This window comes from Condylostylus longicornis, unplaced genomic scaffold (assembly GCF_029603195.1).
Source record: "Condylostylus longicornis isolate FDR11 unplaced genomic scaffold, ASM2960319v2 ptg000007l, whole genome shotgun sequence".
NCBI lineage: Eukaryota > Metazoa > Arthropoda > Insecta > Diptera > Dolichopodidae > Condylostylus > Condylostylus longicornis.
In genome coordinates this window covers 434,980-573,535 of record NW_026577976.1, presented here as the reverse complement: position 1 = coordinate 573,535, position 138,556 = coordinate 434,980, and the positions used below count along the sequence as shown (strand labels likewise).

At 24.7% G+C, this 138,556-nt stretch overlaps 3 protein-coding genes across 3 annotated transcripts; 1 reads left to right on the top strand and 2 right to left on the bottom strand.

Moving 5' to 3' along the window:
* Window positions 1-37,852: 37,852 nt before the first annotated feature.
* On the bottom strand, window positions 37,853-39,326 carry LOC129618492 (pro-corazonin). Its single transcript, XM_055533277.1, has 3 exons — window positions 39,216-39,326; window positions 38,222-38,471; window positions 37,853-38,129 (listed from the first exon to the last, which is right to left on the bottom strand). Exons 2-3 carry the CDS (start codon window positions 38,386-38,388, stop codon window positions 37,973-37,975), a joined length of 324 nt encoding a protein of 107 aa, XP_055389252.1. The 5' UTR covers window positions 38,389-38,471; window positions 39,216-39,326; the 3' UTR covers window positions 37,853-37,972.
* Window positions 39,327-43,426: 4,100 nt separating this feature from the next.
* Window positions 43,427-121,538, top strand: LOC129618484 (lateral signaling target protein 2 homolog). Its single transcript, XM_055533269.1, has 5 exons — window positions 43,427-43,992; window positions 116,930-117,070; window positions 117,144-118,821; window positions 118,929-119,640; window positions 119,840-121,538. The coding sequence occupies exons 1-5, from the start codon at window positions 43,957-43,959 to the stop codon at window positions 120,990-120,992; spliced, it is 3,720 nt and encodes a 1,239-aa protein (XP_055389244.1). The 5' UTR covers window positions 43,427-43,956; the 3' UTR covers window positions 120,993-121,538.
* Window positions 121,539-125,375: 3,837 nt separating this feature from the next.
* On the bottom strand, window positions 125,376-129,517 carry LOC129618483 (cilia- and flagella-associated protein 58). The gene is made up of 14 exons (XM_055533268.1): window positions 129,407-129,517; window positions 129,096-129,318; window positions 128,778-128,919; window positions 128,538-128,703; window positions 128,025-128,144; window positions 127,795-127,965; window positions 127,580-127,713; window positions 127,340-127,461; window positions 127,145-127,288; window positions 126,863-127,041; window positions 126,475-126,684; window positions 125,978-126,411; window positions 125,714-125,852; window positions 125,376-125,660 (listed from the first exon to the last, which is right to left on the bottom strand). Exons 1-14 carry the CDS (start codon window positions 129,515-129,517, stop codon window positions 125,376-125,378), a joined length of 2,580 nt encoding a protein of 859 aa, XP_055389243.1.
* Between the last annotated feature and the right edge of the window lie 9,039 nt (window positions 129,518-138,556).

Sequence of the window (138,556 nt, the reverse complement as noted above, 5' to 3'; positions counted from 1 at the left end):
AGTTATACATAATTATTTTTTAGAATAATAATTAATAATTTTAATTAAATATTAAAAATATATGAATTTTTTTTTTTGATTATTATTTTAATTTTTTGTTATAAAATTAACTTGTAAAATAATATTAAATTTTCTCATATAGGTACTAATTTTCATATAATATTATAGAAGATCGAAAAATAAAAAAAAAATATAATTAAAATTTATTATAATTAATTAATAATAATATAAAACAAAAATATTTGATAGCATAAGGCACACAAACAAAAATTTGCTTATAAATTTGATTTTTAAGTATTTATAAAACGATATTCGTTTTAAAAACATATTATATACTAAATAAGTAATAAAAACTTCTTAAAATATTATTAAATTCATAAAAATTGAAAAACAAATTCTTTGGTAATGCAGTAGCAGAAAATTAAACTAAAAATTAATGAAAAACAGAAAGAATAAAATTTAATTTAAAATTTAAATGCAAAAAAAAGAAATTTTTAATAAATTGTATAAAATGCAAAATAAGTGAGAAATCTTTGTAAAATATTAAAAAAATTAATTATAAATTAAATATTAAAATAGTTATATATCATTAAACAGCTATATACTTATATAATATATATATATATATATATATATATATATATAATTAGAATAATAAAAGAAACTTTAGCAATAAATATTTAATTAAAAACGAAATAAAATTTAATGCAAAAATTATTAAAAATAATTTTAAAAAATTTTTGTTTAGTTTTTTTTATTTTCAAAAATTTTTGTTTTATATTTAATTTTATTACAGTTTATAGGATTTTCGATTATTGTTCAACACGATGAAAATTGATGTTATGAAAAATTTAAAACTGCGATATTGCGATGTAGTACAAGTATATAAGTTTTTTCAGTTTTTTTCGTGGTGTAGTGGGGTACACACGTAAGAAATTTTCTTCTGTAATTTATATTTTTTTTATAATTAATAATTATCTGCATATGGAAATTGTATTAATACACTGGATCATTTAATCAATTTTTCATCCATTTGCATAAATCTGGATATCTCATCGTATATAGAATGTATTTTAATGCAAAAAAGAAAAAAATTTTGCTTAAGTTTGCATAATTCTATTCTTGCATATTTTCATTGTTTTGGCGGTTTTTTATATTGTATTATATGCTTATTACTCAGTCATAATACTTTAATATGCCTACTTGTATATGTAAAAAAGACATCAAAAGAGGTGATTTAAACGTTCAATGTGGTGGTTGTAAAAAAATATTTCATATACATTGTGCAAAATTAACTCAAATAGATTTGCAATATATGAAAACGCACAAAATTGATCACAAGTGTTCAACATGTGTAAGTAAAAGGAGAAATTCTTCACTGCACTCACCTACACATTCACCTGTATTTAATGATGTTACTACTGGACTAGATGGTAATATTTCAACCTCTCCGCAAAAAGAAATTACCTTGGAATTGCTTTATGAAGAATTAACACAACTTAAAATATTTAATAAAAATGCGGTTTCTCTTATAACTTCTTTGCAACAAGATAAAATTAATTTACAACAACAAATTGATACTTTGCAGAATAAATTAAATGGTATCCAATATAAACAAAGAGAGAAGGTATTAAGAATTCATGGTATTCCAAATATAAACAGAGATAATATGTTAGATAGCGCTCTCACAGTTTTTAATGATGGTTTAAATGTTAATATTAGTAAAGAAGAAATTGATGACTGCTACGTTCAAAGTTTTAACAACAACAAAAAACCTGTGGCTTCAACTTCTGCTCTCGCTACTAGTGAAAATACGTATGCAACTGTAGCCAGCGACAACTCTCTCTCGCACGTTATTTACATAAAGTTTGCAAAGCTGCATACAAAAAAAATGGTTTTAAGAGCAAAACATAAAAATACTCTGAAACTTACTACGAAACTATTTAATGATAATGAAAAGAAAAATATTTATATTAATGAGTGTTATTCTGATGCTACAAATAAATTAATTGCTGCTGCTAGAAAAAAGAAACAAGAGAAAAAATACAAATTTCTTTGGGTAAAAAATGATAATATTTATATGAGAAAAAAGGAAGGTGATCTTGTAAAGGTAATAAATTCAATTGAGGATTTAAATAGTTTAGATTAAATTTTATTTTCTTAGTTTCATATTATATTATTTTACAATGAATAATTTAAATTTTTTAGAAAATGTTAATTTTACTCCTTTTTGTACATATGATAGTACCATTTGTGAAAGTGCTTTTCAAAACAAGAATAATATTTTTAACTTTTCAATTGTTTGTCAGAATATTCGTAGTATGCGGAAAAATTTTGATACTTTTCTTTTGCACATTAATTCATTAACTAATAAGCCTGATTTTATTTTCTTAACTGAAACTTGGATTTATGATTCTGAAGTTAATTTATATAGTATACCAAATTATAGTATTTATTCGTGCTGTAATAATAATTATGCAGCTGGTGGTGTTATAGCTTTTATCAGTGATAATATTTTATGTTCTAAGACTGTTATTGAAATGAATACTGCAGATGCATTAAAAATTGATTGCAAAATTCTTGAAAGAGACTTCTCTTTCTTATGTATATATAGATTTAATATTGGTAGTAAAGAGTTATTTTTGGAAGAATTGTCTGCTCATTTGAATATCAATAATTCGCGTAATCTAATTATTTTAGGTGATATGAATTTAAATATTCTATGTGATGCAGTAGTTTCAGAATCTTACCTTAATTTAATGTCTTTTTATGGTTTAGAATCTTGTATTAATTGTCCCACACGTATTAATGATGTGTCTAGTTCCTGTATTGATCACATATTTGTTCGTCTAAGTAATTCTAATGGCTTGAGTTTATATAGTTCTATTTTTGATTATGGGATTTCAGATCATGTTATGACTGCTTTATTAATTAATGATATTAACTTCAATAAAATATCAAGGTCGGCAACTGATAGGATCCATTTTAAAAGAACGAATTATGAGTTATTGAATGAGAGGCTTAGGTTAGAAAGCTGGATTGATGTATTTTGTGGACGTGATCCGAATGTAGCGTTTGAGGCATTTAACCAAATTTTGAACGGGCATGTGGATTTCTGTTCGGAATTTGTTAGTAAATCTAATAGATTTACACCATTGAAACCCTGGATGAATGATAGGTTACTGAAGGATATTGATTTTAAACATAAATTAGCTAAAAAATGTGCAAGATTTCCAAATAATCCTACTTTAAAAGCAAGGTATAAGAAAATTTGTAAAAAAGTGAGACGTAATGCGAAAAAAGTGAAGGATTGTTATTATATGTCGGAACTTAATAGGGTTAAAGGTAATACACGAAAGGAGTGGAATATTGTTAACAGTTCTTTAAATCGTTGTAAATTTGACAATGTTCCTATTTCTTCTTTGAATTTGGATGGTGTTATTGTGAGTGATAAAGAAGTAATTGCGAATGAATTCAATAGCAAATTTTCTGACGTGAATAATTTATTGTCAGGTTTCAATTCGCTGGGATGTGTTGATGGTTTTTGCGATTTGGTTGATGATATTCATCAAGTTAGCAGCTGTTATTTTGAGCCGATTTCTTCATTTGAGCTTTACAAGATAATAGTAAGTGAGCTAGATAACTCCAGTACTAATTTATTGCTGAAGAAAATCGCTTTAAATATAGTTGACACTCTTTCTTTTATCTTTAATTGGTGTATAGATGATGGTATATTCCCTGATTTGCTAAAATTAGCTGATGTTGTTCCATTATTTAAAAAGGGTGATAGATGTAATATAGATAATTACAGGCCAATTTCAAAGCTACCCCCGTTGTCTAAGGTTATTGAAAAATTGATCAAAAAAAGAATGTTAAAATTTTTGGATCGGAATAAATTTTTTAGTGATATTCAGTACGGGTTTAGAAGTGAACTGTCTACAGAGGATGCTTTATTGAATTTTTGTTCGAGAATTTACGGGGGTCTAAACAGTGGTACTAAAAATGCTGCTCTTTTTATAGATATCAAAAAGGCCTTTGACACTGTAGATCATGAAATTCTGCTCGATAAACTATATAAGGCAGGTTTTAGAGGTAATGTATTTTATCTTTTTAAATCTTATTTAAGTGGTAGAAAACAAAAAGTTGTTATAGATAATTGTGTTTTTAGCGATTTCAAAGATATTCTTGTAGGAGTACCTCAGGGCTCAGTCCTTGGTCCTATTCTTTTTTTAGTATTTTTCAATTCTCTGTTGTTTCAGAAATTTAGAGGTCGTCTAACTGCTTTTGCAGATGACGTTGGTTGCTCGTATAGTAATCTTTCGTTGTTTGAAGTTGTATGTGATATAAGTTATGACTTGGCATTGCTTAGAAATTGGCTTTCTCTCCATAAGCTTTTATTAAGTGATAAAACAAGGCTACTATTTTTTAACCTGGGTGGATCGGTGCCGGTGATTGATAATTTATATTATCATTGTTCGGATTGTAACAAATTCAATTTATGTGCATATAGGGAGAATTCGATACCTTACGATAATTCCAGCAACTGTAACCCGGCTTGTTTTAAACTAGAATGTGTCGATTCTTTTAAGTATTTGGGTCTTACATTGAATGCGAGGTTTGATTGGTCTGAGCACACAAGGTTGTTGAAACACTATTTTAGTACAGTGGTAAGGCAGTTTTACTATCTGAAACAGTTTGCCTCAAAAAAACTTTTAACATCTATTTACTACGCCTTGTTTCATTCCAAGCTTCAATATGGGATCGTGAACTGGGGTGGAACCCATAATTGTCTTCTGCAGCCACTTTTGACGCAACAAAAATGTGTAATTAGATTAATTCTGAATAAAAATCGTAGAGTTAGCAGTTTTGATCTTTTTAGGAGTTTGAAAATTCTTCCACTAAAGCACCTTTATTGTTTTAAAGTTCTTAAGGAATTTTTTAGGAAAAGTGGTTACTTAAATTATAGATACTGTTCGATTCATAATCTTAGAATTAACAATAGAAGGCTAGCTTTTGTTCCCCCACATAGAGTTCAGCATTTTTTAGGCTCTTTTGCATCAATAGCTCCACGGCTGTATAATGCTTTGCCGCAGTGCATTCGAGGCTTGTGTTTCGGTTCCAAACTATTAAGGGAGATAAAATCATGGCTTTTTGGTTTCAATCATATTGAAATAAGGAGTTTGTTTGTAATTACTACTTAATTTCGCATTTACGAATATCAACTTGTTTTAGTTTCGCTTTTTTCTTTTCTTTTTTCAAAATACTTAAAAATTTTTTTCTTTCCTTTTACATTTATTAACATTTTTTTTTTTTAGTTTAATTTACTCTTTTTTAATTTTTATTTTTTTTTTTTTTAATAGAGTAACCCCACTCTAATTTTGAATTAGTACACTTGTAGTTTTAATTAACCGCATTCGCAACTGCAATACTATAATTGCATTGAATGCATTGATTAGTTTTTATTCAATGTTCTTTTTGTTTTGAGAGACACTATATGAGGTACATTATTTATTTTTAATTAATGAAATTATACATTATTTTATTGGTTTTAATGAAAATTTGAATGAAAAAGTAATTTGAAATTTTTTTGTATATTGAATTTATTTAATCTTAATTTTTAGTATTACTTTTATAAGTTAATTTGTAATAGTTTTATAATTTTTCATTTATTATTGTTATGTAATATTGTTACACTGTTAATGAATTTGAATAAAAAACTGAATTGAATTGAAAAATTGAAAAAATAAATAGTTAATTCCCGCACATAACATAATGTAAGTAATCAAAATTCTTTCTACAATTAGAACTATTCAGTAAATTCGAACCGTATAGGGTTAACCATAAAAATATGCGTAGGTGTTTTGTAAAATTTCATACACACCCTATTTATGTAATTTGATTGTGCCTATATTAATTTAAAATCCATAATAATCGAATAGCAGGCGTATTTTTTTCGAATCAAAGTATACTATGTATATCGAATAGACGGAATAAAATAAACTAAATATATGTAACTTGACAGACGCTTACGAAATATGTAAAATATATAAAATCATTTGAATTATTCAATGCATCGCTTTTTTGCCGCAATTATTATTGAGCGTAAATATAACTTAAGTATATTTGGAATTTTATAAAAATCTTATGAAAAAAAGTATTTCTCTAAAATTATTAATAAAGCTTTGAAGACATTACAGTTAAATTTTAATTGCATGATGAAAAATTTATGATTTTTTTATAATTTTCGTTTATATATTCCATTTCATTAATCAAATAAAGGAAAATAATGCTACATAAATAATAAAACATCTGATTTTGGTAGTGTGGTTCTGGCTAAGGTACACACGGTGGTCAAAACAGCTTAAAAGTAGTTAAAAGAGCTTTATCAGTTATATTCATGGTGACAATTTGTTTATAGATATCAGAGCGGCTCCTTTGGCTATGCAGGAAATGTATTTGTGGATGTTCTACAGGTCTTGTTCGGTGAATATGGGTTTCGTTCCGAGCAATTCTAATGTAGTAGAAAATAAGAGGCCTGATCAGCTGGTTAAGTTGAAGGCGACTTGAAGGAAATTGATGTGCTTTGAAATATCTGATATGGAAGGATATGAGAGTTTGGAAGAACTATTGGGAACCGCTCTGATATATGCGTTGGGATTTGTAAAAGATGTATACTCGTCATAGTCTATTACATAAGCGTTCGCGTGAGGTGGCGTCCGCTGGAATCAAATGATGTAAAATTCTATTCGACATCACTGTTACAGGTTGTATACTTTATAAAGTATAAAATTTTTCAAAAGCTAGAAATTGTTTCATTATTTTGAAATATGTACTCAAATTTTCGAAAACGTAAAATTTTGTTTCTGCATTCTTTAATATTTAAATATTTCCATATATTCTTGTTTTGTTTTTTTTTTAATTTTCCCCCTACTCTTTTATCATTTTTGAAAATTAATTTTTCACTTCTAAAATTATCTTTCAATTTATTCTCATAATTTGCGAAAAACCCCAACTATAACAACTATAACCCTTTTTGTTTTTTGTATTTTTAATATTTTATAATTTCGATTTTTCATCTACGTCCTTATATACTTTCCAGTTCAATTAAAATGTGCTTAAAAAACAACAATCATCTATATCCTTCTCATTTTTCAAAATTTTAATTTTTTCATTTATTATTTTGCATTTTTTTCTTCTTGTTTTTCTTATTATATCCTTACATAATCAATCTATGTTATTTAATTTAATATCTTAAATGCCCATCAAGTTCCTTACATATTTATGTATAAAAGTTAAAAATAAGAAGAAAAAGAAAAAAAAAACAAGTAAAATACATCCGAATACGATAAATTTGATTGATTACAGGACAAAGATGTGGACAGGCAATTGGCTAACCAATCACTTTCATGTTTTCTGATCTTATTTTCTGTTTTTTTTTTAATTCTTTTCTTCTTCAATTTCTAAACATTTAAGAATTTCATTATAAAAAACTTTTTACATGGCCATATATACGATATGTGTATGTTTGTATGTATTTTCGTATACATACATAAATTTATAAAATGAAAATTAGACTTGCCTCCTCCTGCTCTCAATTAAAATTGCAATTCTAAACTTACTATATGTTTGTATATATGTGTATATGAGCATTATACATATATACAGCTGACCTTATCTGAAGTTTTAATGTTATAAAATTTTACCTTAGGGATGGTAATGCGCATGCATGGCATTTTCAGTTACTTTCATATACGAGTAGAAATATATATATTTGGACTCTTGTATATACGTATATATACGTATGTAAGTATATACATATATATATGCTCGCTTTGCCTTTTATACTAAAATAATTTGTTATCCTTTTTTTATTTCTTCATTTAAATTGAACTTAAAAATATTTTCAATCACCTACACGTTTATTCACATATACGTACGAACATAATGTATAACATAATACTCGTATATGTATATGTCAATATGTTTATATAAGTTTGTGGAATATTTTCCTGTCAATTTAAATTATTTCTAAAATAAAAAGATTCTGTTTTTTTTTTTGTATGTAATTTGTTTTTAAAAAATAAAGAAAAAAAAATTTAAAAAGGACTTACTGTTAATTCTTCATTTTAAGAGTGTATCCTTTTTTTTCATTCTTGCCAGTCCATTAGATGTGATGACTTATTCCTAACACGTGTTTACTAATGAATTTTATGTAATTTAATGTTTAGAAATGGTCAATCAATAATGTTGTCTTCTATTTTTGTAAAATGAGAAAAGAAAAACTTACATAATTGGAATTCGTTCTTCATTTGTCTTATATCCTTTCAGATCGGTTTTTTTGATTGAATAAAATAAGAGCAAAATTTAATTTCACTTTCAGTATAGCACTTGCTTAAATACTGCAATAATATTTAATTTTAAAACATTGGTGAGAGAGTGAGAGAAAAGTACATAAATTGTAGAAAATATAATATGAACAAGAAGGTTTTAAATTTCATACACACACGTTTTTATAGGAAATTTTATAAAAAGGAGCCTAATACATGTATAAAGAATAAGATTGTAATTTGAAGGCAACTATTTTTAAAGCGTTCTTAAAGTTCAACAAAATAGCATTGAGTCCGATATATTTGAGTCTAAAATTTTTTGCTTGAAAGATTACGCAAAGCAGTGTCTGAGATTACGCAAAGCAGTGAGATTACGCAAATTTAATTAAAATAATGAATTTGTAACACTTTTAATTAGATTTTTGAAAAATTATTCATATTCGCGAGAGAAATTTCATAAGATTTTACACGACAAATTTTAAATATTTTAATATTTTTACGTTATTCATCCTATATAGTCGTTTAAAATAATAAAAAGGGTTATAAACGAACATGTTTCAAGCCTCTTCACTTAATTATTAATTTGGTTATTTTTCAAAATTCATAATAATTAATTATTTTTAAATATTTTTTTATTAATTTATTTTTATATTATCCTACCGAACTGTTATAAAATTGCAGAATAATGTAATATTAAATATTAATAAAAATTATATTTATATGTAATCGAATTTAATGCACGTGTATAACATTATTCATATACGCACGACAAGAATCATACAAAAAAAACCCACACTGCAAAAAAGTAATTTTTTTTAAATTTAAATATATAGAACGAAATACAAAACCAATTATATAATTCTAACAAAAATCAACTTGTACTTATACCATTAAGGACATTTTTAAAAGTATATGGTCACAAATGATGTCAATTCATTTATGAATGCCTATATACATATATATATATATATGTGATACGTAGATGAAATTGCAATCTCACTCTAATAAATTCTTATCCTTTTTAACCTATACAGATTTGAAATAACTCTTTACTTCATATCATGATGATGATAATGATGATGATGATAACAGTAGCGATAAGTTATAACGATGTTGATGATAATTGCATGTTATCTATAAAAATCAACTTGTCATTTATACACATATACACACAAATCATATTCATTCTATTCACTACAGATTATAATATGTGAAATGCATTCGCATCACATGCGAAATTAAAAAAGAACGAATATTTTGTCCTGTGAGTATAACTGGCATGCCACTCGCATACAATTTTTAAAAATTTAATTTGTAATTGCATTCCATATATTTATAACATTATCAACATTTTCAATATAACATTCCTCTCATCAATATCATTTAAATTGATATTGTAGAATTACGTTACTGTTATACAAATATATTGTACGTATACGTATAGACAACAAAAACCTGTCATAATAATGAATTACAATAAAGAAAATTTTTGTACCCATGTAGTTAAATTCAAAGGATTTAATTGTGTATGTGTGTATGGTGCTTTTTTATATATAGAATATTTTATTTTTAAATAATTATATAGAATAAAATTTTTTGAGGTTTTACTTTATATAGACAATTATTATGTACATACATATACATATTCGTTCAACAATAACTTTTATGAATGCTTGCAATGCTTTGATAGTAGAGCATTTTGAATCAATTGTTATATTATGTAGTGTTAGAATTTTGTGAATATTTTGGATTGCATGCGACATACCATTTATATAAAATGGAAAATTATTTTGAAAAGTAATAATATTATTTTACTGTTATATTTGTCGGTTATTATATATGTTCGTGTGTGTATGTATTATATTTGGAAAATTCTTAAATATTTTATCATTAATTTTAATTAAAAATTTATAGTATGGAAAAATGGGGGTATAAAAAAATTTTATATAGCTATACACTCATTTTAATTTCAATTATTATTGAAAAAATAATATTATTATTATAATAATTTTGAAAATGAAAAGCTATAAGGTCATAAGTTAAATAAATTAAAAAAATTGTTTTATTCATAAATTGATTTTATTTTTATTTATAGGAACGGAATGCAAAAAATTTTTGAAATTAAGGGGTGAAACAAAAATGTGTTTGTATTGTAATAAAAGTGGTTTCTTACTTTGAGAAGGAATTACATTATGTATGAGTCCATAGACTAGAATTTTTGAATTTAAATGTTATAATCTTATATATGTATAGGATTTTTACAAAAATTAATCAACTAATTGTTCGAATATTGTAAATTATAAGGTATTAATTTGAATAAATGCGAGTTTATAGTAATGAATAATTTTAGATGTACTCGTATGCATTAAATATTAATTATATAGATCTAGTTATAGGCCGTATGGTAATAGAACTTTGAACCTGATTCCTGGAATCAATGAATCTCGGACTATAAAATTTGAACAGCTCTTGTCAAAGTTACTTTCAAATTCAATTTATTATAAATGTACATTTCTTGATTTCAAATCTAAATATGTTTAGAAATTAATTGATTGAAGTATGAATATTAGTAGACGCTTAACTTCCACTAAAGTAAAACCTTAATCAAAATTTGTGTTGGTTTATAATATGTAATCTTAATAGCAATATAATAAAACTATTTATTTTTTCTTTCTTCACTCTTAGGAGGAGCATAGGGCTAGTACATGATATCTTGCCCCAGTTTCATATAGTCATAGACTTAGCTAGGTAGGTGATTAGCCTACCGTAGTAATAAAACTATTAATTCTTTTATTTTTAGAGTTAATTAGAATATTTGACTAGGAATTAAGTATGATATTTGGTATTAGTTTTGAATTAACAAATTATTTTTGCTCAATTCAATCGACCCGTGCAAATATTAAAATCACAATGAAATTTAAAATGGTGATTTTAATCTAACATGTATTTTATCTATTATGGCCTCCTTAATCAAATATTAAAAAACAAGTACCGAGAAAGTTCATACATGCAATTTATTCTTATTCAATATTATTTGTAATTTTTTTTATATATGATTGTCATCACGCACTTGCCAAAGCGGTACATTTAAAAATATTTATTTTCAATTCAATTTTTATCATAAATGTCAAACACTTTTTAAAAAATTATTTCCTTTTTTTTCTTATTTTAAAATAATTAATTTGTTTGATCTTCTATTAATGTACATATTTCCTAAATTGTATAGAGTGTTTAAAAATTATATGGACAACTAGAACAATAAATTTTAAAGAAATGCGTATAAATATTTTATTTTCAACAGATGACTGGTGCAAATATGGTAGTTCAGTCGATTTCTTTATTTGCTTAGAAGATGCATGCGACATCCGGTTACATAAAAAAAAATTGTAAATTTTGAATGTATCATTTTAAAATTACACTACGGTTTTCGTGCAGAATCAAGCATTGAATTCCTGAGGTCCAGTTTAATGAATCCAAAAAATCTATTTTCCTTTTGAAATTACTTTTTGAAATTTTAACGAAAAACACTAATAGAAAATTTACGATATCAAGTGGACATTATCACTGTCATTTAGTTTTGGTATATGCTTACGCAATAATTCGAAACTTTTGAAAGTTGCATATCGACTGTCGCGTTCAATTAGTCGTAGCTTTAAAATTTAATCTTAACACCAATATAAAACTTCTTGTAAAATAATTTCTGTAACAATATTTTTAGGTTGCAAAACTTTAATAGAAAATTTTTCGAATATAAAATCATGTCTCTCTATAGCTAGACCTTCTTCTTCTTTCATATAAATTTAAAATATCTGGATGCCAATCTAAATAAAGAAGTCATGAAGGATATTACCAAGAAAGCCCATTTTTGCGAAAAGCATTAATGCGGTTGTGATTCCGAATGTTTCTGGTACCGGCCAAAAAAAAACTTCAAGGAATATTTCAATTGAATCTCATTTCAGAATTTTATCGACAATTTTATTCTGTTCTACATTCTTTATTTGAAATCTGAAACACTCTGCATAATAATTGTCATGTATATATACAAAAATTCATATTTCAAAATGACATTCAACAGATCCTTTTCCATTTTTATTTTTTTCTTCCTACCGTTTAAATTAAATTCATTTCTTTTATTTTAAATGGGCAATTCATTGCTTAAGTTATTTTTTTTTTGTTCTTTTGTATTTTTAACAATTATCAGGAGGCTACGAAAGACAAATTCAATTGTTCTTTTTGTTTGTTCGTTTCTTTGTTTTTGTTGAAGTAATTGTTCTCTGACATATTTTGAATTGAAAAAATATATCACCCCAATTTAATACTTACACCAGTAAATAAAAATATCCTTTGAATTATAATATATTTTGTTTTCCTGCACAAATGCAGAGAAAAGTTATTTATGATTACCTCAAAAAATAAGTGGGCATATATCACACCCTCCTCATAATATAAAAACAATTTTGAGAGTCTTTTATATTAAAATTGAAATTGTATGTAGTTTGTATCTTAATTATATGGCTCTTATGGAATGAAACTGTTACAACACAAAATATGTCAAAAATGAGGTGACGTTAACGTGAGTTGCGCTCTTTCATTCTTTTATAAAATTCAATTTGTTCAACAAAATAGTGATTTGTTACTTAGTATACTGAATGAATTGTCATCTTAAAATATGACACTGTTCTTGTATCATAAACGCATTTGGCCTCAACTTTTTTAGAAAAATTAAGGAAATTTTTATATTTTGAACGCTCTTTCTATTATTTAACATGCCCATATTTCGACTATTGAAGGCAATTAATTCAAGGCAAACAAAATTTTTTCAATCCACTTTAAATTAAATACCTTATAAATCACAAATTTTTAACATGAAACATTTTCATTTTGTAAGATGAGATTATCAATAGACTTGTGATGAATAGCAAATTGAAAATAACAATATTATAATCATAATAAGGACGAATTCATTTATATTTTCATAGGTCTATGTAAGAATACTTGTATGGTATATGAACATAGGAAGTTTATTAAATTATAATATTAACATTTTTCGTTCCACTTCATAATTTTTGATACTTCAATTGGATTCTGCTTATTTATAACATTGACATATTATACACAAGATCTTTATTATATTTTTTATACCCCGCACCTTTGTGAAGAATGTTACGTATATACGAAGAGTATATTCTTGCTTAGCGTAAAATTCTGGGTTGATTTTGACATGTCCGTCCGTCCATCCGATCGTACAATAACTGAAATAATGTAATCGACACCAAACTTTCATAGTTGTTTCTTTTCTGCCAAGTAAGTACAATACTAGTATAATTGGACGAATTCAGACAACGGGTTCAGGTAGCTGTCATACAACTCGAAGAGATTACTTTAATATACAAATTAATCAGACTTGGCGGTCATGGTTCCAATTATAGATTAGAGTTTACTACAGTTTTTGTTTAATCTTTTGACGGATTCTAGTAACTACCATACAATTATGAAAGCTAATTCTGAATATTTTAAAACAAGTATTATAAAACAAGTTGTTATACTCAGATTGCTAAGGTATGGGGTATAATTCAGTCGGTTTAGACCTACTGTTACGTTTTTACTTGTTGTGTTTGATCTTTATATCAAAAGTTTATAGTACAATCTTGCATATGAAAAAACAATATGTGTATAACCCCCGTTTATTATTGTTATACACTCATAAAATGCGTGTAATCCTTAAATTTTATTTAAATATTTTAATCTTTCAAAAAAAAAATTGTACTTATATATAAAAGGATAATATAGGAAAACAGAAACAAGATTGTTATTTTTTTCTCTTGAACTGTGTAACTTGTTTGAATTCAAAATAATTTATTTAAAGATGATTATCTCATGTTATTTGAGAAGTACGAGTATTGCATATTGTTTATAAAAACTATAATATAATATTTACACGTATTCCATATACATATATTTTATAATATAATAGATCTTTGTGAGAAACTGGTCTATATCACGCCGACGTCCATATCAACTATAAGTTTATGGAATACATATTTTGAATTCATAACAAGATAATCGATCTTTTGGGATTACAATTTGTGTCGTTGTGTTTTGGGAATTAGGGATTTTTTTTTGTTTCTTATATTATATCTCTTTAAAGTAAAATTCAATATTGTTAGATTTAGATACAAACACAAATATTATGGAATGTAATGTAGAGGCAATGTAAAGGCATTATAAAAACGATGGTGAAGCAAAATTTCCCTTTTTTTGTTGTTGTAGATTAATTGAGTTCTAAGTTAATTGTTATTTTGAAGGACAATCAAATATTTACAATAACCATAGACTTCATATTACTTGTGTATGAAATTTCCTATAAAAAGGGTAATTGAAAATGTTATCCGAGTGCAATTAAAGTCAAGTGTATTTTTTTTCTTTTCTCTTGTTTTTTGGTGTTTTGGCAAAAGAAGTGTGTGAAAAATTTCTGTTTTATTGTATAAATAAAATTAGAAATTCTTTTTATAATTGATAAATTATTATTTTTAATATAAAAATTATTGTAATTGGATATTATAATTGGATATTATCAAATATTTTGAATTTCATGAAACAAATAATATTATAGTGGAAGTAAAATTCAAAGAGAAGATTAGTTTCGGATATTCAAGAAGAAAACGAATGTCGTTTTTTTATTCAATTATATCTGTAGAATTGATAATAATCGTGAGATATCAAATTTTAATTTTTTGCTAGTCTATTTAAAAGACAAATACGATTTTACAAAGCAAACGTCACCATCACATTTAAAATTTTTAGAATTGCTTTATAAATAGGCGGTAAATTTTCCATATTATTAATTATTTTCTAACTTTCTCTTTTTCTGAGTTCTCGCATCAATAAATTAGCGAAACTTTAGCTTTTACCAACTCTTTTTTTCTTTTAAACTCCATTCCATTTAAACAATGTTCATTCCCCATTTTCAATGACCTTATCAGTCCATTTTTCTGTATTCAGTTTTCCTCCTTGAAGTATGCAATTAACGGTATTTTATGATATAAAACAAGACGTAAAACGAGATCTTTTTTATCTAAATTTTAAATCATAGAGAATAAGAAGATTTAAATATCCCCTTATAATTTACTGTTGTTATACTGGTGCTTCCAAAGTGCCTTAATATTTTAAATTCATTTTAGGATCCAAAATTAATTTATGAAATAAATTCAGCAAACGTATATTCATTTCAAAACCGTTCTACTGCAATATGCAAATTAAAGATACTTGTTAATACTTAAAATTCCAATTAGAGCTCAATAATATGTGAAACTATCATAAATCTCATAGAAAATTACTTAAGACGATTTTTGTTATAGTAATAATTCTTAAATTATTGGCGCCACTATAGGATTGTATACACAGAACTCATTTGTAGATAATTACCATGTATTATAGAGAGCTAATTCAATTTTGACATAAAACAGCTTAAGACGTTGTGGCTTAGAAGAACAAGTGTTATAAATATGTACACGTAGAAAAATGACAAAATACGATTATTCTAAATGTTCCTTTGACTCCCGCACGACAATGATTTTTGAATTAGTTTATAATTTATTTATGATTTATTCAAAAACAAACATGATAATAAGAAATTATCATTTCTATTAAGTTAATTTACTAATTTCATACTAGTATCTTAATAAAATTAGATTTGTAACGGTAAATTTAGAATTCTTCTTGCGTCAGAACAGCCTTTTTATAAATTCATTAAAATTTTTATTACAAAATTTAAGTAAAAAATAATTTCACTGGTTTGTAATGAATAATTTTTTGTATTTTTCACGAGAAAATAACTGGAAAATGTTTATTTAACTACCGGATGCACATTGCACACCCATGTTTTGTCATCAAAATTATGAAGATTTTTTAAGTAAAATTACTTTTTAAATTTCTTCTGTACTTTTCAAATTACTTTATCATTTTATAAATTACAATAAATTGCACAGTGTACCCCGTGACAATCAATGATTTATTGGTTTTTGGTAAATATTAGAAGCAGGGACGGGGTGTTAGAACAGTTTAAATTAAAAGTTTTTTGAATATTGAGCCCAAAAATATGCAATATTACTAATTCTATTATAAAAATTACTATACATAAAATTTACTAATTCAATTTTAAATTTTTTTAAAGAATTTATTAATTCTGAAAATTAATTACTCAATTAAATAGTTTTCATATACGCTTAAGGCACTAAATATTAACTGGTCACTTAAAAACGAACTTACGCTTTTTTCGTTGTCACTATAGGGAAATAGTCATTGTAATTGAGCATCAAGTTTTCTTGTAATTGGCATTATATCCTCTTGCTCCATTATTCATTATCAAATCAAAGTTTAATTTACATGTTAGTTCCATTGATATAAATTTAGTGTAATGTAGTAATGTCACAGATCGGACGTTCTGATTAAAATTTCTTAATCTTAAAATTGTGTCTGTTTAAAATTTATATTAGAAAAAGTGACTTTTAAGCAATTTACATGTTGTAATTCAAATTTTACCTTAAATAAGGTGCTTTTTAAATTAAATCTAATTTTAAAATGAATATCACATGTGATGAAATAAAATCCATTCATTAAAATAGATTCAAAATATTAAGAAAAAAAAAATTAATGCACGCAATTTTTGCCCTTTTTTTTTGGAACCTGTAATTTGCTATAAAATTAAAAATAAATTTTGATTATTTAAAAGAGAAAAAAAAATTTACCGGAAGCTTATGTTATTTTTCTGTTTTCGCTTTTTTCTTTTAAATAATTTCAGTAATTTGGACTGATAAACGCGCTTATATACACAAAGCGCAAACTAAACGCAAACGGTATCCCAAGACAAAAGAAAAACGAAAAACTCAAAGTGCCTAATAAATTTTAATAAGCAATTTGTAAAAAGGTGGCATGGTGCCAATCTGACAGGTTTTATTATAAATTAATTTTTATTTTTTTTTTTTCAGTTTGGATTATTTTCATTCATTTGGGATAACCATTTGATATAACTGCATGTTGCACGAAAACCTGATAATCAAAATTTGAGATAAGTAAAGCTGAAAAGAAGAAAGAGATAGAGCGATAGAGAAATGAAATATTATTTGATTCGAATTTGGAAACTAATTATGCATGCATTATAAATGAAAATGTTTTTGAAATTTTTATAGTAAAATTAAAAGTACTTATTGTAAAATTTTTAATAATAAGAAGAATGGCTTCATTAAGATTTATTATGTGAATTTTGCTGAAAGTTTTGAAGGAAACTATATAATAAATTGAAATGTCAGCTACTGTTACATAGCTCTATAAATTGAGAAAAAAAAGTTCCAAACAACATATTGTACTAACTTTAACAGCATTAAAACAGCTATGAATAATGGTTAGACAAAATTTATTCAATTTGATTTCTTTTAATCTTCAAAACTACCTCATCCTCCCACAAGATTTTTCCCTAAAAAAACAATCCAAGGAATTACCCTCGAGGCCTTTAACACAAGTTTCATATACGGGTATCGTAGTAAATGTAACAACAAAATTTATTAGGAAGTTATTTCCCAAGAAATCTTAAACATGGAAAAAATTCGGAAAGATAATGTATTCAAGGCAAAGGTTTTAATGCCTTCGAGGAATTTCTACATACATCCACCTCAGAAAAATTGTCACTTTCTTCTGAAATCACATTAACGCGCGACTGCTTATCTAGCACACAATAAAATTTCAAATAGTCGAATAAGTAAATAATGAAACTACATCAAGAAAAATTTAAATTTATTTAAACAAAACCTGTTCATTTCTTTACAATTATTAGAATAAAAATTCTTGTAAGTGTCTTTAAACTTATATAACTGAGACTGAGTTAATATTCTTTCAACATTATGAAAATTTTCACCAATTTAAATTCTCATTAGAAGGCTCATAATTCATTATAATTTATTTTTTTGAAAACAACCTATTTTTAGTTTCTACATTTTCAGGATTAAAACCAAATGGATAAAAAAGTTCGCTTCAACAATTTCCTCTTACATATTCTTTCAAGGAATTTCCTCTTACATATTCTGTCATTATCAACTTTTCTAATTATTAATAGTAAAATAAAAAGCAAAACCACCTTTCAATATAAAAATAATGAAAAAAAAATTTCTTTACTTTATCAATATTCCAAAAATATTTTTGTCCTTTAAAATTTTCCATCCTTATACTTGTATACATTTCCTTAATTAACTTTTATCCTTAATTTTTTTTTTTTACTTTCATCTGAATAATCTATACAAATATAGTTTTTCGATGCCTCTTTTAATTATCAATATTCTCATATAATAGTAATTATATACCAAAAAAAAAAAAAAACCAACATCTGATTAAAAAATAATCATCTCGTTTTTTGTTCTCTCCATTAAAAAGGATATTTAAATTTTATTATACCAAGTATGTTTGTATATTCGTATTCATTAGTATTAATACGAACCACATTCTATATGTACATGTAAATATACAAACAATATAAAAAATAATTATACAAAGTCAAAGTCACTTCGTTGTAGGTCAATCATTAATTATTTTTATATACACACACACAAAAATAAGAAAAATTAAAAGTGACAAGAAAAAATCAACAAAATTCAAGTAGCTTTTTCTCTTTTTATAACATAATTACCCTCTCAATTTTAATAACTTTGTTTTCATGGCATAAGAATATACTAACTACTTTCATACTATATGTATATGTGAGTATATGTGTATATTTGTTAAAAATATTAATCTTTACGCAACAATGAACTGAACTAGTCTGATAAGATCTAAATAAATCGATTTGTTTTAATAATCTTTCAGTTTCTTTACTACACGTACACTTGTTTAAGTGTGGCTGTAGGTATACTTATTTGTATATATGTATATAATTTATTGCTTATATAATAAAATGAAAAACAAAGAAATTCTAAATTAACTGTTATTATTATCCTTCTTGATTTTTAATAAGTACCTACATAATGTATAATGTACGCAGCGATAATAATCCAATTCATAAAATATGAATTAAAATTAAAGGAAGCAGCCTTCAATTACGCCTTTAAAAACCGCCTTTTAAATTACAAAAAAAAAAATAATTTTAAGAAGTAGAAAAAAGAAAGCAACAACACAAAGAAGTTAAATCAACAAGGTTTTCTTGATAAAATAAACTGAAAGTCATTTATACAGAGCGCATATTTAAAATTAACTTATTAAACAAGTACAAAGTAAAAATTTAAGGCAATTGTATGGAGCGGAATCGAGCACATGCTTTTTAATAAGGAATACAGAAAGTTCTGATCTTTATGGGTTGGGTGTCTGCATTGGACGGTTTTGAAATGAGCGTTCAAATTCCGAAAATAATAAAAAAACAGGATAAGGAAAATAAGAAGACCTCTACGCAAGCGCAGCCACAAAGCCAAAAACGTCGCCCAACACAGTTTTCTCAATCAGTAGAAATAATAAGTAAGCACAACGCCAGAGAACGTTGAGGGAATGATTTATAAAGGAGGACAATAAATTCAATGGCATACAAGTGTTCTGCTACGGAGGAAGTAAACAAAAAAGTTATCTAAACGACTATAAAGCTAAAATACAGAAAAAGACTGTAAATAAAAATGGGTAATGATTGCTATTACTTAATTTCTATTCCAATGTGCAGAAACTCGTACATTGATAAACAATGCAGGATATATGCACACAATAAATAAATAACATCGCTCAACCAATGAAGACTGAAAAATGATACGAGGTTCGAATCATCCTGGGATGGTGGATGATTTTACAGAAAAATGACTAGACAGCTAAGCGTTTAAAAGGAATCTCACAATATTAAGATACGAGCTCCTATCTTAATCTTCTTAAAAGATTTCGTTCATAGATTTTCACATGGGCAAAAAACAAAATTTGATTTCATTTTTTACTCCTTTTATTCATTTTGCGATAAACTCTTCTTACTTTTTATTCATTTTGAATTTCCTTACCAGAGATCCACGTCATTTCTATTGTTTATTGTAACCCAATAGACCCAACTAAGTGGGATTCGACAGTATATAAAAATGTATTGCATAAAATTATACATAATCAAATTTAAAATAATTGACAGAATAGGCTTTACTATAAGTATTCAGGTTCTAAACTTCACATATTAACAAAAACCTCAGGATACTTTATTAATATGATAAAGTTAAGCAAATTTCTTTGATTTAAAAAGAAATACGATATAAGAATTGTAAAATACCAATTACATGAATTACTAATTGATTACTATAGACCTCATTGAGTGTTTCCCTCATGCATTATGCAATACACAAATTATGCAAAATTAATTAAAATTTTAATTATTACCGATTCAACCCCGCACTTTTATTGGTAATTATAGTTGTAAAAGTTATTGTACAATTAATAAAATATACATAAATACAAATTTATAATTATAAAAGTAATTAATTATAACTATATAGCAATTAATTAATCAAAAAAGTAATCAGCTACTTTTTAACATTGATTCTCTCATAAATTTGTATAAAATTTGCAATCTCTTTCTCTCTTCCTCTCATTCTAAATATGCTCTTTCAAAAAAATTCATGAATCAAATTACAATTTATAACAGTTAACAATGGAGAAGAAGGTATATAGGGAGCATATTTTTAGCTTTTATGAATCAAGAAAGCAATTATAATAAAATAGACAATAAAATTTTAAAAAATAATAAGATAGCGCCGCCAATAATTTTATTTTTAACAGAATATAAGTATGACTCCTTCCATTTTTTTTTTGTTTTTATTTAATGATACCTAGTAAATTAATTCCTGTGACCGTATATAACAAGGCAACCTTTGAGAAAAAAATCGAAAAGAATAAAAATGAATAATGTAATGATAAAATTAAAAAAATAAAGAAAAAAAAATTGTTAATATTCTCATATTAAAAAACTTATCCAAAAAATCGTAAAACTGAAGGCATACCCTAAGGTGAGTCACTTGTTATTACAACCTCATTATACACACATTTAAATATGATGTTTTTCATCTCACTAATATGATCGGAAGAACAACATAATTTGAAGGTTAAAATATATATTATATGTACATTTTGGATAATAAGGTTAATTTATTTCCTGAGTTCTTTTCGAAGCCCTAACTAAAATCCTATAATATTATTATTCTATATATTTTATTCTAAAAAGACCTTGGACGGTGGTCTCGTCACATGAAAAGTTTTTTTTTTGGTTTTCTTTTTAAATTTTATATATGTATGAATGTATTATTGTTAAGGACCTTGTATGATTGTATGATTGTATGAAATACTTATAATAAAATTCAAAGAACCAAAAAAAAATAAAACAAACTAAATTTGATAGAGGATTAATAAATAATTATCTGTAATATCCGAATACCTGAGATTACCTTTAATGCCGTGCGGTTTCTAAAGCGGACTTTTATGATAACTAGTGGTACAAAAGATAATCTTGAAAAAAAATTTTTTTTTTTGTTGAAACAAATTACGTTAATTTGTTTTTTTTCTTCTTAATTTTTGTTTTATTGCCCAAATATAAACCTTTGATTCGATTTTGTTTCTGGAGGCTGGCGGTATATTGTTTTCTTTTTTTTGAAGAAAAAGAAGTGACATGATGGCACTTATCAATGATATGATAATAATTTTTGATATTAAAAAACCTATTTAAAAAATTGTTAAGTAATAATATTTAATAGATAAGGAGGGATGAAGAAAAAAAAACGAAAAAAAAAAGAGTTATTTAAAAAATATTCAAGGCAATGAAATTGAAAATTATTGTGGTATAAGACGTTTTAATGAATTTATTAAGATATTATGTCATTTGAGAATAGATAAATGATGCGTCATCATTGAATTAATCATAGAACTATTTATAAATAACCATTAAATTAAGAAATAAATTATAGAGGCAATTGAAACAGAATTTTAAAATATTTAATAGGAAATATGAAGTACAATTCAATTTTTAAGCAATTCTTTTTGCAAAACCGCACGAAAATTATTAATTGTTGGAATTTTTTTAAAATATTGATTAGCGTATACTTTTACATCAATTAGGTGTCATTTATGAGTTTTCAAATTGTCATTAGGAATTCGAAGAATGCATTCAGCTTATGCGCTTTGAGCATTATACATCCTAAACCATGCTGTCATCATTTATGGGTTAAGAATTTAATTTGAATTTGAAGATCTTCACGGATATATATTTACTAACGAAGAGCAATCAGGCCCGGCTCGACCGTGGATGCAGAAGATGCACGGCATCGGGGCGCCACTCTGAAAGGGTCTGAATGGGCGCTAAAATCGAAAAGTGATTTTCCACTTAATTGTTTTTTTTAATTTTTTTTTTTTTTTTAAATCAAGTTTCCAATCCAAATTTTTTTTAAAAAAATTTTTGCTTAGCTCAAATTAAAAAAACACAAAAAAAAATGTAGTCGTAGTAGGCTTTTTTTTAAAACAATCTTTTTTCGTTAAAAGCTTTTTGGTTTATAGACAGGCATTTTTCATTTTCGTTGCGATATTTTCAGTAAGAAAAAATAGTATTTTATTTATTTTAAATAAAATATAATTTATTTTGTGAAATATTTAATTTTAATTAGACATTAAAGTGTAAGAAAAAAGTGTAATTTGTTGGATAATACCATTTTTGTGAGTATAGTGATTTTTATCAATTTTATATAGATTTCAAATTATCAAAATTTTGCAGCATCATTAGATAGACATAAACTCTTCTGAGTTATATAATGAACTTTTTATATTTAAAGATACCATAACGCCGCAACTAAACATTATGATCCCTTAAAGATTTTAAATTTTATGTATACAAATGATTTATTTGGGATATTTCCAAATTTAACAATAGCTTTGCGGATACTATTAACTCTACCAGTTTCTGTAGCAAGTGGCGAAAGGTCATTTTCTAAACTTAAATTAATTAAGACATATTTCTATCAAATATTTCTCAAGAGAGATTAGTTGATTGCTATTGAAAGCGACATCTGAGATGAACTAAAAATTAATGATATTTTGGATGAATTTGCTGCGATAAAAGCAAGAAAAATAAATTTTTAAGCTAACTATCGTGCAATTGATTTTATGTGTAATTGATATCAGTTACAAATAAATGTTTAATATTATATATTATACAATAATCAATATACTGTTCAATTAGCATTTGATTTTTTTGATATATTTTTTGATAAAGGGCGCTAAATAGAAACTTGCATCGGGGTTCTAGTACCGCTAGAGACGCTGCTGAGAGCAATGATACTTTGCAGGGCCGAATTAGTCTAGAAGAGTATCCAAGAAAAATATCAAAATTATAAATTGATTCGTTAAAAGAACGAATCGTCTTTAACACGAGAGGGAGACCTAGAATTGACAATGGATATAATAATGACCGCGATTTCAGAAACGTTGCATTTGTTTAATGCTTTTCAATTTTCTTGACTCTTTCAATAAATATTTATGTTGAAATTTCGAAATGGAATTTAATGATGATCGTTTTACATTCTAGGATTTCAAAAGTTGCCATATTTTTGGGAACGGTTTTCCCAACTTAATTAACTAGAAAAAACTTCATGATTCTTCTCGCATGTTCTGCATCGAATGAAAATCATAATCAAATTTTCTGATAACCACATATTTATTATTATCATGGATTTGGTTGTATTCTCGCCAGAACCAATAGAAAGCATAGAACTTAAGGTTAGAACTTACCTATACTAATTTTTTTTACTTTATTAATTTTTGAAAGTTGGAATTATTCGACAATCAGCCCCTGAAACATCAAGGACTTATTATAAAATCTGGTTTCTTAATGTCTAAGTATTTTCTGGTAATTATCTCCGAAATTTTGAAACATACATATTGAATTCTTTGCAATCCAATCTTTTTCAATTGTTTCATAACTTGGAAACTATTTTCACTACTAAATTTTTAAACATTAGAGGGCGCTTTTTAATTTTATTAAATTAAAATAATGTTTTCTAAAATATATTCGTGTAAAATTTTTTTTTGGTTTTTCTAAAACTTTAAAAAAATTTTAGAATTTTAGAGAAAAAAACTGTCAAATTAAATATTTATAGCTTTTACGTAGTCGAAAAATGAAATATAAAATTTTAAATTATACCTTCGGATTTCAGAGTAAAATCAAAACTATGCCATATTTTGTAATTGCGTACACATCCATCATGACGCAAGGTAGTCGTTTGCCAAATTTTTCCAAGAACTTTAATTATGATCGCTCTAGTAAGCTTGTCTTTCCCATTTTCAAAATCGATCTGCATGAATCAAAAATTGTGATCTTTGTCAATTCTCCCGATTTTCGGATTTTCAAATAAATGATGGATATGAAAAAAAACGGACAAAGATGACTCGATTTACTTAAAATATGATTTTAAATAAGAATATAGCTACCATAAAACTATAAAGCTAAAGTAAACATTTGCATGGGCGCCAAAAAACATAAAAGAAATGAATTTTAAAAAAAATAAAAATTTTTTCCAATTACATGTTTTCCAAAAATTTTTTTTCTTTCTATTTACAGCAAACTTAAGTTAATATGTACCTATATAAAAAGATTGCTTTTAAAGGGCGGCACACTTTTTGAAAAGTGCTTGGGCGTTGAGCAAGTCAGAACTGTGCCTATAACTGTGCCTGTACCTACATCTGTTTATAAAATTTAAATATTTTAAGTTAGATATTGTAAGCGTCAAGAGGTCATTTATACTTAACCAAAGATCATTTGTTTTATTTCTCTTTAGTTCTCTCATAATAAGTGATGGGTATGATGATACCCACACACATACACAATATGAAGAATATATAATATTTATACCTGTATTTTCTAAGAAGCGCCACATAGTGGGAATTGGATCTTATTCAATTACACTATATCATCAAGTATTTGATATATCCGAAAATTTCAACTTCCGATTTTATTCTGAAAACTGCAACCTTTGTGAATGTTGACCACAGCGTGTAATACGTCCTACAAAAAATTGATAAAAAACTTTTTCAAAACTAAATTTTCAATTTGCAGCACCAACTTCTAAAATAAAAATTTTCACCATATTTGGTAATTTCAGTTTAAAAAAAAATAAATTTCATTTTATATAAAAATTTTTTTAACATGCAACTAAAAAGTCAACCAACTTCAAATAAATCTTTCGACCATATTATTTCGGGTTCGTGAATTGTTTTTTAATAACAAAATTTATCCTTATTGCAAAAAACTGAAATAAAGAAAAAAAAAATTTTTAAAAAAAGTATACAGAAAGAAACTTCCTACTCACTCCCCTTACCATTTAAATTTATATATAAAAATTTCATTTTAAAACCAATTTCCGACCTTGTATTGTATATGATTTTAACTTTACACAGAGTGTTCGCATATGGTGGCAAAACATTTTTCGGAAGATTCTTTCCATGATCAAGTTTCAGCAAAAATTTGTATGGGGAAGGGTAATCAATTGTCAGCAAAACACGCCCCCAATAGTTACACTATGTCGCATGGTTCCGAAGTTATAAGGATTTAATTATTCGCAAGAAAAATCTTTTCAACTTTTATTCAATAGACTGTAGATCAAAAACGAGTATATTTGCATCTTCCCATTGTCTTCCAACCCACTCATACAATTTTGGCTGGAATTTGATTCAAGAATCATCCGTGAAATTATTACACCTTATGCGAAACACCTTGTATATGCGAATTTGCACACATGTACTTGTGAGGTATATAAGTTAACACACGTATGTATGTGTGATGTTTGTACTCAAGTATGTACATATGTATATATAAAATATTTGATTTCACACCCGATTTTCAATGTAATGTCCATTTTATTTTATTTGCCTTTTTTTTATCTTTTCTTTCTTATTATTATATTTATTTATTTTTGGACATAATCCCCCACACCCAATAAAAATTCAAGCGTATAACAACACATGATCAAATTTATTTTTCACAACTTAATAAAAAATTTACAATTTGAAGTTTAAAAAAAAAAAAAACAAGAACAAAATGAAAATTGGATAAAAATTCATTTCATTTTACATTTCCACTTAAAATGTAACATACACACACTTATATATACCTACTTGAACAAAATTATAGGGTAAATGACAGGCGGATGTGGGGAAATACAATTTAATAAAAATCTATAAATAACTACATACAATGGCCAATAAACATGCGTACATACATTCATATATATTAAGTGTAAATGAATAAACATCGGAAACCAATTATTTTTAATATTTTGAAAATTGGCGATTTATTAGGGAGGAGTGATGAAATTTTTTGGCCAAATAAAAAAAATTATTGTACAAGTTGAAAATGAATGATTTTTTTTTTTTGCAGAGTAAAGTGATGACATGGGATGGGCAAAACAAAAAAAATTGATATTTTGTTCAAAATTAAAAACGTAAATAAAATAAATAATTTATAAAAAATGAACAAAAATTGAATAAAAATTAAAAGGAGGGAATTAATATGGATTCAATTTAGAATGAATGAAGTTTAAAGGTGGCCATTTAAAATTTAAAGAATATATTCATGAAAAAATTGAATGTTGACTTGAAAATTCGAAGAGAAATTAAATTTGGAATTTAAAAACTACATGTGTATTTGTTGAGTGCCATGAGCATACCTGGAATTCGAGACCTTTCTTTTAAAAAAATTATAAACACCCCAAGTTACTCAATAGTTGATGATATTTTGCACATTTAGCTCGGTTTTTGTGCAGAAAATCTGCTACAAGTGAAATAAAACAAAAGAATCAAATGTACAAAATTACTCCTATAAAGTATTCCTTTTAGTTTTTAAAGTGTTCCTACTTGTAGGATGTTGGAGTTGGAAATATTCTGCATCCAAAGTGTTATAAGTTCAATTTGTTAGTTTATAATTTGCACGTTATTATCAATAAATTACTGCCGACATGATTTTAAGTGTAATGTTCGTATTTAACCGAAACTCTATTCCATATTGAGACTCATTCCATATAACAAAAAAAAATATTTAAATAACATTTCTTGATCTGTAATCTATGAAACGAGGTATACATGGTATCGGAAACTCGATTTTGTTCCCGATCCAGCTTTATAAAATGGGCTCAGAAAAACAATGACCCGTATGTTGGCTAGCTCTACTATATACAAGGAACACATATAATGTGTTCATTATTTGTCTAAATTAAATTATAGTCTTTGAAATCGAATTCATCTTTCTTACTTGAAATTACGCTAAAATACATTTTTATTGTGTCTTGTATCCACGCTTTCAACCTGAATCAACCTTTTTCACAGAGAGAAAAATTCTGATCAGAAATAAAGGGAATCCAAACTTTAATAAGTATGTGTACATTTTGAAGAAATGAGTTAGGGTTGGCTTGATAGGTTTAAACCTGCATGGTTTCGAACTCAAGAATATTAAGAGATTGCCTAGGAATTAACAAGCTGATGAGAATATACGAGATTGCGCAAAACTAAACAATTATCTATATCTATAATATAGAAATTTAATTTTCTTAAAATTTTATTTAATTTCATAATGCACTCTCAAACATAAAATAATATAAAGGTGTTTAATACACAAAAATAAAATGATAATCCATTAGAAAAATTTTCCTTTTAAAATAAATATTAAAAAAATACTCTCTAGGGAGTATTACTATAATTGGTCTCATTCTGCGAGAAGATAGATTTCTTCATTTTATTATTGTATAAAAAAATTTTTAATTTCTACTTTATTGAATGAGAATATGCAAGTGACAAGTGCGATTCTAATAAACTGAAACAAGATACTCGTGTGTACCACTCAATTAAACCCATTTCTACTATTTCCTTTCCTTTATACGAGTCTTTACCCCTCTCGTTAAATGAAAAAACTCTTAGTTCTTGTACAATTAAATTATATTGATTAGGCTTGTATGCGATTACAAAAACCAGATACCTTTTAGTATAAGTTATTTGTATTGAAATTTTGTTATGTTAACTGTACACATACGTACATACAATGTTATGCAGGGCTAATTCAAAGAGGGTTAAAAATCAAATAATTTTTTGTTTTTTTTTTTCTGAAAAAGTAACATCTTTTTATTCTTCTTATGTTGAAAATTGATGTGCAAGTACGGTGTAAATCTAATATAAAAGGACTAAAATAGCGCCGTAATTCGAATTGCCTACAAAGTTTTAAACTATAAGTATAGATTTAAATGAAATAGTTACCAATCATTAAGCATAAAATTTGTGTTTTCACGATGCGTTTAAAAGAACAACAGTAGCCGACATATTTTAATTAATATTAAATTTAACTTCACATTGATAAACGTTAAATGTACAAATATATACCTACAACATTTCATCAAAGTCATATAAATTAGCATTTTCTACCCCGCCTCCACGTTCTAATAACAAATATATTGTTAAAACGAAATTTATACATCATATTAAAGCAGTAAATTCATTTAAAATAGGCATTTTCGTGCAGCCAACAAAATCGAACTGTCGAGTTAGTTTTACTTCAAGATTATACTTGTAAATATTTTCGATATTTTTTGGATTTGGTTGCAACCCAGATTATTATTTTTTAAAAATCTTTCACAAAAAGATGTGAAAGCCACTTATTACTCGGACTAATATAATTCTTTAGTTAGGCCAATCTAAGTGGGAGGTCTTCAGACGCTTATGGATATTTAATAGGAAAATAATCATTATCTGCCGATTCTAGTCGCGCATATTGTATGGATTAGAGTATAAAAATTAAAGTATAAAAATACTAACTGAAATATTTAAGAAATCCTATCCAAAACCTTAACCACACATTTTTTCGAATAAATCTAAAAATAAAGTATGTAATTGTAAATTATTAAGTCTTTAAGCAAAGTCTAAAAATAGACCGAAAAACTTAAAAAAAATTAATTTCTGCGGGAACGTACAATATAAAATTTTTAGCAAATTTTCAAATATTCAAAAACACAACCAAAAATGAAATGTTCCACTTGTATACAGCAGTAAAATCTGGGAGGAAAATCAGCTTGTAAAATAACAACGAGGAGGAAATTGTTATTTTACAAGCTGATTTTTGCGTGTAACCGTTGTAAATTTACAAAATAATAAAATTTCAATATTGTTTGGGTTTACCGTTTTTATGAGAGAGTGTTAAAATCCTAAGGGATTTTTATTTTTATTATTGTTAAATTTAAAAACTATGTTTTGTTTTTACATTTTTTATATTGAACAACAATAATTTACAAGTTTATTTCATTGCGCGTTATTCACTCAATTGAAATCTGTCACACATGAGAACATTATAAGTAGAAAGAATTAAGTGAAAATAAAAAAAATTAATACACTTAAAACACCAGGTAGCTATGAAAACTTTAACTATAGAGAAGATTTTATGTTCAATTGAAAAATCAAAAAAATACTTTAAGGTAAGTTTTTCGAGGACCAAAATATTTTAGAATTTTTTATATATGCCGTTGTAATAACCGGCAAAATAAAACGTAAAAGAAAAATTTCATGCTTCCGTTTTAAAATCTTAATGTGAATGAGAATTTCATATTATTTTTTATTTTTGTTTTATTTAGAGACAGATGCCCATTGATCGTTCTTAGGTCGAGCCGTATACTCCACCAATAACCCACTTATTAGTTGTTAATGCTAGTGCATTGCAGCCACCTCAAGCCGAATGACTTCCACCGGCAACACAAAGCCTAAAATTCCCTCAAGAAATATTATAACGCAAGCATTCCACGGTCTCACATTCACAAAATCCGTTTTGTGCTATTCCAGGCAAAGGTAGGAATTCTCATTTTCCGCTTTTCCCGTTCTCTACAGATGGATCATCGAGAGGCAATGAACGGCAGCTGATCGTGCCGCCTGTTTTGGATATTTATTTGCAACGAATGAAGAACCACGTTTTGTCTTGCGATAATTTCGTGACGTTTTTCTTCTCGTGTTTATAAGGCAAATTTTAAATTTTCATGCAGGGCAATAGTTTTTGCTACCTAGCCTCATTGAAAGGGATTTAGTGAGTTTAAAACTACCTAAATTTTAATCTTCCTCATTTTTGTTAGAAATGAGTGAAAGTAGTGAAATAAACAAAAATTTAAAATTAAATTTATGAAAAATTTGAGAAAGAAGAACCGAACTAACAAACCGGGAGAGAACTTTTCTTAAATTTATTTAAGAATAGTGCAACCTTACATTAATACTCTAGTTACTTCACAAACTGAATTCCGTTTCAAAACTATAGAAAACTAAAATCAACAGGAAAATAATTTTCAACCCACTTTTTACCCACTTTAAATTTTTTTGTTGTTTTTTTGCCTTTTTCCTATTAAATTGTTTTTTCGTGTGCCACTTAATTTATATATTATATAAATTGAAAAGAATTACTCATCCTTTTAGATATTTTCTCAATTTTTGATGTTCTTTCCTTGAAATTTTTAACTTTTGCTTGTAGTCGACTCTTTTATCTTATATACAGGATTTCCTACATTTTATAAAAATTTAATAGAGAAAAATGCCTAAATCAAATACAAATACCTAAAAAATTCCAAAAACAAAAATAAAACAAATGAGTCCAATTTTATTTAAAAACATAGGAAGAATAAAAGAAAGAAAAAACAATTCAGGATTCTTAATAAAAAGTTAAAAACGAAATGAAAATCATTTATTTTATAAAATAAAGGACTAAAAAAAACTGGATGCCCTCTTAAATAAATTACATGAATTTCATATTCAAATTCTATTTGAATGCGCAGAGATTTACGTGAGGACATTTCAATTTTGTATAAAAATGAACACAAAAAAGAAAAAGAGCGAAGGTTAAAAAAAAAATTTTTTTTACCTTTTTATTTTGGACATTTAAATCCAAATTTTTTTTTTATTTTAAGCATTTCATATATTCACCCTATGTAATTGATATATTCACAAACACATACAAATTTGTGCGTGGTATATTAAATTTGATCCGGTATAATCCTGTGAACCGTGATCCTACATGCAAACACCTGAAGTAAAAAAAAAAAACAAACAAATGGTTTTCATTCACAATATTTATACACTTGAGGATAATCAAAGTTAGAATGTAGTTAAATTGTTTTTCTTTAAATGTATGATTTAAAATTAGAAGGGGCCGAGTGTTTAGCTTAAAGACCTGTCTTGGACACTCAATATTCCTCCAGTGAGCACTTAAACATTTCCTTTTTATTTCTTTATTTTTTTTTCATTTGAGTTCTTTTTTTTCGTTTTGGTTTATACTTCGTTGTTGTTGTTTTTATTATTTTCAATTTGATTCTTCTATAATAAGTGAGTTTCTTTTCGTTAAAATTTAGTTGTTTTTTATTTTTTTCTTCCATGAATTGCAGTGATCCAGTGGTGAAGGTTTTATTTTTTAAGTGAGAGTGGTGGCATACAGAATAACAGTTTAATTCAAATTTTTTCTGAATTCGTTTGTGATACTAGATGTTTTCCAGCAACATTTTTGATTTTAATATTGCCACTATGTTTCTAGATTTTTTCTACATGCTCTTTTGAATTTAAACTTGCCACTGTATTCTTTCAGCAAAATATCATTTACATTATTGCTTGCTGAATACATAAAACTGGTTCAGTTCATTCGCTTGAATTCGTAAAATCTTGATATGTTCTAAATTCTTAAAACTAGTCTATACGGCAGTTTTTCTAAAAAGAATTTAATCAAAACTTACATTCATCAAATCATACGCCTATCAGTCGGGAAGGTCTACTGTACTCGCTCTGCAGAGTCTGGTGGGGGTCCTTGAAAACTCACTGGAAGTGCGGGAGGTAGCAGTTGGCTGCTTCCTTAATATAGAGGGAGCTTTTGACAACACCCCATATCATGTCATCTGTGAGTCGTTGCACAAACGAGGGATTGATGCGACGACTAGCAGATGGGTCAATCGGATGCTACAGGATAGGATTATTAAGTCCACCATAGCTGACGATATACTCTTCATCTCCGCTGCAAAAGGATGTCCGCAGGGTGGGGTTCTTTCGCCCCTCCTGTGTTCCATTGACAGATTAACGAGCCCAATTCTATTTGATGAACGTATTAGTTACTCGAGGGAGGTGAAGTATCTGGGGGTAACCCTGGATGATCGTCTCTCTTGGAATACCCATATCGATAGAGTTATCGGGAGAGCTATGGAGGCCTTGTGGACGTGTAGGAGCTTCATCGGGGGGACCTGGGGAATTAGTCCCAGAATAGCACTGTGGCTATATACGGCCCTTGCTAGGCCCATCGTCACCTATGCGTCGATTGTATGGTGCCGTAAGGCTCAGCAGGCGGGTGTGCGGACCAAGCTGGAAAAGCTACAGAGGCTGGCCTGCCTGGGAGTGACCGGGGCGATGCGGACGGCTCCCACCGCTGCATTGGAGGTGATGATCGGATTGCCGCCACTGCACCTCCATGTATTGAAGGAAGCTCGGCTGGTGACTTAGCGACTTCTCTCTGGCGAGGACGGGGCAGGGCTAAAGTTGGTCCACAGAACTCGCAGAGACTTCATTGAGGGCGATCCGATTTTAAGAATAACCATGTCAGATACCTGTCTGCCGCGGTACAACTTCGACCACAGGTACAGGGTTCTGTTTCCCGATCGATGGACGTGGGACAGGGGTGGTCTGGTACTAAGGTCGGGTTCGAGCGTGTGGTATGCGGGCGGGTCCAAAACGGAGTCGGGTGTGGGTTCGGGCGTATACGGTGTCCGCCCGGACACGCGTATATATGCAACCCTTGACCCGTATTGCACAGTGTTCCAGGATGAAATACATGCAATAGAGATCTGTCTGAGAATCAATTTGGAAAGGGGGTATAGAAACCGCACCATCTATGTGTTCTCAGACAGCAGGGCTGCACTGCTGGCACTCCGTTCAGCTCAGGTTACATCCAAGCTGGTCTGGAGCTGCCTTGCTGCACTTAGGAAATTGGCATCGGAGAACAGAGTGATGCTCATTTGGGTGCCGGGCCATAGTGGTCATGCGGGCAACGAAGTTGCCGATGAGTTGGCGCGGAGAGGATCTGGGGCTGCCTTTGTGCAGCCGCTGCCTTTCTGCGGTCTGCCTTCTTCCGCCGTGGGGGCCAGGCTTGCCTGCCTACTCGCGGCGGAATGCGGCCGTCACTGGCGGGACACGAAAGGGTTCCGTCATGCGAAAGTGTTTCTTCCGGCGTGCTCCGGCGGATTCGCCGCGGAGTTGCTGGGGATGAGCAGGAGCCGGGTTCGCACTATTGCGAATTTCTTCACGGGGCACTGCCCTGTGAAGTACCACCTGCATAGGCTGGGGAAGTCGGGCTCCCCCCTGTGCAGATTTTGTGGAGGTGGCGATGAGACCGCCGTGCACATTCTCAGCGACTGTCCGGCACTAGCTGTTCGGCGCCGCAATTGTCTTGGACATGGGTCCCTAAGTGTTCGGGAACTGTTGTCCAACTCCCTTAGGGATATCTCCGGCTTTATGATTGGGACGGGGATATTATAGACGGGAGAGTGGTGGCTACAATAAGTCAAAAATGGCTGCGGTGGCTTGGGGGGATGCTCCTGTCCCACTCGGTTCCCTTAGAATCTACAATCTACAATCTACATTCATCAAATTTCTTCGTATATAACCGACTAAATCTATCAAAATGTGTGAAATATTTTTTTTTGTAGGCTATGCTTATTGAAATTATCTTAGCTGTATTTGATCCATTTTATGAAATTTAAGAATTTCAAAAATTATAAAAGATTTTAAACTCTAAAATCACTTTTCAACAATTTGATTAATTTATACCACAAATTTTTTTAGAATTTTTGACTCAATCGACTAATAAACGCTAATTAAATTTTACTTACAATAGACTTCCAACAGTAACAATGAACTTAACACCACTGCTTTTTAAATACAAATATAAAACAAATCAAAGGAATATACACGGTAACATAAAGCAGAAACGTGTAATATTATAAAAGTAAATTGTCTTGAAATTGAAATTAAAATGGAAAATTACTTAAGAATATAAAGTGAAATAAAAAAATAAATGAGAAAATTTTGAGGCAATCAAATTGAGCATTTCATTTTGTGATTTTTTTTTAACATATAATTTTCGAAATATATAATAACAGTCGAATTGGGATTTTTGTAAAAAACTTTATATGGAAAATTAAAAAAATGGTTAAAAATTTAAGAAATCCCGCGAAGAACTTTGTGACTTAAGAGTGTACAGTTTTGAAATTATTTATTAAGAGTTATAGGACATTACCAGAAAGTGGCACAAACAATTGACATGACAGTCAATGCCACCTCCTGTCACATAAAAATTGACATTTTTTATAATATGAACAGTTTGAGCTTTGCACTCCAGTTCAAAGTGTATACTTGTTTAATAATAATGAAAAAAAGCAACAGTAACATTGGTAATCAATTTAGAGTTAGAACATAATTAACCTAATTAACTTCCTCTTATATAAAAATACCTGAATGCCAGTCGCCGCTGAAAAAATTATCAAATATAGCACCAACAACCAGTCTTGGCCTATAATAACAGTCTTGTCAATTGTTAAATGCAGTTCAACCAATCGTGATCTTATAATCTAACCTTATACAACTTTGTTTTTTCATTGTATAATTTTTAAAGCAAATTTTTGACTATTTTCTCAAAAATACTTATTTTGTCGAGCACCAAACTTTTTTCTTTATACCATTGAATTAATAACAAAATCTCTAATGTCCTTTATTACACCTTAAAAAAATGTTTTGTTTTTCTCCATTATTTTTTTGTGTAATAACAAAAAATAAGAAAAATTAAAAACAATTGAATTTTACGTTTTATTTTAGAGGGCACTTAAAAAAACATGATTTTTATAAGAAAGAAAATTTGTAGTTAGTCAAACGTCTTTAGGATTCTGTCGCACACAAAAAGGCACGTTGAAAGTTGCACGATTTTTATTGCTGTATGTAAAGTCGGAACTGAGTTTTAGATGAAATTAGAAAAATTTTTTACCATATTTTTTTTTTTATTGCTTATTGAGGTCCTTTTCTCAAGAAGAAAGGCTTAAATACGATCAATTTATTTGTATTTACAAAAAATTTTTGCTTGTAACCGACATGTTTATAAGCATGTCATTTCCATCAAACCAATTTTGTTTTGCTAGCAAAGGAGTTTTGCTTCTGCCAGAGTTGCTGCCATACAAGTCCGACTATATTACTTAAGTTATATAGATGAATTCCTGAATAATCCTATCTATTTTCTACCATTCTGAAGAAAGTACTAAGGAGGCAATTATTACAAATAGATTCCTAGTATTTACTTTAAGTTATTGACAAAATTACAAAAATTTGACTTAAAAAACTGGCTTAAAAATTTTTTGATTTTCCAAATAACAATCTTAACATTGTTATATTTAGGTATTCTTCAAAATTTAGACATTAAAATGAGTAAGATCAAAGACAAATGTGGAAAAATTATGTGTGATCAAAGACAAATGTGGGGTAAAGAAAGCCAACTATGTGAGTTACTAAATGAAGTCAAAAGGACAGCAAAATTTTTTGGTATTACAAATGAAAGCAGAATTTACTCTTTCTGTGAAAATTATTTGATTTCAAACGTTTAACAAATGAAAATTGTTGATTTTTTGTTAAAAAAAGAAAAATATAAAAAATTTCATTCTTGATGGAAAAATCGTTATTCGACAGTTTTCTTACATTTTCTTTCATTTTAAAGATTTTTGTTTTTGTTTTTCTTTTCTTTTTTGGAAAATAGTCATCTTATTGAATTATTAATGAATGACCAAAGAAAGCAATTTAATTTGCTTATTTTGATCCTGTTTTGTTTTTCATTTTTCATTTTATTTGTTTTTATTATGAATATTTTATTTTTATTTATGATATCCTTGTGTATATGAGATATCTTTAAGGATTTTCATTCGTATTTTGTAACATATAACGAATACAGGTTTGAAACCTTATGTATACAACTAAATAATTTGATTTTAATATAGGATCACTTATTTAAGAGAATTTATTAAAGCTTCTCTGTAATATTATGTTTAAATATGAATACATACACACATTTTAATATATTAACGATATTAGTTAATAAAATTTTTAAAAATAACATAGGAATTAAAAATTTAATTGAATAATTTTCAAATACATGAAAAGTGAGCTTTAGAGAAATAGTACAAAAAAATTTTTTGCCAAACAAAGCCATATGATTTTGAAAATTTTAAAAAAAAATTTATGCTAATATTAAAATTGGCATGAGTGCGTGCACTTTTGTGTAAAATAAGGTTTACTACAATAACATTCTTGCTTTTATATTTTAGAAGTGGATTGAAACTTACAGAGTAGATAAGTAGAGAAAACCCAAAAACCAAGAATTTATTGCAAACTGTTCGTAACTGAAAACTGTAAGCTATTAATTAATTTGAGACTAATCCGAGCTGCCGCATATATAGTCAACTACATAAAAGTTACCCTACATTGTGAGTATTAAATTAATACAGTTTCTAATTTATATCTTCAAACAAATATAAAAAAAATTATATAAGGAAATTTCGTAATTTATTAAGAAACTTATTTTATAATTTTAATTTGAATTTTGCCTTTTATAGAGGAATAACTTTGTTATAATTTTTATTTATAATTTAAAGCTAGAATCCATATGAAATTACGAGTACTTTATTAAAACATTTATTAAAATTAATTTTTGATTTGAAAAGGAGTTCAAATCTCGAAATTCGACCAAAAATTTACATTTTTTCAATAAGGATCTCAACTCATCTTCTTAAAATTAGTCAGTTTTCAAAAATTTCTATTAATATCCTGAGATTACCTGAAATCCTGATATCCTGAAATTTTTTTAGTTTCCCTTCGACTAGATTTCAATTACCGTTTTCATCCTTAATTTTATTCTCTTATGTCCTTAAAATTAAAGGCATTTATAATATATTAGAAACAATAATTAAATAATAAAATTTTAGATTTACATTTTTTTTTTTATTTTCTCTTGCAATAATTATAAGTATATAACAACATTTATTAAATTTTTGAATTTTTTAATTTCTTCTTTATTTTTTTTTATATTTTTTTTATAATTGTAGTTTTACATAATATATAAATTCCTTTGCATTTCATAATATTATTTTTTAATTAAAATTATTTTTATTTTTCCTCATTTTATATAATATTTTTTTAATTTTATATTTAAATATTATTTTCAGAATATTTAAGAACTTTTATGAAATTTTCATTCTTTTCCCCTTAATATTATTGTTATTAGCATTAATATCATACATATAATTTATTTAAGTAAGAAACTGAAACAGATGAGCTAAATTTTATTGATAATAAAACATAATTTTTATATATAACTATATATTTTTAATATATATTATTATTATATATATCCAGCCGTATAAATATATAATATATACATAAAGTATAACAGTTTATATAAAATATTTGTTTTATTCGCAAGAAATTAGCCCATTTTCAATTTAATTCTTTCATATTTTTATGTTATATAAAAAGCAAATATATAAACAAAAATTATTAAAAAAATTAATTAATAAAAATTATTTTTTTTTTTTTATTTAATGTTTATTAAAATCTACATTATCTGGTACAATTAAATCATCTATGATTTCACCAGATTGATGATGTCCATTTTGAAATTTATTATTATTCATAATCAATTGTGATGGTTTTAAATATGAATTCCTTATAAATCTTTGTAAACTATATAAGCATCTGTTAAAAAAATTATATAAATTGTAATTAGGAATTAAAATAATTTAAAATAATTTTGAATTATTTGAAAATTAAGAAATTCATATACTTACTTTTCTAATTTTTTTTCAGTTTCTATTTCAATTAGATCCTGGAAAGTGCCATCATGTGTATTGCTACGTTTACCATTAGTCCAACCGCGAGAATATTGAAATGTTTGACCCATACATGTTATTGCTATACTAAGTAATAACAATGGTACAATAATCATTTTTGCCATGTTTTTAAAAAATTTTATTAAATTTAATTTTTTTTTTTTTTTTAAATTAAATGTGATCCAACGTTGGATTAAATGTTTATTATCTGAAATTATAATCAAGAATATATTATTAAAATTATTAATTTTTCACTATCGAACCAAAAATATCCAAATGAAATGTTTGATTAATAAATTTGTAATGAAATTCTGTTTCCCTTCAAATCAAACAAAATGTATGAACTAGTTCAATTAATTCTATATTATAGGTTTCATACATGTTTAAGAGTATTAAACATATTCTAAATTAAGAGATTAAAGGGGTCTATTTTACATCGTTCTACGTTTATTTGGAATGTTTGCAAAAATTCAGATTAAATTATTAAATTTCCAATCGTATAACTCTGATGCGAGTTCGAAATAATTTTATTTTGAAATCTGTGATTACAAAATGGGTTCGAATAGAATTTGGCATTCTGATTTATATTTCAAGTTCGAAATTGTGGTACAATTTAATTTATATTACGCCAATTACATTTAATTTAAATTTTTTGAAATTTTATTGATTAATCACAGGATATACGATTAAAAGTGTAAAAAAAATAAACAATATTTTTTTCGAAAATCAAGTCGAAATTTAATTTTTTTGAAAAATGATTTTTCAAACATCTCTTTCAAACATTTTTCTCTGAAATCACAACATTTTGTTTAATTGTAAAATAAATTCCCTTATTTTATTATGTGCACTAAATATAGCACACCACTTTCAAAACTTTTTCTTCAATATTATGAATTATTAAATTTATACTTTTATAAAATTACTAAACACTTGTACTGAACAATGAAATCACCTTGATTTTATTAAAAAATTATTTTTACTGATTAAAATTTAATTCTTTATAATCAACTTAATATTTTATCTTCCTTTTTTTGATATTAGGTCTTATCCTTGTGATTGAAAAAGATTGACTATGAGATTAGCCTGTTCAACAGGTTCTTTATATATGAAAAATCAGTGCATGTTGTAAATCCTATACATTATATATATGTATATATATACTGGGATAAAAGTAATCATATAGAGTACTCGCTATCATATAGCATCTTCTAACAATATTCATAGCTTGGAGCACATACACCAAGTACAATCTAATTCATTAAATTTTGATTCAAAATTGTTAAAAAGTAAAAACAAAAAAAATTTCCTTTTGTTTAAAAAAATAAAAAGTTCTAAAGCATAGAATTAGTGAAACGCAAGTGTGTTTAAAAGTGTGTGGTATATGATATTTAAATAATATGGAAAAATAAAATAAAAGAGTAAAATAATATGAAAAAAAGATAAAGGAATTCAATTTAATCAAATAAAATTTTAACACTTAGTTATTAAATTTTGATTTTAGTTTCCTCTTAAAGCAGACTTTGTTGAAGAAATATGTCCCCGGGGGTGGTGCTACAGGCGCCTTGTCGTCCGATATTTGATCTACCCTACTAATAATGAGGTTCAACACCATCTCAATACCCTATATACTTGTATAATTTTAAAATTGCAATTAATTTTGTCAGAATTAAAAAGTGACCAATAATCAAATTTTCAAAATCGAATTTGAAACAAAATAAGATTTTTAAATTTATGTCTAGAATTTAAGAAACATTTGCTATCATATATCAATTATAGCTTAAATTTTTATATATGATCACCCAGAACAATCATCCTAAATGGATTCGAATGATTTTTTTATAAGCCGAAATCAATTTTGAAAGTTAAACTGCTAATTATGCTAATTTCATGAAAAGTATTGAATCTCGTAACAGACTTACTCCTAACGAATTAAATTGAAAAATATCTGGTAAATAAAAGCTTCATACAAAGAAACTTTTAAATTTTCCACGAGCAAAGGATCTTTTTCAAAATTTACTTGCATTTCTAGAAAGTAATTTGAAGTTGGAAAATGTCTCTACCACCACCAGTTAAAGTATGACCTTTAATCAAACTCGGCCGATAAAGTTTCGTAGCTTTTGGAGTAGTTTATAGAGCATATCATTAAGGTAGACTATCCAAAAAGGAAGCTGCTATAAGATAAATTGAAACTTAACAAAAAGCTATTAGAGTTGCAAAAATAGCTACTGAAAAAGAACGAAATTCCGAAGCTGAAATCAGAGCTTTGAAAGAATTAGAAACCAGCTAAAAAATAGATATTATGAAATTAAAATCTTGTTAGATTTATACAAGAACAAAGACTTTTACAAAAAATATTTAAATATGAAGTTATTTTTCGCCGTATATACGTACTTTCGCCTTGCTTATGCAATGAGAATGGTTTAAACAATGTCACTGGAAAAAAAATTTCTATTTTCGTAATAAATTGCAACTTGGTAAAAATTTGTTTTCAATATTATAAAAAAACTGTTATACTCTTATCGCACATTATTTTAACTTAAAAGCATGAATATACTAATAGAATAATGTTATGAATTAACTTTTAAGTAAACATAACATTTAAATGCGTTTGTATAGAAAAGAAGGTACTTTATATGTAGACGATATGATTATAACTTTCAAGAAAGTAAATTCAATTGATTTAAATAGCTATACCTAAAGTTAACTCTTAGAATGATATGTAACGTACACAGTATGTTAAAATAAAGATAGAAAAAGATATTTGAAAAAGAAAGGGTTGAAATGACGTGGGAGAATATGTAAAATTCAAGGATAAAGGGTGTCGGTGTATATACATACATACACATGACGTATGTACATTGAACCAATATTTAATATACTGTTATAAAACCATAATGTTTAATATTGAAATGAAATTTAAATAAATGCGTCTTATTACTAGGATCGGAAATGAAAGTAATATTATATGTAGGCGCAATATGTTTGTATAAAGTACATGATATGTACATACATATGTACATACATAAAATTTCAGCTAAATAGGCTAATTCAATAATAATAACATTGACGCTAGTAAGTAGTTTTATTGCAAATATATTCAAAAAATAAGTGTGTGGGGTTCGCTAACAAGTGTTTATTAGGGTTTGCTAATTTCAATTAAAATAATTTATGTATAGGCTGGAACTATTGTAGGATTTTAATTTGTTAATAATTTTATATTATGTATTTATATTACAAAACTTTCAAGGAATTGTATATCAAATTTCGAAATGTACTTAAAAGTTATTTGATAACTATTAATTTAATAACAACTTGCTTACCTTAATCAGGGCCATATCATATTCTATTCTTGGGCCATTCCTATTTAGATTTTCATTAAAAATATGTTCAATATCTGTAACTCTTCTCCGATTTAATTCACAAATAGATTTTATATAAATCATATACGAGAATTCTACGGCAGGCTAGTCTCTATGATGCAATGAAACTGGGGCATGACTATCTATGATGTCATGCACTAGCCCTATGCGCCCCCTAGGAGTGAAAAAGAAAAAAATATATATACGCGAATTAAGAATATCTGAAGAAAATAAATTATTAAAAGTGAACGAAAAGTCATAATAATTTCTGTTTCTTATTTTCATACTTGCAAGATGTAGAAATTTTCACGGTAATTGCTGAATTTTTGTTATAATACCCTATTATTACAATTTCAAAGTTAAGGTTCTTTATTAGAATTCTATTATATTTTGTGGTATAATACGTACAATGTATGGCAATTTTTTTTTAATTTATCAATTCGTACATTTCTTAAAATCTAAATTTCTCTTCATAAAATAATGGCAACGAAACCGTAAGTTTATACTTTTTAAAGTATATTCTAACTTTATAGTACATATGTACATATTTAAAATTTATTTTTGTAAATATAAAAAAACAGTAATAAAAAAATGTTTCCTTTTTTTTAAATTTTGCATGAGCCAATGTTATGTATTTAAGCGATTTTAGCTCTATCTATTAGCATAATAGCGAAAAATGTTTAAATAACTCAGTTCTGTTGTGTGTCCACAGTATAATTTAAAAACAAAAAATATTTTCCCTTTAATGGGAAATTCTTACAAAGCAAACTTAATTTATCAAAGACATACACCACAATTATAATAATTTATTATCAAAGTTAACAACCCGTAGTATATCCTAAAACATATTTTTTCAATTTATTTTAATAAAAAATATGGCACTAATATCAGCCCAGTAAACACTCGCGAGATACTAATTTAACCATTTTTGACAATTTAAATATTATTACCCAATAAATATGTATAATACCCAAATGATTAAAATTTATTTTTAATGCTTTGTTTTCTGGTAATTGATTGCTAAACCAAAATATTATTGGTTCTCAATTGAAAGTAACTATGTAATTACTTTTCGTGTACAAAATAAATCTTAGCCATATCATTTAAATAATTATAAAATAATTAATTATTATTTTTATTATTTTAACTAAATTAATTATATTTCTGTGTAAATTTTGAAAAATATACAAATTTGCTTAATGAGAATTTAATGGACCAAATTCCATTCTTGAACAAGCTTACACTCTTATCGTAAAAAAAATTATTACGAAATTATTTTTCATGTTAAAATCTTCTAGGAAAGTTTCACCAATCTGATTTTAACTTAATATATTTTTAAGAAACGTCAAGTACTGTTTTAATTAGAAAAATCTTCCAGCAAAAGCATTGAAAGTGGCATTTTCACTCAAAAATTTCCTTCAAGAGTAAAGAAAGCGAGCATTCGTCTGACGCAAAAATTGTAATTGCATATTTTTTAATTGAATTGGAAAATATTTTTCAAAAAATTCATACAAAAAGGATTTCTGTATTGAATTAAAAATATACAACATACGTAAAATATTATGTACATATTTATTAAAAAAATTTATTTTATATTTTGGCAATTGCGCTGCGTCAGAAACTAAAATAGCGCTTTTTTGTTTATTAAATCAGACAACCTCAAACTTAACGATTACTTTTACCAGTTACTTTTCATCAAATTCAAGTACAATTGTTATAATGTCATTAATGTCATTGTAGTTTCCACTACAATCTAATTATCTTTTTGATTATTTTTTTGTATTGTCTTTTTAAACTTCGTGGCGTAAAGTATTGTGTAGTTGCGAACGCGTTGAATTTATTTTTTTTTTTTATAATATTTAAAATATTAAATAGTCATATTTTAATGCAAAATAATAAGGTCTTTTTTATATTATTAAATATTTTTTTGGTACTAGTGTAGTAATTACAAATTAAATAAAGGGAAAATAAAAAAAAAAGAAGTAAAAACTAAATTTATATTGTAAAGAAGATATTGTCGTTGTGTGTGTTTGTTTACTCTATTCAGTGCGAAACGATGTTATCTCTTTGATTAAAAAGGAAAAAAAATTTTTTTTTTAATTATAAATAAAACTTGTTTTTCATATTCGTAAAGTGTTTCAATAGTAGCGTATTTGCTTTAATTTTAAAAATATGATATTAATGGTTTTTTAACAAATAATTTTTTTATATTTTAATAAGAAAAATTTTGAAGAAAAAAAAAAAGAAAAAAAGAAATCAGCAGAGCTGAGTGTGTAGTTTTTTTTTTCATAATCACACATACTCGAATATACATTGTAGTTGTGTGGAAAAGAAATGGATACTTTTCGAAAATGGCTCAACAAACCAAAGGTAAAAAAATAATACAAAAAAAAAATGAGAAAAAGAAAAATATTCACAATTTTATTTTATAATTTTAATAGGTTAATGACATTTTTTTAGGATAAATTACGTGTTTAAGAAGAGTTTACAATTATAATTGAAAGATTTACTATTTATTTTTTTTTTCCAATTTAAGCAGAAAAAATGTCAACCTTGCAATGCAATGTTTTGTCTCAATAAGTCAATATTGTGTAGCCCTAACCCAAATACATTTTTCTACTCTTTTATTTGTTTTTATTGTGAATTCATTTTTTTTTTCAATTTTAATTTGAAAATTTCTAGTTGAAAATTACGTGGTATTTTATCCAAATTAATAATTTTAATGAATAATAGAATTTCAATATAAAATAATTATTAAATTTTTAATAATATAAGAATAATATTCTCTAAAAATTTTGATGTTAATAAATAGAAAGCGCTTTAAAAGTGGCATACGTCAGTGATTGTGAATACATAGGTGTATGTACGTATGTATATGTAAATTGTGCATGCACATTTGATTATATTCAGAAATTGGATACCACCTCCTATACAAAATGTAAAAAAAGTAATTTTAGTTGCTTAGTGATTTTTTTTTACTTGAATATAAATTTTATATTTAATTTTTTATTGCTTATATTATTGTTTCTTTAGTTTAATTTTATCTATGTGAATTATAAACGTAGAGTTCATAATATCCATTTCATAATATTATGAGAAAAATGAAAAGTTTTTTGGTAGGAGGGGAAGATAATAAAAAAGATTAAATAAAAAGGTTCCCATTGTAAGAAATTCAAAAAAAAGTTTTTCAAACTAAGTAGTTTTTTATTTAAGGTACCTAGATAGGGGTGCAAATTAAGAGTTTATCTACCCGTATTTCGAAATATTCCGTAGGGTCTTGTATGGATACCCACCTACAAATTGCATTAATTATAAAATTGGTAATTTTTTTGTTTCTCCTATTTTTACTTTTTCTGATAAATTTTTTTCTTTAACCCCCTTAGGAACACAACCTCCCCATGGCTCTCTATTGTTTTCTAATAGCTTTACTTATGTCCTTTTTTTTTCATTACCCTTGAATTTGTAATAAATAATGAAATTTCATCAATTCATTGATAAAATAATTAAAGACACTGACTTTCAAAATACAAAAGTGTTGCTTATCAATTCAAATACAGAACCAATTTATGAAAATTTTTTAAACTTAACATTGATTTTTAAGTTGTCTGTAAAAAATTTGTAATTTAAAAATGGAAGAAAACTGATCAAATTTATTTATTTACTTAATCATTTATAAAATAGTAATAAAAGCAAAATCATAAACTTATTAAAAAAAAACTATAAAATTGATGAAAAACCTAAAAATCGAGTAATGTGGGAGAAAGTAAATTTAGAAAAGCTGGTCAACAAAATGCATAACTTAAAAAATTATGTGGACCTATCAAATTATTATATAAATACCTGCCTATGTCTGCTCTTAGTTATAATTTACTTAAAAAAATGCTAGAATTATTCAACAGAATTTCAAGAAAATGAAAAAATTTATTAACAAAAATTTTTTGCATATAAAAATTTTGATTTAAAAAAAATAAATATCAAATTTCGTCTAATTTTATAAAACAATTTGGGTGGTAGGCACACCTGAAATTTGTTCGGTTATCAACCTTTCAACACTCTAAATTTTTTTTTTTGATAACTTTAATTGCTTAAGTATTCATAAGAAGGTACCTACCTACCTACGTACTAATATTTTATAGAAAACATTCAAGCAGAGCAAATTTTTAACCAGAACAACTTTTGTGAACCAATATGTTCCTGCACTGAGTATAAATTTAAATCTTATATTATGACATGTACAATTTTCATATGATCATTTAAGTATGTAAACGGCATTTGCTTTTAAGCATTTCTTGTAGTTGTGCATATTTTTTGAAGTTAAAAACCTACTTAATTACTTTATCGGCTTTAAAATTTCACTTGATTCGTCATTTGATATAAGCTGAATCATTTAGTTTATACTTGTCATTAACATAAGTACATAGTATAAGTAAGTGCAACATACAATGTTACAAAATTATTACTTATAGTTACTGTGAAAAATCAAAGTTGTTATGAAAAAAAAAAAGCCAGACAAGTTGAAACTGTAACCATTTTAATCTAAAATTATGTATGTGTGTATAAAGGGTACACATCTACCTACTTATATTTATACGAAGTTTTTTTTATAAACAATTTTATGGAAAAATAAGTTAATGTCCTTTTTATCCTCAAGGTTATTGCACTTTTATATTTTTAAAAAAAAAAAACTAAAAATCAGGAACATTAAATTGTGAACCAACCCTACTTACATAAATTTATATTTTTTTTTTCTTGTTTTCTTATTTGTTTTTTTTTTTTTGTAAAAGTCACATACGGTCTCTTTAACCATATGTTGTGTTCTTCTCCGATATGCTCTCAATTCATATTACGTTCATATTATACTACATACTTACTTACTTAATAAATTTATATTTAAGTTTATTGATGTAGTTGCTGTTTATAATATTTTTTCCCCTAATATTATTTTGTGATAAAAACACCTAAACATACTTATGTATCTATTTATAAGTGCTTCTGCACTTATGCAAGTAAAAATTGTGTATGTTTACATGTAAAAATTTGTATACAAATGTATAATATACTCAAGTATAATATATTTGTCCCGAGATCTAAGATATACCTACCCACGTAAGTACTTGCATTGCTTTAAAACCGAAAAAAAAAAATATGTTACAATAAAATATACTTACATACAATTATGTAAGTATATCTGCGCATAATTGTATAGAAATTGTGTAGATTATGTGATGTAAACATAAGAAAATTGTTAACATGGTTACAAAATTTTGTATGGACTCTTAAGTATGTATGTACCTACATAATTCATATGCATATACTTACGCATATATATATATATATAATGTGAATATACTTATGTTACATATTCTATATAGTATAATGCACTTAGTTATTAAGCTAAGTATGCTTTTTTTTATGCTATCTTGTAAATTTTATGTATGTTTGTACATATACATATACCTAAAAATATAACAGTAAATTCCAACAAGAATATTCTTATTTTTGTGTTTTTCATCTTTCTTTACCTTAATTTTATGTGTCAAGTTTTGTTTTTGTTTATAATAAGTAGGTTTTTTTTTCTTTACTTTCTTTGTTTTATTTTTAGAGGTGAAAAAATCAAGGAAACCTTTTAAAGGTTTTTTGTCTTTTTTTTTTTTTGGTTATTGTGACGTTGCATAGGTACATATATAAATACACATAATTTAGTTAAATGTAACATTTAAGTCCTTACTTTTACGTCCTACATAAGTAGGGTATCTGACATGCAGGATACAAGGGAAGTGAATTTTGTAAGTAGAATACGGCAGTAGAGTACGGCAATGGAGCATAATTTGAATTTTAAATTCTGATTTATTTACTCAGTATAAATATTGATTATACTTGAGTAAATAGCGAATTTTATTTTATTAGTAAGTAATACTAAATATTTGGTTAGGACTTACGCTATTTTGCAATATTTTTTTAAAAATTAATGCAAAAGCTTACCTCAGTACCTAAATTTTTTCAAAATTTTCAAATAAAATTTTTTTTTTTGGATTTTCGTTTCATTGTTCTGTTGTACTTATTTTTCTTAAAACATTTTTATTTATTCAATCAAACAGTTGAAAAAACACAAATTATTATTCCGCTTTCTAAAATATTTATGCTAATAATTTTCAAGTTTATAATAAAAAACCAAAAATAAATACGTAATACCAAAAATCTTCCAAAAAATAATACTTAGGAGTAGATAATAAAAAGTGAAATAGTTTTTTTTTATTATTATTAAATAAGTATAACAAAAAAAAAAATTTTTTTTTTTTGGTAAAAACAAACTTGAAAAGCAACATTTTATATTGAAGAAAAAAAAAAGTTGACATGGAAAAGTTAAGCGGCCATTTTTTATTGTTACTTAGTTTGTTTAAGAACTCATACTACTTTATTCATATTAAATTTAAATTATAAAACTTAAAATTAAATTAAAAACATTTCTTGCATCTTACAAGTTAAAAAAATTTAGAAAGCAGAGAAATTGCAAACAAATATTTTTTATATTAATTTTTCTTTGCGTAAAAAGTAAATTTTGCGTAAGATTACACTTAGAAATTTGAAAAAGAAGAGCAAAATGTTATGATTACTTGAAAGTGTATGTAAAAGTATTTAGTAAATAAAGTACTACTTATAGCAGTACTTATATACTAACTGTTCTTTTCGCTATAAGTGTGACATTTTAATTAAGGTATTATACTTATTTGACTTCCAGCTTTTTCGCTCAGTTTATTGTGATAAGTGTTGTGTAACATTTTTCTCTCCAGGTGTTTTACTTTCATAGAAAATTATTATTATTATTTTTTTTTTTACTGTGTTTTTGATTATATTTTGTACGACGTGTAAAAATTTCCCTATAGTTACATTTTATGTTTATAGGTGTAGTTAAATTGTTTTTTTCTTTTTTAATTTTTTGCAAATTTTTAATTGAATAGTATGAGACGCAGACGATATAAGAAAGTTTTTGTAGTTAAGTCCCTTTCTATTCGAAAGAGAAGGTACTTACTAACAAACATGCATAATAATATGTAACATAATATTTATGTGAGAGAAACAAGAAATTTCGAAAATAACAAAAAATAATTTTCAGTAAAAAGAATTTAAAAGAAAATGGAAAAAATGTGAATGTATATGTATGTATTGTATGCATACTTAAAAGTAGAAAAATTTTTAATATTGCACAATTTTTGTTTACAAATTTCTCTAAATGTACCTTATGCTTGTTATATATATTTATACTTATATATATATATATCTATGTTATTTTTGCGACAGTTAATATACAGTAAAATCCACATTTTGTGAAAATAGACGAAGTTTTTGCGATTTCGCATACATACTTATTTTGTTAAATAAATAAAATAGACTTAAAATAATTTTTAAAATTAATTATTTATAATTAAGTACATATATTTTTTATTTTATATGTATATTTAGATATTAGTTTGTTGAAAATTTAGTTCAAAAGGACTGAGTCATTACTGAACTAAAAAGGGTGTAAAAGAGTTGTCATTATTTGATTTTCATAACATGAAGTTTGTTTGAAAATAGTAGTTTTTGGTGCTATCTGATTGTGATTTTACGCGGATTCTACTGTATATATTTTTATTCTTTTTATGTTAAGGTATGCCTTTACTTATGTATACATGCTTGCATATATAATTATTTATATATTAGATATTGTTATATCGGTATACGTTTAAAATGATTGCCAACTGGTTTTTTTTTTTACAAAAAATTTATGCTTTTTTATATACTTAGATATCGGAACATTAGTCAAATTTCATTAGAAAGGCAGAAGATATTATAAGACATCACTAGTACTAACTTAGTACGTTTTAATTTATAATAAGCGCAATATATAAAAATATATAAGTACAATAAAGTAAATATGTACATTATTTTTATAGAATTTTTGGATGATACTGGCGTTTTATTGCCGGGCAAAAAAAAATCTGATGAAAAAAAAAACATGTACCTACTCAAGTCTTCATAATTTATAGACGCATATTGCAAAACATCAATGTCATTCAAGACGGCCAGAAGATCAAATTTATTCTTTTCTAGCATTCTGTTTTTTCTTTGTATCTCCTATTCTGTTAAAAAATGAGTGTACAGATATTGTAAATAAAATATTGAGAGTGATTTATTCTAATTAAAATACTGATCAAAATCTTATTAAGTAAAATTTTTTTTAAACCTTAAATTCAATAAAAATTCCACATTTTAGTTTGTTTAACAAATGCTTTTATATAATCTGGTAACTCAATTATAATTACTTTTTCTCAGGGTATTCACTTATATCGTCTTATGTATGCTCATTTTAAAATACTTATGAGTGTAGTAAGTCACCAAACCATACCTTATGATTATGGAAAAATAAAAGAATACAATAAGTAAATTTATGTTGAAAACTGTATTAGGTACTTACCTGTTTTTACCATCTTTTCTTGTTGTTTTTATATGTAGTTCAATTATGGTTGTGTTATTTTGCCATATTGTACGTAAATAATTAAGTATACTTATACGTAATAAAAACTTACATATGCATATACATATGCACATACATATCATAAATACATACTGATAAAAATGTTGCAAAAAAATTTTTTTTTTTAAATCTTTTCAAAAAAAATGGAAAAATAAAAAACTATATTGAAAAAAATAGTCGTGTATTTTCCCGAGTCAGTCTCCTCATTTTTTTTCTCATTTTAATGTTTAAATAACAAAAATAAAAACAAGAAAATGTGAAGGTTGTGACGTAATTTGGTATACATAAATGTAACATTTATGTATACATATACATAGGTACATCATGAATAAGAGCATTAGTATGGGTAGTTTTACTTATGCATCTACCGTGTATGTACATATATAATTCACATGCATTTTGTGTTCATGTTTTTATAAAAAAGCAAAATAATAACAAATTTGTACGTATACTTTATTCAAACATTCCTCCTTTATTAAAAAGAACAATTTTTTGATTAAAATTTGTTTGGAAAGAAAAATTTAATTAAATTAAGAATTCAATTTTTCAAATTTTTTTTTTAAATTACATAGATATGTACTAATATAAATGCATCAAATTTTAAACCATTGATCGATTATTGAGACGTGCTGACGGTTTTCATAAATAATTGCTTTTAATCTTAATTTTTTGTACAAAGAAATTTTCATGAACAAATTTTCAGAGCTTAAGTAATCACTTACGTCAGTTTCATAATTTAGCGCTATAATTTTTAAATCTTATTAAGAGATTTCAGTTTAAAATAAGCTTAACATAATAAATCGAATTCGAAAACTAAGGATTTTAAAATGTAAGTTGTAATTTTACAAATTACATGAAAAATTCATGAAAATTTAAGTTATTCTGGGTGATTCCCATACAAAAAGAGATCTGGGTTATTCCCAGATGATTTTATAAAAGATTCCCAAGATAGGAAAATTATTGTAGAGTTAAAGCAAAAACAATACTTAGTGTTTCCATCACTAAGATAGTATTATCTATAGAAATTCTAGTTTGTGGTTAAACTTTATGCATATTTATATAGGTATAAGTGTTACGTGTACGTATATAGGTACGATTAAATATTTATAATTCTTTAACTTCCGCTTTATATAATTGTATCGATATATTTTCAATTTTATTTATTTATTTTAATAAATTTATTTTGATTCACCACGCAACATTAAAGAAATTCATTTTTATTGCTCTCACTGGGGTTCTCCCAATTTCTTATAGATTTAAAAAAGAAAACAATACTTAAGTAGTGTTTTTGTTTTACTTCGTTTTTTTACTTTTGAATGTATCTAAATATTTATTTGAATTTATAAATATTTTTACATACTTAAATTTAAAAATTTCACTTAAATTTTAGTTAGCATTTTACTAAACCAATAGCTAAATAATATAATTTCGAAAATTTTTAATAGAAACGAAAATGTAAAATCTTATAACTCATACATATAAAAACCCTTAATACTCACATATACATATGTACATATAAGTGTGCGTATTTTAATGATGTTAAATGATTCAAAGATTAAATGGCGCTTCGGTTTTTTTTAATTTGATCAAACACAGTCGATTGAAATATTTCTGTATTAATTTCTTTGAATGTCAAATAAGTACGTAATCAAATTTTTTATTGTTTTTCTCGTTATTCTCGTTTGAAAATAACATTTACAACACTTTGTTGAATACATTGTTGTATGTACGGGACTGAGTAGTTTTCTTAACATATAAAGCTATTTAATTTGCAATTATAAGTAATATTTTTAATTTGAATTATGATAGTGCGTTTTAACTAAAAAATGTCAAAATTTTAATTACTTAAAATGATTTTTGAAATTTTATAGTCACTGCCTTGAATTTATCAATCCCAATCAATTATCTCTTACTTCCTAAATCTTTTACTTAAATAAACTTTTGTGTCATGCCCAAAAAAATTATATCTACAAAATATACCCAATTCGGTAACATCCGTAAGATATCTTTTCTAGATTTTTGCAAGAATTTCTTCGTCAAAATTTTAATTTTATCAAAAATATGTTTTAAATTTATTTTGTGCCTAAGTACACAACTGTAACTTAGGACCTTACCAAAATTTTAAATTATGCTTCTGCCTATTAAATAAAGTTTCTGCCTAGGTGCTGATAAATATCATGAAGTATGTACTTACCCATATTTTCTCAATCAGATCTAACTAAAAGAGTATTTGTTAGAAATTTAATTTACAATTACAATATTTAATTTTTTTTAATTAGTAATAATTTAAGCAGAGAGCTAAAGTTTCGAATACTTACTTAATTACGAAAATCATAATAACCTATTGAGTTTGTTTTATTTTTAGAGTGTTTCTTAATAGGTATGTGCTTAGATAACTCAATTATAATATATTCTAATTAGGTATAATGTGTGTGTTATGAATATAATTTCAACTTTATTTGAATATATAACATTAAGAGCAATTAAAGGCGTAAGTACATAAAATAATTATTTTTTAATAACATAATAATTAAAGTTAATGAAAATAATTTTAAATTTTTTTTTTAAATTATCACTTTAATTAAAATTAATAATTTAAATATTTAAGTATTATAATTTATACTTTTCTTCAATAAATTTGTAAGCGATGTTTGTTTTAAATAATTTTAATTGAATAACTAATTTTAAATGAGAAACTAATTGATTTTTTACTCAAATTTATTAAATTTATTAAGGTTGTAAGTTCGTGTATAAGAACAGTCTTAGCAAGGATGATTTAAATAATAAATAAACTTAAATAATTACTCAATTTCGATTCGGAATTCTTTTAAAGTTAAAATTTCTTAAAATAAAATTCAAAATATTTTTAAAATAACACAAAATTGATATTGAATAAAAGTTTTCATACTTGTTCAAAATAAGCATTATGAAATTCATTCTTACGTGTATCACAAAATTTTATACCCACGCACTTACCTTTACTTATAAGGTAACAAATTAATAATCAAGTTATTGCCGACTTTAAAATTAGATTGTCATATGGGAAAATACAAAAAAAAAAAAAAATTTTTTTTTTTTTATTTACTTGATTTATTTTGTCTCAAAAACTAAAATTTCCTTTTTTTTTGTTCCCTTATTATTTTTGTTATTTTATAAACTTGTACACATTATGTGTGCTAATATACAAGTATCATAAGTTGTATAACAAATAAGCTAACAAAATACTGAACATTATTAAACATTACTATACACTTAATTTGTAATTTGTATGTACAAGTAAGTGTATATGAGAAAAACTTTTTGAAATAGAGGTATATGCACGATGTATAATAGTTATTTTATGTACGTTGACATTTCACATGTGATATACATACTTACGTGTATACAAGTAGGTATATATAATGGTTAATAGCAAGTATAAGCACCGTGATTTATTCAATGGTAAGTAATTTGCGCAAATTTATTTCTAAAAAAATCGTTTATTGTTTATAGGTGTTTGAACAAAATGGTTTTTTTTTTTTACAATGTTTTTTTTTTCTCTGTTCAATTTTCATTATCAATAACCACATTTTAAATATAATTTTATTCAACTTTAACAAAATAATTTAGTATTTTTATTTAGTGAATTGCGCAACTGCTATAATTTGTATTGAAAATAAAAAACAAGAAAAAATTTTTAAGTTTAAGTTAAGAAAACGGAACCGTTAAATCACAACAAACAGAGGAAACAAACAATTTTTTTGTGAAAATTTTATAACAGATTTTTTTCAATGTTTTCGTTTTTTTTTTCAAATTGTTTTAGAAGTGAAAGTAATAAAAGAGTAAGAAATCAAAAGTAAATTTTGAAAAGAAAATTATTTTTTTTTTTTAAACTATCATTTACCTACTAATAAATTAATGTACAGGGTGTTTAATTATTTGACTTTATGACCTCTTTCAATTAAAATGAATAAAACGATGAAGTTCCGGGTGAATAACTAAAAACACCAAATTTTGTAAATTTTGCTTAACACTTAATTAAATAATATTAGCGTTAATTTAGCGACTACAAATTTAAGTAATTTGAAGCCGCTGATTTTTGAATTTTAAGTAATTCATCTTATATACACTTCATATATGCCTGTCTAACATTTTGTTAGTTCCAAATAAAGTTTAAATAAACTTTGTTCTTATAACAATTTCAATATTCTAGGCTTTTTATGTTTTAAATAAAAAAGAAATTTGTGTCCTTTGGCAGTTCGGTACTTTGCTTTTTTCGATAATTTAATCATCATAAATCAGAATCCCTAATTATCCTAGTAACGCTCTAATTTCCATTTTTAATATAATGAAATGAATTTCTTATTTGGCAAATATTAAAATTATATATAACGATTTTTTTTCAGGTATTTAGGTGAATTTCGATTTTAATTAGCCAAAATCTTAGAACAATCAAAATCTACACTTATATACCATCGGAACATTCTGTGTTACAGCTTTTTTAAAATATTTTAAAAAAAATTTCATATTAAATAACTATTGAACACTCATTTTAAGTATCTATAGAATTGTACACGTTATTTATTAAAGTTTATGTGTATGCAAGCATAAAATGAGCCGTATTGTAAGAAATGAACAAAAGAAAAAAAAGAATGTACTGACGATAAAAATCGCTTTAAGCGTTTAGTTATTCAATTAAGGAAATTTTAAAATTTTCGACTTATAGCTGAAAATAGCTACTATTCATATATATATATACTTATGTGTAATATAAATAAATTTTAAATATTTGTATTTTATGCTTTTTCAATTTATTTTCTATTGAATTGAATAATTTAAAAATGTAAGCGATCTAACCCAAAGGCCAAAAACAAAATATCAATATTAAATTAGCCGTTTAATTCAATAATCGCAGGAAAATTGTAAAGTATAGTAAAATAAATAAAATGGAAACAAAAAAAGAAAAAAAAATATTTAAATAAATTGCCTGAAAATTAATTGTAGTTAACAACTGTTATTTATATTTAATTTTATAACTGGTGTAAATAACAGAATTGCTAAGAAAATACAACCTACATACTTATAAGTATACACTTCTATTTATTTCCTTTGAACGGATATTACACGGATATTTAATTAAAAAAGTTCAATTGTTATGTTAGCTACGATAATAAAAAACTTGACAACAAATTTTTTTTGGAGGGTTTATTGACTTGTTATTATTAATGCTTATAACTTCTATGAATTTTTCGAATTATATTTTTAAAAATTCTAATAATTCTTAGAAATCAATTGTATCGATAGAAAGAGTAACAATATTTCATCATCTCAACTCTTTTTAATAATTTTAATGAAAATAAAATTGTTTAGTTAGGAAACGTAAGATTTGAACAAATTTGAAATTTTTTACAAAATCACATTCATCATGTCATTCATGAGTTAATTTGTTGTACATTTATCCAAGAAGGATTCTGACAATCTATATTGTTATTCAAGATTTTACGGGAGATACTGGTGTCTTAGTCTTACATTTTAAAGGTTTTGAAAACGTTAACAATCCTAACATAAAATTTTAATTGAAATCTAAACCGCAACCCTCCTTCAAAAATTCTTAATATTTTCTCGAAATGAAATTTACTCGTGAGAGAATGTGTGATGTATAATCAATTACCTATTATAATGGTTGAGTTTATCTTATTTGATTTCAAATCGCAAGAAACAAAAACCTCCAATTTGGGCATCAGATAAATTTGTCTCAATCTATGTATATACATACATAGAGGTTGTTAAATAAGATGTTGTTAAAATAAGCAAATTGTACTCAATAGTTACTTAATAACTGCCATATGAAAATACCCATTTTATATCTTTTTAGAACAAAATAAAATCTAAAAATAAATAAGTACTTTTAACAGATAGTCTAAAATAAGCTGCAAATTTTTAAAATAAATATTATAAATAATATTGGGAACAATGAGATTCATTTTGGGTACGTTTGCACCCTTATTTATACATCATCCCATGTACATATATGCACTTGTACGATAATATAAATATGTATAACATTTTGACATATACTTTGCCCAAAGGTGATAAAAATAAACATTGTTATCACAGATTTTTTTTTATAATTTTATATAAAAATAGGAGGCAATCATTTTTTTACTAAAATAAAAAATCTCATTTAAACGATGAGAGAAAAAAATTTAATTAAAAAAATAAAATTGAAACTCAACATTCGCTTATTATTCAATAAGGAAATTTATTTTAGAATTTTGAAATTTAAAAAAGCTTAGAATTATTATTGGAAACTAAAAATTAATACAAATTAATTACAATAAAAAATGAGGTAATTATTTTTTATTTGGAAATGTTATGAAATATTTAATCATAAAGAGAAAAAATTGAAATGCAGTAAGTAAGTAAGTACATATAGAATTTCACCTGATCTGGGGATTTTTTTTTTTTCGTTGGAAAATGTCATCTTGAAATTTATCAGAAAAGCAGTGTTTTCTTTCTAACATTTTAGATTGTGATTCTAATTTTGTTTATACCAGGTATTTTAATTTGGCTTATAGGTACATACTTACTTATTACTATCAAAGTAAAATAGAAAACTTATTCTCGCTAATCGATTTTAAGTGAAGAATTGATTTTTAAGATAACGGGCTCCCCTTACACATAAATAATAAAATTGTTTTAAATTTAAACAAAAACTTTTGTGTTTACTTGTATACAAGTGTTGTTTTAATGTTCTTCTAGCTAAGCTATTAAAATTTGTTTCTAAGTTGTGTGTATTTTAATCCTCCAATTACTCTTTATGACTGGAAAGCTAAAATAATATAATTTAAAATAGCCCATTTCTTGCGGCTCCCTAATTATCATATAAATATTAAACGTATAATTACCCCAATATTATCCAATAAATAACGACCTCAATAATTCCAATTATTCAATAATATTTTTATATCTGCCTACATATTGTATAAGGGGTATATTCATTTTATCACTATGTATGTATATAACACTAAAGAACAAAAGTTTATGACGCCATAAAGCATATATGCATATATTATTATTCAGAATCTAATTTCTAAGTCGATTTAGATTATGCCCGTTCGTTTGTTTGTTTTTGAGACCACAAAACACTGATATGCCTTTAACTCGTTCCTTTGATTACGTCATCCATCTATTCTGCAGTTGCATGAAGAAATTTCCATTAAGTTAAATTATTAGTGTAATAAGCACATTACTTATTAATTTCACAACTATGATGTTGTATTAGTAAAATTCATAATACTGATATGGCGCTTTTTTGTTTTTGCATAGAAATTGAATTTGAAAACTTTCTATGTCTCTCTCTAAATTTTTATTTACGTGTAGTTAAATATTTTTCAAAATATTACGTAATCGAATTCTCACTTTATTCGATGCTTTTGAGTAATAAGTTGAACAATTTCGCTTAATTTGTTATCAATTCTCGGAAAATGTACAAACTTATATAAGTATAACGTGAATGTAATTTATTGTTGATAAGAATTTTTATACAAGATTAATAGCGTATAACATTGTGAGTAAGAGTATATGTGTTATATTTACTTGTTCACATTCATACCTATGTGATGTACGTGTATAGTTTTATGTACGTGTATGGTTTTAAAAACAAATTATTGGGTTTATACTCTTATCTAATTTAATTTTTTTTTTTTTTAGTCTAAACCAAATCTTATACTAAATTATGAAATATTCTGTATTTATAGATTTACATGCTTATTGTAGCTGTGAAATAAGCATGTGTGTGTATGTAAAATAACAAGAATAATATATTCATACTAAGTTAATGGTTTAGTTATTATTTATCAATGTAATAAAATAATTATTATTATAAAATATTGAATAATACTTTATTATTAGTATTTCTAGTAAAAACCATTAAATTATAAATTTTATAACGTTATTTTGTAAACAGTTAAGTATTAATAAATTATATGTATTAAATAATAAACACGTTAAGTAATAAATAACTAGTTATTCTCGTTAGTGACTTATGAGACAACTTAGAACGTTACCTAATTTATTACATTCCATTGTAAACTTGTATACTTACGTAATAATTTTTTTGACTAATGAAAATTTATTGGACAACATACATTATTCTATAAGTTACGGAATATAGGGCTATTGTGAATATAGGGCTTCTGTTTTTTTAGTTGTTTATATTTAAAATAGTTAATTATTTCAATCAGTACTTAAATAGTGAATCAAAATTAAAATTATAATATTGATTACTGTTTGGTAGAAAATTCTATAAAACTTAATTGCAGTCGATTACCAAAAAAGGGTGAGGATTTCAGATATTCGAATTTATAGAAGACACGGTTGTTTAAAAGATTCCATTTCTTATAAAAAACATTCAATTTAGATTTCGAAAATTTTTGTTTTCAGAAATGAACCGCTTATATGATTGTAGCTCTTCAAATTTTAAATTGTAACTCTTCAAGTAGACTTCATTGTGTCAGCATTACTTATTGTTCTTTTTTCATTTCTCAAATTTTAGACTACTCATGGTTGAACATTTTCTAAAATTGGGTCAGAAAATAATAGGGAAAAAAAATAAAATATAATTTGTATCCTTTCTTAATCTGTTAAAAGAAATTTAAATCAAATTAAAATCTTAAAAAAGTTTTCAGATTATTGTCATTTTACCTATACTTATATACTTACAGAAGGACATTGCAATATCAAATTATTTGAAAACTTAAAAAAAAAATGGTTTTTATAAGCAAAAAGTATATGAGTTTGTGTAGGACTTTTAAAATGTTTTTGAAGTAGGAAAATAAAAAAAATTGTATTTTTTTTTTAAAATGAAAGAATGAAAAGGTTCCGAAAATTTTATTGAATAAATTAAATTTTCTTTTTTTTTCTTATTTTTGTTAAAATGTCTTCAATATAGCAATACGTTAAGCTTACGAAATGTTAACTTAAAATTTCTTAAATTTTCCATATAACAAGAAAATTCATAACACTCTTAAGAGTTTCCAGTAACTGAATATCATGTAAAGAAACGTTATATTGGCTGCAATATAACTTCAAACTTATATGGAGTAAACCCATTTTTGTAATATATGAAATATATATGAACGATTCTACAATGAGGAGTAAATAAGAACTTTCCCTTACATAATTTATTGTTTACAAATGTAGCTCTTGTATCCTTGGTAAAAATATAGGAGAAACTGCTTATTTATAAAAGATATTTTATTATTAACGTGAGACCAATTAAATATGAATAATTTGTGGCACTATTATATTCAGTTACTTGATTAAAGCGAAATTACTTATGTAATATTTAAGTTTTAGATTTTCACAATCCTTTATATATATATAAGTACTCACCTTTTTGTTTATTAATTTCAGTGATTTTCCTTAAAGATGTAAGTGACTCGGGAGTTAAGATTTCGTAATGACAACAATTGAAAAGTTTTTATTTTAAAATATTTCCCGGATTTTAATATTAATTAAAAATAAAATTTAAATACTAATTTAATACTAAGCAATTTAAACGTTTAAGAAATAAAATTAATGTTAAAATGAGCATAACTAAGTGGTGTAATCAAGAATCCAATTTAGTTAAATACAACCGCGTTCTTGTTTTTTATTCTTAATCATATAATATTCAACTACCGTGTCCTAAAATTTAGTGTTAAAAACTCAATTAAATTTTAAGAATAATTTTATTAAAAATTATATTTTTAAAAGTCTTCAATGGAATTTTTTTTAATATCGAACACTTACTTGCTCTTATAAACATAGTAAGTAATGTGCTCAAATTAAGAAATTAGATTATTTTACGAATTGACTATGAAAACTGATTCGATTTTAATTAGATCCAATTGTACTTCCTATAAAGTAGTTTGAAAGTGTATTTATTAGCAAAGTGCGTATTAAGATAATAAAAAGCAAACATTTTTACTAAATTTAAGTAATTATACTTAAGCAAGCATATCAATTTCTCATACTTAATTTTTTTTTTTTTGAAAGAAATCAATATTATTTGAAAATGTAATATGTACTGGTATATGCACAGGTGTACAAATAAATTCTTAAATTATAGTTTAACCTTCAAAATTGTATTCAATATCAATTAAAAATTTTAAAGCAAGTAATCGTCATTATTGACATTTCAATATTATAAGATTTTAATTAATCATTTTTTATTTTATTTTCCATGTTTTACTACGTTCTTATTTTTTCTTATATACTTACAGAGTGTGGTTCAGTAATATTTTAGTTTGATATATACCAAAAGAAATTGTCGGTATAAAATAAGAAGAAAAAATTTAAATTTTTCAAACTTCGAATGTATCCCCGAAAGTACTTTACCAACTGATGTGGTATCGCAATTAAGTCTTTTGAGAATTGTTTTTTTGCAGAAATTTTTAATTTTCTGAAATTGCCCTAAAATCCTTGTATTTATTTCGGAAATCATTAAGATTTGGTACTCAGCAACAAAAGTTTTATTCATTTTGAATACTTCAATTGGTGTATACGTTTGTATATATCTTTTTGAATCACCCTGTATACCTATAGTTACTGTTATGAAAGTCGTACCCATTGAATTTTAATTTATTTTTTACATGCAAATGTAAGTAAATAATAATTATTGTTAATTTTTTGTATTTAGCTAAGTTTAGAACCGGAAATGAAGTTAATTGTCATTATTCTGTATGTTTTTCGTTATTACTTATAAGCAATTATACATACATATTAAATTAATTTATGTATGTGCACAAAATATAAGTATACATAAATAATGTACAATGTAGTTAATGTATTGCTGATAGTACGTACCTTGTATAGTCTGAAAAAAAATGTGATAATTCGTAAGTGCTATTAAAAAATCAGGTAAATTTGTATTTCAACTGTTTTATAAAATTAGGTACTCTAAATAGTTAATATTTTTTATTCAGTATTAAATTTTTTTTTTATATTACACAGATATTACCGTTACAATTAAAATATTTCTAGGGTGTTTTCAAATTTAAAATATTTTAATTGAAATTCAAAAAAATAGCAAGTAATTGCTGAATTAATTTTGAATAAATTATACAAGCTTGAATGTGTTTTCGGGTATAATAGTATAACACAAAATATTTGCTATCAAACCTGTATATATGTACATATGTATGTAGTGTATCATGTAGATTAAGTATTTTTTTAGAATATGTGATATTGTGATTCATTTTGGGCAACAGTTAAAAACGATTTATGATCAAGATTTTTAAGTAGTGATTTGCATATTACATTTATTTTCGTTTTTCGATTTGATTACTTAAGTATAATGTAATTTGTTAAAGTTGTTCTATAAAATAGTTTTAAGTATTAATATCGACATTAAAAATTGTTTTTGAACTAGGTTATCTTTTCATAGATTGGGCTTTTTATAATTTTAATTTTAAATACTTGTACAAAATGAAAGTGTCATAATGTGGTTACGTATGAATACATACCTTGTTATGACATAACTAATATGAAACAAATATGACAGAAAGACTAAGAAGTTTTATTAAAATTAAATAGGTACTTAAGCGAAAAATACGTGATTTTAAAACAAATTTCGTTAAATTTTAATTTTTATTTTACAAATTTTACATTTTACAGCTTAATGCTTTGGTATACAGTTACATATTTAATGTACATACATTATGATTATTATAACTGGAAAAATTCTAATAAAATTATTGAAGTAGTTATGCGAAACTACACAGCAAATGGTGACTTATTTTTGTTAATAAATCTAAGATGATTAATTCTTCCTAATTAAATTCTTGATTCTTAATTCTTATAATATGTTTAAGTAAATAAAATTTAGGAAATTTGAATGTAAGACCATGAAAAAAATTAGTAAATAAAATTGAAATATAAATTTATTTTTTTTTTTTCATTTTAATCATTTAATATTTATTTTAAGTTCGCCTAATTAAAAGTAATTTTTCGTGATTTTAATATTAAAATTAATATGGTTCACACCTTCATAACATACAGGAAATCTAATACATATACTTATATCTGTGTGTAACGCGGTTAATGTTCATATATTTTTTTATTTTTTAAAAATAAAAAACACAAGAAAAGAACACAAAATTTACCAAGGTCATAATTTTTTTTTTTAAACGAATTCATATTTTATAGATTTGATCCCATCTTACCTTTCAGAAGATCCGTAGATAATTTTTGCCAGACATATACTTACATATATAAGAAAAGATACAATAATATTATTTTTTAAATGATAACTATATATGCATGTGTTAGTGTACTTAAATATACTTACATATATATATTTAGTTGAAAAAGTCAATATTTATAGACACAAAAACTTATTTTTAGAAATGAAATGCGCACAAAAGAAGAAAACAAAACCCCATGAAGTATGTTTTTAAAATTTTTAACGTTAATGCATCTTAAATGTTAATCTAAAATAGCTAAAAAAAACACAAAGACATTATTTCAATTAATTCTTACGTCATTCATTCCAATTTTTTACCGATATTTGAAGCACGTCTCTGTATTAATTTTTACAACTTAGGTATGAATATTAAATTTTCTTTTAAAATTCGCAATTAATTCAATTAACTAACTACGATGAATAAGTTAAAAACAAAAACAATGTTTGGTTGTTTTTTTTGTTAATGCCACGTTCTGAAAGCTTTACGACTTTATGACGTCATGTAAATAATAAAAATTGAATTTTAAATACATGAAGAGAGAGAATTTATTTTACCTGTTTCTCTATTTAGTTGAGAATACACAATTATACATTGTGGTTGCCCATATACATTAATATACTACTTATGTGTATTATTTATCTTATAAAAGGTGATTATGCTTTGTGTTCAACTAAACTGTATTTATATGTGTTTGTGGATAAATAATTAATTTATGACTGAAAATTTTAAATATGTATGTATTTAAATTTTTGCAAAATTGAAATTTTTGTTTTAACTTCTTTAACTTAAATACAATTTAATAGAAGCAATTAATTTTTTTGAGTATACTGATTTATGACTTTGTACTTGCATGGTATGAAAATAAAATTTGAGTAATTAAATTTGGTTTTTATTATATTAATTAAAATATTTTATTGTAATATTAAATAATTTTAAAATTAAATATAAATTAAACAAAAACACATTTTGCTAATTAACTATAATTAATTGTATGTATAAATTTTTAATTTATTTAAGTATGTCACACACACATTTTACAGCACATGCATAGTTTAGTTACACATATCGCACTCCTGGCGGAAAATGCGTTAACCCAAATAAATTGATTTCAAGCAAAATGTAAAATAAATTTTTGAAATGTTGGTTTTTAAACTCAGTTTATAATATATTATGCCATTGCTTTACATTAACATACAAATAAGTATACTTACTATTTTTAATGGTTTATAAACCTGAGAAATCTTAGTTTTCCAGTTAAGGCATTTGTCACGGGATTATGAAGTGAAATACTTAAGATCTTAATTTCAAGAATGTACGTATACTCACTACATAAGTATGTATGTTTTCGTTGAAAAGTGCATAAAACATGCACATTTATTAAAAATATAGTGCTTGAAAAATTTTAATTTTCTATTATGATTTCAAAAATAAGACGTGCATCCTTGGCGTAGATTATCACATTTCCTTATTAGACAATCTGAATATTAAACTGTAAAATTTATATTTCTACTTTTGTATAACTATAGGAATAATTTCGAAAGTTAAGTGTCGCTTTTTCGTATCGATTTAAATTCTAAATATGTATCTAATTAAAATATTAATTTAATTTTATAAAGTCGTGTTAAAATTTTAATTCGTTTTTGTTTTAAATTACTCTTTATCAATATTTCTAATCTACTCATATGAGTATGTATGTGTAATATGTTTTTGTTCTGATGATTATTAAGTATTCTAGTGACTTATTCGTATATAAATGCTTATCTTTCATCATAGCTTTTGCATATACTTAAGCTACTGAAATAGGCACGTTTAAGTGAAATAGAGCGGGAAAATTTTCCAAATCAGTGTTGTTTTTTACGTTTTAAATTATTTCATTACGAATACTTACATTTTTTTATGATAATTACCGAAAAAAAAAAATGATAATGATTTCATTACTTTCTTTTCATTTAAATTGCCGTATAACAAAATTTTTGCATTAATTTACTTGAAGTTACGTAGACATTTAACACTTAATACCTACCTAGACATGAAATTAATTTTAAATTTTTCAAATAAGTTGTAAGTATTTTAAGTTAGGAAATTTTTTAATGCTTTGCTAATCATTAAATAGTTGGGGCTTTAAGCAATAAGAAAGTTATTATAACAGTTACAATTAATTACTAAGTATACTACGCATTTGCATTAATATATTAAAAATTTTTTAAATTTTCCTATATTAATTTTAATTATTTCATCGATATTTTTAAAATAATGAGTCAAAGTTCAAAAAATTTAACATTTTGATAAGCTATACAATGCAATTAGTTAAATGACATTCAAAATTGCAATATTATGCTTTAAGTCCTATATATTTATATTAAAATTTCGAGAAATTATCTTAGCTTATACTATATAGTTATATGCTTCTGTATATTATATTTTCTCATTTATAATTTTTTAATTTTTCTTCCTGCAATCACAACAGCCCACAGCTAATAAATCATAGTGTATACATATATATATATATAATTAAATACGTATGCAGTACATAAATTTCACGTTGAATGCATTTTATGCTATAAGTACTGAAAACTTTTCCTTCTTTTGTGAAAATCATTGTTTTTAATAGTTATACGTTTCTATTCATATTATGTGTGTATACTCACATGTATGTTTGTACTGTGATTGAGTCAACAATTATCATCTGCTATAGTTAGTTTGTGTTTGCTGCAATTCAATAAGTAATTTTTCATTCTATGTTATGTTTTTGTTTTGTTTTTTTTTTATATCAGCGTGGGATGTAGAAAACTTAAATGTTGTATGTGCATGTGCACATGATGTATTTAAAGAGGAATATTTAGTTTCCGGGAAATATAGCTAAAATCAGATTTTTATGCTTTTATTGATTTTTTTCACTAATGGGGATATTTAAGATGTACGTATATACATAAAAATACTTACAAACACAAATAGGTTTTATATAGTTACTTGTGCGTACAAATTGTGATAATTAATGTGACGAGTATATTACGGAATACGTATATGCGTCTATATATATATTTTAGGTTGCTTGTCATCTTGTTGTCATAAAAATGACGTATTTCGATTAATTATATTTGTAGCATTTAGGTTCTGTTTTTTTTTTTGTTTTTCCGTATGTTAATATTGTTTTTTTATATACCTATATATCCGTATTTTGTAGCGTAGGATGTGGATTTACATACTTAGTTACTTGGAGAATAAATTTATCCCTCTGATAATAAAAAGGAAATATTAGTGGAACATCATGAATTTATTTATGTATACATCAATTATAACAGATTAGCTGGTAGAATAGTTTTATTTTTTTTTTCTGTTTACTTTATCAAGTAGATCATAAATATCGTTTTTAATTCAATTTTATTTTTAGATTAAAACAATAAAAGGTCACATTGAATTATAACGTACATACATGGTAACATTTTAACATTTATCCTTTTAAATTAGTTTTACGAAAATAAAATTGATTCAAGTCAATAAAGTCTTGCGAATGGCATTTGTAATTAATTATTAAATATATTTAAATGTTAATGTTATTTAATTTCCATTTTAATTTTTTGATTAAAAATTTCCAATAAGTTTGTATTTAAAAATTTGAAGATAGTTTCTAGGTTTATGTACAAATTCGGTTACTAATAGTTGTTCGGGCTAATTTTTTTATTAATACAATAAATGAACATCACTTGAACAATAAAAATATTTTTTATTTTTGGTAAAGAGACAAAAGAAATGGTAAGGAGACAAAAGAATAATAAAATAAGAAAAAATAGCCAATCATCATGAAAACAAGACCTCGCTAGTATTGTTTGAAACATAGTAGTACTAAGAAAATGTTCTAGGATTAATTCTTGATTCATTGTTATGGGAAGAAAATGCTTGTTGGAACAAAAGAATATATATAATTTGTCAGGCGACTGGTCAGCTTTAAGGTTAAGCGTTTGAGGCTAATAGGTTTGATTCATGGCTATAATCAAGATGCGACTAGGAGACTGGCAGAATTCGAAATATAGCAAACACTTGTTAAACACAAAATGGTCTGTATGATAACAAACTATTTGACAGAATACTGCCCAGTCAACTGGAAGCTTCATTCTATGAGGAAATAACAGATCATTTTAGGCAGATTCTGTGATACCGAAGCTGAGACGAGGCTTTACATTTTATTCACTTGTCCTCTAAACTTTGGTCGTGATCATCTAGACTCTCCGATATTTTTTACAATTGCGAAAGCTGTAATAGCCGCCGTGATATTGGGCGAACTATACGCCCTAAAACCTAATCTACAATCTACATGTATACATATAATTTGAATTCATTACCAATGATGTACATATAACTATACATGTATAATTAAAATTTAAAAATACCTAAACCTATTAAAACAATTACTGTGTCAAATATTTTTTCGATTTTATGATATTGTTGACTTAAAATTAATTTTTATTTTTAAAACCATTGACATCATTGTATTTAGAATTGAAAATTAACTTCAACTTTTTTTTTCACATGCTATTTAAAGATTCTTCTTCAACTAAATTAATTTCATAGAACTTCATATGCAAGTGCATATTTTTCTATTATAGTCATGTGCACTCTTTGAAATTGTAAATTAAATTGAAAACAACAAAAAAAAAAACGTAAAATAAAAAAATATCAAAGAAAAAAAATGTGGCCTGAATATTAGTTCATAAGTAGATGAAAACGAAACAAAAAACAAAAGAAAAAATGAATGTGACTTAATAGTATTTCTAAGTATGCGTTTGCTCTAAAAAGAACTACAAAAAAAAAAAGTGGTGGTTTTCATTTATAAATAGCGTAAATTATGTGTATACAAATATTTGCAAAATTATGCACTATAAACCTTGTAAATGCATACATACTTGTATGTATGTAACTATGTACTAGAAATGTAAACATAATAATATGTTTGAAGGACTTTGCTATTTTATATAAAGTTTGCGTGAATATAAAAATGGTAATATTTAAACGGATCACTGGCACATCCGTTTAAAGTAAAAGAAAAGGAACTTTTATCGTTTATATTTTTAGATTTGGATTAAAAAAATGGTTTCGCTCTTTCTTATTCATATGTTTTTGCTCTTTCTTATTGCTTTATATCAAAACTCAGCAAAATATAGAGGAAGGACTTTTTTAACATTTTCAAAAGAAAAAAAAATATTTTCTACTTTAAATCTATAATTGGTATGATAACATGTGTGTGATACTCGTAAAAATGTATGATTGTGGGAGTCATATGAAAAATAACATGTGGATTGTAGAACCACTTTAACTATTTTTGTATTTAAATAGAAGCTTTGTTATAAAAATACTAAGTCCGTATATTAAATTTGAAGAAATAACTAGCCTGAATACTTTTCAAAGCCTGATAGAGATTTACAGTCTTACAGTAACTACAATATTATGAGGCTCCCAACATTTGTCATAAAATTTAATTAATTATTAAACTCATGCGTAATTTTAGCAATGTTATTAATTTGAATAGGTTATGAGATATAATTAATATTCTTAATTTTAAATGAATTATTGAATAACAATTACTATAAATAACTTCTGGCTAAGAAGTATAAATATAAAATTTGAAGTATATTCATTTACGATCACTTTCATAAGAGTGATAGAAGAAATAATGCGAATTATGGTGCTTCTCCTTAGTAAAAACCTATACTAAGTTGGCATATAAGTAGTATTGGCGGCATTAGCGTATAACAATAACTAAGATTTTTAAAATGTATAAGATTTCTTAATTATAAAGATAAAAAGTATGGTATATGCACAATATTATCTGCGCTCTCATTTTTTTAATTTAAATTCAAAAACACATTTTTTTTTATTTTATATTGTAATCAGTACCTTTTGATATATGAAATGTAATAAAAAATTCCTATATGTACTTATTTAACTTATGGATTAAGAATTTTTCTTTATCAGCCCGCTGTGTTACAGATAAATATAATATAATATTATAATACTTTTGTGTACGATAAAAATATAAGTGATCCTTGACATTTCAAAGGCAAGAAAAACTAAGTATGCATATACAATATAAAATAAAAATAAAAGAAATAATATTTAATATTAGATGAAACAAAGATGGTATAAAATTGTGTAGGTATTAACTTTAAAAAAAATTTACATACTTACATATAAATTTTATTATAAACTATATAAGTAAATAAAAGATTGCACATCTCCTTATCTGTGTACAATGGAAAAATATTGAAATAATTTTATATTAGTTATATAGTGTATCACGTCTTTCACAGCTGTATAAATTGGAGTGCAAATACATATATTTTAATTAAATATGAAGAACATTAAATATGTGGAGTTTACTTTGTTAAAATTAATATAATAAAATTAATTTTTTGAAAATTCGTATTAAATTTAATTTTAGTTAATTTGAAATAAGTCTTTCAATTTGATGGTTAATAGGGAATTCTAATCTAGTTGCTTTCGTGAGGCGCGTTTTAGAGTACGCATGTTAGGTTTAGTCGCCTCTTCGTAATGTTGATATTAATCGTGTTAAAGCTCTGCAGAGACATTTTCTTCGTTTCGCTCTTCTTGGTATGAAATGGTCGGATCCATTTAAGTTACCCCCTTATGGGAGTAGCTTTATCAACTTGTGTTGGGTATCGTGGTTGTCTCAGTTTTATTGGGTTGAATTCCTTGCAGGGAGAATCTTAGTAACTTAAGGTCGATCGAGATATTTTTGTACGAACATAAATAAGAAGGTGTTTAAGGCCAGACTATATCAAGTAACATTGATTTTATTTAATTTATTCTTAGTTTATGTGACACTTTCTATTAACTTGCTAAATAAAGTAAGTAGTTGTATACGTTTGATTTTTGGTTTAATTTTGGTTGTATTTACTGTATACTGAGGTGCTTGTACTAAGCAATCGTCCGATATATATATAATAATTTGTAAGGTAATCCAAATTTAAATGTCTGAAATGTTTGGTCTCTAAGTGATAATTAAGTATTCTTGTATAATTATGATTTATAAGTTTTATTAAAAAAAAAATTGTATTTCGTACTTTTAGGGAAATTTCGTGAATGAAATTAGTTAAGTATCAAAACTAAAATTTCTTAAATATATTATTTTGCAATACACTTAAAATCAAAAATTGATGGTAGTAAGTGATTGCATCATATTTAAAATGTGATTCTTCATCATATTCAATTTTTACATTAAATACTAGAGTGCCACTTATGTAAAATCGCAAATCTCTTTCATTAATAAATACTTACTTAATATACACGTTTTAATGTGATGTCTATCATATTCTATTGTTTTAAAAAGGAACATTATGAAATATATGAAAAATTAAAAATGTTTCAATCATTTTACGCTTATAATTTTTTTTTTAATAATTATTATAAGTAATATGTAGGGGAAAATTAAGTTTAAATTTTTTTAACATTACTATTTAATTTTAAATTGGTTATAAAGCAATTATATACATACATATATATATATATATACATATATATATATATATATATATATATATATATATATATATATATATATATAAACATAAGTATAAACATATATACTTGCTCTTTACTTTTTGTACTTATCCACATGATTTTATATTTACTTGATTTTAAACCATTTGAATCAACGAACCTAAAAAACAAAAATGAAAAAAGCATTGTAATGTTCGAGTAATTTTCGAAGCTAAGTAACATAATTCACACATACATACTATACATATACAATTACATACTCACAAAATTTCAACTAAACGGAGAAAAATAAATAAAAATTGTTTCTAATTTTTAAGCACGGTATCATGATTGGGATCAGTAAATCTTTATGAGAGTAAAAATTTTTCTGGTAATAAAAAAATCTGCAAAGTTGATTTTTTTCACAAATTTTTCTCCGAAATTTGAAATCCCTATACTTTAGTCTATTTTCTATTGAAATTTGAGTAGAAGTATAATAATTAAATTTTTTTAAAATTAATTTAAAGGTTTTTAAACTTATCAGTTTTAATTTCGCATTGATTACAAGTAATTTTATGAGATATTTATGCATAAAGGACCGAGAAAGTGGGAATAATGTATTCTGGAATTTTCAGTTCTTATCAATTGATTCTAAGAATATAACATTTTGTTTACTCTTATAAAAAGTCAAAAATGCCATATTTTTTCAGGCGTTGCCATAAAATACAAAGTGGGTTAACAGTATAATTTCATTATAGAATAAGTAAATTAAATATTTAGCAAATTTATAATACAATATGAATTTGAAGCATTCCGAAATTTAAGTGGCGGTACTGTATGTATTTTTAATTGTTTTTTAGGTAATATTATTTTCATAGTTCATCACACTTACATATATACCTATATATGCATGCATCTATACATTGACATGGTAGGTATCTATGTATTTAAAATTATTATATTATTCATTATTCAAACTCATTTACTCCCATACTTAAAATAATAAAAAGAAAGAAAAAAAAAAGGAAAAATTGTAATTAAATTTTGTGTGAAAAAAAACAATAAACGTATAAAAATTTGTACCTGTGATTCAATAAAAAATAAAATTATTTTAACAACTTACTGTCATGCAAGTTGTTAATTATTTTTCCAGACATTTTATAGCACAGTTGAACGTTTTTTTTCTTGGTCTCGTATTATAAAGATACCCACACATATACTTATAAGCAGTTTTTTTTTATTAATAATTTGCTAACTAATTTTATGTTTGTGGCTTTTTCTTTATTAAATTAAAAATTTTGTGTTTAGAGCATATTTAAGTGTTTAAAAATTTTACTTACATCCAATGGAGCGCGTCAAATTCAATGTCAATAATTCACATACATGCATACATACTTATTATGTATACATTTGTATGGGAAAATCCCAATTGATCTTAGTTTAAATACAATTATTATTTTTTAGGTGTATTGAGGGTTTTGTACATGTCGGCAATTTTCATAAATTTAAAAATTTGTTAATATTTTTAAAAACATAAAATTTTCAAACAAAAAATTAGAACGCATTTCTTGTAAGAATTGAACACTGAGAGCATATGATTTCTAAAACAATCAAGTGTTCAAAGTAAATTCTAAAGTAGAAATTGGTTGATTTAGAATATTGTAAAATGCTTGCTCTCTTAAGAAATGAAAATTAAGTTTAATTTTTTCTCTTTTTACTAATTACACAATACAATCATTAATTAATTTAAATGTTATTTTAATTTTGCCCCCCTTAAAAGTATGTGTTAACAAATTATTTATACTAGAAATCAAACTGAAAATCGACCAAAACCAAAAAGTCAACTTTTGAATATAAATTAAGCTTTGGGAATAAAAAAAGCACATAAACTCTGGTTTTAAATTCAAGCTTGAGAATGCTGTAGGAACGTTATAATTAAACAATAATAAAAGGGATTGTCTTCTGATTTGATTTCTCTAGACCGGGAATGTTTTTTTATTACCGGAAATGTGATAATGGAACTCTTCACGCCGCATTCATTTAAGAATAACCCTTAATCATAATTAGCAGCTTTGTGAAAATCTTGCTGGAATAAATATTCCTAAAGTTATATTGTATAAAGAAATAATTAGAACACAATATTTCCAAGAATGTCTCTTTTAGTTTAAATTCATTAGTTGGGAAGTTGTTAAAAAAAACTTTGATGCAATAAAAAAACTCGTGTCAGGGGATTTAAATACTGTATTACCTGAATTTTTTGATAATTCGTCTTAGCAAGTTTTGTAATTTTACGTCAAATATTTCAAGTGAACAACTCTTACTAAAATTTAATTATGAATATTAATTCTTATATCGAAAATGATGTAAAAATAGATTATAATAGTTTATACACACATACATATAAGCATAATACATTAGCAATTCAATATTTATTATGAGATATGATAGAGCGAATTATGTATGTGAACTTCAAAATAATGTGTAGCAATTAATATAAAATCTAGATCAATTTTAAACAATGAACAATATCGTGCAAAATGATAATATTAACATTGTTCTATTTGGCCTTTGTTAAATATTTTTACGCTTAATTTAAATATTATACATATGCGGAAATTTTTTAATATTTCGTACAGATAAGTTTGTAAATTCATTAATTAAATATTCGTTTGTGTAATTAAATTAAGTAATTGCGTATGAAACTATATATAATAAGGTTGTTGTGATTCACAACAATTACTGAAATTATAATAACTGATTTGATACACAATGAGATGTCACTTATCTTGAAAATAAAACTTGACAATACAAAAATTAACCGAAATTCAACGCAAATTGAAATTTTGTTACTAATGTAGAATGTTCATAAATTATTTTAATTTTCGAGATTTATAAAAGTTAATGAAGGTTATTAGGGAACATTAGAAAATTTTAAACCTTTAAAAGAACACAGTGATTTTTTTTTTAATAATTAAGTTACAACAAATGGGAACAAAATCTTATAAAAGAATTTGTTTCCGATGAGTTTTCGTGATGCACATCATTTATTTGAAAATTAAAAATAATTGAGTGTCATAACTAGTAATTAAATATAAGGCCCCCTTTATTATTTTAATTTCCCTATACCTAATTATCAAATAATGTAATAATAATGTAAATAAATTAATTATACTGATATTAGGGATAAACCAGAACAAATAATTCTAATGAATTAAAATTAATTTTCTATTTATAGAAAATATAGTAATTGTCATATATATATGCTAATGAAATTAGATCTGTAAAAACCCTTTTGTCAATTCATTAATTATCATTTGTCTCGTAAAAATATTGTTATTCATTGATTTAATAATATACTATAGGATTATTATTGTTTATTTATTTCATTAATTTAAATGAGCAATTCTTATACTTAAAACACAAGATTATAATTTGTAGGGAAAACGTGTGATACTATTTTTGAAATATTTAATAAACTTTGAGTCACTCGGTAATGACAAAATTTGAATATATTTTAGCATTTTAATGCAATCTAATCGCTGTATTTGTAATATATTGAACATTTTTTGAAAAATTAGAAAATGTGATCGTAAAATAACGTAAGAAGCATTTAACGTAACCAAAATTATAAACTACAACAAATATAGAAATTTTTTGCTAATAGGGTAACTGAAATTGACAAAATGCTTAACTTTATTTGCTTGATGTGCAAAAAAAAACATTGTGACACGAGTTCAATTAAACAATTCGGTAATTAACTATTTAGTACTTACTGAAAATTAAAAAAAAAAAATTAATTTTTTATGGTGTTTTTTATAATTTTATTAATTATTTTGGAAATTAAATATTTTGTACTTTTTATTTTATGATACCGAAAATAAAATTTGGCAATTGAAAAGCATTATTAATTTTAGAATTTTTTCATATAGTAATTAACTATTATTAATATAAAGCAATTAAACTTAGGTAAGTAATATTAAACAAGTAATTTTATTAAGAATTCCATACAATCTGCAATTAGTAGGCAATTATGTATTTTGTCAACTTTAAAACCAAAATCTTAGATCACTTTATTTATAGATAACTTACAAAATTCACACCTTTTCTATAATTGATATAAAATATACTTATAGAATTAAAGTTCATTTTTAAAAGTAAATTATAATCATTAATTATTTCATTTATCATAAGTTAAGTATAAATATACAATAAAAATAGCTAATTTGAATATTTTTTTTTAAATATTCATCAGAAGAAAAATTACCAGAAATAAAATTCAAGTCGCTCACTTTATATTTAAAATGAATTCTTTGTTGTCCGGAAGGAGACATTGAAATATATACGTATACATATTTTGTTCTTGTTTTTCATACAATAGATAAAATAAAAGTGTCAGAATATTGCATAAATTTAAATAGAGCATAAATATTTTAGTATAAAAGTTGGGGTATAAATTCTAACACTATATAAGAGTTGTAAGAATTTAAATAAAGTTAAAATATAATTAATTTCGAAATCTTTGAATTTTCGCAATAAAGTCAATTTTAATTCTACTATAACTAAATTTAGAATACCTTCTGAAAGTAGAAATTAAAGGCGCCTACTAAAGAGTTGTATTGCATTCGAGAGTCTTTCAAAAAGTGCCCCCATATGTATGTTGTTTTAAAATAAAACATGTAAGAATTTTAGATTTTTTGGTTTTATAATTTAGCTAATTATAATTATAAGTAAAAAATTACTTCATTTGAATGTCCTCCACGAACACGTCTACATGGATTGCAGCAATGTCGTTCCGAATATTGTGTTTCAGCGAAGGAATTTTTGTAACTCTATTAAACTTCGTTTTTTTGGTTTTTTTGAATAGTAAAGTCTATGTGAATAAGTCAACAACAAAGTTTGTACGAAAATTGTAAGCTTAATTTGAATCAACTGAAAAGAAATTAGCGTTTCAACGGATTTAAGAATAATTGAAACCTATTTCATCGAATCTTATTATAAATATAATTTTTACTACGTACAAAATATACTTATATTCTTTTTTAAACAATTTGATAACTTATGGATCAGACTATGTAATTTAAATTAAATATTAAATTAATAGTTTTTGCTTTTTCTTCTGTTTTTGTGTATGTTTAGTTAAAATCTTATTTTATTCTATACAAATTTCAATTTGAATAAAAATCAAAGCATTCAAAGTATCACAATATACAAATAAGTTTTTTTTTTTATTTTCTCCCTCAACGTTCAATATTTATAACGTAAACAGCTTCCGGCCGGCCTTAAGTCTTTACCAGGTTTATTTATTGTAATTTTAATAGAATATCATACAAATTAATTTGCATATACTTACATACGTTACCTATGTACATATGTATATATACATACACAATAAACATTTATATAAAATAATGTTTTTTAAAATGTCGCTTAGAGTATATAGTATTTAATCTTATAAGAAAATAAAATACATATATATGTATGTATATGTAAGCACTGTTATAAAATTACTGTTAATTTGTTAATTTAAATTAGTTTAAGAGATTTTAACACCAGTTTATAATAAAATTATTGTATACCTAAATACATACATACATATGTATATGCATTTCATATATACTTTAACTGTGTCCATTAATAATTTAATTTTGATGAAGTGGGAATACAAAACGCCGGACAATTTTATATTATACTTAAATCTTCCACAAAAAGTTTTTAAGGCTGTATAAGTATATTAAGTTGCAGAAAAAAAATAGCCGTTTACATGCACTCAGTAACGTAAAATTGTGTTAGGGATTTTCAAAATATTTAGTTGTTTCTTTAAAAATTGTAAGATGTTGCCAAAATGCTATTTTTAATTAATTACTAACAAATTGCATTTAATTTATTTTACGAGTATAAGTTGAACGCTTCATTTTTGAATTATTAATAATTAAATTACGTACCATATTTAAAATTAAAATACTTACGGTTTACTTTAACAGTTATGAGTAAATTATGTGAGTAACAAATTTGCGTTGCATTTAATTTGAAACAAAATGTTGAACAAAAATAAAAATGCAAAAAAAAATATGGTACGAGTATTCTCTTAAAAATTAAAAAATAATTAGTTAAAATTAAAAGGTGTTTTTACCTATGTGAATTTAAATTCTTCACGTTGCTTATGAAATTGCCCTCAATTCAACTTGAATTTAATATTAAATGTTAAGTGGAAAAGTAAAAATATTATGACTGCTTAAACTTAATTATTGACTTTCAGATTGATTTTGTTATAGATTATTAAAAAATTAAATATAAAATCAAAAAAACTCAATTTTGTACTAAACACATAAATATACATACTCGTAATATGTAGGTATACGAACATTGTTGCGCTTGAAAAACTTGAAAACTGAAACTACTTACCAAAATTATTTTTTATATTTCAAATATTTACATATATAAATTATTTATAATTTTTCTGCAATTAATAGCTGATTTAAAATGTAAGTCTGTAGACTTTTAATCGATTACATTGCATAAAATAGAGAAGGTATTGAGATCGCAACTACTTATAGTTTTACATGTTGACATTTCAACGGAAGCTCCCTTTTTAGTGTTGGAGATACGGAAATAAAATACATATATTTAGTGAGATGTTTGCTTGTTTATTTGTTTGCGTTCTCCTACATCTAAGTTTCGACCAAACCGATTTGTACAGAAAATTATATCCGACCTTATTTTCAAGATAGGATGAATTGTAAGAATATGTGAGAAAGTAATGCCAAGATTAATACCAAATTTCATTTTTTAAATGCAGTTTTTCAAAAAAATTATATTTATAGAATATTTTTGGTAACCAGGGCTCGAAATCTGAAATTTCCCAAAGGGGTCTAATTTACATTTTTTCAAAATTTTTGGAAATCTATTTACCTATGTATGACAAAGAGACTGACTTCCAAACTTTTCACAAATAGGTATATCGATTTCGGAAAAATAAAATAAAGGTCTATTAAAAATTGGTTCTTTTTGGTTTACGTTTTTAGATGTGTGCAAAGTAGCAGATTACTATAGCCTTCTTAAAATTCAAGACAAGTATAAAAGATATTTTAATAATTTTAACATTTTGTGAAGTTCTATGACTAAAATAATAAGATCTAAAATAATAATAGCTATGCCTTAATATTGTAACTGGTACATAACATGATTTTGAGAATAAAAAAAATTTATTTAAATATTTTCTTAAAACGCTGTAAGTTTCTTGTTACACGCTGTAAATTTTTCCAAAATTTTTTATTTTCGTTTATTTTTAAAATTGTATGTGAAAGTTGGTCATTCGAATTGGCATGTGTAAACGCATTATGATTAAAACTTTAAAAACTGTTATTGCAACACAGAAAACAAAATAAGAGAAAAAATTAAAAAACAAATAAAATTAATGATTATATGCTTACATACACATTTAAACGTATGCATATAGGAAAACAAGAATTTTGTCAATTTCATATTTAATTTATATTATACATATACGTGCACGTATATACATATATATATATGTATATAGTTCGATATATATGCATATAAACTTTATTTGTATATTTTTCTAATAAATTATTTAAAAAATATAATTTTTATTTTTATTTTCAAATTCTATTCTTATACTAAGTAGGTATAAGAAAATAATAATGAAAAATAGAAAAAAAAGATATTGTTTTGAATATTAATGAAACAAAACTGAATAAATTAAAATTAAATACTGAGAAGAAAACAAAATATATATGTGTACGTGTGTGTATGTAAAATTATTATTTTCTTTATTTAAACTGAATTTTGTGTATACAATTTGAAATCAGTTTTATTCATTATACAAAATGTATTATAATTCACACATTATACAATTGATAAGCTTTTGTTTTTACCGCTCTTCAAAATCTATTCAAATTTTTGAATTTTAAACACAAATACATATTATACACATGTTTGTATATACGTATGTAAATGTATATGTATATATATATAACATTTTGTCTTTATTTGGGTTTTCTTTTGCAATAATTATTTATTTTTATCCCAATTCTTAAGTACATACATATGTGTATATTTGTGGGTATATAAGATTACATAGATTCATCTAAATAGGCAGGGAATGAATATGATTAAATTGTTTTAATTATACATATGTACATATATCGCTTGGTATTGAGTTATATATCGCTATAAGTATATTGAGTTTCTTTTCTATAGAAACTAATTAAAAAATTGTTTTTTTTTTTTTTTTCAGTAGTGTTAGATATGTATGTATTTCAATTTCATAAATTCAATATGTGATTATTTTAGAAACGATGAATATACAAGAATATTATATACAAATTTACCTGACAAATGGTTCAACAGTCGGTCTTTTAACTGAGAGATATCGAATTAAAACTCTGATCAGGTCATTATTAAAATTATACTTAATATTATTTAGTTGTAAATACAATTATTATAAAATAAGTGTTAATATAAGAGTAGTTGTCCATAATATTCACAATATTTAAGATTTAAGAAGATAAATACGAGTACCAACAAAAATATTCAATACATTTCAATATTTGGACAAAGGAAAAAAAAACTAAAGTTAATCAGTCACCCATCCGTGCCTAGCTAACAACACAATATGACTTATGAAACTGAAACTTGACTCTAAATACTCAAGTTGGAAGCTTCTAATACTCGTAAGTAAAGCAAGGGAAAAAAAATTGCACAAATATATTATAAGAATTTAATGTACGAATCGTATGTACAAATATTCCATGAAAATGTTTGTTCATTTTTCGGCATTAATTAAAATAATATTGTTATTATGGTTCCGAGTAAAAAATTAAAAGTTACGAAGAGGTGAAAACATTTTTAAATACATACATATGTACGTAAATTAAATTGAAAATTTAGATTTGAATTGAAACTAATTTTACGTTTTTACAAATATTATGCTTGTGCTTACAACTTGCGACCTAAGTATTATTACAGTTAAAACAATTACAAAGTAGCCATTATTATGCACATATGTATGTACGTTACAAATAAATTGGTATATTAATAAATTGTTCACATCGAAAATTTCCAACTAAGTATACCCTTATGTACATACATACACTTGTAAATTCAATTAAATATTTATATTTATTGTACCTATGTATATATTGAAAATTTTAATTAAAAATTATTTTTAATAATTTTAAGTTCTTCAATATTGTATATAAGTTTACAATGAACTGAGTTGTTAAAACGAAAAAACATAAAATTCAAAAATACTTATAAAAAACGCATTGTCATTAATATGTCATAAACCGCATAAATTTTTACGTGTTTTTAGTATTTTATAAGTATGCACATACCTACTATATATACATGTATACATATATATATATATACTTATAAGAAATATAAGAAATTGCCATTTTTTTCTTTGTTTTATACATAAAAATCGCTCATAATCGCAATTTGTTGCATTTTTATTTATAAAAAATATTAAAAAAAAAAAATTAATATAAATTATACTTAAAGATTCATACGTAGTATAACAATATAAGTAAGTAAAAACGAATAAACAAGTCTGCTTAAGTTTTACAGTGAAAGTTAAAAGTAAAAATTGTACAATAATATTTTGTAGTAAATATAACTAATACATAAATATTTAGTGCACATACATATACATAATATATGTATTTATAATAATTCGAATTGCATTAACATAATATGAAAATAAGTTTACTTTAAATATTATATAATTTATACTTATTTGTAATTTAATATGACTATATAACATTAGCGATGGTTATGACATTATACATACATACATACGTTTCTTTTCATTTAGCCTAAGTTTATTTTAATATTTTAATCAAACAAAGTAAAAGTGAATAATTGTACAATTTTTTTTCATTCCACAATCGCATTTACAAAAAAAAAACCAAAAAGCGAAGATTAATTTTGTTTTAAATTGGTTTAATAAGCATTTAAATTGTTGTCATGATTTATAATACATACATACATACGTATATATATATATGTGTGTATTGAAAATTTGTGTAAATTGTATTTTAATTTTATTTTAAATTATAATAAAATAATTGATTAAATAATTGTATATTAAGTATGTGTGAACGTATACAAAACAAATCAATAATATCAACTTTCTTTTTAAAATTTCTATTAATTATTAAATAGAAAATAATTGAATATTAAATTTTTAAATAAGTTTTCAAAAATTCTTGAACTTCGAATGAACTTCAGAATTTCGATTACATGAATGCATACATACGTATGTGTTTATACGTTATATTTATTATTAATTGAAATCAAAATTAAATAAAATTAATAAATTATAATCACGTAAATTTATATGTAAGTCACGTCTCTTAATTAAATATTTTAAATATTAAGTAAGAAAAAAAAAAATTAAAGTTTATTTAAATAAATTAAAATTAATTGTTGCAAAACTTGCAATGAATAGTTACAAAAATTAGTGAATAAGTTAAACACAAAAATTTAATTACCTAACCAAACAAGAAAATTGGAAGATGCCTTTATATTAGACACTAAATATTAAACTGACCTTTTAAAAATTGTCAAAATGTTGTCGAGTGCCAATTACTCAGTAAGTCCTATGCAAGCTTTCCTTATAAGCATTTTTATTTTTTATTTGAAAAGGTAATTCAACCTACAAAAACTGTCTAATTAAAGGTTGGGTATATAAATGCTTAATTTTTTAAAAATTGTGTTTTAGTATTCGTATTGCGCGTCAACAGTTTATCAAGTAAAAATTTGGTGTTAGCATATATATATATGTATGTATGTATGTATATATCATATTACAGGCATAATAAAAGAAGTGGGTACAATATTATTATATTTTATAATTGTTTTGCTTTTACGACTGAACATACAGTTATCTCATTGATATGTGTGTTCATAAGTATATGGCCTGCGCGTTTAAGCTTTTCCCGTTTTAGTATTGCGAAAAGCAGACCGAATTTTCAATCCGTATTCAAAGTAAATTCAAGATTTTTTAAAATCGTCCAAATTAATTGTGATTTTCACTTTATAACGCTAAAACTTTAGTATGCATGTAAATTTTTCGGCAGTGCAGAAGTGCAAGAATTAAATTAAAATAGAGTTAAGTTACATGTATATAAATACTTCAACAGAAGACAGATCTACAGTTAACAGAATTAAGTATAAAAAATGAAAATAATATACTTAATCCATACTTATTTACTTTGCTTAATTTCTTTCAATTTATTGAGTCAATCGTGCAATAAAACAATATTTTTTTAAATGCGTTTCTTATTTAATTACTGCAAAATTTTAAAAAAGCAGATGATGCATTTATCCGACAATAATTATAAGCGCTAACCATTTTAGTATAAGTACTTATAGTTAGCGTGAAAATAACCATTTGTGTACCTTAATTCGTATTTAACTTTAAACTATTTGTAATTCAATTATAATATAAAGTCATACTTTGAAAAATTTGTTTTTGTTCCAGCACGTGCTTAATAATTTTAATAATTAATTTTTCATAATATTTATTTGATTTCATAATACAAGCGAGTATATTTTTATACTTGTTACTTATATTACCCTAACTATATGTACATATGTATGTATATTAGATTTTTACACATTCTTGATTAAATAAAATATTTTTTTCCTATTTAACTTTGAAAAATATTTGTATATTTAATTATTTATTAAGTAAGAATTTGATAATTTTGTGTTAATTTATTATTTTCGCAAAGTAATTTCTGAATTATTTAAAATCAGTGAAAGAAAATAAATAAAAGCTCTGAATTCTAAATTATTGAAAACAATATAGGAACACTAGATTTTTGTTCGGCTTTTTCGAAACTATTTTATTTTCAAAATTTAATTAGTACATAAATTTTGTTATTATTAAAAAAGTATTTCTAAAAGGGTTTTCAGAATAGAATTGTTATACTTATTTTATTGCAATATCAGAAACTTTTTAATTGAATATGAAATACTAAATAATGAAAAAATAGTTCTAAAATTTTTTATTTATTGCTATTCAATTTTTTTTTTATATTTATAAAATAAAATAAAAAAAGATGTTAATTAATTTTTTTCTCTTGTTTCAGGTAAAAATAAATTTTGTTCAGAGTTGAAAATGGATAAGGACAAAAATACAATTTGCGGTAATATACAAAAAATATTTGACATTATTGTACTTAAACTGAAAAATCAGTTTCAATCTGCAATTTTTCGAAATAATTGGGAAACTGGAGAAATGCGAGATATTGCGAAACAGAATCTGTGAATTTTTGTTAGATTTATACATACATATATCAAGATTATTTAAAACGAGAATAGATAGAGACTTTGTGATACCCGTGCGAATGAATGATTTTAATAATTGTGTTGTATGACAATTGCCACACTGTTTCACTGGATCTCTTACTTTTTATATTGTGCTACTTTATACATATACAGGGTGATTCAGAAAGTTATATAACAACATAGGTAAAACTTTCGTTTTCAGACTGTGCCAAATCTCAAGGGTTTCCGAGTTCCAGGGATTTTAACGAATTTTCATGAAATTTTTAGTTATTCAAGGTTTTCGGATTATAATTTCCATTCTGAAAAGTTTTTTCAGAATTTCAAAGATTTTTACTGTAAATTATGGTAATATTATCATATTTGTTTACGCAAAATTTTACCCCTGTAATTTTAATAGTTTCCATAATATGCGACCAAATGTTTTTCGAGCTACTTACTATTGATATATTTGAATATCTTCAATATTATTTAAATCCACATTGTTCAATGATTTCAAAATTATATATATGTACATATATATGTATATAGAAATACATCTATATATGAAGAAGAATAATCAATAACAGACATTTAATAAGAAATTCCTATTGTATATCTATGCACATATATGTATGTTTGTATAATGTACAGATATTTCCCATTTCTTATATATATATACTTATACATATGTGAGTTGTTAACATGATCAAAAATTTGATAACCGTTTTCAACCATTTTAATTACGTTAATGAATTTTTCTTTCTCTATTTAAACTAAGTATTATAATATATACAAGCTATATGTGTGTGTAAAAATCAACCACATTTTTATGCCAGACACTTTGAAAACGTATTTAATAGATCAAATCTTAATATTCAATTTATACAAAAAACAATAATGCAAAACAAAATAAAAATAAAATCGCGATTTTGCGCTTTTTGCTAAAATTTTTATAGAAATTTTTGATGAATGTACATACACATATTTTTATAGTAATTTACTTGTATATATGTAAGTATAATGTATATTATGTGTGTACATATATATTTATTGATTTATAATGTGTCCATATCATGTTTATGTCATCGAATGCTGATTTGATAACTAAATATCAGACGATTTTGTTTAATTTATTTTATAAAAAATATTATAAATGCTCTCAAATGATTTCTTTATTTTAGCACGTAATATTTAAGTAAGTGCAGAAGTTTGAAATTTCAATTTAACTTCAATTAATTGTAATCAAAAATGCATAGAATGTGTGCATAATTGTAATTGTACGAGATTTGACAGTCATAATAATTTTCTGAATTAAAAAAATTTATCAACCTTAAAAACCCAGAAACAACTCAAATCTTTATTGAATTTGAATTAATTTTTAAATAGTGGAAAAATATTTTGTTTGAGAATTTAAAATTTGTGTACCTCTCACAAATGTAATTAAAATTCTATTAAATATTTGACATATGCGACATTTCAATATTTACTTTGTAGCCCAGTTACTTTAACTTTATATGTACATTATTTTATTTCGATTTCGTACCATTATTGTAACAATTAAATAAAACTTTATTAAATTAATATTTGATTCTCAAATTTTAATATTTTCCTCCCATTTTTGTTAGGACGTTAAGTTTTACAGGTTATTGATATAATTTTAAAATACAAAAAACTTCAAAATGGATGAAAACGTTTTTAAAATGAATATTGTGAATAAAATTATTAAATCAATTTTTTTTTTATATTGTTGATTTTTTTGTGTGTGAAGGTGTTTGACAGCATTTTTCTTTTGTTTTCAATTCAATTAAATAAAAAAAATTATTATTATTATTTTTCCATATACAAACTTATGTACACATTATCAGTTTTAACATTGATACAAAGTCATAGTTATAGTTCAATTTTATAAATGAAATTAGAAATTTTATCACTCTGAAATGAAAGTCAAGCTATATGTTAACATTTTATTTAATTGATTTAATTTAATTGAAGAGAAATCACGTGTCTTTTATTAATAATTATATTAAATAATAAATGGTTTCAATTAGTAATAATTGTTATAGGAAATTATGGTTGATTCTACATTGTATAAAATTAGTGTATATTTAACTTGATTTTTCTAGATTTTTTATTAATTTAATGTAATCTATAAGGTAAAGCTTCGAATTCAATAATAGACATTGGAGCTCGAACATTATGTTAGTTGAGTGGTATAATTTTTTAGTAACGATTCTTTTTATGTACATATATAGCTACTTGGGTCCATACATAAAATAAATGCTAGTAATGTGTTATACATATCTGAACTAACAACTTGATGGTATTTAATAACTTCATTATTTTCCACATCATTTTGCTGGAACATGCATGTATAATGCCTTAATATATTTGTTAATTAATATAGAAGAATATAAAAAAAACTTGAGTTTTTTTTTAATTTTTCGAAAACATTTAAAAAGCTGAATCTGTTTGTTTTAAAAATTTAATCAAACAGTAAAAGCATTTAAAGAAAATACCGGACATATTAATCATAATCCCTTTCAAATAACACTTCATGTATTTAAACTATAGAACATATTTAATTTTAAAATAATTTTTTTCTTGATTCTATCGAACATTTTTGCAATATAAAAATAGTTTAAGGACACAGGCATAAATCCAATAATGTGTCGCGTGAATTCAAATCAATTGCGTTAACTAAAAATTGAAATCAGTTTGTAAAAAATTACCAACTGTTTGATTGCTTAATTGCATGCGATCATACAGTTGCATGTGTGCGCGCTGGAATACAAATACCTATGGAATACAAATAAGCAATCAAACAGTTGCAAAATTAAAAATTGCATGTATGCTTGAGGTCTAAGAAAATGTTCAACAACAATATTGTTGGAAGATCTTAAGGAACATTTTTCTAGTATAAAAGATATCATATACGAATTATGTATAAATAAAACTCCTAGGATTTTTTTTAAATTTTTTTTCATCCATTTTTCTTTTACAAATGCAATTAAAGAAATCAATTTTGCAGAAATTAAAATTTTGCTTGTGCAATTTTGTTTTTATAAACAATGACAACACTTATATTATTTGAAGTTTTTTTTTTTGTTACCCCTTCTGACTGAGGCAAAAACGAGAATTTCAAAAAACATAAAGGAAAACAAATTCTGTTTCATAAATTCTATATATAAGTGTATGTTTTTATGTATTAAAGTTAAATATGAATTTAAATAAAGTTTACCTTCATTTATTTTTAATTTTGTGATCATTCATTTTTTTCTTTTCATAATACACCTGCTTCACCTGCTTAAATATTTCAATACTAATACATAATTTTTTACTTATTCCCTTTTTCTTGCTATATATATAGGAAATGCAATATGTACTTTGAGGGAAAATAAATTAAATTGTACAAAAAGAAGCAACAACAAGTTAATATCGTATTTGTTTACATTTGAATTAAAAATTTCATGTAGTTTTCATATTAAATTGCTATATGATTAAATGTTAAACGCGAAATGTAGTTGGAGATATTATACATCTCCAGTATTTTGTATACTATAATAAAGTTGTACGAAGAGGAAAGATTATTTCAAATTCCTAGTGTTTTATTTAAATACGATTTTAAACCTTCAATTCATAGACAAAACATTTGGGTACGTTCATACTATTGTACTATGAAGGCTTATTCATTTGTCTACACAAATGTACTTATTTTGGATTAAGAATAACAAATAATATTTTATAAAATAGCAAAATAGAACTTTTTGTAAATATACCACACCTAAAATTATAATTACAAACTCATATGTACAAAAAATATAATGTGTTTAATAGCGTTTCTAACAGATTAATTTGGTAATAAAATAATTTTCGAAAAAAGCTGATTAGAAATTTGGCCTTATATACAAATATTTTTAATTAAAATTTTAGTATATGATTTTATTCAGGTTTTTATTAATATTAAATTTTCTATTAAGTGAAAATCTCTTTTTCGAAAATTTAATATTTTGAGATTGTTGAGAGCAAAAATACAAAATTTTATTCACGGAAGGAAATTTGACTTTACAATTATCTAAAACCAAAAGGACACCTATCTAAATATACAAAGTAAATAATCTAGTTTGAAAGAAATCTATTTCATCATTTTAAAATATTAATGCATTCATCTAGTCTAAATCCTTGAAATTTAGCAAATATTGATTTTTAATGGTTGAGTTTTTAATTCCACATACAAGTAAATAAATTTAATCTTATGTATTTAATCTAATTATTTTTTTAAAATGGTTTTAAAATATTATATTATTTTACTGTATCTATAGATAAGTATGATAACATTGCCTTTCTTATTAACTCAAGTATTTAAAAAAAAATTATCATTTTTATTAAAAGTAAATATTTAAATAATAATTTTTAATTTACTTAATTATTATATTTTATGATTTTTAACTGAAATTCAAATGATTTAACAAATTTTATTAAATTGCAGTTGTTCTATATTAAATTACATAGCAGTTTTCTATTTAAAAATATTTAGATCAAAGATTAAATGAATAAATACTATATGTACATATAAATATATATTTTTATATATGTATGTACGTATGTATAAATAAAAATATAGTCTCCAGTTTAGTTATAATAATCTCGAGAATAATTGACTTTAAATTTGAATTCTGCTAATTCTGGTGTGAATGCAAAGAAATTCATATAAGTGTAAGAAATTTAAAGTGAAGCTACAATAAATTTTAAAATGTGCTTAAATAGGTATGTTTTATCATCATTAGCTTTAATTTGTGGTATTTGTACATACATACATATATGTGTATTGAATTTTAGTACTTCTACTTTAAGTAAGAATTAAATTACAATTAAACACACTTATGTGATTTTGTGATTCCAATTCCAAAATCTTATTTGGCAAATTCGCTTATTACTTCCTCAGCAAAAAATAATCAAAACTAATGAAGATTGTAAAAATGCAAAATTGGGTGGTCAAGAATAACAAGAAAATAATTTGATATTGTAAGCACAAGTACATGCTTATATGAATATATATGTATGTATGTGTTTGGTTTTATTATGCATTAATTTTTAAAAAATAATTTTTTATAATTACTCTTATAGGTTTTAAGCTTAAGGGTTTATTGCAATGAGAATTTAAAATAATTTAAACTTATCTCTATTCAAAGATTAAATTCAATCAAACCCATTTTTCTATTAAATACCTATAGAAATAATTTTTTGGAATTTTAAAGTGTAACACAAGTCTTAAAACAAAATTTGAAGGTAGTAAATTATAAAAATTATATTCAATATTATTTCAACTTAATATACAATACTAATAAATTTTAGTTAAATATCAACGTACGTAATTGTGTTTATAGACGATATAGTCTTCTCTTTATTTCTTCTTTAATTCTCGTAAACTTTTGTGCACTTACTAATATAATTTGTAAACGATAAAATAATGAATATTTCTAAAAAAAAATGATGAAATTCTTAAATTTAGTTTTGTTAGCAAATTAACATTAATTAATTATTAATTTCAAAAAAAAAGCTTAAATTAACAAAATTTTTCAATCCGCAAATAAAAAATTCATAATTCTAATCAAAATTATATTTATATAAATATAAATATAACAAAAAAAGGAATAACATACAAGATAGGTATTGGTGTTAATTGTAGATTAAATATGTTCGAAATGAAATCAACATGCTTATATAAAATTTAATATATCACAATCAATTGAACCGTGCATTAAAAACAAAATTTTTTCATAACCCAATCAGACTTTAAATGTATGTTACTTCATTGTCAGTCTTGAATTCAATGTAATTCAATAAACTTTTTCGGTCTTCCATTATCACTTATATCGAAATAGTAGTTTTTATTTTGGGATGTGTACTATAGTATTTCCAAATTCTTTTTCAAATAATATATAGTATGACTGATCATTATTACATACAATTCGGTGTACTTGTATTAACAATATTATTGGTTATTGAAAATTTTACAGGCAAAATTGGTTTTTAAACCAAAAAATAGGTTTAATTCGTTTAATTTTATTTTCCAGGAGGTATGTGATTTATTATATTTCGTCCATTAGTTAAAAAGCCAACAAGTAGGGAGTAGTTGCAGAGTAGCTACAATATACAGAGTAGTACTAGTACTAAAACGAACAATAAAAATTACTCTTTTTAGTAATATGAGTTTTTATAAATCAAAAAACATCGACTAACTTATAAATAACAAAAATCAGTTACAACTATTTTTTACGATTTTAAATGGATTAAATAATTTGCAAAAAGAAATTCCAAAATGACAAAAAAGACACTAAGAAACATCAGCCGTTGGAAAAAAAAATACTATCTGCCAAATTATTCTGTATTGTCTGCCATAATTCGTAAAACAAGAAATATAATCATGTGTTGTAAAAAATTACAATGTATTTTTATTTACATGTGCATATACTTATATGTATATGTGTGCATGTGCATATGTAAAATTATTTCACTCCTTTTGTGACTACATTAAATTTGATAAGGAAAGTTGAAGTGATTTCATTGTATGATTTACTGTCGGTGTATTATTCAATAAATTTAAAAAAGTGTTGACTGGGCAATTTGTTCAGGGGGAAAAAAAAAGTTAATTACTAAAAAATTTTTTTAGTAAACGAAAGTTTATTTGATTTTCATTTTTGCTTTTACCATTTTTGTATTCATAACTTTTTAATTTTAAACTTAGCTTTTTTTTATGGACACATCATGTTTTCTTTCCTTTAATCATTACATACAACAACACATATGATTTATTTATTAGCCTTTGTTTGAATGTTCCATATTTATATTTGAAATGAAAACAAAAACAAAAATGTTATCTTATCTGTGGTAAATATTAAAAATAATATAAAAAAAATTATTTATTTTTTTTTTAATAAACTTTTCAATCTTTAAGGTTTTTTTGCGTTCTAACAATTTAAATATACATATACGTATGTAGGTATGCAAGTTTATTGTATGAGTTTTCTGTAACTTGATAACTTCAATTTGATTTCCATATGGGAATTTCATTTTAATTATAGGTCCAAAAAAAAACCGAAAATAAATATATGTGTATGTATATACATATATGTACATAATTTATTGCCATATTGCATACGATAAGAGAAATTTTGTGACTGTAGTAAATTAGTTCTGAAATACTGGGCCTTTATTACGGGTCGATTTTACATTTATTTTTATCATACATACATACATACATATGTATATGTATGTATGTTAAGAACTAATCACCTGAATTTTTTGAAATTTAATAATTGTATTCTGATTGTTAACTTATTAATCCTACCTATCACTTATTAATTCCCCAAATCAGAGTTTAATTGCAATATAAGTAAAGATATTTTTGCTTACGAGAGCAGTAATATATAAATTAGTAGTTTTGTATTACTGCTCTCGTTTAAGCTTATTGGACATTTCAGATTATCTCACTCATTTCTTTAATTAATATTTTACAGCTTATGTTGTATGTACATGCATGAGTAATGTAAAATTTGTGTTATATATACGTATACATATGTACAAACATTTAAATAAATGTTATTTGTGTATTTGCGTATTTTTTGTGTTGTGGAAGATTAAGTAAAATGCGATATTATACAAAATAAAAAAAATTTAATAATATTACTTAGTAATGTAATTAATATAATTAACAATAAATTTTATAGCAGAAATGTTTAATTATCTACATTAAGTTATTGCTATACATGTATATAAAGATAAGTATGTATGTATAAAAACATCTTTTTAGGTAGTTATTTATTAAATTCATTGATGCTCACGAGAGCTTATATGTAATCAAGTTTAAATTCAAAAATTTGTTTTTTGAGAAAAAAATTTAAAGTTTTGCAACTCTGCCTATAAAATCGGAACTTTTGTACCAACATTTTTAAAGTGATTGAATTTTATTTTCTACTAATTTGAGTTTAAAATCGGTTTTCTTCTTTAGTTAGCACAATTATTAACATATCTTAATTTGTATATAGTATATAATATACTGTCTTATATATATGTAGATATATATGTATAGAATTTTGAATAGTTTATGTAATATAAATATTGTGTAACATTAGTAAACATAGCTAAAAACTTACTTTTAATACAGGCTCATGTTATGCGAATCCCTTCCATAAAACACAATACTCCATAAATTTTATTTTCGGTTTCTTTACGATATTTTCGCATACATTTAAGCATATACATAAGTATGTACATGAATGATTATTTCAAAATTTTTATGTTCTACTATGGTAATTACAAAAATTTTTATAAAATTCACACAATTTGAAAGAAAAAACAAACAATGCATTTTATTATGAATGAATCAAAATGTTTGCATTAAAGTTTTTAAAATGCTATTGCGAACCATCAAAAGCAAATTCACCATTGAAATTAATGAGTAACATAAAAAATTTTATTTTATAAAAAAAAAATTCCATACACACATATTCCGATTTTGACATAATTTTTTTTTTTGGTTTTAAAATCACTTTGTAAGAGGAAAAAATTTACATTGACAAAAATTTCGGAAAAAACAAATAATAAAGAAAAATGGTAAGGTGGCAAAGATAGCGAATGAAACTAGAGATATAAAAAAAAACACAAACAATCAAACAAAAATATTTCAAATTGATAAAAAGAACGACGCAATTTCAATGACTCACTTTTGTTGCCATATATGTACGAATTTTATGGCAGATTTTTAATAAATAATAAAAAAATATGGAAAACAAAAATGTTTGTCGCGAAATTTTTTATTTATTTTTTGTTTTGTTTCTCTTGCTTTGTCTCTATATTTTATGGTTTTTGTCTACATACATACATACTTATATCTCTCTTTTTTCTTTGATGTAAACATATGAAATATAAGGCCCCAAATATCGTAAATTTTTAATTTAAAGATGAAATTTCTAGTATAAAATGCAAAATTAATTTAATATTAATTTGGACACAAAATATGTGAATTACTTTGTTTTAATTAAAAAGAGCTCAGAATCCCTCAATCATAAAAATTTTTCAAGTTATTTCGCCTTGGAACTGACAAAAAATTTTTAAAAGAAAAGAATATAGCTTTTATTATTAAACTTAAAATTTTTTGTTGATTTTCATATTTGTTTTATTGTACACATTTTTTGTTGAATCTTACAAAGAAAACTACCTACATATCGTCGGCTGTATGCTTATCGGCTCCATACGCCACTTTTGCACTTTTTGACTTATGAGTGGATCTATAGGTTTTAAATGATGCTCTTTCTGTCTGTCTAATCCGTTTTTCTCTATCTCGATCTGCTGCTGAGATACAGAGTGTCAGGTTTGCTCCATAGACTGCATTTTTACGAATTTCTAATGCTTATGTGCCCCATGAACCATTTTTTGGTTGTTGCGGCACAATTTGTATGGAAAAATGAGAACATTTTTACGTTTTTCTTGTGTGCTCTATTTACATAGTACTGCGTGATAGAGCATTAAAATTCAAAATTATAAAAAATTTTATTTTGCTGCATAGACATTGGAAAAAAACATCACAATACAACAAACATACAAAAAATAGCAACACACATACTGTTGAAGAAACAAAAGAAATGGAAAGGCATACACATGAAAAAAACTTAGCAACAATGGATAAAGACGTAGATTGAAGCAACATAGATCCAAATCATTGCATCATATGCTATGATTTGCAAAATGTTTTTGCCTTACCAAAAGGATATGCGTCTGCATTTTTTTACAAAAGAAAGTTAAATGTTTTTAATTTAACTGGCACTGCGATGATTCCAAATAAAGAAAAGCTAACATATTGCGTAGTTTGGTCAGAAGCCAATAGTGGAAGAACTGGAAATGACATTTGCAGCGCTTTAGCCAAAATTTTAAATAAAGTATGCCAAGCAAATCCAAATTTAACGAGAATAACTTTATGGAGTGACAGTTGTGTACCCCAGAACAAAAATAAAATTAATGCAACATGTATGAAGTATTTTATAAATTCATCTTTAAATATCAAAGAAATTTTACATAAATATTCTGAACCAGGGCATTCCGAAATTCAGGAGGTTGACTGTGTTCATTCAGTTATTGAAAAGTACTTGAAAAATTTGGAGATACATAGCCCTCTGCACTTAATAAAATTGAAAACATGCAAATGCCTAAAGTCAAGCTCGATGTAATTCAAATGTTAGATAACGACTTTAAAAACTACTCAGCAATGGCATCCCAATTAAATTACTCGGCTATACCATTTACAAAAGCAAAATATATATTCTACGAAAGCAATCAACCATTTAATTTAAAATATAAAACTTCTTTCTCAGACCTAGAATTCAAGGTGATTTCCATTTATAAAAAAGGGACAAAAAAATCTATTTGAGAGCAATGTTAAAAATATGGGCCCTTATGTGACAAATGAAAAGAAAGGTGATATAAAATCTATATTGCCATATTTACCTAAAGTCGATCAAGAGTATTTTAAAGCTTTACTGAAACTTAATTGAAAAATTTATATTACTAAATTAAATTAAAACAAAAAAACAACAAATGTATTAACGTTCTGTTATAGTATAGTATTTAAAAATGTATAAAGCTAAGAAGAGGCTGCATTTTTTTTTTTAAGTAATTAATTTTTATTTTAAAATGATTTACTGTTAGATTATAGGAATTTCAATATTTTATATTATAGCATTTAAAAATGAAACAAAGTACAATAATTAATTCGTAAAACTTAAGCTACGAAAAGGCTGTTAATTTTTTGTAAGAAGTTATTAATTTTTTATTTTGAAAACAATTCCTGTATAGATTATAAGAAGAATTTAAATATTTTTATATTATAGTATTTAAAATATAAACAAAGAACAATAAATCATTTTGTAAATGCAGAGGCTAATAGTTTTGTTTGAGTTGTTATACTTTTTTTCATCGTGGTAGCATACTCTTATTATTTTTGTTATGAAATTTTCGGAATTTAATAATTTCAATAAAAATTTTTAAAAACATTACTTAAATAACTTGTTTTACTTTATATATTTCAGTACTAAATGCTTAAAATTTTTTTTTTAATATTTAATAATAAATTTGTTGTTGTTTTGCATGTTAATTTAATTTCTTTTTTGCTCCACTTCATACATTCCCTTAGTTAATTTGATAATTTTTTGAAAATTTTTGTTTGCTTCATAGTAATATAGTTTTTCCCTTAAAAATATAACGCAAAGCTCCATAACAAAATAAAATTTCAAATTTGCACAAGATCATGGAATATGCAGCAAAGGCCAAAACGACTGGTCTTACAAAAGTTGCAATATTTCAAGAACCGTAAGAGTCCGTAAACTGAAATTTTAAATTAAAACTAAAAATAAAAGTACTATTTCGTATATAAAATATAAAAAAATCCCAGCGCGCAGTTTTTCTTTAATTCTTTGTCAAACTTTCTTTTTCAATTTTCTCGGTTTACAGTGCTTGGCGTATGCGGCCGACAAGCATACAGCCGACGATATATACATTTTTATGTACATATGTATGTACATAATATTATATTCATATTATAATATTATTATATGTTATAATATTATATTTATGTTTTTTAATTACGATTTTATAATTTTGCTCAACAGATTTTATTCTTTTGCTCAAGAGAAAACAGACAAAACAACAGAACTGATTACAGTCGAATATGCTTAATATCACATAGAAAAATGTCCAAGAAATCGTGCCTTTAAGTGTCTTTTGAAATTAAGCGAAGCTCAGATAAATTCACACTATGTAAAATTAAGAGAGCTTATAAAATATTCTTAAGTATTTCATTTGAAAATAGCTAAAAACGAAATCAAAGAAGCGAGTTATAGGCAGAAAAATTAAAAAATTTTTTTGATATAAAAAATCGGGTCCCCTCACGAGTAGAAAAATTTTTTTTATTTTCATCTAAAATTCTATTCCGCCATTACAGCTATCAAAAATTATACCTACTTCAAGGAGCTCAAACAAAATTTACGGTGGATTTTATATGTATAGGTATCTTTTTGAAATTTTTATGTAGAACATATTATGTGAGGAGAAAACTCGCTCAGAAGCAAAATTTGTTCTTAAAACTGAATTCGGTTTGTAAGAAAAATCAGATATATATGTACATAAGTATATGTAAGTATAAGAAAGTAAAATCGTGCAGTCTTATGATGGCTTGTACGTTAGTTTTCCGGCTGTTTAAATACTAATTTTAAAGTTTTAATATTATTGTATTTTCAATAGACGTCTTAAGCCTTGCTGCTTTATTAAAAATTACTATTTTTTAATAAAATTTGTGTATGTACATAATGTATATACAGGTGATTTATATTTTATAAATACTAGTACAGGATGTTTCGCATAGCATTCACAAATACTTTTTTAGTTTAGTATGTATAATTTGGAATTAGTATGAAATATATGCATGCATTTTTTGCAAAAATGAAGAACAATCCGAATATTGTATGGTTCCGAAGTTAAAAGTGTGGTTGGTACCTTTTTTAAACAGGCTGTAGCTCGAAAACGAGTATACATGCACCACCCCATACACACCCCATTTTTTTGCTGGAAATTAAACAAACCCCATTTTTTTGCTGGAAATTTATCCCTGAAATTATACACTACCTTATGCGATACACCCTGTATATGTATACACACATTCATATGTATATCTAGTATAAAATTCTAATTGAATTAAGTACATAAATTAGAATAAGTTCTTTGAACTCTAAAGCGCAAATTATGTTTATTTATGGAATTACATATGTATATATATATGTATAATATATCTACATATGTACATATGTGTGCAGATACATAATCGTACATCATTTCATAATCAGTTGAAACACATTAGAATTTTATAATTATTTGTAAGTACAAAAATTTATATACTAATTATTTTTAGTACAGAAATAAGTAATAATGAAAATTTTTAAAACATTTTGACAATACATAGCATACATTGAATATGTTCTTTTACGTACGTCATTACTGATTACGTCTAATAAATCTAAAAATAAATTCATATCTTATCAATATCGACTTACTTACCTTTTAAAATTAATTTTGAATATACCTAAGTATACAGACATAAGTTGTCATTGATTATGCTTTTATTACCTGTACATGTATTCAAAATATTGAAATTACTATCGATAAAACATCATCGACAAATATCGTAAATTATTGATAGATTAATTTTTTTACTTGGGTAAATATTTTTTTTTTTTGTAGAAAATGTGAAAAAATTTCAATTATAACCAATTTTTTTTTCTAATCGAATCATAATTCGAATTACAGATAATTTTTAGAACAATACTTTTGTCCTTTGCCAATTTAATTTTTTGAAATTTTTCAACATATTGCAACAATTATTATTAAAATTATTAAGAATATTCAAATAATTTTTAAATTCCATAGCAGAACGTTTTACTGGTAAAAAATTAAAGCCTGCTACATACCCTTTTCAGCTCTCTTAACAACTCAATAATATTTAAGTGATTCGAGTAAATCCAAAATTTCTTATTATGATTTAACATTCTATATCATTCAATATTTTTGTATGACCTTTTGACATTCAACTTTTTATAATAAATTTGTGAATTTTTTTTGTATCTAATACTTTTTAAGAATATTTTTTCATTAAAATTAATTTCCATTTTTCGGCGTTTTTTTTTTTCCAACCATAGAAAAAATTTTCATTACACATACATTTAATTATATGTGTATATATTTATAGGGAGCCTTTAATCTTATTATTAAAAAAAATGATTTCAATCAAAATCGCGAATTTGTAATTGCAGCTATTACTTATAGAGTATAACAGAATATATAAAATAAATATTAAATAATGTTCCTTTTAACAAAACAAGAGATGTAAACTAAAAATCAATATTTTCATTTTTAATTTTATTTTATTTTTGTTATTCCTTTTTTTTCTGTTTGCGAAATTATGTCATAATATTCAGTACAACAACGCCAGAGAACAAAATAAGTAATTAAGTATTTATTGATCAGAGGAGGAATTCCATATTAAGTAGTAGGTACATAAAGAATATTTAGATGGCTGCTGTGCGCGTGTATGAATTGTAAAGAATTCAAACATCATACAAGAAATATTAAGTACTCGTATCAGTCGATAGCATTAAATTTTATTTACTTAACAGTTTTTAGGTAAAGTTTATATTATTTTGGGTACCTACCACAACCTAGAAAGTTACTTTGATTTAGGAAATAAATTTTACATAGAATGAACTAGTCAATTAATTCAATCTAATTTCACTATAGTGCTACTATACTCTGGTGGTGATTCTTTGAAGCTGAACTTTAAATTAATTTCTAAACTTCAATTAATGTGCCAATGCAATTATTTATCTCATTTAATTTAAAATATGTTTACTTTTTATTATTCTTCATGTTAAATTATTGTAATCTAATCAGCATATATAAGTATAACAAAGTTTTTATAATATGAATTACACACGTGAACAATTATATACACATATATGTTCGTATATTAACATAGTATTTACTTTTCATTCAAAGAAATACTTTTTTGGTTTACTTTAAACGTCTATCCCCCTGTCCGTTTGTCTGTCTGTGTCTCTTTACAAAACTTCTACACGCTTTGAGATTTAAAGAAAGATGAAATCTTATAGACAAATAGACTCTTAATAGAAACTTATTTCTGTGGAACAAAATTTTTTAACTACCTTACACCTCTACAAAATACAAAATATAGAACTTGAAATTCTCAAAAATTTTTTCATTATTTGTCGTAACGAAACCGAACACTTCTACTCTGATGCGATACGGCAGAACTGAACATTAATAAAAGAAAATGATCGATAAAACAAATTTTTTTTTAATTTTTGATATCGTTTTTTTAGACGGCCACTTGTAGAGGCCTCAATTTTTAGCAGCTTTTAGACACTTATGAATGATTTATTTCATTAGGAGAAATTAATTATGTTAACCCTTAAGAATTTAAATTTTTTTCTTTAGCTCATCTTAAATGTATGCAATCGGTTGAAATATTTGTGTATATGAATGAAAGTAATATAAGTAATATAATAAGTAAATTCTTTCAGAAGAAGTATTTTGGCTTGTTAAAGGGAAAAGTGCTTCTTTACGAACCAATGGTTTGATCCAACTTTATTAAAAAACATATTTTTATAGCTTTTCATGTATTGAAGCTCTAATTATAAATTTAAATTATTTTAATTAGGGTACACTTTATAAATAATTTATATATGTATATACATATATATCTACAACATTTACATATACATACGTTTTATTAGACGTGGATTTGTTTTTATTAGTTTATTATCACTTTATTTAAACTAAATCAATATTTAATAAAAAAAAAACAAACTTATTTAAATGTGTGTAGCTTACGAATTAGTTTAAGTGATAAACAACGGTGGGTAAATATTTAATAAACATATGAAATTTTATATTAAGTATAATAATTTACTTAAGATTAATAATTTTAATTGCGTTTCATAAGATTTTTGTTTTCTCTAATATGAATCGGCGATTTGCATTTACTTACTACAGACGGAGAAAAATTACAAAGGAATACATTTACATACATATGTTTAATTCAATGTTAAATAAAACACAAATTATTCTTAAAAGAGAACTGATTAACAAAGTTTTTGACAACTTGGTGTCATGCTTAGGGGACACCTGGTATATTTACTAAAACTAAGGTAAAGAAAGGCATCTTCGTTAGTGCTGTTAATTTCGTCATAGGTCGCACTTTTTTCACATATTTGTCCAATACTAGAAAAGTCCATCTATGTATGTATTTTCAAGAACCATTAGTCATTTTTGTTTTTAAAAATACTTGAAGTGAGAAGACCCGTTTTTAAATTTTAAAAAATAAGATTAAATTAATTTTAGAAGACATTCTTAAATAAGTACAGATAAATAAGTTGTTTTGAAAATGAATATGTATATATACATTCATATACTGCATATACATATAAGTACATACATACATGTGTTTGTTTGAATAAAATGCACTTTTTATGTATCTAAACACACGTAAGTATGGATATGTTTGTACTAATTGACGCACAAATTTTGCTTACATTTTAGGATGACAGAAAGCACAAACATTTGTAATGCAATTGTTGGCTTTCTTGTAAATCATCACGCTTGGCAGTTTGATTTTCTAACGATTTCGATTGCTTTTAAGTTTAATTTAAAAATTAATAAATTATTTAAGTGTGCTTTGCAAAAATATTTTAAAATATCAAAATAAAAGTTTTGTATACGTTTGCATATGTATGTATATATTATAATTATTAGTTTTTACATATATGTATGTATATGTTTACACACACTCTAACGTAGATTCTATGTAAATTATACGTTCAAATTTAAATATTAAAATTTAATTTAATTTTCACTTGACGTTTTTACAGCCTTATGTACATCTGTATGTACATATATCTACATATATAAGTACATACATATTTTTGTATGTATATTATTTGAATTTACTAGAAACTACATTTTAATTTTATTATTAAATTTACGTATTCCAATATGATACGTACTAAATGAACATGCCCAAGTATGTAATGTATATATGAACACATTAATATGTATATATTTCAACATAAGTTAATATGCTTCAGTAAAATTCAAATGTGCCAGAAATTGCACATATAAAACGCGCCAAAATTTAATCATTTTAAATATTTAATAATTAATTCAATTCGCCTGCTTGTTGCCTAGCTATTATTATTGTTGACGTAATATTATTTTAAGTAATAGAAAAAATTTGATTGACAAAATTCATTTATTTGGCAAAGAAGAAAAATTTTTTGTTATTATTTTCCGCTTACCAATTAAATAATAATAATTTAAACATTATAAATATTATAAATATAAGTATATAGTAAGTGTATTGCTTTGTTTACATTGCAAATACATATCGTATAATTATATTTTGTAGTGAATTAATTTTAATTCAATTCGTTTTTTATTTAGAAAAAAAAAATACAGACAACGTATCAGTATAAAAAAAAATTAAAACAAATCACGTTCAAATGCAACAATTTAATATAAATAATTTAATAAAATATTTAATTAAAAATTGTGCAAATAAAAGAAGTGTCGCCAAATAAACGCCAAATGTCGGGTTGTTTGGGTATTTCGTCGGTTGGCAATTTTCTCGTAAAATTTTCAAATTATCAGACATTTTTTCAAATTTAAATAATATTTTTAGATTTGTGATTCAAATAAATCACTTTATTAATCATTCATTCATTCTATGTGTTATACGGTAATTCAAAGAATTTCATATACTTTTAAATTAAAATTAAGAAAAGGCAGTTTTTATATATAAGCTTATATGTAATATGTATATGTATAGAACTTTCTCCAAGCTTGTACATAGAAGCTTGTAGAAAACACACTTATGTGTACTTGTTTGTACACATTGTATTAGTACTGTATGATTACAAATTTTACTACTTACTAATTATAATAAAACTGTTGCGCTCCAAATTTTGCAAAATATGAGAAAAATGATATAAGATCAATTTATTTTAATTATTATTATTTATCTCATTCAATAAAATAATAGAAAATAATCGCATACTTGCATTTTCTTAAGTGTACTTCATTTATTCTAGTATCTTTCTATAATGCATTCAAAGTTAAATCAAATATTTTTACGCCCTGTATTTAGGTCAATATTATGTACATATGTATACATATATTAATACGTTGTGTATAAATATTTTGTCACATATTCATTACATATTCGAAATGCCGTATAGTTGTGTATATTTAAAAAATTATTGTTGTTATTACACAATTTTTTGTTGTTTGCATTTTAAATACATCGTTACCATATTCGAATAGAATGAAAACTTTGCTAACTTTATTAAATTACTGGTGAGCGTGTTTTGTGTTGCTGGAACCGTATTTTTACAATAAGTATAAATTTTGATTATAACATTTTGAAAAGGATATGTTTTAAAAAGATACGCATTTATTTAAATTATAATGATCACTTAAACTAAAAAGATATAAAATGAAATTGCGCTCCACACGCATTGAAAAAGTGCCTCTTCTCCTTCCTCACAGAATCCGCTATATCCGCCAGTCACTAAACCCAGTTTGCTTAGATGTTTCTTACGCCAGCAGTGTCCCGTCAAATCAAACCAGTGAAAAATTTTACTTTAATTATGCACTTATGTATATGTACATATTTTTGTTTACATACATATATGTACAGGTATGTATATGTATATCTACATATACTGCATTTCTAATTCATTTGGATATTTTTAGCAACATTATCAATAATAATTATTAGAAGTACCTACTTTTTAATTAATTACTCTTCAATCATTTGCAACATCGCTATTTTTAAAACAATAAAATATAAATAGTGGGGTGACATATAATAATCAGATATGCATATCTATATATGTACAGATACATATAATATTACAGTGCTTGTAACAAAAGTTACTAAATTAGATTATGCATTAGCTATGTAAAAATTGTAACTAATAAGTATGTACATATTGTGTATTTTGTATATGCTTTATCAAACTTTGATAAAAGCAAAAAAGAAACGAACAAAGAACAGCAAAAAAAAACAACGATTGTCCTATCAGTCGTGTAATTTCATCATTGCAAGTATGTATGTCCGTAAATGTTTCGTAAATTTTTTTATAGTCGTACTTACAGCCAAATTGTTAAGGTAAAATGTACTATTTAACAAATCATTTGTTGGATCAGCATTTATTAAATTAATATTCACTTGAAAAATAAGTGTGTAAATAAACAATAATCAAAATATTACATAAATAGGTATGTACATACATATATGTATGTATGTACAAGCCGCTTTTATCGCGTGGCTATTAATATTTTATATTTTGATAAAATAGTAAGTATAGGTACATATTCTTTTTTCACATCAAGTTAACCATTTTATTAAATACATAATATACTTATGTACATATAAGGGTGCTCTTGTATTTTGACACACACAAGTACATTCCATTATAATAATACACATATGTATACCACGTGGAAAGATATTAATAGATCATAAGACTTCTTCATAATGAAAATATATATATTTACACATATATATATGTATATATTAAATTGAATATGTAAAAATTTCAAGTCTGTAATTTTTGTAGACATTTTCTATTTCACTCTCTGCTACTTATTTAAGATATTTTAGATATATTTTTTTGTATACAATGTAAATACATATAAATATGTATGTATCTAAGTATATTATCTATACTAAATGTTTTTTGTTTATTATAATAAAAATTTCTAAAAATGATTAAATTAAAAAGAAAATGTAATTTAACTATAGAGTATGTAAGTATAAATATATACATACATAAATACGTGTATATGTATGAAAAACAAGCTTTTGTTTATAAATAATAAAATGTCTAAATAAATACAGCATTATATACAAATATATATATTATACAATATTATATACTTACTTATAAAAAAAATTATCTTAAAAAAAAACAACATGGCAATTTGCCACTAAAACAAAAAATCACTCTTGAAATCTAACATCGGTGGCGCTGTTGGCGCTTTTTTTTTTTCATTTTCTTTTCTTTTCATTATTTTTATTCAATTTTTTAATGCTTCTGGTTTTTATGATTACATATGTATATATACATGTATATGAAGTATAATAGTAATATACAGGATGCCGCATAATGTAGTAGATAATTTCAGCAATGATTCTTTGATTAATTTCTAGCAGGTATACTTGTTTTCGAGTTAAGTCTGTTGAAAAGTAAAGATACTGGATATGTATATAGAAAATATATGCATATAACTTTGGAAACATACAAGAAAGAGTAATCAACGTGAGTTTGTTTTACAGGTAATTGATTGCTTTTTATTTTCGGTCTTAGAATATCAGAAGATTAGTATTAGATTTAAGCAATAATTTTCGAGCCAAAGTCACAATTTTTGTTTTTTTTTTTTAATTTTTTTTAAAACCCCCAAAATTTTTCGATAATTTGTGTTTTTCTTGTAGTTTTGCAGTAAAACGTGTTAAAGATGTGTTTAGATAACATGCGAAAAATTCATACTTAACTCATATTTTTCATTTTTATGCACTGGTACTAAACTAAAAATATTCACAGCAAGTTATGTTTTATTATATTAATTCCGATTTTAATTTCTACTACATTTTGATTATATCGAAGTCCCCCCTATCCATACTGGAATTTTTTTTGCTGGAAATTGATCAAAGAATCATTGCTGAAACTATTTGCCTCCTTATGTGAAACACCCTGTATAAATTTATATACATATCTTTTAGTATGTATAACATGAAGCAAGCAGAAAGTGGAGAAAAGTATTTTTATTTTTGAATTAAATATTTACCGCACCTCTAAATATTATAAAAATAAATGTACAATTTTTCATACAAATGTAAGCACACACATATTCTTATATCACATATAAATAAATGTACATTTCGGATATTACAGAAAACACAAGTTGTAATAAATGAACATATATATATATATACATTCATACTACTGGTCCTTCCACATAATGGACATTCGGTTTACCTTGAGAAAGTGATTCATATTTCGTTTTGTAAGTAAGAGTTTTTATTTTTATTCGTTGTCCAAAAGAAAGGCAACATTTTTATCTATCGATGTTATACCAATTTTTTTTTTTTTTATAATAATAAACTTTAAATTATCAAACACAGTGGGGAATAAAGATTTTTTAATGAATTTTCATTTTTTTTTTCAATAAATTTTAAGAAATTTAAATTTAATACTTATTTATTGCTGTAATTTTACGGTGATAAAATTAATTATACCAAAAATTACATAAATGTATTAAATGTAAGTCTAAAAATGGTGTATTTATACTTATTTGAGAAATATACATACATACCTCAAAAATTTTAAAAATAATTATGTAGATTAAATTTCAGGTTCATTGGCTAGTTAAGTTAATTTTTTAATCAATAGCTTTACAGATTCGATATACGTCAAATAATTTGAATTAACATAATACTTACTCTAGTTGTTTGAAATAATTTTGGAAAATATTATATAATTTCGACAAATCGACTGCAAAAAGTAATCAAACAAAATCCATAGTTTTTTAGAATAGAAGTAGACATATGTACAAATTTTAGCGTACAATAGATCCGGCGGGAAGAGATTGAGCAAAAAATTTTTGTAATCTAATCTGACGATAACAGAATATACAAAGTTGATTTAAATCACAAATTGGAATGTCTTTGAAGAGTTATCAACTTGGTGTGATGCGGAGATACGTTAAAATGATAATCTAAGATGTAATTTCATTAAAAATTTTATTTTTATATCTCAAATGATGCCAGGTTTTGAATTGATCGCCAGATCGTACGATGTATAGTTGGAATAATTGAGTGTTTAATACTTAGCAAAATTTAACATTATTTTATTGCACTTCTAAAGTAAATCATTCTAAAGTAATTTTTTCATTACCACGTGATTATTGAAACTTACCTACTTCAATTGCATTTGTGTATACTTAAGTAAGTACGACAAAAATATTGTTTTGCACGTATGCACATAAACACTTTTTTGGTTTATTTCATTTTTAATTGACGAATTTTTTTGAAGATTTTTTAAAAGATCAAAATGCTAAAAAGTAAACAAATAAATAATTCTTGGGAAAATATTTTTTTGTTTTTAAATAGGTCAGACGACATTACATAAAATGGAAATTAAAATTTTTATATTCTATTCATAGTCTGTGTATTTATAGGTGATTCGAAAATTCGGTTTTGTAAGACTTAATGAGAAAAACTTTCCAATATTTTCTTTATATTTTGTTTTTCATATGAAAAATTTATGATTTTCATAAAAAGAAAATAAAAATTTTTTATTTTTGTGTGTGATCATTTTAATTACAAAAAAAATAAAAATAAAGCTATTTAACTCATTTTTAAATTTAAAATGAAAGCAAGCTATTGTTTTTAATATGAGATCCGTCGAATATTGGCTTGAAAGTTAAATTGTCATTAATAATGAGGAAATCAAAGAAAATTCTGGGCTTAATTTTGAATGAATTTAATGTTTTTGACGATTATTTTAAATTAAGCAGCTTAATAGGATTTGATTTTGCAGTTGTAACTATGAAGAGGATATAAGTTATGTCAAAAGTAATACATTTTACTGTTTTTGTATGAATTTCATATGAGATTTCGTGCCACCCACCCAATAGATCAAAACAAATAAGCTCGCCCCATCGATCAAAACGAAGAAGCATTAACATTTAACAGATAGAATACATAATTTAAAAATACCTTAATCTTACTACTTATGTAAGTGAAGTTAAACAAATTTAAAAAAAAATTTCATATAAATTAAGGAAATGTCATTAAATTAATCTTTATGGAATATTGTCCTCCACTAATCTTGAAGATTATAATTTGTATACCTATTCCATTAAAGAAAAAAGAAAATAAATTGATTTAAAGTTAACGGTTTAGAAAAAAGTGAATTTCCTATAAAAAAAAATTATGTAATAGCCGTAGGTATTGTGTATAATATAGCTTTAGTTTTCGGGGTCTATATTGTAAATTTATTCCGTTATGAAACAAAGCTGATTAAAAAATGTAAAGACAACTCTTTCATTCCATATAAGTATTTAAAATTTCAGAATTTGGAAATATATTTGCTACTCAAGTGATTTCGAAAAATATTAAGTTGAACATAGCAAAATTTCGTTTTCTATGACCAAAAGCAGAACAATAACTTAATCGCATTGGCATAAAAATCCCTCTTAATATTTGGTCAAAATTTCGAAATTACGAAAATAATGTCCAGAAATTGAATGAAATTAAAATATTATTTTGAGGGCTGTAATCCGTCGTAGAACACGTAATGCGAATTTAAAATAGGTTCTGAGAATTGTGAGAAAAGGAAAGTAAAAATATAATCCTTTAATTTTGATCCAAAATTTGGCTGCACAATACATGCATTGTGAATCAGTGAACAAATCCAAAGCTCTCTAAGTAGAAAATATTTTTTTTTTAAATTTTAAGTAGAAAATATAATTTACTTAATACTGAAAAAGTGGATTCAATTTTTCCCTTTATAAAATCGAAAATTTTTTCCATTCTTTTGTGAATCGAGAAAAAATTATTGTCAATTTTTCTATTCTTGTACCGGTCGTTATTGTTATTCATTTTTAAAATATGTTGTGTTGATTGTGCCATGATGTGAATTAATACTTGAGATTTTTTATTTCATTTTTTCCCCTCTTGTTTTCTCATTTTTTACACTTCATTTTTCCTTTTATTGCTTTTTAGAGATATTTTTAGCAAAGAGATTTTCTTGTCTTATAAAAAATGTTTTTTTTTTTCATAAAGATTTTCTTTTTTGTTTTTGTTTTTTATATACTAAAAAATGAGAAAAATTTAGGTTATTTTATTTTTTATTTTATTTTTTTTTTTTGTTCTAATCTTTTGATTCAAAATCTGTAGATCTTTTGAACAAAGATAACCAGAAGTTGTTTTATAAAAATGATAGTATTATTTTTATAAATAATAAGGAACAGATAACCCTCTTAACAGATTATAAAATTAATGAAGAAATTCGATTTTCTATATTACTTATATTATGATTAAGATTCAAGAACGTGTTTGGTTGAACCTCTGGTTTTTGGATCTTTAATTTCCAATATATTATAACTTAAGTTGTTTTGTTGCAGATTTTGTGGGTTTTCTATACATTTTGTTTTAATATATTTTTTAATCTTAAGTAATATTAAGAAAATTTTTTATGTCCTAAGAATAAATTGGTTAAGTTATCCAATTTTATTTTTTATTTAAGCAAAAAATTTGTTCACTCATTAAAATTTACCTAAATTTTATAAAATAAGAGCTATCCAACAGTTAAATTTGTGGTTTGATATTGTTGCCTCATTATAATATCTCCAATAAACAATTTGAAAGGTTTGTACGTATCCAATATACTTAAATTGATTACAATCTCCAGTAACATTAAAATTATTTTAAATATAATAACACATTTTTTTAATAGAATTGAAATGAGCTCAGTAATTTACGCATGTAGGTATGTACCTATATAAATTGAGCTAAACCGAATTGCTGCAATAATTTCAATTAAGGTTACATTTTGTTTACTTTTCATAAAATCAAAAAATCTAAAAATATAATAAGTTAGGGGACACCTTTTTCAAAACTTACTTCTAAAAACCATCAATAAACATTATAATTAAGGTATTATTTTTAAAATTTAAGTTTATTTTCATTTGAATTGTTACTTAAATGAAACACATTTTTAAATGAAATTCTTAATATTGCTAATATTTTTATTCCAATTTTATAAATCATAATTATTTAAAAAGAATTTTACAATTGATTCATTTTTGTTTTTAGGATTTAATGTTAACAATTTCTCGCTAAAAAAAATTTTCCATTCACTTTATACTTAACATTTCGAAGAATTTTTTAATAATAGAATTTGAAATTAAGTTCACATTATATACATTTAAATACTCACACACACACACATGAAATGATTAAAACATAAAAGTATTAGTGCTAAAATTATATCAAATGAACAGAGATGTTAACTAAGCAAATTTGTTTTATTTCTACAATTTAATAAAAAACTGTTTGCCTTTAATGTATATTTTAACATTAGAAATTCCCGTATTGTAAACTCTTTATATGAAAATTGTAAACGACAATTTTTCTTATCAGAATTTTAAGATTTTGTTTAGTAAAGTACAACGTCGATTATCTATTTTTTTTTTATAATTTTTTGATTTAAATTTTTGCCTTTAGTAAAAATTTTGATTTTTAGCTAATTTAATATTGACAAGGATGGTAACGGAGGATACATTTAAATTTAAAAAATTGTTCAATTTTTCGGATCTCGATCGCGAATTAATTTCGTAAACAAAACGAAAAAAAAATTGTATTTAATAGAGATTTGTTTCCTTTTAATAGTTACTTGTTTTTTAAAGCACTTTAAGGTTGAAATAAAATGAAGCTGTAGCAACTTGCAGTTTTTGCCTCTAAAAAGAGCGTCTTATTAATTTGCTGTTAATTATTGCAAAATTATATTTGAATTAATTTTTAAAAACTTTGAATGAATTAAGTACTAACATTGACTATTTTATATTTTACAAGCTCTTTTGAAATAGCGAGCAATTATTTATTGAGGTTAATTTTTAATGAAGCGTAATACCATAATAAATTCAATGTCGAACCAAATTATACTTCTCAAAATTTTCTAAATACTTACATTCGTAAGTACTTACTACATGTTTGAAGTAAATAAGTCACATCCCTAATTCAACAACAAAAAACAAGCAACAAACATTTGCTTCACTTCATTTGTTTGTTTACATAAATTTTTTTTTAATATATTTTTAAAAACAAAAAAAAAAATATTGGAAACTATTTTTACCCTTCCCTGTTTCACTTCTTCATCCACAACTGAAACAAAATAACACAAACAAAATATCAAATTATCAGTTCAATATGTCATTCTAATGCTAAAAAAAAAAAATCATCATAATTGTTAGAACAAGGCAATAAGTTTAATCACCTGAAAAAATTCGTTCAACTCGCTCATTCGTTAATTCAATTCAAATAAAAATTTATATATAAAAAATAGGTATGTATGTATGTTTGTATGAATGGTGATTTTGTGTTTTTGTACGAAATGTAAGTATAGAATCGCACTAAAGGTTAATGAAAGATTTATTGAAGCAAATCTAAATGATTGCCAAATTTGATCAACACTCTGACTTTTTTTGTTTTATTTATGTATAACATTTAATTTTACAATTTTTTATTATTTTGAAAAAGTATAACACTTTCGTGATTATTATATTTAGAAGATAATAAACAAATCAAATCAAAAAAAAAAAATCTGATGTGGTCAGCACATAACCGACCGCATTGTGTATTGTCTGGTTAAATGAAAGTGTTACAGAATACTATAAAAATGTCTGTTAAATACTTCTTTCCAATTTTTAGGACATTAGTAAGCTTATAGTTAACATACTTAGAAAAATGTAAATTTGGCTCTTAGTAGAGTTTCGCTTTGTGCTACCCGAATTCCCTGAAATGCTCACCAGTTAGTTTCGGTAACAACCAGAACTCAAATATCAAATTTCAAGAAATTCCATCAACTTGTTCTGTGGATATGGTGAAAAATGTAAAATCGGCCCGCAAATCAGTTCTCGAGCCCTGATCTTTCCAAAAAAGTTATATGTTCATTACTTTAATATGAGGAATTCATATATTAAATTTTAATGAAATCGGTTGATTATTTCTCTTTATATACACAAAAGTGTATGTTTGGCCCGTAGTAAACGTCTAGTTGCCGATGCCTGATCTTTCCAAAAAACATACATGTTCATTGTTTTAATACGGGAAATTCATATATTAAATTTCAATGAAATCGGTTGATGATTTCTCTTTATATACACAAAAATGTATTTTTGGCCCGTAGTAAACGTCTAGTTGCCGATGCCTGATTTCTTCCAAAACATACGAATTTTTTGCGGACGGTCAAGCTGAGCTTATATATAAAATTTCAAGTAAATCGGTTGAATATTTTCTTCAAAATGCTCAAAAATGTAAAACAGGCCCGCTAAAAAGTGCAGTTCCCGAGGCCTGATATATACCAAAAGTTGATCGATCCGTGCCATGGTGGAAACAAACTTACATATAAAATTTCATCAAAATCGGTTCAGCCGAACTTGAGATACACGCGTGCACACACAGACCGACAGACGGACAGACCGACAGACCGACAGACCGACAGACCGACAGGTTGCTAAAAATAGTTTATTTACACTTCCCTACTATGGAGAAGTACGTTCCCACCGAAAACTCGATATGCAAAATTTGTTGCCATCACATAACCTACCTATTGTTTACACAATACGGTCGGTAAAAAATTGTGTAAAAAAAATTATTGAAATGAAAAATATTATTTTTTGAATTTTATGTAATAAATAAATTATCATTCTTATATAAAGAAAAAAAAATTATTTATTTTTTTTCTAAAAATCTGCACCAATACCATAAAATATTTTTTGATTTAAAAATTTAAAGCAAACCATTATTATGGTGTTGTCAATATTGATCGAAATGTGAAGGGAGGCAAGCACATTTTTAATATTTTCCTATAAAAATCGACAAATAAAATTTATTAATTATTAATTTTCATTAATTTGTTATGGAAAGCAAAATAAATGTGCATTCACTAAAATTTTATAAACGTTTTATACTATTATACTGCCCCTGTGCATATGCAATAATAATTTTTTTTTTTTTGAAAAGTATCCTCTTGTATAATATTTTGCCCTGCTTTCGATTTTGAAAAATTTGCAACCACAGCGTGTTTTGTGTTCCTTTTTTCAAGACTATCCTGAAAGAAGATTACCAAATATCCAAAAAAAAACTAAATTAATTTAACTAGCTTATAGCATATAACATAATCTAATATAATTATTTTGCGCTTCAACATTAGCTACTTCATTTAAATTATCAGATTTCTTTTGGAAAAATGAAAAATTTCAAATTTTTTGTTCACGAAATTGTTGACCAGATAAGCAGCTACATATGTATGTATATGTGAAATATGATTTTTATTTTATTTTTTTTTCTTCCCAATTTTTCTTTTATTTTATTTGAAATAAACTGGTAACGTTATGGTTGTTTATTAAAATCTTTCTTATAAATATTGCAGAGTTGTGAAGGTTTCAACCTTCAAGTTCAAATTATTGTGTAAACATTTTGATTTTGTATTTTAATTTTTAATTCTTATTTATATTATGTATGTATATAGGTATATATTATAAGATATGAATGAATATTGCTTTGAGTGTTGTGATATACATAAACAAGCATAACTTTGCGTTACGGTCTTAATCAAACAGTTCAAGTATGAATTTTTATATTTCTTGCTTAGTTTTTCTGTTTTTGTATAAAAGTTAACACAAAAAAAATTATATCAAAATATAAGTAAACGCGTAAAATTTACGCGGTATTGATTTTCTTAAGTTATAAATTTCTCTAATTTTGTTTTCCCAAAAGATCTAAGTAAATCTAATTTTGTATGTATGATGCGAAACAATATTTTATGATTACAAAATTAATTGAAAGTGTAAGAAATGAATTGTCAAAAAATTTTACAAAATTTATTATCATTTGTTTTCTGTTCCACATTTTCATATTTTTATTTAGTAATTATTTAATTTTAATTAATTTTCACATTCTATTTGAATATTTCTAGCATAATGGTTAATTACAGATTGTATTTAATTAATTACAGATTTAATTACAGATTATAAAAATCGAACTTTGAAAACCCAAAATAAAAGTTCCAGTGATTTTTTATAAATAAGACCTAACTACTTTAATTTTTAGCTTTAATATTTTGGATTCTCCTGATTTGATTGTATATCTCATATACACTGAAGTCGTCACATTTTGATAGAGAGGATGAAATAGCTTAGTTTTTATTAAACTTTATTCAGTCTAAACTATTTTCGTCAGAATCAGCTAAACTGTACAATTTGGTAGATTCACAGAGAAATCTGAAACATAATTACTTATCTAATACTTTTATTGTAGAAAGCATAAAAGAACATGAAATAAGCCAATAATTTGATTATTTCATGTTCTTTTTGACCTGGTCCATTATTCTAGCAAATAAAGTAAAATTATGCCTTCTTTCCTTTCGAAAATAATCTTATTTTTTTTTTTGAATATTGAAATTATATACCTGAAAAATAATTTTGCATAATTAACTAGTAAATTAATTAAAAAATATTTACAGTGACAATAATTAATAATTTTGAAATAAAACTGCAAAAATTATCTTAATGAGTATGAAGTTGGATTGTGTATGCACTTTGACTTATAGAATGTATGTATAATGGAAATATGTAGTTATACACACCTATATGCATAACTTCATGTACAACCTTTAATAAATATTTGTGCTACACTTACTTTAAAAAGGTGAGAAAATTTTTATTTATGTGCGAAAAATATTTAAAATTTTTTTTATAATTTCTTAAAGTCACTGACATCATTCTTATTAATATTTGAAGGTATTTTGAATAATATTAAATCGAATAAAAAAAAAATAAATTGCCATTCACAAAAATAATTAAATTAACTAATTTTGAGAAAAATATTATTCAAATAATTCAATTTGCATTTTATTTGAATAATAATTGCATTAATTTTGCTTTCCTTTGAATAATAATTTTGTTTTGATCAAAACGTTAAAAAAAAAGAAATAAAATTTACAAGTATTGTTAAATCTAATTATTTCTGTACCCTTATACGATATCACCCTTATTTTTTCTTCCATTAACAATTAGAGTTGAAAAAATTAATTAATTCTTAAATTAATTCTTTACAAATCTTTACACTGTTAATAGAATTTACTAAAGAAATTATCTGAGAAACGTGAATAGATAATGAAACATTTGAAAAACACTCAAATTACGCTCAAACTTGTTAATATTTTTTTTTAGTTCTTATGACTCTTATCATAATTGAATTGATTATAGGTTAACTTACAGGAATGAAATAATAATACTAGAAAATTAGTTAAGATTAAGTATAAACTTTCTCTGAATTTGTAATTTGATAACAAAATATTCAATTCAACGCAAATCAAAATTTTGTTGTTGTAAATAATTAGTCATTTTTTAAATGAATATTATGTAAAATGTTAACATTTATATTATATGTAATATTAACATTTAATATACATTAACAGTCCATATATTCAAAGTGCGGCGTTTCTATAACAAATATTATTGTTGTCTTACAAAATTCTACAATTTCTTGTTTCATACTTATCTCTTAATTATTAAAAGAGAAAGTTTGTACTCACTTAATTTCATTTTTTGTGATTAACTGAATTTTGGCCCATGCTGCTAGGTAGAAAATGGAGTGTACACAAATCATCACAGTGGGATCACATGACCTAATCTTGAGAGTAATAACATTAAATATTTAAATTATGTGTAGAAAATGAAGTTCAAATTTTGCTAAATTATGAGTATACGAAAATTTATTTTGAAATATTAAATGCAATTTTTTATTATTAAAAAATTAATAGAATGGAAATTTAAAAATCAAATCAAAATGTTTTGATTAAATTATTAAAATACTTAAAATAAGAAATAAAAGTAAATAAAAATGTTAATTAAATTTCTATTTGATATTACAAGTTATCAACTTTTTGATTAGAATGTGGTCATACACAATTTTTTTATTATAAACTTGCTTTCATTCTATAATTGAAAATATTTGTTTTTATTTGAAAAGATTATGTCTATTCTAAGGTTATCGTTTTCGACTGCTATTAATTTTATGATATTTTTTTTATTTTATTTTTGCGTAATTTATAAATGTGTTTTTACCGGTATATATATATATATATATATATATATATATATATATATATATATATATATTTCTATCAAGTATTATTTTATTACTTTCTTGATTGTATCTTATCAAGTGTACTCTATTCTATCGAAATAGTAGAATAATCAACAGGGTATATTTACAGAGAAAATATTCATGTTAAATGAATACAGCAATGTTGTTCCTGGATTAAAATTCATGTAAATTATATAGTTAATCGTTTTTCAGCAAAAATTACCTCAATAACGTTCCCTTGTTTGAGATCAAAATCATGAAATTTTTCGTTTTGCTACAATATTTTTGGAGGAAGATATCTGGCAGTAAATTGAAAGTCCTGTCCTAAAATTATTAAACATTAATGTTGTAAAGAGCAAGCATTAATATTCACATGTCTCCTTATCAATATTCACATGTCTTAAAATAAAAAAATAAATCTTAATTAAATAATTGTGTACTAAATTGAATTTCTTACTTTTTTTTATTGATAGTTACTTTTATCCTTTATTTACTTTAGATTAACATTTCAAATATAATAATGTCAATTTTTATAAATGGTTATCAAATATACACAATATATGTCAAGTATTTACTTTCATAAAATTAAAAATATTTATTTACTTATAAATAAAATAATTTGTGTTTTATGAAGCACAGTGTTATCACAAAAATGTTTTCAGTCATGTACTTATTTGTTATTAGTTTCCCACTATCAGTAAAATTACTTGAAATTTCTACTTTTTTGAAGTATGTACTTTCTAAAAAATTTACTACATTTTGCTACCTTAATTTGTAATAGGTACCTATATAAAATATTTGAAGTAACTCATAATACCCGCTTTCGATTCTACACAAGAACACTTTAATTCATTAGCATTTTTTTTACAATTGGAACGCCAATATAGAATTTATTCACTATTTTTAACATAACCTATAAATATATTGCATTGATTGTACTACAATTATTGTCAAAATTTAATAAATTTTTCTTCATTTAAATGTAATTTCTTTAAGATTCTTTATTAACATTATTTAAATGTAGCATGTGTAAGTATTTGCTATATATGCAAGACATGCATAATATTTTCATTTAAATTAACGTATGACGTTTCCTTTTATAAAACAAAATTTTCTCTTTCTACACACAACCATAATTTGGTTTAGCGGTTAAAATGATCGCTTCGTGATCATCGGGGAGCGGGTTCAAATCCCAGTGGAATCTAAAAAATATTTAATGTTTCCCAATAACATTTAAAAAGTTTTTAAAAAATAAATTAAAAAAAAAATAAATAAATCGCATTAAAAACCATTAAGTATAGACATAAAAATTTTATACTTAATTGAAAACTAATGCTATAAAAAATTATTTGACAGATTCCAAAATTCTGACGAAATCTTGATATTAAAAACGTTTGGAATTATTTCACCCTGTCAACATTATTGCTTTAAAGTTTTTTTTTTATTTTTTGTAATTATGTGATTAAAATTTTGTTTTTTTATAAAAATATTTTAAATTGAAAAGAATAAAGAAGAGTCATCATCACTCTAAAATCCTGAAGTTCAATAAGACAAAATGTTTCTTACAAAAATAAAAGTAAAAATGCCATAGTGTATTCAATGCTAGTTTTAGTTAATTAGTAAGTATAATAAATATCTACATATATGAAAATGTAGAAATATTTGCATATAAATATGTAAGTACTTTTATATAATAAGGGAATGTTAACAATTTATTTAATTTATTAATTGATGCCGTGTTGAAATTTGACAACAAATAAAAAATTTTAAATATTTTTGATACTTTTGTATTGATTATTTACCGTAAAACATTTCAATTACAAACATGAATCAATAAATTTTAACAAACAATACTTAAGTGTTATAAATGTCTCATACAAATATTAAATATACAAAAGAGTTTGAACTTCTGATGGAAAGAGTACAATTGTAAGTCTAATAAATTAGGCCACCATTTTTTAAATTTATGGTTTTAAGTTTTAAAATAAAATTTATCTTTCTTACAATGGTTAATAATTACAAATTTGACTACACAATTTAACTGAGAAACCCTGTTTTTAAAACGTAGTAAGAACGAAATAGTTTCTTATTTTGTACTGAACTTATTTTATTATTTAATTATCAATGTAGAAAAATTACGATGTTATGGTATTTATTTTCTTTCTATGATATCAGATTTACTTCTTATTTAGGTCAGTTATTCTTTAATATTATATTTTTTTTAAATAAATAAATAAATTTTAATGTTTTGTTATACTTGTATATATTTTTTATTGAGAGCGTTATGATATGCAAAATTTTTATTTGTAATATTTATAATTGCTTATAAATACCTAAATTGTGTTGCCATAATTTTAAGAAAATATAAAATAAATATTTGTTCAAGCATTTAAGTATAACAATTTTACAAAATGATGTTGCCAAATATTTTGTATTTATGAAATTGTTAAAAATTAATTTGTAAATTTAAAATTTGCTTTAAATTCAACAGAATATAATATTAGCAAAATATTATTCGGAAAGTAGCTGCCATAATATTAGCAAAATATTATTCGGAAAGTAGATTGAATTTTTCCATATTTATTGCGGAAAGACTGTAAGTACAATCTTTTTCTATTAGTATTTAATGTGTGCAATACAATTTTTAATTTGATGTAAAATTATTTTGTTTTCGCAAAATAATTATATTATATTTATAAATAATTATATATAATTTTTAATTATATTGCAAAATTTACTTTATTTTGCAATATAATTAAAAATTATTTTTACAATGACTTTCAAGTCTCAAATTTCGGAACTTTATAACATTAAGGAGAAAAATTTTCAATTAAGCATTGTTTTATAACATTCTAAAAATTTTTCATTTTAATAATTAATAAAAATAATAATTATTTAATTCTCTAAATTTAATAATTAATTAAATTAAATTAAAATAAAATTTTAAATTCACAATTCTTGAAATATTAATTAAATCCTTAATTAATAGTAATTCAATTTAGTATAATATAAATTCTTATTCAGCGTTATGAGCACAATATACATGGGTCTATATAAATGTATAATTACGATATACCTATGTACATAATAGTAATACATGTACATATATGTAAGTACACAAGTGTATCACGCTCAAACTATGTATTTATAATATTTATTAATAAATCTTATGACTATTATATTTTGTTTCACCATAAAAAATGTCTATGTGATCAAAGGACAAAATAACAAATTATTCACATTTTTAAAACCGTGCACGAAGACACATTTTAAGGTATCGTTCGGAAGAATTCTTTTTCTTGTGAAAAACACGCCAATCAATTTTTTTAAGGCGTTAGGTACATATTTTTACACGTGTTATTACAACATTAAGTAAACTGTTGATATAGAACTTAAAATTTGTCCTTTTTATTTGTGTATTTTGTTTTTCATTTGCTTCCATTTTTTTTTGTCGTTGTATCTGATATAAAATGAAGTATATGTACGTGTACGTGCATTAGAATATTATAAAAATAAATGGTAACGAGCTACATACATACATTATTATATAATTTCAAAACAACTGTCTTGATTGTAATAATGTGGTGAAAACAAAATAGTTATTTATTTGATAAAAATTCTATACTTTGGTCTTCATAAAAATTTGCACAAAGTAACAATAATTTTCAAAAATTTCGAAAGCAGTCGGAAATAAACTTAAAATTTCGAAAAACATACTTATGCGTATACATATTTAAATCGAAGTATATACGCATGATTTGACGCAAAAAGCAATCTTGTAAGCTTTGTGTTTTTTTTTTAAACTGTCCCTTTTTAATAGTTTCTAGAAAAATGCTCCTTAACAAATCAAAAAATAATTAAATATTTAATAAAGTAATAATTTATGGTTGTAAAAATTTTATACTGGTCATGCGAAAATCAATATTTTTTCAATGCTATGGTGCATAATTTTCTGTTAACAAAAATCAGAATAAGGAGTTCTATAGTAAAGAACATTCGAAGGAAGTGATTTAAATGTAAATGACGCGTAAATTTAACGCAAAAAAAAATTTTTTTATGTACACAACTTTAAAATGTTTCGAATATTTCGACGTTTTCTTGATTATCTTGAGTCAACAGAATATACTGTATAGACCCAATTTTCTATTTATTTTACATTTTTAGTAAAAATTTAAAATTAAATTCAAATTTGCTTTTATTATAATTAAGTACTGTTTTTTTTTTATTTTACAGGCTGACGATAAATCTTTATTGGCGCGATTTTATCACGCTGATCGAGCTTTAACTGCAGTTGCTAGTGAATTAGACAGTTTTGATGGACGTGCAGAACCGGATCGTTGTTCGCGTTTAGTAAATCGTTTGCGCCAAGGACAAGTAAGTTTAAAATAAAATACGATACGTGAAATATTATATTTCAATACGTTAAAAACACATTTTATAATTTTAGGATAAAGTTTTGTCAATAATAAATCGTATAATGGAAGAACTTTTAGGGGATGATCGTGCATCACGTGCATTTCGAGCAAAATTTCCCGAAGATGTTTTACAAGAGAATTTAGCTGGTCAATTATGGTTTGGTGCTGAATGTTTAGCAGCTGGTTCATCAATTATGAATCGTGAATTTGAAAGTGCAGAAATGCGTCCATTAGCACAAGCTGTTACAAAAATTTTAGATAGCGTACGAATTTTATTACGTGATCAGTGCCTTCGTAATAATATACCAAATAGTCCTACACTGAAGTTAGATATTAATGATTCGGCAACTGAACAATTATATGAAAGTTTAAAAATATTTGATCGTTTGTTTGCTGAATTTGAATTACGTTATGTTAGCGCAATGGTTCAAGTAAAATCAAAACAAGAATATGAAATGCAAGAATTGATATGTGTTCTATTTTCCGAAACTTTACAACGTGCTTTAAAAATACATTTATTAGAGCAAGATCAAGTTGATTCATTTGACCCAGCTTTAATGTTTTCAATACCACGTTTAGCAATAATTACTGGTTTAGTTGTATATAGTAAAGGACCACTGAATATGGATATGCCAGCTGATCAATTATCAGAAATGTTTCGACCATTTCGAACAATTTTAATAAAAATACGAGACTTACTAAAAACACTAAATAAAAATGAACTATATCAATTAGAAAAATTGTTATGTACGAATGAAGAAATTCATTTAAAAAATATTAACAATAATAATTCTTCACTTAATAACAGTCAATCTGATCAACATAATTCACAATCAATAAGTTTGACAGAAGATGCGGCAGGAAGTAAAAGCAAAACGGATATTAAAGAAGAAAATTCATCTACGGAAAAACAAAATTCAAAATTAAGTGAAAAACTGAAACAGGAAAAGGAGAAGGAAACGGAACGTAAGAATGTTGTCGAAAACCAACGAGCAAGCGAAGAAGCGGGAAAAAATACTAATGATTTAGTTGCTGGTGGAAATCTAAATTCAAACGACTGTGATCAAAATTTAGTTAGTTCTAATAGTAATAATGCATTAGTTAATAATCAAAAAGTTTCAACCTCAACAGTAAATGAGAAACATAAACACAATGAAACAATACGTAAATCTAGTATAAAATCTACAAAAACCTCTAAACAAATTTCTTCATCTAAGTTCTCAAAATTGCAACAAAACCAAGATAATAATAATGATAATATCAACTTGGTTAGTATATCTCCAACAAATTCAATTTCTTCCGCATCATCATCAGCGACCACAGCTGATATTTCGTCTGATTGGACAGATGACGATGATGATAATGAAGATGGTGGTGACGATAATGATAATGAAGACAATTTTAAAGGAGAAATAAATTTTCAAAATGATATTGCGTCAGATTTAGTAACAGCCGATTGTGCTACAGGTTTTTTAATACCAAACACGAATTTTGGAAATTTATTGCAACAGAATGATGATGCATTGACTGATAATATTGTAGCTAGTGAAGATGAATATGGTGATGGAATCGGTGGTAGCACAATAACCTCAAATAATGACGTTACGATTAACTCTTCAAATAATGTTGCAATAGGTACTTTATCGTCAATACCATCTAATATCTCAAAAAATCCGACTGACAACATAAAAAATAATAATTTCGTTGAAGGTTAGTCCACAAATAAATTACAGAAAAAAAATAATTAAATACAAAGATATATATATATATATATTTATTCCAAAAACTTAAAATTTTTTAATGTTTCTATTTTTTAGGAGTTCCACTTTCGGCTGGGAACGATGATTCTGCAAAGAAATTGAAATCTTCAAAAGTTACAACAAAAAAATATGCGAGTAAAATTAAATATTCTTTATCAGTTACACCAACAGAAGAGCAACCTAGTTGTAGTCGAATGGACATAACAGATTCATCAGACGAAAGTGAAATATCGCGCACGATTACAAAACAAGCACAACAACAATCTTCGATAGCATCAACGACAACAACTGCCAATTCTAATCTCGATACAGAAAGCTGTGATTCAATTAGCAAGTCTAGTAAATCTTCAGTTATAAGTAGTGGTGGGGATGGTGCTACTTCATCCACTAAAAAGCACGAAAACAAAAATGGAAAACTTCATCGTCATCATCATCATTATCACCATCATCATCACCACCATCGCAATTGTCATCATCATCAACGTCATTCAAATTCTAACTCCTCTTTACCTAGCAGTAATAGTAGTTCCTCAACTGCAACTAGCACTGAACATAGGTATACTAACACATATTCCAGTGAAAGTCGGCAGCAAAGAGATTATCGACATCATTCCAGAAAACAAAGATCTAAACGTCAACAAAGTACAAATAGCAGCCATCGTAATTCAGCGGAAGCTCCGTCGAGTGGAGATACTACATCTTCCTTATCTGATGGTGATCCCCATGAAGTAGATTTAGCTCTAAGAGCGGCCGGGCGAATGAAATTTAAGTTAGTATTGCAATATTCAACATTTTAATTATAAAAAGCAAAATTTTAACCACGAATACTCTTTTATTCAGTTTCTAAATACAAAGTGTTAATAATTTTAATTATACTTGCTATACATTTTTTTCTAAATTAATAATCGAATCATTCAGTTCGCATTTTTTATAATTTCATGAATACTAAATTTTATTTAACTTTTTAGGAGTACTGAAAGTCTTTTACATCGTTTGTTTGTTTGTATAGCTGGTGTAGCAGATCAATTACAAACAAATTTTGCTTCAGATCTACGCCAAATACTTCGAAGTGTTTTTCTAATGAATACGACACCCGTCCAAGAAAATGTAAAAATTTCAGAAAAATCCAAGGATTCCGCTGATTTATTCGAATTTCGGCCAAGTGAAAATGATGTTATACAAGAAAATAATGCTGGTTCTAACCAAAGTATTTATTCAGCTGCTGAAGAAGTGAATCCAGAGTTAGATAATGTTTTTATGAATGAAGGTTCATTCAATCAATCTGCAGATAGTGGTAGTAATAGCAGCTCGAATCAGTTACAGCAACTTGATATGCAGTTGCCACAATCACAACGAAATAATCGTTATAATGATAGAGGTCATAGTTTAGATTCATCTAATTCAATTGTTCAGACATCACATCAGCACCAACAGCTGAGTGAATACAATAATAAAAATAATGCACATAGTAATATTGAACGCACTCGAAGTCTTGGTGAAGAACAAGAAAATGAACAAAACAATAGAAAATTGCATTTATTACAAGAAAGAAGACGTCTTTCATCACAAGGGAGCAATTCTGCCGGAAGTGAAAGTCCAATAAATTCATCAGCAAGTAATTCACCCGTTGATGAACGATCATTACGTACAACAAATACAGCAATAAATTGCTTTACAAATGAACACAATTTAGATGATACGGTTATAAACGCTACAGAAAATGAAACAGCTGCATATTCACAGCAACAAATTGTTTCAAATCCTATAAATGTGATAAGATCATCAAATCAACGACGTTCATCTACTTCACAAGTTCTCTCACAATCAACAGCAAATCGACGAAATATCAATAATAGCAGTAGTAATAATAATAGTAATTCAGCTACTAGTACTAGTTTACCAAAACCCTCACCACCAGCGTGGATACCAGACGAAGATGCGCCACGTTGTATGGCTTGTACAATTCCATTTACGGCATTCCGAAGACGTCATCACTGCCGAAATTGTGGTGGAGTTTTTTGTGGTGGGTGTTCAAATTCATCAGCTCCATTGCCAAAATATGGTTTGACGAAAGCAGTGCGCGTTTGTCGCGATTGTTATGTTCGTGAAGTGGGAACATGAAATGTTTTCATTTTTATATTAAGTTTATACTTATTTCTTTTGCTAAAAAATTATTATAATATTAAAAATAAAAAGAAAATAAAAAAATTAAATATTTTTTATAAGAATAAATTTGCAATAGTTATAATCATATTAGTATATTAAAATATTGCAAAATTAAATTCCACTGTTATATATAAAATTTGACTTGAATTTTAAAAGTTGTTTTAAAGTACTTTATAATAAGTCTTTTTCTGATTTTTGACATTCTATATTATAATACGTACATATAATGTGGGCTTTGTAAAAAGATTGATATTTAGATTTTTATTAGTTTAAGTCATTTTACAAAATTAATTATGATTGTGGGTAATATTTTTTGTTTAAATTTTTTTATTTGAAAACAAATATGTAATGTAATATATAATATTATACGTATCTAATTTATATAATTTAAGAACTGACTTCGTAAATGCTTAAAGAAAAAATTATGTATGTTATATGTATATGTAAATAAGTACACGTATACACATTCATATATTGGATAATTGTAATTGAGCATTAATTTCTAAAGAATTAATTACATTATTTGGTTTTATTTTGTATGACCTATTTTAATTAAATTGATAATTATGTAAATATTAATAAAATAATTTTTTAGGCAAATCTTTCTAAATTAATTTTTTATTTTGTCGAAATTTTTGAAGTTCAACTTAAAAATTTCGAAAATATATAATTGAAAATAAAAGTTAAAGGAATAGAAACAAAATAAGCGCAAATCGTATTAGCATTGTAGAAATAATCAAATTAGTGAAAGAAAATGTCAAAAGATTTGAAATTAGTTAAAAAATATATGTATTTAACATGATTAAAAACTTTTTAAATCTTAAGAAACAATTAATTGATCTACAAAATATGTAGCTTTATTTAGCAAAATAAAATTCGGAAAAAAATTAGGAGAATTTCTGATTTCTCAAAGATTAAAATGCTTTTTAACTATATATGTATGTATGTAAATTTTAGCAAAACAAAAAAAACCAAAATAAATAAATCAAGAATGTAGCACTAAATTTAAAAACAGTATAAACAAAAAAAAAATTTTTTAATAAATTAAAGTAAAATATGGGCTTGCAAAGTATTTCTTGTTGCGATACAGAAGAAGTCAATTTAATTTTGTGTTTCTTATTTATTAAAATTTAAATAATGAATGCTGTATCTCAAGTTGGGCAATACAAACGGTACTTTGGCAATGAAATTTAAGTTTCGTTTAACTTGAAACTTAATCAATATCAAGAATATTTCAAATTTAATATTTATTTTAAAAATTGTTGCCAGTGCTAAAAATACAATTGCAAAACCTGGACTTACATATTTTGTATTTTTCAAAAATTCTAAATTATCAATAGATAATCCAATGTTATTAAAATGTCTATGAAGTGATATTTAAACAAGGCAAAGCTGATATTGAGATTACTTCTTAACAAGTTAACAAAAAATTTTTAATTTAAATGCATACATTCAGTTTAGAGTAAATCAATTTGAAAAAGCTAGTTATTTTAGTTTTGAATATTTGTAATGCTTTAAAAGCAACTGCTTGAGGTAATTGGTTTTACATGTAAATAATAACAATTAATATTATTTTCATACTACCATTTTTTAATCTTTATCTTCGAACTTTAATCATGTTACGGTTTCCGAAACTTATTACTTATTACTTAAATTGAAATTTAAGTTAGAAATAAAGTTTCGATAATCCTCTTAATTGTCAAAATGAATAAAAATTTGAAATAAATAATTATTTTAATAATTTATTAAAATCAAAACCAAAAGATTATATGCATATGTGTGTGCATTTTAAAAATATTTATGCACTTCTAATGTTTGTACAATAATTTTCTTTTCAAGCCCATTTAATATTTTGAAATTAAATATATTTGATTATTTAATTTATCATATCTATGAATATAGGAATTCTTAAAAATTAATATTGACGATATACAATTTGATATCTAAATATTTACGAAATAATTTAAAAAATTTTTGTAATATATGTGTTATTAGTAATGTTATATGCGAATCCATATTTAATTATGAATTATGAAACAGTTAGTTATACTTGAAACTAGACTATTTCGCCTACATAAGTTGTTAAATATATATTATATAATTGTGTCGTGTTGATTCTGGTGTGGACCTCCCTTTCAAGATCATTCAGGTCAGATTCTGGTATCTTAGCTATGTTAACAGTGGGTTTTTCTTGATTTCTGGAGAACCGCTGTGAGGGATACTCTACCTCTACAAAATACAGCAACATATCGAGCTTGAAAATATAACGAAGAATTTACAGTTCCTGAGTATGGATACTTTGATGATAGACCCATGTCTATCATATACGTCAACTACGATTGCAACGGATTTCATGTCTTGCATTAAATTATTTTGCAGTCACGTTTATATCAAGAAGCATAATAAGTTTCCAAAAAATATTACGAACAGAAAAAAAATAAAATATAAATAATTTGATTTTATATCCATATGGTATTCGTTTTGTTTTATATGGTCATCCGCGGCAGAGATCCTTAACACCACGGGATCCCTAATACCACCACACATACTAACAACCAAATTGTACGTTGTCCCCGCAGTCCTCGGCGTTTGCTGGTCCATCTTGATTTGGGACGTCTGTTGTTAGTCAGTTTCAAGCATAAGTTTGACGCGAGTTGGCGTGAGTTCATGTCGCGCACATGAAAACTTTAATTTCGAAAATAGAATTACATTTCGTTTTTACAAAAGTTTCTTCTAACTGATATAAAATTTAAGTTTTTATTAAAGGTTTAACTTTATTAATAATTTATTTTTAATATTTATTTTTTGTCTAATATTCATAAAAGGATAATTAAATAATTAAAACAAAAACTTAGTGAATTGTTCTTGAAAAATTTATAGCTTCAACCTATAAATGTATGTATATATTTATAAAATATTATTAAAAGTATAAAAATATTATGTATTCAATGACTGCATTTTAAAGAAAATATTAAAGGTAATAACAATATATTTATTAGTTTTTTTTTTATTATGTACCAATAAAATTTGGAATTTTAGTCTTTAAAAAAAGCATCATTTGTATTAAAGAAATATTATTAAAAAAAAAAAACAAAATTATAAATTAACTATAATAAAATTTAAATAAAATAATGCAAATAATAAAAGAAATAAACAAGTAAATTAAACAAAAATAATGTATAACGATTTTTTATGTGATTATTTTGTTTTGATTTCTCTCATTCATATTTTGTAAATGAAAATTAAGATAAAAAGAAAAACCCATAATTAAAATGAAAATTCAATTTTAAAGTTAAAAATTAAAATGATAAATAAAAAATGTAAGGCTAAAAAAAAAAAATAAAAATTATTTAACATAAATTGTGAAGTTTTTACTATTCATATTTTAATCTTATTTTTCTTTTATATTTATACATTATTATTTTGGTCGAGCTCCAGAACAGTATATACATAGTTACATAATACGTATAATTTCGTTGAAATCAAATCTATCTCATGATTACTTGGCATCAAAAACAAAACGAAATTTAATTTTATTTATATTTATACACAATCAGATAAAGTAATGAATGAATTATTGAAAAAACATTGAAATATAATATTAAATACATTTGAAACTTCGCAATACATTATTTACTCAAAATTATCATATTATTGAGGCGAATTTCATCTCCATACATTTTGTTATAGTTTTTGGAGGCATGCCCTTAAAAACATGTGATATTCAAAATATTCTTAAAAGAGTTTTTGTATGATATCGATACCAATTTGGGATCATAGTGTCAACACCGATGTATATATTATGTAGACTGAGTTTTCACTTTGTTTCTCTATTAGAAAAAGAGTTTTATTAGTTTGTATTATGAAAGTTTTGACTTTAACCTAATTCGAAAGCCTTAAATCATTTTTTGAAAGTAAAGCAATCTTAATGAACATACTTTAATAAAAATTTTTTCAAAAGATGCAAAAAATTTTACAATGGAATAAAGCACCAAAAATTAAATTTTTGATTAAAATTTTATATTTTTAAATATAAAATAAGGTATGACCCCCAAAATATTTTTTAAAACGATTTCTACAAATTTTATTGCAAAATGTATTGAAAGGATCATGGGAGCAGTATACACTTTCATGATTGGATGACTTTTTTCTAGAATGAAAAAAATCAAATTCAGGAGACATTCTTTCATTTTATTTAAAAATATATTAATAATAAAAATCAAAATACATATATCAAAAGTGCATTAAATTTTATTCATATCTTGTAAAAAATAAACTCAAGTGTTATTATTATTGAAATCCAAAATAAATGCTCGTATTCCCTCTAATTCATTCTAACTAATTTATTATCGGACTTCCGAATGTCATCTTATAACCTGCACCTAGAATTCTTGGTGCAGCTGGTGGGGCTGAGAAACATTGTAATTGCATTTCAGCAAACATTTGTCGTTCCTCTAACAGTTTTCTTTTAGATTTCTTTTGATCTAATAGTTCTTTTTTAGCAGAAGTTAATTTTGCACGTAAATCTTCAAGTGCGGTATCTTTCGCTTTATCATCTATCTCTTTTGTAGCTATTTCAGCTGCCAGAGCTTTAATTTTATTATTTTTTGCACCCAAATGTTTCTAAAAATTTTAAAATTTTATTTGTATTATAAATTTTTCTTTTCACAATTTACCGATAAATCAATAACTTTTTCCTTCAATTTGTGACTTGGTAATCTCATCATGAAATTCTTTAAAGTTGTATATAGTTTGTGCGATTCACTCAAAGCATTTTCACGTTGAATTGTTACAATGTTTTGTGCTAGTATCTGCCTGAAATTGAATTTATTTACTTTGGATGTATAGTTTTGAATAAGACATCTTTTTTTATGAATTATAGTTGGTTATATATATAAGTGTTATATAATTACATTCCAAAATTAATAATACCCATTTACTTTTGTAAAGTTTGAATTTTAAAAATTAATTCCATTTTATCTGGATCCTTTCCACTTAATGCACGCCATCTATGAACATTCATTGGTCTAGTGATTTCATCTTCAAGTGCACGTGCTTTAATACGTTCTTGATTTAAAACACGATGAATTTGTAAAAGTTCAGTTCTTAAATCAGCTGAATTTTCACGATCCTTCTTTAAAACTTCTCGTTCAGCTCGAAGATTTTTTACTTCCATTCGTAACAATCGTATATTATCCATAGATTCATTGTATGAACGTTCACAATGCTCTAAAGCATCTCGTGTTAATCCTAAACGATCTTTTAAAGCTTCAATTTCTTCATTTGCTTTATTAAGATTACCGCAAACAGAATTTTTTTCATGTAATACATTATTAATGTGCAATTCGATTTTTTTAATTTTTTGATCTTTTTGCTATTAAAATTATTTAAGATAAACTTGGAAATTCAGAAATATGTATATTAAAAATTAATTTACCGCAATTGTCTTCTGCAATTTATCATTTTCCTTCTTTTTGTCTAATAATTCACATTTTGTGTGCTGATATAAAATTTGCATATTTCTTGTTTCACCCTTATAGCATATTCTATCTTTTTCAAGACGTTCTACTTGAATAGACAAACGACTTATCTCTGCTGCTTTTTTTGTGACTGCATCCTTCAGTTCAAGTCCCTGATCTTTAATGTTCTATAAAATATAAAAATAATAAACCCCAAAATTGAATTTTTTGCTTTTGATATACGAAACAAATACTATAGGAAAGTTCAGTATTATTAAACTTTTAATATTGAAAAGAAATTACGAGTATTTTATTAATTTTGAAAAATAATTACTTAATGCCATAATATTACATTTAAATGCTTACATCAACTTCATTTTTCAATTTATCTCTTTCAATATTAGCTCTTTCATAATTTCGTTGAATGTTACTTGTTTCATTGTGAGCCATTTTAACTTCTTCTATAAGCTTTTTAATTTCTTCCTTTTCTTTAGCAATATCACGATTTAAATCTTCAATGATATTATTACGAAATCTGACCTCAACTAAAATAAAGAAAAATATTATGTAAATTTATCTGTAAATAAATGTACGTGTTGTTTTGTGATTTAAAGTAAATTAAAATTATGAATGCATAAATTTAATTACTGTCCAATCGGTCAATTTTCTTTAACAAAACTTCAATTTCCTCCTGTTTCTTTGTTGTTTCAGATTGTGATTTCTTTACTTCTTCTTTATGTTTATTGATTTGCATTTCAAGATCACGTATTATTTCATTTAGTTTTTTAATTTCTTGTTGCGATATATTAAATTTCTCTTCAAAATTCGTTGTCTCCTTCATGCTAGCCAATAATTCACGTTTCAAATTGTCGCGTTCTCTTGTCAAATTTCCTACTTTAGTATCGAATGTTTCAACAACTTTTTGTTCACCTTTAAGCTCTTTTTCCAAAGTGAATTGCTGAATACTATATAAATAATTTTTTTAAAATTTAATATGGGTTTTATTAAACCCAAAATATTTTATAATAGTTTGGAATAAAAATTAAACCTCTTACAATGCAAAAATTAAAAAAATTATCTTACATTAATCTTTTAACTTCACTTTCAACCTTAATTTTTGATCGTTTTGAAGCAGTTAATTTTCTAGTAACCCCATCAGCTATTTTAAAATATTTTCTATTATCAAGTTTTAATCTACGATTATCTTTATCTCTTGCCTAAAATTGCATTTCAAAATTCAAAAATTAAAATTATGTTTTCAATATGAAATTTACCTTGATAACATTATTTTTTTGAACAAGTTCCATTTTAAGACGTTCATTGTCTGTTACGGCTTGTTCTAAATCCGTTAATGCTTTTATTAATTTATTATTAGTTGCATTATGTAATGTTTTGGATTGATCTAAAGTTGATTTAATAGCAAATATTTGCAAACTATTTTGCACATGTTGTTTCAAATATTTTTCATTCTAAAATTTTTATATTTTAATGAGAGGTTCGACCAACAAAAAGAAATTTTATTGTTTACTTGAATCTTAAGCCGTCTCATTTTTTCCTCACATTTTTCTTGTTCGATTTTAGCTTGTTCTGTTTCAGCTTTAAGTTTTTCCAATTTTTTCTTATCTTGAAATGATTCTGATGAGTTTTCCTTAAAAAAGAAAATTGTGTTGCACATATTATTCAATGGATTAGATTAAGTTAGCAAATTTTGGATGTTACAATATATGTGTATCACAATAATTACTCTTCAAAGAAAGTAGAGTAAAGTGTGATTATATTCAATTTACTTCTGTTCAATAAAGAGAACTTAATATATTATTTAAATAGTTAAAAGGAGCATCTACTGAATTGAATTATGAGGTATAAAATATTTCGTTTGGAAGCAGATTAATTCATTTTCAGAGGTGGGAAACACAACAGAGGTGCTAGTGCCTCTATTCAATGCACCTTATCCGTGAGCCTTTCGATAAGACTTTTAAATAATAGAAGAATTTAGTTTATAAACAAGTGTTTTATTGTATTTATTTAATAAAATACTCACATCCAGAATTTGAATCAAATTCTTATTTTTATCTTCAAGTCTATGAACAATTGCTTCAACTTCAATAATATATTGTCTGGCAATTTGTAATTTTTTATTTGTGTCCTTTATTTCATTTTTTAACTTTTCAATTTCCTTGTTAAAATTGTCTCTTAATTTATCAATTCTTTATTTTTTACATGGAAAATACATTGATTAAACTTTAAATTAAAAATAATTAAAATATAAAAATTATTTTACTCGGTTGAGCCCCTTTTGTCCTTTTCACCAGTTCTTTGTAAAACAGTTTCCAAATGTTCAATTTTCTCACGAAGTTTAAACATTTCATCCTGTGATTGTTCATCACGAACTAAAGCTGCATCTCTCTGTTTCCAAGCATTTTCTGAAATTAATTTTCTTAATCATGTGGATAAAATATAACATTCGAACTAAAGACATAATCATTTTGAAATTATTATAGGAAAATATTTACATTATATATGTAGTACCTACTCAGTTCAAAATATTTTAAACTTACATACTACTGAGTGAAAAAACAAAGTATACATTTCAACTTACGTATAACACTTTTTAATTCATCATTTGTACTTTTGTCTAAAAGTGATTTTGCTGTAGCCTGTTCCAATTCTTCTTGTAATTTTTGTATAATTTCATTCAATTCTTCTACAACTTTTTTCTCAGCTAATAAGTCGCATTTAAATTTTTCAGAAACCATTTGCATTCTCTGAATATTATCAGCATTAACTTGATTATCCAATTTATTACGAGTATATCGTATAAGCTATAATTTAAAAATTTGTTTCAGGACTAATTTATATTTTAAAATAAATAAAAAAGTTCTTATTTGAATAATTGAAAATATAAATTACATCTCCAATTTTTGTTAGAAGATCATTATAGAATTCATCATCAATTTCCTCTGGAATCAACGGTTCCTCTTCCTCAGAGGCCCGTGAACCAACACTTTCAGCTGGGTCCATAGTGACAAAGTTTAAATTTTAAAAATATTTATTAATGAATTAATTAATTATGTTTTTAAGTTCTCAAAATTATAAATTTGGAAAATCTTCATTGACTGCTGTTAAATTTGTATTTAATATTATTTAATTGAAATCATTAGTTACCATATACACCCCCTTAAGGTTGTTTAGTAAATATTGTTACCATGTCGTTTACAATTTTATAAACAAAAATTTCTGAATATTTTTGCATAAATCAAAGTAATAATAGATTAAAGCTAAACGGGAAATGAGGTTTTAAATATTTACATGGTTCAAAAGCTTCATGTATAACTTATATGGAATTCGGATTGCTTAGGAGATTTTAGACAAATCTAAAAGAAATAAAATTATGCATTTCATTTTTAATTTTAAGCAATTGCAAACAATTACGCTGCATATTAGGTAAAAAGTTTCCCACCCAAAAATAGAATTGTACATATGTATGTATGTATGTATAAACTAAAAATGTTTTTTTTTTTGTCTGAATTCTTTTAAACGGGGTCTGCGTCGTCAAAGGGTTGATTTTCAAAAGTTTACCGAAACAAAAATTGTAGAACTCGCTAAGACCTTTCCAAATATACACAAAATTATGATCCGCAATCGTAATAAAATAGAGCTTAAAAAGCGTGTACGATATAATTTTCGAAAAGAAAGGTTTTTCAGAATTTTTATTTACTATATAGCGGATTTTCTCCAATCAATTTGAGTATTACTTAGTATATCATGTTTCTTAAAAAACTCTCTACAGAATTCTCTATGAAACTTTTTAAGATTACTAAAAATTAAATGGCAAAAATTGGTATTGCAGTATTTCGTCGACCGAGGTTTTCCTGTATACGCTTGAATTTGCGGCAACCATTGCAACTAGTGTTGAATGCTGATGGTAACTATGATAAAGAATAATAATCGTCTATATACAATATAAGTGATTGTTGTTTAAATTGAAAAGAAAATATATTTTATATGTAATGTATGTATACACTATTGTGTAAGCTCATTTCTGTTGTAATGTAAGTATACGTACAATACAGCACTCAACATGTTTATTATTATTGTCAATTTCAATCATTAATCATAAGAATACATACACACATATTACGTATATAATAGCATAGCACGTAATTCAATAGATGCAATTTTGTTAAAATAATATCCGTGACAAGAAAACGCAAATTACTGTAAATAAAACAATGGGTATGGAAAGGAAAGGAATAAAGTAACCTTTAATAAAATTATAGAAAAAGTTTTGACGCATTTGAATGTAGAATTAAACTGTCAGAATATAAAATATGGATAAGTTACTGGTAAATTCTTAAACGTCAAATTTTACAAAATCTGAGTTGTCTGAGTTTACGAATACTCTATGCGTTTTTACTTTCAGTCAAAGCTTAAATTCTTAAACGTTTAAAAAAAGTCAATTAAGCGTCAAAAATGTAGATTTTTTTTTTTGTACATGAAGACAGTGTGACGTAGAAATTCAGTAAATAAATTTGATGTATTGAGTGACTATCATTACGTTAAAAATAATATAAAAAAACTTTTTCTTGGTTAATTTTTAATATGTAAGTATAAAATTATTTTAAATCTAAAAAAAATTTTTTTTTTTTTTACGTTTACGGATGATTAAAATTCAAAGTCAATTACGGGTAAAAAGTTTACTACATTTCTGTCCGTAAAAGTTTTATACGTCAGACAGTTTGCAGACTGAAAACAAAATTTTTATGTTAAAGAATTTGCGGTACTCTTATTAAATTTAGAAAAAGTTTAAATAAGAGAAACAGGGAATACGATCTTCTTTATTTTGAACTAGTTGGGCTTAATTTTTATGATAATGCAAATTTATATTCATTTGAATTTTTGCCCATAGGGATTCGTACGTGTCATTTTCTTTTACAGTTTATTAATTTTAGGCGAAAAAATTCGAACATTTCCATTATTTTTTCTTTATATTTCTTAATCTTAAATAAATATTTTACTATAGTACTTAAGCCGTGTTATATCTAAAAATTTGGCAAATTTAGATTATTTCAATACGAGTATTATGTTTCAACTCTCGACCTTAAACGTAACGTTAATTTGCTCATTAAAATATGCCATAGTCAAGGAAATTCATTTTGTAAGTGACTTTGGCGTATAGTAACAAATTATCCGTTTTGTATGAGCCAAATAAAGTATTTACCATTTTCTTGCTTCAACTACTAAATACATAATATATTGGTCAATAAATCTTAATGAGAATTATCGAAGCACATACACAATTTGCAGTACCTTCCCTAATATACAATTTTACATTATGCACACATGTATGTATATATAGTACCTACATTGTATTAATTGTAAATAAGTGATTTGTACTCGTATTGTAAATAAGTGAGTAACTATCACAAAAATATCGGATGATATTTTATAAGGAAGTAAAAATTCTTCTATACTAAATGATAAGGTGTTAAATCTTAAAAACTATTCATTAAATATTGTAAGAAAGAGATAATATATAAATATAATTTTCCGGTTTTGTTAAAATTAAATTTATGTAACATGAATGTACACACGCACATACAACGATTATAATATATTGAAAAATTGACGCATGTTTTAAACTGATTATAGTCAAATAAAAAACACATAATTATACGTGTGTATTCTGTATCATATTGAATTACCAACTCTAAAATCAGTGTTGCCGTCACAGAAAAAAAAATCGCTAAATTCTATCTGAAAATTCTTTATATAAATTTTGTAGAAAGTTTTGAATTCGTAATAATAATTAATTAAAAAAAACAAAATCATTTAAAAAAATAAGACAAAATTTAATTTATAGGCTTCGTATTTTTATTTTATGAATTTGGCAAAAAAATCAGATGAATGAATATATGAAGAAATTCACTTGCGAATCAATGTATAGCGAATCCACCAAATGACGAAAATTCAACAGCTCAAAACTTTGCGAATTCGCTATACGCAAAAAGCTCGTTAATTAAATAAAAAAAAATTGTAGTATTTAAAAAATCAGTAAGCTTAAAATAAAATTGGTGCGATAAAAAGAGCTATCTTCATAAGTTGTTTCGTTATCGAGGACACAAAAAGAAATATGTATTCTGAAAATAATGAAGTGAAATAAACGCAATAAAAATTTTGCTTAACTGTTTGTCAAAAAGGTAAAAATGTGTCTATTTATTTTTTTAATATATTCAATTGATTCTCATATTTTGCATATTTAAAATTTAAAAAATTCCGCTTGATTTATAACTATAGAGTTGTAAAACGGCAACACTGACTATAATATAGAATTAATATATACCATAATACTAATCAAGTTCAAAAAAAAGTTCAAACTAAACTTAAAGTTTAAATTAGTGATTTTTTAATAAAAAACACGTATAAATAAGTAGTGAAGGGTCATACGTAATTAATTTTGATGTTTAAGATTTTTATATTGTATAATTTTTGATTATTTTGGAAGTAATAAGTGATTAATGCTATAACAGATATGAAAGTGGTATATATGTAAGATGAAAGATATTACAAAGACAATCCCTTCTCACAAATTTACTTAATAACAATTGGATCGTATAAGAGCAATTAAAAATCTCTTCAATTAATCGATCAAATGCTTTTGTCTTCTCATTGTTAATACGAACACAAATAGTAGGACACACACATCTGTTTACGAATGTTAATAATTTTGAAACCATTTTTCAAATTCAACTGATTGTATTACCAATATTAGTATATCAACAAATTTCAAATCGATGTTACTTTTTAAACTATTGTTAACTGCAATATATTTTGAACAAATATTTACTTTTATTGCTTGACCTTAACCAAATAAAAAATAGTAGTATGTACTATAAACTATATAATATAGCTATTAAGTTAAAACTTCAGCTAAAAAAAAAAACGATTTATAAAAGAAAAAAACGCGAAAAAAAAGAGTTAAAATCAAAATTAAAATTTGAAATAGAAAACTTTTATTTTGAACACACACCTTTCTTTAGTTTTATACACCATCTCAGTATATTGTTAAAACTCACGGTAACAAAAGCTGTTAATCGCGGTAACATCCGTGAATATTTTTTAATATTTTTAATTTTTCTTTTTTGTCTTTTCAAATTAAATTTAAAGAATAAAAAAGAAGCAAAATAAAGCTTTGGAACAATAAGAAAAAAAAAAGCCAGCAAAGAACGAATTTAGTAACTGGTTTGCTCTTGAAAATTTTTAGCATGTTACCGTCGTCTTTATAATCTATTATTAAGATTATCTCATACAGTTTTTTTGAGTTTTATAATAAGGTGCGCATATGTAAACAAAAATATATGTATATATTCTCGGTTTATAATCAATTATATGTGAAATTACTTTATTTATTTAAATAATAGTTTTGGTTGAATTAAAATCTTACATTATTCTCAAGATTACAATAAGTGTTATAAAATGAATTCACTTATATTCTATATATATATATATAATATGATATATAGTGATTTTTAATAATTATTTTCTATTTATTGCTTTATCACTCCAATCCCAATTTCAATGTTTAATTTAATAGATGAATATTAAAAGAATTCCAAAAAAAAATTATAAAGTGTTACATGGGAAAGAATTGAATATTTAAAGTGCGTTTGAATTGGGATCACATTATTACGAATAACATATGAATTATGCCATACCCATTGTGTGATTTCATTTAAAATTAATCAAAAGATAATAGAATTACATAGAATTAATTGTAATCTAAAATTTTTTAGCTTAATTCAGTAATGTGTATTTGATGACTCTTCTAAATAGCAAATATGGCAAATATGTATAACAGATCATTCAATTATGTGAAACTGGAATAATTTACTTGAATATATTATAACAAAGAAATTATAGTGTGAAAATAATAAAATAACCAACACAGACTTTTATAAAAATTTTAAAAATATAATTAAAAAAGTATATAAAAAAAATTTAATAATCACTTTTTAAATACTAAAAACACTAGCTTTTAAATTCATATTTTAACATAACTTAAGTTTGATTTTTAATATTAGCCCTTTCTGTTCAAAAACTCATATATATAATATCGGAAAATAATATCGTGTACAAGTCTAAAATTTCAGTACAAACAGTGTAATTCAGTTAATGACTAAAAATGAAAAAAATATTTCTAAACAAAAATCTGCTTTTCTAGCTGTAATAGGCCTAAATTTTTTTAAATAACACGAGGGCGTTGTGTATATAACAATATAAGTAATATATTATAAACAGAGAAAGCTAAATAATTCTACTCTGTACGTTAGGCAATAAATAAATTAAGCATTTGACAATTAAATGCATTTGACAATCTTGTGAAGACGGCAGGAGATGAATGTAAGAAAAGCATATTTTTTCCAAGAAGAAGATCGAAGTTCTCTATTCTAATTTTGTGTATTTACAATTCATTGTTTACTCATTATCGTTCGTATATATACATAGGTATATTTCCTATTGTATATAGGTACATAAAAAATAAAATAAAGGCTTATCCGATTTAAAATTTGTTAAATATTGCCTACTAAAACGAAAATTTTTTAAAACCATAATTTTTAAGAAAAACTCTTCATCCATTACTGTAATTAATTTCATATTTAATAAAAAATTTTCTAAATGCGGGTATCCTTCCGAAAATAAATTTCAAAATTTCTAATGTAGATGACATTACCATTATAGGTAGACTTTGAATTAAATTTTAAAAAGGGAAACTCTCAATCACTCAAGGGAAGTCAAAATCAATTGTAAGGGCAAATTGAAAACAGAATTCTATGTGAGACCTATATACTTATAACAAAATAACAATATAAGTATGTAGGTATTATTAATTTCATCAATTTCCGAAAAAAAAAGCTGTGACGAGAATAACTGTATAACAAAAATTAAAATGGTGTTTGTATAGAATCATATTGTTAGGTAACCTAATATTTTTTTCTATTTCCTGAAATTCATTTTTTTTTAAAGCCGACAACAAGCTAGCTATTCTATATATTAAAATTTTTTGTTTTAGATTGCACTGCTCTTTCAATGAATTTATTCGTGATTTATTATAAAACAAAAACCATTAAGCTATACGTATCAATATTAAGCAAGCGAGAAAAAAAAAATTAAACAAAAAACATTTTCAATTCTTTTCCTATTTCCATAAAAATTCGAATATTTGAAGGTCATGTTTTATTTGAAAATGAAAGACTGAATTATTAAAATATATATATTTTAGCTTATATAATATAAATTAATAAGATATGTATACATACATACCTACAAACAAATATATGTACGTAAATTTAATAACATTTTATAGGAAGACAATCTGACCACTGACAAAAAAAAAAAATTTTTTTTTTTTTTTTTGTGATTATACGAGTAGTAACCATGAAACGCTTTAAATTCAATCTCATCAAAATCAATATGAATAATTTACGATAATTTTTTGTGTACAATCAAAAATTGATCAAGTTTTCAAGATTACGTAAAACGATTTAGACCTTTCGCTGCTAAGTGAAAAGATACTCATATATTATGTATGTATGTATATTAACATCGGTATAGAGACTTACTTATATAAACTTTGATTATTTATTCATAAAGAAAAAAAACTGGATAAAATAAATAAAATCTTTTGTATTTTATCACTAAAATTTATTTTGCATATTTTTTTTTTTTGAAATTAAAATTTTAATTTTTTAGAAATTTTAATTTAAACATTATAGAGTCTCTATAACCTACATAATATTAATTTTTTTTTTAAATATTTTCTAATTTTTTATTATGGACTAGATTGGCTAGTATAATTGCAATGACATCAAATCAATAGTCCATGTACCTTCATACATACTAATATAAAATCAAAGTCCAATGTTTTTTTGATAATAAAGATTTTTTCTTGTTTGTATGTATATGAATTTTTCTTTCAGCTATGTCGATATTATTGTACGCATGTTGTGTTGGCATTAAAAGTAAAATTTTTAATTAAAATTTAATTTAAAAGTGAAAAAATTCACGTTACATAGAAAACTGTAAGAAATTTTAAAATTTGATTTTAAAAGGTTAAGGTTTTTCTTTACTTTCTAGAATTTTAAATCAAAAGAGAAACCAGTGTGTCGCGAGCTTGTTTGCTTCAAGGAAAAGAAACTCATACATACTTATGTAACTTCACCTATGATTTAATTTTCCTTGTCTCCTCCTTATATCAAGTATATTTCTCCTTGTATTAAGTATTAATTGTGTATGCATGTATAGAAAATTTCACTTTAGTAAACTTTATTTAAGTACTCGTATAAACTATTCTTGCTTATTACATACATTTTACGATAAAAATTTCCAATAAATAATATTAATTTTTTAAAAGTCTTAACAATAGTAAATTTATTTGTTTTATTTCTGAAAGTTTTTCCAGTATATTGCTATAAACCCTTTAATTATATCGATCAATCTTGCATACAGCATGATTAAGCTATCTAGTAGTAATTTTAAGAGCACAACCTTATTATTATTATTGCTTTACTACGTGCATATGTTAATCTAGTATTATAAATTTATTTTTCTTAAATATTTTAATTTCTGGCTCACAATCATCACAACATATTATAGAGACGAGTTTCTTTAGTCAAATGGAGGCGAGAATATATAGAGAAATTTTTTCTCTTTTCTGAATATTTTTATTTCCCTTTTTTTTGACTCTTTGGCATAAATAATATGTGTATAACATTATTTAACAATGAATTAATCTGCTAATTATATTGTATTCAAAGTTATGTAATTTAACGTGCTGCTCTCGTTTGAATCTGGTTTTTCTTATTCGAGCGCTAAATCATTGATACAATATACAATATAGATACATATATTCACGTATTACAAACTTTTTTGTATGTGTGTGTTCAAAATCGTTTTAAAATATATATTTTTACAGATTTCGGAGCATAATATAATTTCGAGAGTAACTATTTATATGCTAATATTTTAAATTTGTGAAAAGTTGCTTTTGGGCATAGGTACACACACACATACATACATAGTAGGTTAGGTCACAGACATCTTTATACAATATAGGAGTTTATGGTTAGGTACGTTAAAAAAATATGCCATATATCTACACTGTATGAACAAATTTTGTTTTTCTATGCTGTAGATATTAATTTTAGTGAAAATGAAAGTGGAATGAATAATATGTAAAAGAAAATTGTTACAACAACAAGACAATGAGAGAAGGTGTAAATGAAATTCAAAAAAAAAAAAAGAAAACAAATTAAAAAAGCATAATGACAAAAATATAAATGAAACAAAATAAGGAAAAGTAATTTTAGTAGGCAGGAATGTGACAAAAATTATAGGTTTTTAAAATTTACGAAACAAGAAACGCGGGAGACAATGTTTAAAGCGTGCGCTTAAAAAAAGTTATACGCTTATACTTATAATGTAATAATTTACATATTTAACATGTAAACTTTTTATTGCAATTAAATTTAATAAATTAAATTCTTTGTGATTCAGTGCCTTTCCATTTGGAGGACGGAAATACGTTTAAATTACCAATTTTTCTTAAATGCAGTTTTATAGCGAATTTACGCTCAATTTCCGTCACACAAATTATTACCGCCAAACATTTTAATTATTATACAAATTTGAAAATTGTTTTTTAATTTACTGACTCAACTTGGTGGCCTGATAAATATATTCGGCTATTATTTTGTTCTTTACAAATTGTTTTTAAAAAATTCTCAACTTTTAATCTTAATTAATATTATAGAAAATTGACGGATGACATACAAATGTATGTATGTATGTAGCTCAAAGTATAAATTAATAATTTTTAAAAGACACATTCTACTCCGAAACTAAATTAAGCTAAAACAATTCATGTTTACTTTCTCTTTAATTTAAAAATTTTTAGAAAACAAAAAAATAACACTTCCTTAAAAACAACAATATTAAAAACTATTAATTTTTTATATTGTTATATATAAATTTATAAATAATATAAATTTTGACATTTACAGC

Bases quoted from the DNA above. Each gene is read 5' to 3' on its own strand.
- LOC129618484 (XM_055533269.1), top strand. From the start codon at position 43,957: ATGGATACTTTTCGAAAATGGCTCAACAAACCAAAG. The intron at 117,071-117,143 runs GTAAGTTTAAAA...TTATAATTTTAG, and splicing joins ATCGTTTGCGCCAAGGACAA to GATAAAGTTTTGTCAATAAT. The intron at 118,822-118,928 runs GTTAGTCCACAA...TCTATTTTTTAG, and splicing joins AAATAATAATTTCGTTGAAG to GAGTTCCACTTTCGGCTGGG.
- LOC129618483 (XM_055533268.1), bottom strand. From the start codon at position 129,517: ATGGACCCAGCTGAAAGTGTTGGTTCACGGGCCTCTGAGGAAGAGGAA. The intron at 129,319-129,406 runs GTAATTTATATT...TTTAAATTATAG, and splicing joins TTCTAACAAAAATTGGAGAT to CTTATACGATATACTCGTAA. The intron at 125,661-125,713 runs GTAAATTGTGAA...TAAAATTTTTAG, and splicing joins AAAAAGTTATTGATTTATCG to AAACATTTGGGTGCAAAAAA.
- LOC129618492 (XM_055533277.1), bottom strand. From the start codon at position 38,388: ATGGCAAAAATGATTATTGTACCATTGTTATTACTTAGTATAGCAATA. The intron at 38,130-38,221 runs GTAAGTATATGA...TTTTTTTAACAG, and splicing joins ACTGAAAAAAAATTAGAAAA to ATGCTTATATAGTTTACAAA.